Source organism: Balaenoptera musculus, chromosome 9 (genome assembly GCF_009873245.2).
Source record: "Balaenoptera musculus isolate JJ_BM4_2016_0621 chromosome 9, mBalMus1.pri.v3, whole genome shotgun sequence".
In the NCBI taxonomy this organism is placed as follows: Eukaryota; Metazoa; Chordata; class Mammalia; order Artiodactyla; family Balaenopteridae; genus Balaenoptera; species Balaenoptera musculus.
The window spans coordinates 5984424-6125422 of record NC_045793.1 but is presented as its reverse complement, the minus strand read 5'-3'; the positions used below and the strand labels follow the sequence as shown (position 1 = coordinate 6125422).

General features: G+C 51.1%; 4 protein-coding genes across 6 annotated transcripts in view; 1 reads left to right on the top strand and 3 right to left on the bottom strand.

Annotated features, from left to right (window-relative positions):
* Positions 1 to 17514, bottom strand: part of SMARCD3 (SWI/SNF related, matrix associated, actin dependent regulator of chromatin, subfamily d, member 3) — a 33084-nt gene extending 15570 nt beyond the window's left edge. The window contains exons 1-2 of one of the 2 annotated variants that reach the window (XM_036863475.1): positions 17405 to 17514; positions 15561 to 15701 (exon numbers count right to left, since the gene is read on the bottom strand). In XM_036863475.1, coding sequence (XP_036719370.1) covers positions 15561 to 15599 — 39 coding nt within the window. In that variant the 5' untranslated portion in view covers positions 15600 to 15701; positions 17405 to 17514. Of the gene's footprint in view, positions 1 to 15560; positions 15702 to 16299; positions 16318 to 17404 lie in introns of those variants that run through there. The other variant, XM_036863476.1, reaches the window with a different exon arrangement.
* A 39102-nt stretch (positions 17515 to 56616) lies between these two features.
* On the top strand, positions 56617 to 85840 carry NUB1 (negative regulator of ubiquitin like proteins 1). 2 transcript variants are annotated; one of them, XM_036863355.1, is made up of 15 exons: positions 56617 to 56697; positions 59168 to 59285; positions 61814 to 61981; positions 63691 to 63749; positions 64772 to 64842; positions 67337 to 67519; positions 68027 to 68118; positions 69375 to 69481; positions 74592 to 74778; positions 75464 to 75571; positions 77105 to 77257; positions 80907 to 81053; positions 83010 to 83105; positions 84384 to 84561; positions 84804 to 85840. In XM_036863355.1, exons 1-15 carry the CDS (start codon positions 56627 to 56629, stop codon positions 84980 to 84982), a joined length of 1917 nt encoding a protein of 638 aa, XP_036719250.1. In that variant the 5' UTR covers positions 56617 to 56626; the 3' UTR covers positions 84983 to 85840. The 2 variants fall into 2 exon arrangements, with proteins under 2 accessions (XP_036719250.1, XP_036719251.1); XM_036863356.1 differs by lacking the exon at positions 56617 to 56697 and adding an exon at positions 56704 to 56826 and having other exon boundaries at positions 84804 to 85045.
* A 3909-nt stretch (positions 85841 to 89749) lies between these two features.
* Positions 89750 to 114774, bottom strand: WDR86 (WD repeat domain 86). The gene is made up of 7 exons (XM_036863691.1): positions 114719 to 114774; positions 114229 to 114516; positions 104366 to 104507; positions 101430 to 101850; positions 94065 to 94200; positions 90936 to 91039; positions 89750 to 90488 (listed from the first exon to the last, which is right to left on the bottom strand). The coding sequence occupies exons 2-7, from the start codon at positions 114389 to 114391 to the stop codon at positions 90315 to 90317; spliced, it is 1140 nt and encodes a 379-aa protein (XP_036719586.1). The 5' UTR covers positions 114392 to 114516; positions 114719 to 114774; the 3' UTR covers positions 89750 to 90314.
* Positions 114775 to 131286: 16512 nt separating this feature from the next.
* On the bottom strand, positions 131287 to 139282 carry CRYGN (crystallin gamma N). Its single transcript, XM_036863747.1, has 4 exons — positions 139117 to 139282; positions 136937 to 137185; positions 135088 to 135233; positions 131287 to 131520 (listed from the first exon to the last, which is right to left on the bottom strand). The coding sequence occupies exons 1-4, from the start codon at positions 139135 to 139137 to the stop codon at positions 131385 to 131387; spliced, it is 552 nt and encodes a 183-aa protein (XP_036719642.1). The 5' UTR covers positions 139138 to 139282; the 3' UTR covers positions 131287 to 131384.
* Between the last annotated feature and the right edge of the window lie 1717 nt (positions 139283 to 140999).

The window sequence follows — 140999 nt, the reverse complement described above, 5'->3', positions numbered from 1 at the left end:
GACCCTCCTTGCCCCTCACTGCTGCTTCCAGACCCCTGGCTTTGCATCTTACCCCCACGTACGGCGCCTTCTTTTCTGGAGCCTTCTAGCTCCTGGCTCACAGTCACTCCTCTGTCACCCCTGACCTCTTCCTGCTGCTCTCCTGGACCCTCATGGACAGCCCTTCCCATACCCCAGGGCTCTGGGTTCCTTGGCCGCCTCTCCTCCAGCGACCCTCCACCCTCCGTCAGTCGCTTATGCCAGTGTCACCTCTTGGACCCTGCCATTCCAGCACCTGCAGCCCCCCCATCTCAGTCCTAAGCTCCCCACTCTCGGACCACCATCTCCTTTTTGTCCAGCCCCCTGACCCCCAAAGCCTGTGACGCCACTGGAACCGCTGGTCTGTTTCTTTGACCTGCACCCCTCATCACAACAACACCGCCCTGACATATATATACTCTTTTTCATTTTTAGTTATGGTAAAACATACCTAACGTAAAATTTACCATTTTAACCTCCTTTGCGTATACTCTTGACTCTCTTACTTAAGAGTTAAACTCGGCTTCACCAACTCCTCCCCTGCACCCCAGGACCTGAACATGGCTGGAGAGACACACCACCACCCTAACCTGGTCTCACTGTCATTTCCAGAGCTTGGACTTCAACAGGCCTCATCCTGCCCTGCCATCCCCCTCTTTCTCTAGACCATTCAGGTCCTTTCCCGCTCCCACTCCCCTATGTGAGTTTTCCACATCTTCTCCCTCCTCCAACCTCCAACTCCTCCTCCCCCCCCTCCTCACTCCCAGCTGATGCCCTTGCTTCCCACTTCCCTGAGAAAACAGAAGCTTCTGAAGAACTTCCAGAGGTTCCCACCACCTCCTCCCACCTCCTGGCAACTCTCTCACCTGGTCCCTATAGCTGAGTTATCCGTGCTCCGATCTAAAGCCGGCTGTCCCCTTGCATATGAGCTCCTGTCCCCTCCAGCACACTCGAGGGCATCGCTCCAGCAATTCTCCCCCGCACCATCACATCATCAGCTTAGCTCTCTCTACTGCATTGCTCCCATCAGCATGCTAAAGCACTGTCACCTTCCCTGAGAAACACTCACATAACCTGCTTATCCCATTGGTTACTGACCAGTTGCAATAAAATGTCTCAAAAGAGTTGTCTACGTTTGCTGTCTCGGTTCTCCTCGAATTCCAGTCCCTCCAGGCGCACATCTCACGGCTCCACTGAAAACGCTCCCGTCCGGCCGCCGCCGATGACCCCACGTCACCAAGTGCGACCGTCAGTCCTCAGGCATCACCTTGCTTCTCCAGCCTCAGCATCCCACACAGTTGATCACTTTCTCCTCTTTTAAATACTCTCTTCCCTTCGCTCGTAAGACACTGCCCTCTCCTGGCTTTCCTCCCGCCTCCCTGGCTGTTCCTTCTCCGTCTCCTTGGCTGTCCGGCCCTCTTTCCCTCTCAGGGTCGGGTGCCCCAGGGCCAGTCCTTGGTCCTCTTCACTGCTCTACAATCATTCTTTGGAGATTTCATCCATCCCCCAATCTCAGAGTTTTAAATGCTTTCTATATGTTGACAACTCCCATTTTCCTCCAGCCCATTTTCTCCCCCAATCCTTGGACTCATGTATCCAGTTGTCTGCTCACATACTGTCGATTCCACCTGGACCTTGAACAGATACGCCCACGATGAAACTCCCGCTCTCCCACCTCAAACTTGCCTCACTACCCATGGACCTCACTCTCCTTCCAGCTGCTCAGGCCCGTGACCTTGGCACCATCCTGGAATCCTGCCTTTTTCTCACATCCCACATCCAATCAGAAAGCAAGTCCTGTTGGCTCTGGATCCAGAATCCAACCCCTTCTCACTTCTCCACTGCTACCACCCTGGTCCAATCCATCAATAATGAACAGCTTGCTTCCAACCTGGCCCCCAACCCTCTATTCTCAACACGCAACCAGAACGGTCCTTTAGGAAGGGGAGTCAGATGGCGTCACTTCTGCTCGAAACCCTCCCAAGGCCCCCCCCTCATCTCATTGCCAGTGAGGGTCAGGTTGTGCAGGTCCCCGGACCCAGTCCCATGCCACTCTCTGCTCCCTCTGTGTCCTCACCTAATGCATCTCCGTCACTCTTCTCTCTGCTCCAGCCTCTGGCCTCCTCGTGGTTCTTCAGAAACTCCAGGCACTCGGCAGCCTTTAGGGCTTGAAGCCTGCTGTTCCCTCTGCCAGGAATGCTCTTCCTCCAGCTAACACTGTCGCCTCCCTGAAGTCTTGGTTCCAATGTCCCCTTCTCAGTGGGGCACTCTCTGTCCACCCTATTAGAAGTCACCGCCTGCCCCTCCCCTGCCAGCTCTTTATCGCTTTCATTCTGCTGGGTTTCCTCCCCATCCTGCACACCTTCCTCCATCCTTTATAACCTACTTACTTATTACATTGAGCGTTTCACTTCTCTGTCCCCTGTTAGAATGTAAGCGCCTCAAAGGCAGGGATCTTTATGCCTTGTTCATGGATAAATCCCAAGGAGAGACCCCAATATCTCAAAGGTGTGGGTAAAGAGAACCCACTCCAAGTCTACTTGGGATTGCCAGCATGCTTCCAGACGCTGGGTGATGTTACAATCCGGGCTCGTGTTTTGTAGGATTAATAACACCATCTCAGATGTGGGAGTCTGCTGTTGCACAAGCACTTTCACACACATCAACCTGTCTAACTGACAGAGACCCTACCAGGTGGGGGCTGGGATCCCCCTTCTAAAGATAAGCAAGAGGAGGCCCTAAGGAGCTGTGTGACCTGCCAGAAGTCGCTGTGCTGTTACAGGCTGGGGCTGGGGCTGCAGAACGGGTCTCCCAACCTCAAGGTCCCTGGCTTCTCTCCTTCATCTCAACCTGCCTCTCCGATGTCCCCTCACGGAGTGCCTGCCTGCTGGGGATAGACACACACACACACACAGACACACACACACACACACACACACACACACGTGTACCCCTCCACCTTCCCCAAACACCTGCTTTTTAAAGAAGGAAATCAAGATCCCCAGAGGCCTGCTCATTTAAGCTGAATTACCCTCAATTATCTTTTAAAATACACTCCCAAAAATCTCAAGCAGATTGTTTCAAACACTGGGAATACAAATTCTAGAAAATTTGCCATCGAGGTGTCTAAAATAAATGTCAATGCGTTGGAGGAAGCTGCATTATTTCCTATGTAAGAATTACCTTTTAGACAGAAAAATGAAACCCAGTTAAACTCTGAACAAGCCCCTGGCTCCTCGCTCCTGTGGGCGGATCAGCGGGCCGTCCACGGGCTTCTCCTGGCTGGACAGATGGACACACACGTGTGTGTCCGTGGAACTCCTGGGTAGGATCCACGCACACGGACTGCCACGTTGGCACCCCGCCCTGTCCTCCAGGAGCCACCCCAGGTACTTCCTTTGGGAACACGTGGTTACCTGCCCACAGGCCATGGGCAGCCCCAGTGCCACCTCGTCCTGCCTTCCTGGCACCACGCGATGGCCATAGGTCTGGAGAACTCAGAGGGCCCGCCCTGGCCTAAGAAGGGTAGGAGAAATGATCCAAGCAAAAGGCAAAAGTCTCCATCTATGCGCAGAGGGCCCCAGGCTTCTTGGGGAACCAGGCAAAAGTATGCAGGATTGAGAGGAGATGGTCTGTGAGGGCTGCCTGTGATCAAGGATTTCATGGTCAAAGCCTGGCTCGGCCCCTCCCATGTCCCCACACAGCATACCCTGGAAGTCTCTGGGGCTCAAACAGCTGTGGTGACAACCAAGAGGCCTCATGAAGACTCATCATGGAGCAGGAGGGGGAAGGAGATGGAGTGGGGTGGTCTCAAGGCCTGGACCTGCTAGGTGCACCACTCCTGGTTTCTGCAAACCTTTGTAACAAGGCCAGCGGGTGTCCCTCACCCCGACATGTATAATGAATCCCCTCCAGGTAGCCCGTCCGCCTGCCCTGACCCCGGGCTCTTGCTCCCAGATCTGGGCACTTGCCTTGGCCATTGCAAGCCAGTCTGTCCTGGGCCAGGGCTGTGACAACGGGGCCTTACTGCCCTGCCCATTGCTCCAGTTCTTCTGGGGTCCTGTCCTCCCCCAGGCCCTGAACCCACTGCCCTCCCTGGGTGGGGTCTCTGTAGGCTCCATGGTGTGATGGCTCTGAGCTTGGACTCAAGAACAGGGCTTCTCAACCCCAGCACTGTTGACATTTTGGGGCTGGATAATTCTTTTTTTTTTTTTGGCTGCGCCGCGCGGCACATGGGCTCTTAGTTCCCCGACCAGGGATCGATCCCAAGTCCCTGGCATTGGAAGCACGGAGTCTTTGCCACTGGACCACCAGGGAAGTCCCGTGGATAATTCTTTATTGTGGGAGCCGTCTCGTGTATCGAATGGTGCTAGGAATATCTCTAGCCTCTATCCAGTAAATTCTACCAGCACGTTCCTCTCCCCATCTCTTGGCATTGTCCTTTGTCCCTGGAGGGTGAAATTGCCCAGGGTTGAGAACCACTGCTCTAGAGTCAGACAGTCTTGGGATGTCATGCCTGGTGCAGCCTCTGAGTGATCATGACCTTGAACAAGTCACTGTCAGCCTCATTTTCCCTGTCTGCAAGACACAGAGCCCTTCACCTGACTCACAGGTGGATGTGAGGATTAAAGTGAGGTCGTATAAGGACTTCCCTGGCGGTCCAGTGGTTAAGACTCCACGCTTCCACCACAGAGGGCACGGGTTCGATCCCTGGTGGGGGAACTGAGATCCTGCATGCCACAAGGCGCGGCCAAAAAATAAAAAGAAGTCATGTATGTGCAGACTTCAGCACAGCGTCTGGCACACAGTAAACACTTAACGAATCGTCTGCTATTACTAGCTTCCGATGCTAAGCCTGCCAGACCCGGGGGGCCTCGGCCGCCGCTGCCCTGCCTTACCTCTGGGTCCTGGTGGTCCTGCTGCCCACCAACCCCCAGCTAGGGGACTAGTGAATACAGGAGCCCTCAGAGCCCTTCACCTGTGGGCTGTCCCAAATGCCAGGGAGGGTACCCGTGAGGGGTTGGCCAGGTGATTATTCATACTGGCCAATCATGGACGCTCAGGGAGCCAAAGGGAAGCCTGGGTTCTACCCAAACCACTGGAAGCTTCCTTGCGCAGAGAACGGCCATTAGTATCCAGCATGGGTCTTACATGAGAAGCCCGTGTAGAAACTTGGTTAGGGGAGGGGCTGCAGGAAAGGAGGGGAGGGGGGACATCGAGAAGCCACCACGAGTAGTGAGTCAACTGGAGGGAAATCCAGGAAGAATTCATAAGGCCTCTCGCTGGGCCCAGGGAAGCCGAGGTTTGGGAGCTGCCGACGGAGGCATCTGAAGGAAGAGCAGGGCCTCCTCCCCGCCCCCGTCCCCTACTGCGTGGCCGTCTTGTACGAAGTGCCGCTGCTTCACACGGTGGACACAGTCACAGCCCTTGGGACTCTGAGTCGGAGGACCGAATGGGGACTGACGGGGCTCAGGGCGTGGAGAGGGTGGGAGACTGAGCAGCTCACATCAGCTCCTGCCCCGGGATGACCACAGCTGCGGCCCGAGGAGGGAAGAGTAGAGGGCCAGTGTGCCCCCCGCCAGAGCTCCGGGCTTCGTTATGGGAAAGCGAGGCCAACGCCCCCGACGGCTACCTCCTCCGAGGGGCTGTGGGTTGGTGGGGGGGCCATGGCGGCGGTGGAGCAGCCAACAGCTGCAGCCGTGCCCCAGGGTGACGGTGGGATCGGTGAGTTTCCGGGAGCTGCGCCCAAACCCTGGCGGAGGCGGCGGGCCGCCGGGGCTAAGCAGCAGCGGCAGAGCTGCCCGTGGTCGGCTGTGGGCCGGCCGCCGAGCCAGGGCGCACTGCCTGCCCGCGTGTCTGTGGGAACAGAGGTGCTGGAGGCCTCCCTCCGGCTCCACGCGTTCCCACGTGCGGAAAGCTAGAGCCAGGTGTGGAGCCGGTGTCCCGGCAGCCAAGGGGCCCAAGGGAGTCCGCGGTGGCAGCAAGTCAAATTGTCCCTGGGGGCCCTGGCTCTTCCTGTGGTGGGCGTGACCCGGGGTCACCTCCTGGAGGTTCCGGCCACCTAGAGCGCAGTCTTCTCCCTCATAAGACGTGACTCCAAATTCTGAAGGCAGCTCTCAAAGTCCCTCTGTCATGGGAGAACGGCGTGTCCCCTCCAGCCCCCATCATCCCCAATTCATTTGTTGGAGTCCTAACCCCCAGTACTTCAGAATGCGATCTTATTCGGAGGGTCTTTAAGGAGGTAATCAAGTTAAAATGAGGTGGGTCCCTAGGGTGACCCCAATCCAATATGACTGGTGTCATAAAACTGGGGAAGTTAGGACAGAGACAGACACACACGAAGGGAAGACAATGTGAGGAGACACAGGCAGAAGACGGCCGTCTACAAGCCACGGAGGGAGGCCTGAAGCACAGCCTTCCCGCACAGCCCTCACAGGGAGCCAACCCTGCCCACACCTTGATCTCCGGCTTCAGCCTCTGGAATTGTGAGAAAATACATTTCCACTGTTAAAGCCTCCCAGTCTGGCACTTGGTTACAGCAGGTCTAGAAAACTAATCCTCCCCCAGCACTGCTCCTCACTATTCCTTGCTGGTCCATACCCCACCCAGCCCCTCCCTTCACATCCTCTGGTTTGCCTGAAGCCACAGAACGCAGGGCACTCAGAACAATGGACTTATATAAACAAGGTCCTACTGTATAGCACAGGGAACTATATTCAATATCCTGTGATAAGTCATAATGGAAAAGAATATGAAAAAGATGGGAATTCCCTGGCGGTCCAGTGGTTAGGACGCCGCACTTTCACTGCTGAGGGCCTGGGTTCAATCCCACAAGCTGTGTGGTGTGGCAAAAAAAAAAAAAAAAACATATATATATATATATATATATATATATATATATGAAAAAGAATGTGTATATATATGTAACTGAATCACTTTGCTGGACAGCAGAAATTAACACAACATTGTAAATCAACTATACGCCAATAAAACAAACAAAAAAACAATGCTCATGAGCACAACACAGGGCAGAATCTGGGGCCAGAAGACCTGAGTTTGAGTCTTTATTCCACCACCTATTGACAGGAGGACAAAAGTGCCAACCTCTCTGAGCCTCAGTCTCTTCATCTCTAAAATGGGTATAGCATCATCACACCTCTCTCACTGCGTTATTGTGAGTAGCAAAATAGAAACAAGAAGGCATATGTGAAAATAGTCTTTAAGTCATAGAGGACTGAATGAAGTCCTCACTGTTACTAATGTATACCCTTTGGTAAGCACCCATCCCACTTTGGACTCGTACTGAACTTCCTGTCAATTAAAAACTTGATTCTCTTTCTACTTTGTGCCAAAACATGTCTCTCCATCCCATACTTGTAAAGTTGCCTTTTTGGACTCAAGAATATTCCTCTTGGGGCTTCCCTGGTGGCGCAGTGGTTGAGAATCTGCCTGCCAATGTGGGGGACACGGGTTCGAGCCCTGGTCTGGGAAGATCCCACATGCCGCGGAGCAACTGGGCCCGTGGGCCGCAACTACTGAGCCTGCGTGTCTGGAGCCTGTGCTCCGCAACAAGAGAGGCCGCGATAGTGAGAGGCCCGCGCACCGCGATGAAGAGTGGCCCCCACTTGCCGCAACTAGAGAAAGCCCTTGCACAGAAACGAAGACCCAACACAGCCAAAATTAAATAAATAAATTAATTAACTGATTTTAAAAAAATTTAAGCATATTCCTCTTGTAAGAATTAACCCGTTATTCCAGCTTGAGAGCTTCTGGTTCTCAATTCCCTTATCCAATATATTTACCATCCTTTCCAGCTGTGCATCATTCATAAATCCAGTGAGCGTGACCTTCTCTCTTCATCCAAGTCTTTACTGAACGTATTGAAAAAGGCACCAGGACAGAGCCCTCTCTCCAAATGATCTACACCCTTTGGAATTAGTCTTCAATTGTCAGCAATTTTACTCAATCACAGTAATATCCAGTGATGTGCTGCAGTGTCATGGTGGTAGTTTAAAATCAGCTACGGTAGGAGTATTTATACCACAGACATTAGCAAATGATGCAAATCATATTTCATCTGCCCCTTCCCACCCTGTCAAGAGCCAGTTGTTAAGTATTTACCAGCACACCACTGCATTCAGGCCACTTGTATGTGTCATACTCAAGACACTGGGAGAGACTTTGTCAAACGCCTCCAAATTAACACATATATCTTTATGGAGCTTAATAGCCTACAAAACAGTTCAATATTCATGATTTAATTTGGTTCTTTCAACATCCCAGGAAGTGAAAGGGCTGGATATTATTAGTATACCCATTTTAAAGATGAGGAACACAAGGTTAATGACTGACTCAGGGCCGGACAGCCAACTAGTGTCAAAGGGGCTCAAACTCCCATGTTCTGATCTCAAGGCCAGCGTTCTTTTCTGCTCACCCTCTGACTGCTCTCACGCTGGTTGTCAAAAGTACCCTGAATTCCCTCAGCAGCCACTGCTCTGGGTTCACAACATGGACAAGTTGAGAGGGAGAATCTCCAAAAGCCTTGGCCCTTCTCATTAGCAGCACATCCCTGAGGACTGATGAGTGATGCTTCTCTACTTCGGAGAGGGTCCTCAAGTGTTTGACAAGACTCTGCATTTCGTTTATAATTCATTGACGGCAGGAGGCCACCCAAAGTGACAGCAACTCTTCATGCAGTGTGTCTCAACTGGGGCCCACTGAGAAACACTGATTCGGGGTTCAGGGCCTGAAGGCCAGAAGAGATGACAGGTGACAGGTCATGGGGTAAGGAAAGCTCACGGTGGACGCTGCAAACTGGGAAAGCTGGACAGGTTTCGCTTAGCCCACAGTGCGTCTTAAACACTTTAAAAAATCTTAAAAATGGAAAGATTTCATATAAAAAGCCAGATTCCCAGAATCTCTTAAAACGCTGGAAATCTGGCAACACAGATGGAGTTGAGGGGCTGTCTGTTTCTGAAGGGGTACGAGCTCTGCAATCCACCGCGCCCCCATTCCCTGTTTTAGGGGTTGGATCTCTCACGCCCCTAGGGACCCAGCAATTAATGGGAAGAAATGGTGTGGGCCTCGTGCACAATGACAACCAGCCCTTGACCTGGGCCTCAGAGCTGGGGTGAACAGGGGATGCTGGCCCGTAGAGAGGTCTGGCTGCTTTGCCCTTTGAGGGCCGAGGTTTGGGTCATGGCACCTCAGAAGACGCGGTGGACAGACCCCAGCTGGGACTCTTCCCCGACCACTGGGAAGCTTCTTAACCTCTCTGCACCTTAGTTTCTCATCTTAAAAGTGGTAACAATAATAACATTTACTTCACAGTGTTGCGGTGAGGACAAACCATGTAAAAGTCTTAAAACCGCAATAAGCCCTCGGTCAACACCGGCTGCTACTATTCTGACCCCAGCCTGCTTCCCTTCCCTTCCCCTTCCTGAAGTCGCTGCTGTGGAGTCCTGGGTGCTGCGGAGGAAGTGAGGGCTGCTGGGGGGCAGTCTTGACAGATGGGGTGTCGACCACCCAGCGGGCATATTTTCGACAGGGTTTCTAAGACTGGATTTTCTCCTGAAGGCAGAGGTCTGGGTAAAATGGGGGAAGGGGTGGTAAAGTCGGGGCTCAGAGTGGAAACTGAGGCAAGAGAAAGCAAAAGCACGATGATGCTTCCCGCTGGTGGCGGAGGGGTGCAGTGGGATTTACAGACAGAGCTGGAGCTCAGCTTCCCTTCTCTCTACTCAGGCCCCGCCCCCACCAGCAGGACCCTCCCCCACTCCTGCAGCACCTCCCCCAAGCCCACCCACCTGGGCCCCTGCTGTTGATTCAGCTGCTGGGACTGCAAGGAATCTGTTCACAGCCCTGGAGAGACCGAGGACCACAGGGCTCTCTCCTGGGCTCTACTGGCTCACTTTTTTTTTTTTCTCTCCAACTAAAAACGTCATTAAAGGCCAAGAAGGCAGGCCTCGCAAACACACCGATTGCATCAGGCTGGATAGCGAGCTGCTGTCTGGAAAGATGGCGAACGCTCACAGGGTAACTCTGCATCTGAGCTCTCAGAACCGGGATCAGAGACAACCTTCTCACTGGTGGGCGGAAAGCCCGGGGCTTCTCGCTGACTCTAGCCTTTACGAGGCAACGGTGTCAGTGAGGACAGCGGGCTGGGCTGGAAACCAGGGAGACACCGGTCGGTCACCAGAGCCAGTGCTCTGGGGTCTACAGCTGACACCTGGAGCCGGGACAGCGCCCAGCATCGCATTTTAACCCAGCGGTGATGAGGGGCGCTCCCCGCAACCATGGCGTGCGGGCCTCGTGCAGAGTGCTTGGTACTCAGCTTCCCCCAGAGCCTTTATAGGCAGGGGATTAAGTCCTGTCCCACAAGGAGACACTGAGACCCAGGGAGCTAAGTGTCTGCCCAAGTCTGCCTAGCAGGTAAAGGGCACAGCTCAGCCTCTAAGGAGGCCTGGGGGCTCTGAAGCCTGTCTAGACAGCCCCGCCCCCGTCCAGCTCTCCCAGTGGGCGCCAAGGTCTGAGCAGCCGGCACAGGGCCCCAGGTAAGGCACATCTGAAGACGCCGGAGCTGGATGTTCCCGAGAGCAGACGCAGGGCGTGTGGGAGACCTGCCTCCAAACGTCCGGAGGCGGGCAAATGTCGCAGAAGCAGAAAGGGGTTCATTCTCTGTAACTCCAAGGGCAAGACCGAGGTCACAGGAAGGAAGAACCTCCCTCATCACAAGAACAACTGAAGAGGGGATGGACTTCCCTGATCATGGTGAACAGTTCCTATCGGAGAGGGACTGACGGGGCGTGGGCCAAGAGCACCTGCACAGAGCAGCTCAGGTGTCAGCAGGTCAAGGTGGGCACACAGGAATGGCCCACCCTTGGGTCGTAGTCGGGGTGTAGAGAGTGCAGGGCCAACGGTACAGAGGGATCTCAGGCTCCTTTTAGCATAAGCTGTCAAGGCCACCTCCTCTCCCCCACTGCCTCATTCATCCGCTCATTCATTCAAGAAACAGGGAGTTCCCTGGCGGTCCAGTGGTGAGGACTCTGCGCTTTCACTGCCGTGGCCCGGGTTCAACCCCTGGTTGAACCAAGGTTCCCCAAGCCGCACGGCCAAAAAAATACATATATATATTTTTCAGCACTGTGTTGAACAAGACAAATGCAGTCTGTGCCTTTAAGGAGCACGTCCATGAAATATTGAAATTTTTGGTACATGCTACAAGACAAAAGAAGGTGGAACTTTACACCTTGGAGTGGGAGAAAGTGTCCCTGGAAGAAGTGGTATTTAAGTCAAGACTTGAATGATGCACGTACTTAGGCAGGTGAAGGGAGCTGGAAGGGTGTTGCAGGCAAAGGGAACAGCATATGTGAAGCCCTCAAGGAAACGGAAGACGCAACGGATCAGGCCTGTGTTACAAGAAGCCCATTTGGCTACTCTGATGGGTTGGGGCTGGGGGGAGGGGGCCAGACTCTGTGCGGGGCACCAGTTGTCATCCAGGCGGAAGACAAGAGCAGCATGCACTAGCGTGGTGACGTGGGGAATAAGAAGTGGATGGAAGTGAGATGTGTCTAGGAAATAAAATCAAATAAAATGATTGTCCCGATGGAGAGAGGAGGAAGGGGTAGGGTCAAAGGTCACTCCCAAGTCGGAACTTGAGCTTTGATGTCACTGTCCAGCAACGTGGATGGCCCCACCCCCACTGCAAAGGGGACCCTGCTCTCTTGTCATCATGTGTTCACAAGGAGGCTTCTAATCTATTCTTCAGGAGTCAAGACTCTGGAATAATCCTCTGCCACCTCGCCCCACCTCTCTTCCCTTTGGGAGGGGCTGTCTAATGAGGTGGTGAGGGTCTGACACCTTCTGGACAAGTTCCTCTCCTGGGTCAGGCGGGAGGTGAAGTCATGGCTGTCCCCCGTGGCCTGCCTTCCCCTTTAGGGGGGGTCTGCTGACAGGAGGCTGCCTATCTCCTCCTGTTAACCTGCGCCAGGTAAGCAAACCCAAGGTTAGGGTGTCAGGTCCACCTTCTACATCTGGGCTTCAGGTTCAGGCTTCTTTCTTCAGTCCAGCTTTCCCTGCCATAAAGTTGATAAATGCCTGCCATCTGTGTCTCGTTCTCAGTGGGTTCAGGACCTGGGGGTAAGGGGTGTGACTGGTCCCTCCCTGTACCCAAGCTCACCTGTTGGGCACACGTGCTGATCAAGGTCTTTATTTTCCTATGAGTAGAGTCCCCTTAGCCCAAGAATGTATTGATAACTCTGTACTTGATTCCCAATTTTAAATAAACTTGCCTGCTGCCTGATATTCATTGGAAACTTTGTTGTAAATATTAACAGGCAATGCATTCTTCTAGCTGTTCTAAATTTTATCTTTGGATCGAGCACGGTCAGCAGTATTTGCACAGCCGTGTGATGTTCTGTCAGCCCTGGGCTTAGCCCGAGGAAACTGCTGTGGAATTGTTGAGGATATTGCTTAACTTGTCACACAGAATCCCCCGCATGTCATCACACAGGAGACACTTCTTGGGGTCTCAGGGCCAGAAATCACAGTCTTTTGGGGCAAATGGTTTGACTTTTGTCCTACAGGCAGTGTAACCCCTCATGTGTCCCCACTGTGAGAGGGGGCTCCAGGCCTCATGGGTTGCGTGTTGTCCGCTAACCTCCTCCTTGGCTACAACATCCTTTCCCTACCCTGCGTTCCTCCGTCCTGACTTCCTCACTATGTGTGTCTTTGCAAACTACCTCAAGCTCCTTTGGAATGAGGCGAGGACATCTTCCTGCATCTTTTCTCCCCCGCCCCCCTCACAGCATACTGTTCCTCACTCCAAGCCCCAGAATGTTCTTCAGTCTGGAAAGAAGGTTGACATGGGAGATGATCCAAGTTTGTAAATTCCAGTAAAGGCATGAGTGGCCACATGCTCATGAGACAGTTTCTCAAATTTCCTGGAAGTGAGTTTGGGGCACAGAGAAATGGGTTTCACAGCTTAGGAAGCAAATCAAGAGGTGGGCCAGGCTGAGGTGTGCTACGGGGGCCCAAATACGCCCCCGTAGGGTCCCTATGAGTTACCGAGGGTCTGCATATCCCAAAGAGCCACAGCCCCACCCCCAAAGTCTCCCTCAGCTGAATGCCCCCCAGAAGCAGGCTGGACCCTCTGGAGCAGTGATTCAAGAGGGCTCAGAATCCAGCCAAAGAGGAGAGCCATTTGCTCGTCCTGCATGTCTGCGGCTCTGCGTCCTCCGGTGACACCTCCCCCTGGTGCCACCTCAGCTCATTACCTCTGCCACTTAACGCTCACTAACAACGAGCTCTCGCTCGCAATCACACCGCAGGCACTTGGGGCGAAGACAGCCTCCAGCTGCTGCACGCCTGGCCCGTGCCGCCCGCCCGTGCTGTCTAGACGCTAGCGCGGGGCCTGTCAGCATCCAAATGACAGCACGTGCCCAAGCCACCGGGCGTCAAAGTCGGCTCCCCGCCTGCGACTGCATGCACGGAATGAAGGCCAATTTTACGTCAACGTGACTCAAAAATAAAATGCCAGAAACTTCCCCCAGCACCTCGCCCCTCACCACCTTCATCACATGGGGAGGTCGGGTCTCCCGACTCCCCAGGAATCCTAGACTGAACCTCGTGATTGGGGCCACTCGGGGACCAGGTGTCACTACGATGTACTCACTGCTCCCAGAGCCTCCCAACCCCCCCCCGGTCTTCTCAAGCCTCCCCTCCCCCACCGCCCATCCCTTCAGGTAGATCATCCCCCTTGGGCAAGGATGGAAACAGCCCAGGGCACCCACCTACTGCTGCTGGGGAGCCCCTGAGGACTTACCTCAGTGCACCCAAAATCAGCTGCAATTTACAAGGATTCACTACGTAAGGGCCTGGCTCTGCTGTACCTCCCAGGGACCTGAGCTGCCTCCCCATCAGCCAGCCCCCCCATTCGACCTGGCCTCCACCTTCAGACACTCCAGAACTTTAGAGCTGCCCGGGAAGAATGTATTTAGTATACTAGCTCACACCTTTTCTCTAGGAGTCTGCATTTAAAAACCAACCCCACAAGCTAAGGAACACTTTTGCACTTAGGCTAGGGCAGTGGTTAGGTTGTGGGCCAGTGGGTTGGACCTTTGTCTGGGGGCCTTGATGAACTGCACGGGTTTCCGTGGTGACCAGCACCCGGTGCCGGTCTCTCTGCATCCAGGGCTGCTCCAGCTCTGGGCCAGCCAGGCTCCCCCTGCAGCCAGTGCCCTGCACCGTTCCGCCCTGGGCCCACCGACCAGAGGGGTGCGGGGTAGAGAGGGGGCGGCGCTGCCCTGGCCTTCAGGGCGGCCCAGGCAGGAAAGCAAGTTCCTCTGCCCCTTCTCAGGGAGGAGAAGCTGAGAAAAGCACTCTCATTCGGCCCACCCCCTGCCCCCCGAGTCACCAGCCTACCCCACCTTCCTGTTCTCTGAAAGCCAACTTCAAATTGCCCCTACGAAGGGCTTTCCTGACGTCTCCCTTGTCAGAGCCCGGAGGCCTGAGTCATCCACTCTGGCACTTCCTGTGGGATGGCCAAGTCTGCTCCCCATCCTGGACTGCCAGCCTGAGGGCGGGGACTGGGTCCCTCACACCTCCAGGGCCCTGAGAGCATCCCATCTGTTGCCAGGTGACTCCCACCGGTGAGGTGGCCAAAGTGACGGGTGGGGCTGGACCGGCAGAGCTCAGACCAGGCTGCAGGCTTCAGACCCACAGCTCCAACCCCTCCCTCCCCACAGATGGATGGGGCTTTGGGGCAGGCGGCCTCTCCACGTGGGGCCTCAGCACTTCCTTCTGGACCAGGGGCACCCAACATGGGACCAGCTAGGCTGTCCTCCTCTCACACTGCCGGGAGGAGGCTCAGGAGGGTCCAACTGACGTGCAATGGGCCTGAGCGTGCCTCTGAGCCAGTGCAGGGCTGGCTGCCCCAGAGGCCCTGAAACAGGATGCCGTCACCACCCTTCCTGACCCAAACAAAGCCCTGCCTGCAGACTGGAAGGCTTTCAGGTGTTCGCCATACGTGTTTGGGGGTAGGTTTCTAGGGCCCAAGTTGTGCCAGGGCTCAGCAGGTCCCTGTTCCTCCCGACTGGCAGAAAGCATGTGTGCACACGTATGTGGGGGGTGTTGGGCACATGGGTGCACTCACACACACGTGAGGGCAAGGAGGTGTGTCTGGGGGTCTGGGGGTGGGGAGGAAGTGGAACAAGCCAGAGCACTGGACCATTTTCACATGAACCAAAACCTTGGCTTCAGGCTCACTCGTCCCTGTCTGCAATGGCTCTGAGAGGCAGGGCCCAGGGACGGCGGGAGGTAAGGGGACACTGAGCAAGAGGGAGGGCAACGGTGGCGGTGGCTGGCAGCAGGGTCTGGGCAGAGGCTGCAGCTGTCACAGGGGATGAGAAGAGGCACTGCCACGGGTCCAAATGGGGGCAGAAGTGCCAAGAGGGGGCCGTGGAGTGTGACCAGGGGCTGAGAGCCACCAGCTCTCAGCGGAGCCCCAGGGCTCCTGCTCCCGGGCTGCTGGGGGAAACAGCGCCTACCTGTACCACGGCGGGTGGGTGCTGAAGGCCTGGAGTCATAGGTGGCTGGGTCCTGCAGTGGGGGAGTCATCCAGTGCCCCCTCGGTGCCCGGGCCCAGAGCCTACCGTGCCTGCAGCACCAAGGGCCATTCTGAGGAGGATCTGAAAGGAGAGGGCAGTGGGAGGGGCAGGCCAGACCCGAAGCCCCAGAGGCAGACTCACAATGGGCCTGAGGATGCTGAGGGGCCTGCTGCGTGGACCCACTCCCTGGCACGGTCTGAGGAAGGCAGGAGGTGTGCAGGAAGGGACGAGGGGGCAGGCGAGGGCCAGCCCGGCTGGGTGGCACGAGGAGGAGTGTGGGGTGGGAGCAGTGTGAGTGCAGGAAGCCGTCAGAGGCGGGTCCTGCAGGACAGAGTTAGATGGACGAGAGCAGAGGATCCAGGCAGAGCCCAGGCCCTGGCAGGGCAGGCAAATTTGGGGGACTTGGCAATAGGCGGAGGAGGACCATCAGCCAGGTTGGGACCTGGATGACTTCTGGAGCTCAGGGACATCCCAAGGGAATCTAGGGTGGCCGGCAGGTAGAGCTGACCTGCTCTGTACTCTGCTCAGCTCACATGGAACCCTCCCTGTGTGCACAGCCTGGTTTCACCCCCATGTAAGAGCAGGACGGCTGTGGGCTGGGGTCAGAGCCCACCTTGCGAGCTGGAGTCCCTGGGCAGATGGTGGGGAGTCGGGGATGGGGGGGCAGCGCAGTACCTACAGGGGGCGGGGCTTGAGAGCAGTTCAGGGTCACGTGTAGGTGATGTTGGCCAGAGGGCGACTCTGAGAAGGTGAGGAGGAAGGGGAGGCAAGGAGAGGAGGAAGATGCCAGCAGGGGAGATGTTACCAGCCCAGGGCTGGGAGGAGGTGCCCTGCAGGAAGGTGGGAGACAGAGGGACAATCTGAAGGGAGCGAGGTGTCCAGGCAAGAGGATGCCAAGTGGAGACAGGGCAGGTGCCAGGCGGTGGGGAGGAGGGGAGGGGAAGGAGGAGAGGTGCCAGAAAGGGGGGAGGAGAGGAGGTGCCAGGCAGGGGGGAGGAGAGGAGGTGCCAGGCAGGGGGGAGGTGCCAGACACAAGGGAGGAAGGGAGGTGCCAGGCAGGGGGGAGGAGGGCAGATACCAAGCAGGGGGGAGGAGGGGAGGTGCCAGGCAGCGGGTGGAGAGGAGGGAGAGGATGCCAGTCAGAAGCAGGATGGGAAAGCGCTAGGCGGGGAGGAGCAGGTACAAGGCAGCTGGGGAGGAGGGAAGGTACCAGGCAGGAGGGTGCCAGGCAAAGGGAAAGAGGGGAAATGTAGGGGAGGGAGAAGGGGAAGGTACCAGGTAGGGGAAGGAGGGAAAGATGGCAGGCAGGGGTGAGGAAGGGGGAGAATCAGAGAGGAGGCGGGATGGGAGTTTGCCAGTCATGGAAGAGGTGCAAGAAAGGGAGTGGGGGGAGGTGCCAGGCAGGGGGAGGGAGAGAGTCAGTAGTAGGGGGGAGAGATCAGGAAAGGAGGAGGGGAGGAAGAAGCCAGGCAGGGAGAAGGGGGTGCCAGGTAAGGGGAAGGTGCCAGGTAAGAGGAAGGTGCCAGGAAGGGAAAAGAAGGGAGGTGCCAGGCAAGGGGAGGAGGGGGTAGATGCCAGACGGGGTGGGGGGAGGGATGCCAGGCAGACGGGAGGAGAGGAGATACCAGGCAGGGGGGAGGAGGGATGCCAGGCAAGGGAAGGAGGGGTGATGCCAACAGAAGCAAGACGGGTACTGCCAAGCAGGGAAGGCCGGGGTGCCGGCGCAGCGCGGCGGCGCGGCGTCTCCTCCAAGGGCCTGGGACCGCGCGGCGCGGGTCGCTCACCTGCTCCCCCGGGACCCTGGCCCGGCGCGCGGCTGCTCGCTCCCAGCTCGGCGCTCGGCTCGGCCCCGGCGCCTGCGCCGCTGCAGCCCTGAGCGGGGGAGGCGCAGGGAGCGTCTGCAAAGAGCGAGGAGCTTAATAATGAGTTAGGGATCAGAGCAGGCAGCGTCGCCCCATCCATCCGAATATGTGATCGCCAGGCTAGGAGCACCGCGGCGCGCCCTTGCCGGGCCCATTGTGATCTGCAGTCTGTGCGCAGATGTGCCTTCGGTCTGTAGATGCACCTACGCGCCCCGTGGATTCACACAGACCGTCAGAGCGTCTGATGTGACCGCAGGCGTTACCTACTCTAGGACCAGACACACACACACACACACACACACACACACACACACACGCTGTGGGGTGGGGAGGGGGCTTTGGTTCCACTCCAGGTTCAGGGACAGGCTCTGACCCATGCCCCCCACCCCATTTTGCACTTGACACTCATGGTCTAATCTGGGTTCCTCCCAGCCTTACTCCTGTCTCTGCAGGGACTCTGGCGGCCAAGAGAAGCCCTTTCTGGACGTCCAGCTAGATAGGCCGCTCTGGTCACCCCACGGGCTCGCTGTCTCTGTGAATCTGAGTACTCTGATTACCTCATATGAATGAAATCATGCAGTATTTGCCCTTATGTGACTGGCTGATTTCACTTAGTATAAAGTCCTCAAGGTTCATCCATGCTGTAGCATGTGTCAGAATTCCTTTCCTTCTAAGGCTGAATACGATCCTGTTGTCTGCAACAGAGAAAGACAAACATCATATGATAATCACTTATATGTGGAATCTAGAAAAATGATACAAATGAACTTATTTACAAAACAGAAATAGACTCACAGACATAGAAAACAAACATGGTTACCAAAGGGGAGGGGGGGGAGGGATAAATTAGGAGTTTGGGATTAACACATACACACAATTATATACAAAATTCAGTCATTTGTGAGTGAGACCTGGGGCTGTTCACTGTACTACTGCTTGAATAGCAAGAATTTGGAAACGTCTGAAGGTTCATCAACAGGTGACATAGTAAACAAATCACGTGACCGGTGTAAACAGGTGACAAGATAAATACACCACTCAATGAATCTATCAAAGAGTAGGGCGGGAATTCCCTGGCGGTCCAGTGGTTAGGATTCTGTGCTTTCATTGCTGAAGGGCCCGGGTTCGATCTCTGGTGGGGGAACTAAGATCCTACAGGCTGTGCAGTGTGGACAAAAATGAAAGACAAAACAAAACAAAGCAAAAAAAAAAAAAAACCAGTAGGGAAACCCTCTATGTACTGATAGAGAAGGATAGAGAAGAATCTCAAAGATGAGACAAGAGAATAAAAGGAAAATGTGCAGAACAGTGTGTAAAGCGTGCTGGTGTGTGTGTGTGTGTAAGTGCACGAACACACACACACAGGCTTCTGGACAGATACAGGAGAAACTGGTCACAGCAGCTGCCTCTGGTGAGGGGCTGGAGGACAGGGGTGGAGGGACATTTACTTTCCACTGTGTTTTCTTTTGTAGCTTTTGAATTTAGAATATTTTACCCATTCAAAAAATATGTAAAAGTTAACAAAAATCATTTATATCATCTTTTAGACTTTCAATATTTTCTGAGCACCCACTATGTAAAATCAGACCACAAACCCATGAACCCATACAGGACCCTTTGTCTGTTCATCTCCCTCAGGCTTTCTGCGCTTCTTCCTGGAGCTGGTATTACTGTGGGCCCGGCCCTGTACTAGGCTCTGTGGGGCAGGGATATGAGACGCCTCTGGACCAGGTGGGGGATTAATACAGGTCAATAGCTCACTACACCAGGTAGAAGGAAGGAGACCAGTCACAGAGGCCAGCCCCAATGCTGGGGGTTACAGCAAGTAGAATGGAGGGTGCCAGGGACTGTGGGGAAGCAGGAATGGGGAGTTAGTGTTAATGGGGACAGAATTTGTGTTGCTAGATGAAAACAGTTCTGTGGATGGACGGTGGTGATTAACAATGTGAACGTAGTTAATGCCACAGAACTGTACACTTAAAAATGGTTAAGATGGTAAATTTTCTTTTATTTGTATTTTACCACAATTAAAAAAAACTTTCTAATGCTCCTAGAAAGTAAAAAAGATGTGGGATTTCCCTGGTGGTCCAGTGGTTAAGACTCCACGCTTCCACTGCAGAGGGGCACGGGTTCAAGCCCTGGTCAGGGAACTAAGATCCCACATGCCACGTGCCCCACCCCACCCCACCCCCACCCCCGCCAAAAAAAAGTAAGAAAGACGTGTTTCCTCACCCTCACCACGTGTCCAGCGCTATATCAGGTGTTTGTTCTTCCCAACAGCCCTGCAGGACGGACATTATTATTTGCATTTACAGAAGATAAAACACGAAGTTCTGGGAGGTCAAGTGACACGTCCGAGGCCATGTAACTCGCACGTGGCAGAGCTGGGGTTCAAATCCACGTCCGTTGGGCTTCTTCCCATGCCCCCCCACAGGCAACTCTGCGGAAGAGGGTGGGTGGTACGTTCATGGAAGAGGCAGCCTTGGTGCTGAGTCTTTTTTTTTTTTTTTTTAACATCTTTATTGGAGTATAATTGCTTTACAATGTTGTGTTAGTTTCTGCTGTATAACAAAGTGAGTCAGCTATATGTATACATATATCCCCATATCCCCTCCCTCTTGCGTCTCCCTCCCACCCTCCCTATCCCACCCCTCTAGGTGGTCACAAAGCACCGAGCTGATCTCCCTGTGCTATGCGGCTGCTTCCCACTAGCTATTTATTTTACATTTGGTAGTGTATATATGTCCATGCTGCTCTCTCACTTCATCCCAGCTTACCCTCCCCACCCCGCCGTGTCCTCAAGTCCATTCTCTACATCTGCATCTTTATTCTCAGCCATAAAAAGAAACGAAATTGAGTTATTTGTAGTGAGGTGGATGGACCTAGAGTCTGTCATACAGAGTGAAGTAAGTCAGAAAGAGAAAAACAAATACCGTATGCTAACACATATATATGAAATCTAGAAAAAAATGGTTCTGATGGTGCTGAGTCTTGAGGAACCAAGCACCGGCCTGGTGAACCGAAGGAGCAGGCAAAGGAGGCTGCCCGGTGCGGGGGTCCGGGGTGCTTGCCCAGGAGTTCGTGCTTTGTCCCGGGCTGGTGGGCACCAGCAAGGGGCTGCTGTACCTTCTGGAGTTCTGGGCTTTCCTTGGGGTTTTCAGGACTCGTCAGCCCCCTCCCCTGCTTCACTGTCCCCCAAACATACCCACAGATCAGGGCAGGGAAGGTACAAAGATTCCAGAAACTGCTCTGAGAGTTAATCAGATTTTTTCTGATTTAGTGCTTTTCTGTTTTTAAAGGGTCCTCCCTCAATTGTATAAAGTTCAGGCCCCACAAACACCTGGACGTGGTCCTGACTGAACCCATAGAATGAACTGTGAGTGCTCTTCTTCTCCTGGGCAACTTTTGTTTTTCTCTGGAGTTCATAATTAGCTTAAAAAATACTTTATTTTTTAGAGCAATTTTAGATTCACAGCAAAATGGGGTAGAAAGTACAGAGGGTTCCCATATACCCCCGAGCCCCCCAACCCCGACACATGGCCTCCCCCATCATCAACATCCCCCAGCAGAGGGGTACACTTGTAACTATTGATGAACATACACTGACACGTCACAATCACCCAAAGTCCATAGTTTACATGAGGGTTCACTCTTGGCGTTGTACATTCTCTGGGTTTGGATAAATGTATAAGGACATGTATCCAGCATTATAGTATCATCCAGAGTAGTTTCACTGCCTAAAGTCCTCCGTGCTGTCTATTCATCTTTCCCTCTCCTAACCCCTGGCAACCGCTGATTTTTAACTGTTTCCATAGCCTTGCCTTTTTCAGAAGGTCATATACTTAGAATCATACAGGATGTAGCTTTTTCAGATTCGCTTCTTTCACTTCGAAATATGCATTTAAGGCTCTTCCTTTTATGTCTCCTTGTGGCTTGATAGCTCATTTCTTTTCAGAATAATATTCCATTGTGTGGATGCACCGCAATAATAATTACCTTTTTTTAAAAAATGCTTGTTTGTTTGTTTGTTTGCTTAGTTTTCTATGTACTTATCAAATCAACCCCAAAGCTCTGCAGACTATCTAGACCTCTTCTCAGGGCATTCAGGCTCTATAGACTCTGCCGGAGCCTTCTGACCTGTTCCACCCGGACTGGCTGCCCACAGCTGTCATCCTGGAATCTCCCTTCACCTTAATCTTGGGAATTCTCTTCACAGCTCTCTACTGTTCTTTCATTCATTCGACGAGTAGGTGTTGAGAGCTTACTGTATGCCTGGTGTTGTTTTGGGAACTAGGATACAGCAATGAATAAAATGAACCAAAAAGTTTCTTCCCACTCGGAACTTGACTTCAGATGGGAAAGATAGACAACAAGTAAGAAAAATATGTGAGATGTTCATTCCAGGCATGCAAGGCTGCTTCAATATTAAAAAATCTATCAATGTTGGGACTTCCCTGGTGGTCCAGTGGGTAAGACTCTGCCCTCCCAATGCAGGGGGCCCGGGTTCGATCCCTGGTCGGGGAACTAGATCCCGCATGCATGCTGCAACTAAGAGTTCACATGCTGCAACTAAGAAGTCCGCATGCTGCAACAGAGATCCCGCGTGTCGCAACTAAGACCCGGAGCAGCCAAAATAAATAAATATTTTTTTAAAAATCTATCAACGTAACCTACCATATTAACAGGCTAAAGAAGTAAAATCAAATGATCACATCAATCAATGCAGAGAAAGCATTTGACAAAATTCAACACCCATTCATGATAAAAACTCTCAGAAAAATTGGAATAGAGGGAACTTCCTCAACTTGATAAAGGGCATCTACAGAACACCTTGAGCTAACACTACACTTAACTGTGAAAAACTGAATGCTTTTCCCCTAAGATCCAGAACAAGGCAAAAATGTCCACTCTCGTTACTCTTACTTAACACATTGCTGGAAGTTCTAGCCAGAGCAACAAGGCAAAAAAAGGAAAGAAAAGACATAGAAATCATAAAGAAGAAATAAAAGTATCCCTATTTGAAGATGACATGACTGTCTACACAGAGAATCCCAATAAATCTTAAAAAAAAGCCCACAAACAAACAAACCTCCTAGAACTAATAAGTGAGTTCTGCAAGGCCACAGATTATAAAAGGACACAAAAATCAATAGCATTTCTATGTACTAGCAATGACCACGTGGACACTGAAATTAAAAAAACAATACCATTTACAATTACTCAAAAGATGGAAATATTTAGTGTAAATATAACATGTGCAGGATTTATATGCTGAAACTACCCAGTGATGATGAAAGAAATCAAAGAAAACCGAAATAAATGGAGAGACATAGCATGTTGATGGTTTGGAAGATTCGACCTAGTAAAGACATCAATTCTTTCAAAATTGATATTCAGGTTAACTCAATTCCTATCAAAATCCCAGCAAGAGTTTTTGTAGATAAAGAGAAGATTATTTTAAAATTTATATAAAAAGGCAAAGGAACTAGAGTACCTAACACATTTTTGAAAAAGAAGAACAAAGTGGAAGAATCACTCTCCCCCATGTTGAGGCTTATTCTATAGCTACAGTAATCAAGACAATGTGATATTGGCAGAGGGATAGATACGTAGATCAATAGAACAGAACAGAGAACCCAGAAATAAACTCACACAAATATGCTCAACTGATTTTTGACAGAAGTGCAAAAGCAATTCAATGGAGAAAAGATAACCTTTCACCAGATGGTGCGGGAACAACTGGACATCCAAAGACACAAAAATGAACTCCACTTAACTCTCACACCTTAACTCAAAATGGGTCACAGATTTAAATGTAAAAGATAAAACTACAAAACTCTTAGAAAAAATATCAGAGAAAATCTTTGGGATCTAGGGCAAGGTGAAGAGTTCTTTGACTTGACACCAAATGCACCATCCATAAAAGGAAAAACTGATAAATATTTTTAAAAATTTCTCTTGAACGACTCTGCTAAGAAGATGACAATAAAGGCTAAAGGATAGGAGAAAATATGTATAAAACACATATCAGACAAATGACTAGTATTTAGACTATACAAAGAATGCTTAAAACTCAGAGGTAAAAAAACCCCAGACAATCCAATCAGAAAATGAGCAAAGGACATGAACAAACACTTCACCAAAGAGGACATAAGGGTGGTAAATAAGCCCATGGAAGGCTGTTCACTACCTCTGACCATTAGACTACACAACCATCAGAATGGCTAAAATAGAAACTAGTGACAATACCTAATGCTAGTGAAGATGTAGAGAAACTGAACGACCCATACATTACTGGTGGGAATGCAAACTGGTTCTCTGGAACACAGTTTGGCATTTTCTTATAAAACTAAACACTCACTTAACACAGTAATTGCACTCTTGGGCATTTGCCCCAGAGAAATGAAAACTTATGTTCACCCCAAAATCTGCCTATGAATGTTCATAGCAGCTTTATTCATAATAGCCCCAACCTGGAAGCCACCCAAGTGTCCTTTGGTGGGTGAATGATGGGTTAAACAAACTTGCATATCCATCCCATGGGCTCCCACTAAGCAACGAAAAGGAATAAGCTATTGGTACATACAACTACACAGGTGACACTCAAAATAAGTATGCTGAGTGAAAAAAGCTAGTTTCAAAGGTTACATACTGTGTGATTCCATTTATATAACATTCTTGAAATGACAAAATTATAGAGATGGAGAACAGATTAGTGGTTGCCAGGTGTTAAGGAGGGAGTGGGGATGGGAGGGAAGTGGGTGTGGCTATAAAGGGCAACTTGAGGAATTCTGTGGTGATGGGAATGGTCCTGTCTTCACTGCTGTGCGAAGTTGGTAATGGCTCCCAGAGGTAGGTCCAAACCTAGTGCCCAGAACCTGTAAACGCTGCCTTCTTTGGAGAAAAGGTCTTTGCAGATGTAATTAAATTAAGGATCTTGAGATCAGGAGATTATCCTGGATTATCCGTGTGGGCTTCAAATGTCATTACAAGTGTCCTTATAAGAGAGAGGCAGAAGGAGATTACACATGCGTAGGCACGCACGCACAGGAGAAGGTGATGTGAAGACAGAGGAGAGGAATGTGCAGTGGACCAGCCACCTGAAGCTGGAAAAAGCAAGGAGCAGATTCTCTCCTAGAGCCCCCGGAAGGGGAGATAGCGCTGCCTACACCTTGGTTTGGGACTTCTCGCCTGCGCAATTGTGAGAGAATAAATTTCTATTGCTTTAAGTCACTTAGTTGGTGGTAATTTTTACAGTAGCCACAGATAACTAACATATTCACCGTATATTATACAATAGTTTTGCAAGAGGTCACCATTGGGAAAAACTGAAGGATAAACAGGGCCTCTCTGTATTATTTCTTACAACTGTATGTGAATTGACAATTATCCCCAAATAAAAAGTTTAATTTATAAAAACTAGGGAAGGGAGATGAAAAGTTCGCTATGGGAGCGGGGTCAGGAGGGAATACCAAGTGCAAAGGCCCTCGGTTTATGGGCCTGTGTATTAAAGGAACCTGGGTGTAGCTGGAAGCTCTGAGGTCAGAGAGATAACACCCTCTGTGTGTATGGGGGGTGGGGAGGAGGGACCACGCAGGGCCCCGTAGGCTATTTTGAGAGCCTTGCCTTTTACTGTAAATGAGATGGGAAAGTGTTGGAGGGTTTGAGCAGGACAGACATGATCTGACTTACATGGAACTGGACCAATACGGCTGCCATGCTGAGCAGTCATGGTAGGGGTCAAGGCAAGAGCAAGGAGGCCAGATGGGAGGCTGTCCAATCACTCAGGTGATACAGAGACCGGATTTGAATAAAAGGTAGTAATAGAGATGGTGAGAAATAGTTGCATTCTGAGCATATTTGGAAAGCAGAGCCACTAGGATTTGCTCTCAGGTTGACCCTGGGTGTGGCAGTCCTGCAGGTTACAAGGACTGAGCCGAACCCCCCCCCCCCCCCGAGAGGACGGAGCTGCCGTGCACTCACGGCATGGCGTGAGTGCCGGGAGGAACGTGTTTGAGAAGAGGTCGGGGCTCCATTCTGCACGTGATGCATTTGAGATGCTTGTTAGACATTCAAGAAGAGATGTCCAGTTGGCATTTGGATGTTAGGCATCGGGCGTTTAGGCTGGAAATGTACATGTAGCAGTCAATGTTTAGAAAGTGTTAATGCCACAAGACTGGATGAGGGTCCCAAGAGAATGAACATGCTTAGGGAAGAGGTCCAAAGCCTGAACCTTGGGGCAGTCCAGCGTTAAGCGGTCAGATAACAGGAGAAACCAAGAAAGGATGCAGAGAAGGGTCCGTCACAAATTAGGAGAAAAACCAGAGGAATGTAGCGTCCTGGAAGGCAGTTTGAGGAAGCATTCTAAGGAGACGGCAGTGGTCACTGTGACAAATTTTGCCGATTGTCACTGAAATCAAAGACTGAGCAGCGGCCACAGGCTATAGCCCTGAGGAGGCCGTTGGTGAATGTGGTAGCAACAGCCTTGGTGGGTCCAGGGGGCAAAGGGAAGAAGAGGAATTATAGACACAAGTACCCTTCAGAGAAGTTTTGCAGTGAAGCAGTAGCTGGAGGGAGAAATGGGGTGGAAAAGCTTTCTTTAAATTGGGAGAATTAAGAACATGTTCGTAGCTGATAAGAAAGAGCCAGTGGAGGGACAAATAAATGATGCTGGGAGGGAGGGAACGATTTCTGGAACAATGTCCTTGTGTAGGTGAGAGGGGAGAGCACGGGTCGTTCATCTACGGCAGCAGTTTTCAACCTTGGATGGACGTTAAAGTCATCTGGGAGCATTTAAAGATCTCCAGCCCAGGCCACACCCCTAACCCATTAACTCGGGGTCTCTGGGATGACCTAGCAGAGAACGGTCAGGAGGGGAGAGTTTGGGGGCACAGAGGCAGGTGGGTGGGCAGATTGATTGTGGGAGAAGCTCTCTTCTGACTGCTGCTGCTTCCTTGGTAAAATGGGAGCAAACTCACTACTGAGTGTGAGGATGGAGGAGGAGATTTTGGAGGCTTGAGGAGAGGAGAAGCTTTGGGTGAGGATTTGGGCGTGGGAAGACTGCAGTCATGTTAATGACGAGGTCTAGGGTAAGACTGTGGAAGCGAGTGGCTGAGGGAGGGCGGAGATCAGGATCAGCGCGGGAGACGAGTTTACGAAACTGAGAGGCCAAGATTCTGGAAGTATCCTCTACGTGGACAGTCCACGTATCAGGAATTAAGATGGCAGCAATGGTGGAGAGAGTGACAACGAGCTAGAAGGATTCTCTCTGGACCCCAGACAGTGCAGGTGTGGAGCTGGGGGCGGGGCAGCTCTTCCATCACCCTTGCCGTGCTATTATTTAGGCTTCAGCAAAATTGAACTTCCTAAAGATCCCAGATATTGTGTTGGAATTCCTGTTTCTTGTAACCCACATCATCCTCTTTCTTTAATTCCTTGTTTGGATGGTAGTTCTTCATAAGTTATTATTATTATTATGATTGCTAAGACTATTGCAGTAGTCCCCTTACTGGTGTTCCTGCTTTTAGTCTTGTTTCATTCCACTCGTCCACTGACAAACCCCACGTCTTCTCCACATTTCCTCCAGAGTAACTTTCTTTTTTTTTTTTTTTAATTTTATTTATTTATTTATTTATTTTTGGCTGTGTTGGGTCTTCGTTTCTGTGCGAGGGCTTTCTCCAGTTGCGGCGAGCGGGGGCCACTCCTCATCGCGGTGCGCGGACCTCTCACTGTCGTGGCCTCTCTTGTTGCGGAGCACAGGCTCCAGACACGCAGGCTCAGTAGTTGTGGCTCACGGGCCCAGTTGCTCCACGGCATGTGGGACCTTCCCAGACCAGGCCTCGAACCCGTGTCCCCTGCATTGGCAGGCAGACTCTCAACCACTGCGCCACCAGGGAAGCCCCAGAGTAACTTTCTGAACCACCAAACCTGACCTGGTCACTTCCTTGTTTAAAACCCTGCAATCACTCACTGTCCCTAACAACGTTATCACTTGCTGTGCCAGGCACTGCTTTAAGTGTTTCACATGCCTTCTTTAATCTAATCCTCAGTCACTCCAAAGGTGTGTCCTATCATTATCCTTATTTTATAGGGGACGAAACTGAGGCACAGAGAGGTTAGGTGGCTTGTCCCGTGCGTGGAAAACTGACACTATCACAGTATACAAAGCCTCTCATAACTGGTCACCCTCTCTGTACAGCTTCCTTTCTTACCACTTCCTCCCACCTTAAACTTTATGCTCCAGTAAAGCTGAATGACTTAAAGGTCCGAAGATCAGTCAAGCTCCCAGCAGGAAGTGTATGGCACAGAAAGAAGGTTTAATTGAAGAAAGTTAATGAAGGGCCTCTTTACGAGATGTGGGCAGGGCTAAAGGAACCAATCATGATGATGCGACATCCAGACACTAGCGCCAGACGGAGACCAAGGGGGCAAGGAGAGGGGATGGCATTGTCAGGACCACATGGGGTCAAGGCTGCGGAAGAGGGTCTGCCCAGCAGGGACCGTAGGGACACGCAGCCACTGTGGAAACCATGATAAATCCCCTGACCTACCTCTGATGTCCCGCAGCGCTTCCACTGGCCACATCCAACTAGAAGCCGGAAGGTGAGGGAGTCCGGATGATGCAGTCTGTCAAGGTCAGCCTCCTGGGACACAAAGCAGGCAGGAGAAGGACGGAGGACGGATCAGGAGAGATTTTTTGTCCCTTGCTTAGAGGAATAAATCTTGTGGTCCCACCCAGGGGAAACACCAAGTCCCATCAGCCACTCATCACAGCGAGGTGCTGTCAGTCGGTCATAATTCCAATAGGAATAGCGTTAGTGACCGACACTGCTCTGCATAGAAAGTAACAGGAAAAAAGGAAGAAAGAGAAAGCCCACTTGTTGCTGGTCACAAGACCTAAGCTGCTGCTCTCAGCTTCCTTCTTCCACTGCCCCGTCTGTATTTCCCTTGCCTTTTGACAGGGGTGGCCCCATTCTTCATTCCCATAAGATTCAAGTTCTTAGCTGTCCTACCTTTCTTGAGTCACCACTTTCCCGCTGGCCATTATTTTTGGACTGAGGAGACTGTGAGGCACTCCAGCAAACCCTCTGGTTCAGATACTGTCCTCCGTAGCCTATCCTGTGCCCGCAATCCAATTTCCCCCGGTAACTGCGACCAGTCAACCCGACCAGTACAGTTGGTTCAGCAGCACGAGAAGCCCCAAAGTGGCCAGTAACAAACCTGAGCTTCCAATGTAATGGGATCAAGATTGTGTTCTCTGGGGACAGCGCTCCTTCTTGAACACTAGCACCTCCAAACCTACTGAGCCCAAGGCTATGCGGGAGAAGCAAACGTTCTGTAAGAGGGCTGTCTGATGAAGTAGCGAGAGAGGCATTTCTTCGTCCACCCTAGCCCTTCTGCACATCCACACACCCAATGAGTACTTCATGCCTCTCCTCTCTCCTGGAATCTCTCCAGGTTACACTGGAGACCAACTCGCATCTCTGGGGGTACCCTGTCAAAGAACAGGCCCTGTGTATTCTGGCTATGGGGGACAGAGCACCCTATATAGGTGGTATCTCCCAGAGGAGACACCACACCCTCGAGGAGGGCACCTAGCCTTGCAGGGTGCTGGCCTCCAGTGGGTGCCAAAACTGAGCCTTCAGGAGTCCATTCCCCGGTTCATCTAAACAGCTGCAACTGAGTATTTCGGTAACTGTGCACAGACCAGTGAATTCCTTGGGCATGAACTCAGTGCCACACATCTTTTGCTCTATAATGAGTTCCTTGGTTGGAGAGGGTGTTGTGTGGGTTACCATGACAACGAATAGGGCATTCTGAAAATCTGGTGCCGGCAGAAGCTCTGCAAGTAGGGAAAGAAAGTCTGTATATGGAACAGGACTCCATTCCTAAGGGAACAAATGACTAGCTCCCTCCATGAAGGAACAATACGGATTATTAGGCTGGTCCGCCATGTCGGGGATTCAGCATCGCTCTTTGTTGGTATTTCTCAGTCCGGGACCTCAGTGGAGATGACATGCATACTGGCCCTAGTGAGGAGTACCTACTGAAAAAGCACCGGGGGGAGGGGCAGAGAGGCTGACGGACATTCACAGGACAGACTGGTCATTTCATCAGCCTGATGACCCAGATCCTCTTCTGCCCCTGATGGGAACTTACACGACCCCTTTGTGTCTTCACCTGATGCCCCTTCTGGGACTTCCGTCCATGGACCTCTTTCCCAGACTTCCTGGTCTTGACCATTAGAGGTGCCCGACCAGCCAGCCAGTCTGTTGCCCGTCGCTCATTAGTCAGTGTAGATCCAGAGCCCCAGCCACCTCTCCTCCAAAGCAAAGCAGACGACCAGACTGGCCAAAATGGGACCACCGGGCGGCTTTCCCTTCACTACTGTCTTTCAGGACCATCCCTGAGTGGGACTTGATGCAGTGGTCGCACACTTCCATTTGACGGCAGCTATTGCACAAAGCCCCCTGTGAACAACAGACTGATTCTCCCTCCTCTGTTGCGTAGGCGTAGGGAGCTCCTCGTGAAGCTGTAGAGAGAATACGTTTCTGTTGCGTAGGCCACCAAGTTTGTGGTGATGCGTCACAGAAGCCACAAGAAACAAAACTACCTTCCTAAGCCTCGGTTTCCTCGTCTACAAAACACATAGGTGGTCCCTTTGGGTGGGAGAAGAGACACTCCCGGGAGGCTGCAGGGGGGACTCCCCAAGGCCCAGCCCACCCCCCTCGTCCCCCCTCCTCTCCCCTGGACCGCACAGGTGCAGGTCGGCCCCGTGGGCCCCAGTACTATGTGACCCAACTGGCCAGAGCTGATCCAGGTCAGCAGACCCGGGTCCTTCTGATCTACTCGGTGTCTCCCCCGCTGGCTGGGCTGCAACAAGCCTCCTCCAGCTCCCAGGGCCTCCGTTTCCCGTCACGTGGGCCAGAGGTTGGGAGGAAGCCTGGAAGGAGAGAGTAGCTAAAGCCAAGGGGAGAGAGGAGCCGAGAGCAGAGGAAGGGGTACTGGGCAGGGTGTCCTGTCGGGATGAACAGCACTGAGCAGATCAAGTGAGCCCACCTTGGGGCCACCTGCTAGCTCATCTCACCTGGGAAAGCCCAGCTCATCCTGAAGCCGGCGCCCTGGTCCCCAGAACTCCCTGCTCTGCCGGCCCACAACCTGCCCGGCCCTTGTTGGACTGTGTCTTCTCAAGAACCCCAGCTCGGCCAGAGCAGAGGTGGGCTCTGCCTTCCTCGCTGCAGCTCCCTGGCACCCAGCACACAGCAGGCACTTGTCGAGAGGACGAATGAAAGGGGCCGGCCTAAGATGGGGTCTGGAAGAGGCCAATTTAACGAGAACATCACCAAGGGACACACTGAGCTCAGCATTTAGGATGGTCCCCTCGAAGCTTCAGAGCTATTCTTGGTGCCATCGCTCCCATTGCTTCGATGAAGATTTGCACCCAGGAAAGGTGAGGTAGCCTGCCCAAGGCCAGCCAGCTTGCCAGGCAGAGCTGGGCCTTGACCCCCCAACCCCAGCCCAGCTTTGGAGCCCCGAGCAGCCTGCCAGTGGAGATCAGGGACAAATACAACCCTTGACACCCGCCTGCATGTGCCTACTGTCACCCCCCCGTTTCCTTGGAGGGACTGGCCCTGAAATGGGGGAGACGTGAGAGGGCGGGACACAAGGAAGGAGCAGAGCAGGCCTGTCCTCCACTGCAGTCAGTGCAGGAGAGGAGCAGCCCCGGGAGGGAGGCAGGAGGGCAGCTCAGAGGAGAGATGGGCTGCTCAGTTCCTTGGGCACATGGGACCAGCTGGGCAGAGAAAGGGGCTCAAGATTTAAGCTTTACGAACTGCACTGAATTTATGGGACCAGACAGGACAGCCCCGGAAGGCACTAGTCGTCCGTTCTGCTCCTTCACCGTCCAGCTGACCTGGATCTGTTTTGGGGCAGGAGAGAGTGGTCCAGGGTGGGGAGGGTGTGGGCCGGACCAGGGCTCCCCAGCCTGTCCCTCACTGTCTGCGTGACCCAGCTCTGCACGAGTCCACACGAGGAACTGCGGGGGGTTCCCTCTCCCCCAATATGCCCACCACCCCGCGCCCTGTGTGGAGGGCCGGCTCTCTACCTGATCCTGGAGGTCCCAACCCTCCATGCCTCAGATTCCTGATCGAGGACCTGCAGTTGTTCAACGTTTATGGTAATGACATTGTGACTACGATTTTTTAAAGTGTGCTTCTTTTATAGAGTTACCAACAGAGAAATTTACATGAAATGATTGGATGTCTGGGAGTTGCCTTTAAAAATAAAATGGGTGGGGAGGCATGGGTGGACGCGGATAGGAGAAACTGGATTAGCCTTCGCTCTGCTTTGGTACATATTTGAAAATTTTAAAATTTCCACTGAAAACAATTTTCCCCTAAGGCTGCCGAGGCGGGATCCTAAGATGCACCCTTGAGACCCGGCTGCCTCCCCCGCGCTGGGTTTGACCTCGGCGCCCAGGGAGGGCGCGGCGGGGACGCGCGGGCTCTGGCGCCACCTGGCGGCCCTCGCGGGACCGACACCCTGCGTTGCTTCCCGGGCGCGGGCAAATAGAGCGCTCCAAACCGGAGCCGGCCGCCCACGCCGGGCCCACCCGGTGCTGCCCTGACCTCCGGAAGCCCTTTCAGCACCCCACCCAACCGCGCCCTCCCAGTCCCCCCTCTGACCCTCACTCCCCACTCCCCGTCGAGTGCCTTGGAGGGGCAGGTCTGGGATGTGAGTGACGCGACACACCGACACACCGGGGGACCTCCCGAGGGTGGCCAGTAGGCCCGGCCCACGCACACGGCACATCCACTCAACTCCTTAGGGTCTCGCTTTTTGTAATTTTACCAAAATTACACAGACTAAAGTCAAATAGTTACAGGAGACTGGTAAGAAAAGCAGCAGTTCCCACCTCCCCACTTCCTATTCGCGGGGGCAGCTGTCTGCGCTTTTAGCTGATTCTTTTATGCTTTACCTCCACGTCACAAAACAACAGATTTATAATCTCCGTTTTTCATTTGAGGTGTTTTCTGCTAAGGATGGAGAATGAAGATTTAGCTCTTCTTCACCCCCTTACACTTCCTGTCTCCTCACCTCCCAGTTACCTCTTATTTGGGGTTAGATCAAGTTCCCCTTTAACAGATTAGGTAACTGCTACTCACAGATGAGCCATGGTTATTTCTTCCTCTCTGCCATGTTTCATTTGCTCTGGATTTTATTGTCTTGCGTGGGCTTTTGCTTCCTGCTCCATAGGTTTATCACTATTTTATCACCAAATTCTAACCAATTTACAAGTTGTATAAACTCAGCTATATTAGATATTCTATTAACTTCAGTGTGTTGAAGAGTTCTTTCCTGGGGCCTTCTGCCCTGCTCTGATGTAAATGGGCTCGTATTTTCGTCTGGGGCCCAGCTGGTATCCTGGACTTACCCTCCTCTCACTTGGGTGGCAGCCCATTTCCTGGATCCTCTTTCTTCTCATTTCTTGCTTTATCCTCCCATTTTGACTGAGCACATCCTTCAGTAGCTTTCTGAGAAAGGGTGTGTGAGAGATGAAGTCTTGAGACCGTGCACCTGTGAATGTGTCTATTTCATCCTAGCCCTCCGCAGCTGAGCTGGGTATATAAATGTTGTTTGGGAATGACCTTCCCTCAGAGTTTTGAGGGCACTGCTACTGCCTAGTGTTGATAAGAAGTCTGAGGCCGGGCTTTCCTGGTGGCGCAGTGGTTAAGAATCTGCCTGCCAGTGCAGGGGATATGGGTTCGATCCCTGGCTCAGGAAGATCCCACATGCCATGGAGCAACTAAGCCCATAAGCCACAACTACTGAGCCCGTGTGCCACAACTACTGAAACCCACACACGTAGAGCCCGTGCTCAGCAACACGAGAAGCCACCGCAATGAGAAGCCCGCGCACCACAACGAAGACCCAAAGCATCCAAAAATAAATAAATAAATACATTAAAAAACAAAAAAAAAGAAGTCTGAAGCCATTCTGATCCATGATCTTTCCTATCAAATCTATTCTGTTTCTTTTTGGAAACTTTTAGAGTTTTCTATTTATCCTTAGTATCCTGAAAATTCATGATGATGTCCTTTTGAGGGGGTCTAACTTTACACTGTATGGGGCATTTAGGGTACTCTTTCAATATGTATTTCATGACCTTCGCTTCTGGGAATTTAGGAGAGAAAATAAAATTAGAAGATAAATCCAGAATATCCAAATTGCAGTTTTGGAAACAGGGAACAAAAAATATAGGAAAGAAGTTAATTTGTAAAAATACATTAACATTCCCCCAAACTGAGTATCGTTAAGTCTGCAGATGAAAAGTCCTTGGAAGGGGCTTCCCTGGTGGTGCAGAGGTTAAGAATCTGCCTGCCAATTCAGGGGACACGAGTTCGAGTCCCGGTCCGGAAAGATCCCACATGCTGCGGAGCAACTAGCCCGTGCACCACAACTACTGAGTACTGAGCCTGCGCTCTAGAGCCCGCGTGCCACAACTACTGAAGCCCGCGTGCCTAGAGCCCGTGCTCCACAACAAGAGAAGCCACTGCAGTGAGAAGCCCGGGCACCTCAGCGACCCCGCTCACCGCAACTAGAGAAAGCCTGCGTTTCTTGGCTTGTATGTTTGAAGCTGCATTTAAATATTGCACAGAAATGATCTAGACCTTAGTCTACAGTTTGGGCACTAAGTGCTACGGCTGAAACGGGGCAGAATTGATGCTGTTTGGCTGCATGAAGATGTATCCAGGAAGGCTTCACAGAGGAGGTGAAACTTGAGCTGGATTATACGGGATGGGTGGACGGAGAGGAGAGCTAGACATTCCACATCAGGGAAACACTGAGCTTCTACTGAACCGGCAGGGTGTGCGTGTGTGCGTGCACAGGTGACTGTGCGCTGGGGTCAGGAGGCCAGGCTGGCTGGGATATCAAGGGAAGGGGAGGTGGGACCCTATCATGGAGTCCAGTCTGATCTGGCTGTAGCGGAGCCCTGCTCCTTATCTGAGATTTTCCACGGAGAAAACAATGGCCTCGCTGCGTTCAACCCAAGCCCAGTCACACCAGAGAGGACCCGGGCAGCAGAGGCAGACAAGCAGGTAGAGGTTCCTCTTAGAACGGAAGGGCAGTGGGTTCTGCTCATGTAAGTCACCTTGGGAAGACTCTCCACGACTCTCCCTTCTCTCCCCACGGAGTCAGAGTCTCGGCACCAGGAGGGATCTTAGAGCCACCCAGACACTGAGCAGAGGCCAGACAGGGCACGGGACTTGCCCAAGGTCACACTGTTCATTAGACACAGAGCTGAGTTTAGAACCCCATCTCTGGACGCCCCGCCCTGGGCTCTTTCCTCCCTGCCTGTGCTCAGGTGCTCACATCGGGAGAGGCAGCCTTTCATCTGAAGGTCACCTGCACTCAGCTGCTCAGCCCTGGGGACATCATGGGGTGTCCCGCTGGGGAAGGAGGGGACAGTGGGCCAGAGCAGAGGGGTTGCTGTTGGCAAAATCTGACGTGAGGATCTGCATTTTAAGCTCATGTTGAGGATGTAGTGCTAAGGGCAGTTACGTCCACTCTGCACGTGTCCCAACATAACATCCCACTGCTCTGCGTGTCGCCGCCGTATTCCCCAGGTCAGGGTCCTCAGGATGCCCCCTGTCAGAGGGTCCCGAGCAGCCAGCCCTCACAGGGAACCAGAGCCAGATGAAACATGGGTTCAGTTCAGAAATGACCCAGGTGCTCAGGTTTGCATCAAGGTTGCTGGTAAGCAAGGTTTGGCGGTACTTACCCTCTGAGGTTGGGGTCAGCTCCTTAAAGGCTGGGGTCCAAGGACACCGTGTCAGGAATATGGGGTTTGGGGGTGGTGTCCCCTGTCCTTCCTAGCTTGTGATTTGATCTCTGACCACTTTCTTTTTCCAGGAAGGACCAGTCATTCTTGTGCTCCCTGAGTCCCAGCTAATTTAATGTCATTTGCATTTGCAGCCTTTTAGGTTATTTCACTTGTAAATTTCCCTCAATAATCCCAGCTACATTACTTTCAGAGTCCTGATTGCAGCATTTAAATTTTTTAGTATTCCGTGCACCTCCCTCCGAGATATATGGGCGCTGTCATCAGGGCAGCCAGAAAGGCCTCGGCTCAGCGGGATCTACGGGCGTTGCTTGTACAGGGGCTCTGAGACAAATGAGCTGCAGGAAGTGGTTGTCACTGCGCTCGGCCGCATCCAAGGATTGTCCGTAATGTGCAGCTCCTCACCGGCTGGTAAAAGCCCACCTCATGGAAGTGCTTACCATCCCACATCTTGGTCACTCATGGGAGATTATACATGTCCACACTTCTTTGTTTTTTAATATATTTATTTATTTATTTATTTTGGCCGCGTTGGGTCTTCGTTGCTGCACGCGGACTTTCTCTAGTTTCGGCGAGCGGGGCCTACTCTTCGTTGTGGTGCGTGGGCTTCTCACTGCGGTGGCTTCTCCTGTTGCAGAGCACGGGCTCTAGGCGCGCGGGCTTCAGTAGTTGTGGCTCACAGGCTCAGTAGTTGCAGCACGTGGGCTCAGTAGTTGTGGCACACGGGCTTAGTTGCTCCACGGCATGTGGGATCTTCCCAGACCAGGGCTCGAACCTGTGTCCCCTACATTGGCAGGCAGATTCTGAACCACTGCGCCACCAGGGGAGTCCCATGTCCACACTTCTCAACTTCCAGCCCTGCAGGGTGTCCCCCTTGTACCACCACCGTGCCCCCAGACTCATTCTCCACCCTTCCTGTGTGGCTGGGTCTCGGGGCTGCACCCCCAGCTGCTCAGGGGTGGACCGAGGAGGCCGGGCGTTCTGGTGCCTCAGGACGACTGCCCCCTCGGGCGGCCCCTCGCCCGCCTCCAGGCTTCACGGGCTCTGCTAACACGACTGCCGAGGTCAGGCCTGGGTGTGGCTGCTGTCCAGGTAGGGCCCTTCTTGGGGCAGCTCGTCGCCTTTACCCTGCCCGTAGCTCTGCCGTCCACTTCTGTCTGCTTGTTGCAAAACCAACCTCCCCAAAACTGAGTGTCATAAATGATTGGTTTTTATTTTTACGCACCTGGGTTCTGCGGGTTGGGAACCCAGAAGAGGCAAAGAGGGGAAAGTAGTCTCTGCTCCACGGTGTCCAGGACCTCAGCTGGGAAGAGTGGAAGGCTAGGGCGACTCGACAGCTGGGGCTGGAATCCCGTGGAGGCTTCCTCGCTCACTGCAGGTGTGACAGTTGAGACCGGCTGTCAGCCAGAGCTCCTACACAAGCCTCTTGGTGTGGTCGCTCTACACGAGCTGGCTTGGGCTTCCTCACGTAATGGCTGCTGGGTCCCGGGAAGGAGCCTCCCACGGAGCACGGTGAGGTCCATGGCGTCTTATGATCTCACCTCACGAGTCCCCCGGTGTTACCCACCCCCATACTCTTACCACTCCAGGCAGCTAGAGCTGCTACTGCCGCTGCCTCTGGACACCGGGTGTAGCTGTACCAGGGCTAAATGAGTCTGCATAGACCGACCTCGTTTAGTCACTAGCTTCCCATCTGAGGTCTGGGACGGATGTGGCTGATTGGTGGAAACTTTTATATGTGCTTGCCCTGTAGCTGCCAGGGAGGCTGAAAGGGTGAGGTGCCTGGCATTTTCTGTTTGGGGTGGGGGAGGTGACTTTTGCCTGATAAAAGGGTCTCCGTAGACACAGGAATACAAATATATTAAAAGAGATGAAGAACTTCAGATGCTGTGGTGTGGGAGGGATTACTGAGTCCAAAGGAGGGAGGTTCAGCTCTGCAGCCCAGAGAAGACTGTAAGTTCTGACTTGTCTGTAACAGGTGCTGTTGGGACGTGCCCTCAGCTCGCCCCTTCGGCAGAGTATAAATTAAGTACAGTGTACATTTCCCCCCTTTTATCGATGGGAATGGTATGTCTGAGAAAACTGGGATACCGTCTTTTAACTGCAATTTCAAAAACTGTTTCGGAACATTTTAATAAAATGAGTGAGAAATTATAGACTCTAGATTGCGGTTATAGGATATCTTCTTTTGGCATCTTTAAATTCAACTTAAAATCAGCAGACTCTACAAAAGCAGTGACGATGAAAAAGAAATTCAATATAAATTATTCTGACATTGAGAAGCAAATTGTAACAACTTTCAGATCACATAAAAAGCAGTAATTGATTCAGGGGAAAATATAAATTATGAATAGAAGAGGACTTCCCTGGTGGCACAGTGGTTAAGAATCCGCCTGCCAATGCAGGGGACACGGGTTCGATCCCTGGTCCGGGAAGATCCCACATGCCGTGGAGCAACTAAGCCCGTGAGCCACAACTACAGAGCCTGCGCTCTAGAGCCAGAGAGCCACAACTACTGAGCCCACATGCCACAACTACTGAAGCCCGTGTGCCTAGAGCCCGTGCTCTGCAACAACAGAAGCCACCACAATGAGAAGCCCACTCACCACAACGAAGAGTAGCCCCCGCTCACCACAACTAGAGAAAGCCCGCGCCCAGCAACAAAGACCCAACGTAGCCAAAAATAAATAAATAAATTTTAAAAAAAAAGAAGAAGAAATGAATAGATTTTTGGATTGTTTGATAACCCAGTTAATGAATCGCATGAACACACTGGAAAAGAATGTAACTTCTTTGCTAATTTGACGTGAAATGCTGACATCGACAATGACAAAATAAAACTCATAGACTGCCACTTCAGGGAGGCCATCTGTGACACTCTGGTTAATAAATGTCATTAATTCAAAGGGTTTTTAAGATTAGTCACTGAGCAAAATAACTCAAAATGCCCTGAAACCTTACAACTCATATGTGAAATTTGATAGAGATTTCCTTAAATGCAAAAATAATCCTTAAAATTTACCAACAATGGGTTGTAAAGATGTTATTAGTCAGGGTCCAGTCAGGAGATAGAAACCTCACAGCAACTTGAACTTGAAAGTTTAACATAAAGAATTAACTTTAACACTGTATACAAAAATAATCTCAAAATGGATTAAAGACCTAAATGTAAGACCAGAAACCACAAAACTCCTAGAAGAAAACATAGGCAGAACATTCTTTGACATAATCAATATTTTTTTGGATCTGTCTCCTAAAGCAAAGGAAATAAAAGCAAAAATAAACAAATGGGACTTAATTAAACTAAAAAGCTCTTGCGTAGCAAAAGCAAACAAAACCATCAACAAAATGAAAAGACAACCTATTGGGGAACTTCCCTGGTTGTCCAGTGGTAAAGAATCCGCCTTCTAATGCAGGGGACACAGGTTTGATCCCTGGTTGGGGAACCAAGATCCCACATGCTGTGGGGCAACTAAGCCCGCATGCCGCAAACTACAGAGACCACGCGCCCTGGAGCCGCACACCACAACCAGAGAGAAGCCCACGCGTCACAACGAAGAGCCCGCACTGCAATGAAAGATCCCGCGTGCCTCAACAAAGACCCCACGTGCCACAACTAAGACCTGACGCAGCAAAAAAATAAAGAAATATTTAAAAATAAATAAAAAGGCTTTGTTAACCTTAAAAAAAAACCACACTGATAACTATTAAAAAAAAAAAAGACAACCTACTGAATGGGAGAAAATATTTGCAAATGATGTGATGGATAAGGGGTTAATATCCAAGATATAAACACAGCTCATACAACTCAACATGAAAAAAACAAACAACCTGATTAAAAAAAGGGCAGAAGACTTTAGACATTTCTCCAAAGAGGACATGCTGATGGCCAACAGGCACACGAAAAGATGCTCAACATCGCTAATTATCAGGGAAATGCAAACCACAATGAGATATCAGCTTACACCTGTCAGAATGGCTGTCATCAAAAAGAACACAAATAACAAATGTTGGCGAGGGTGTGGAGAAAAGGGAACCCACATACACTATTGGCAGAATGTACATTGGTGCAGCCACTGTGGAAAACAGTATGGCAGTTTCTCAAAACACTAAAAATAGAACTACCATATGACCCCCAAATTCCACTCTTGGGTATATATCCAAAAAAACAAAAAACGAATTCGAAAAGATACATGCACCCCAATGTTCATAGCAGCATTATTTACGGTTGCCAAGATATGGAAGCAACCTAAGTGTCCATCAACAGATGAATGGATTAAGAAGATGTGGTATATATATACAAGGGAATACTACTCAGCAATAAGAAAGAATGAAATAATGCAGTTTGCAGCAACATGGATGGACTTGGAGGGTATTATGCTAAGTGAAATAAGTCAGACAGAGAAAGACAAATACTGTATGATATCACTTATATGTGGAATCTAAAAAATACAACAAACTAGTGAATATAACAAAAAAGAAACAGACTCACAGATATAGAGAACAAACTAGCAGTTACCAGTGGGGAGAGGGAAGGGGGAGGGGCAACGTAAGGGTAGGGGACTAAGAGGTACAAACTGTTAGATATAAAATAAGCTGTAACGATATATTGTAGAACACAGGGAATATAGCCAATATTTTATAATAACTATAAATGGAGCATAACCTTTAAAACCTGTGACTCACTATACTGTACACCTGTAACTTATATAATATTGTACATCAACTTACTTCAATTAAAAAAATTTTTTTAAAGAATTAACATTAACAGGGGATCAGAGTAATAAAGGATTGGCTAGAAAGAAGTAAAGATGCTTACTTAAAGAACGCAGGCACAGCAGATACAGGGAGTGGTCATCACCCCGGGTGAGACAGAGCTCCCATAGAAGCGGTCCCTCTGCAGGGCTGAGATCCAGAACTTCTTGGAGAGGGCTTGGCTCGCTGCAAGGCAGAGAAGTCACTGAGGTGCCAGGTTGGCAGAACTTGCTGGAAATCTGCCCCTGGGGTGCCAGAGGGACCATCCACGGGGAGGTGTCATGCTTTAGAATCTGCCCCAAAGCCATGGGAGAAAACGCCAGGGGAATCTGTTCACAGGACAGTGCCTTACGGGCCACAACCCCCCGTGAAGCTGCCCCGGGGGTGCCAAGGGAGCTACTGGCTGCTGGGAATCACTGGAGCTAAGTGCTGCGGAAGCCGCACGTGCTGCTGTAAACCCTGTGTCTTGCGGGAGCCAGATGCTGGCGGATCCCCCTGTGCTACCGGAGGTGGCCACCAGGAACGCACCTGAACCAGGAAGAGAAACCCCTTCCTCCTCCAGTGTCCCTCCAGCGCCCTCTGCTGGCGAAGCTTAACACATAGCAGCTGGCAAACAATAAATATTTCCAGGATCCAGCTTAATTAATTATAGGAGAACAACGAAGAGATATTGGGAGCTGAGATGCAATAAATTGACAACTGGCACAGAAGGTGAAGGAAACTTTTCTAAATTACTAAATCACTAACTTTTTATCCACCATGCTGGAGGGAAGACCATCTTTTTAATTTCTCTGACAAGATTATTGTCATTTAAAGAGTTCGCCAAAGAACTTGTAGCCAGAAACTATAAGGAAAAAATGTTATAAAGGTGTAGCAGATAATTAATAATTCTATTTTATTTTTCTGGATTTTATAATGTTTGTGGTAGTTTTCAACTTAAAAAAATTTGTAACATATTTTTCTCATTCTAAGTATTTACTTCCATTCCTAATATTGTATTTGTAGTTATTGCGTTATTTTTCTCTATGAAAAAATGCTTTTTAAAAATTATATATTTTAGAGTTCCCTGGTGGCCTAGTGGTTAGGATTCCAGGCTTTCACTGCCGGGGCCCCGGTTCAATCCCTGGTTGAGGAACTGAGATCATGCAAGCCACACGGCGTGGCCAAAAAAATAAAATTAAAAATTATATATATTTTAAACTTTATTGCCTAGCAGCATTCAATAAATGTTTGCATGAATTAAGATATATCTCCTGCTTCCTCTACTACATTATAAATTCCTTGAGGGCAGAAATAGGGTTAAACTCAGAGAGGAACATCCAATCTAATTGGATGGGGAACTCAGAGAGGTCATCCAATCTAATCTCCTACGGACAGGAAGGAAAACGAGGCCTATGGGGCAGGCCACCCGGGTGTCATGTTCAAGCCCAGTGCTCTTACTAGCCTTCCCTGTGTGTGTGTGTGTGTGTGTGTGTGTGTGTGTGTGTGGTGGGGAAGGAGGGCAGGGATAGAGAGAGAAGTGCAGCCTGAGCCCCTGCATCCCCGGGTGGCTGAGTTGGGCACCCGTCCACTCCCCTGCACATTCTCGGCACTGAAAAATGTGTTGGGAGCAGAGCCCCAAGAGGCTGTTCTTCAAAAATGGGAGTGGTTGGGGACATGTAATCAAAGTCTTACAAAGGTCCTGACAATCCCAGCAGCAGGCTGGGCCAGGGTCATGACGGTAGTCTTAAAAGGGAAATCAACAAATCAAAAGGTATGAACTTCAAAAAAGCTTAATATTCTTCATTTTCGCTCAAATTTTTGTACCAATTTATGTCTTCACCAACAAATTATGTAGAAGTGTATTTCCCAGTCCCCTCACCCTTGTCAACCTTGGATATTATCAACCTATGTCAGTCTAATAGCAGGCAAATGATTTCTCATTGTGGTTAATTTGTGTTTAATTACTAGAGGGGTTGAACATCTTTTTAAATGTTCGTGGATCAATCACTTTAATTTTTTTTTTTTTGGTGAAAACATATAGTTGTTAGTTATTGCTGGGTTCCTCTTTTATTTAAGTGCTTCTTTAAGCTTTTTAAAAGAGAAGTAAAGGGCAGATTCTACTAGTGGATGGCAGCCTAACAGTAGATCACTGAGTATCACGCCTGCACATAGTAGGTACTCAACAAACCTGTGGTAAATTAATGAAAGATCATCAAGCAACCCGCTTGGTGAAATGTGTAGGGTACTATTCTGTCCTGTTTTTTTGCCCTCCTGATTGATTCCGAGCTTGGGTAGAGAAGTGAAATCTTTTCCTGCTTTTGAGGGGAGGGGAGCCAAGGTGGAGATAGGATGTGATGGTCCAGTATGAACAGGTGAACTGAATCCTATTTGGCTCATGATTTATAGAGATGATCCCAGAAAATACACCAGGGAGGGTGTGGCTTGCAGAACATGGCACTTTTAGTTCTTGCTTGATGACAGACTCAAATTCTGAATCTCACCACAAGAGAGAGCCCTAAACTCGGGATGATTCCAAAATGTGGCAAGGTGCTGTCTTCAAAGATACCCCTCACAATTTTCAATCTTCCACCTAAAATTTTCCATCACAAGTTTAAAAGGATGCAACTCCAAATTTAGTGCAGCTATTAACATATTTTAAAATAAGACTTATGTGACTCTTGGCTATACATGCAGTGATATCTAAATACCATAGCAATTTGATACCCACCACTTAAAAATACATAAACACACATCTTTGGTCAATTAATCTTTGACAAAGGAGGCAAGAATATACAATGGAGAAAAGACAGTGTCTTCAGTAATTGGCATTGGGAAAGCTGGACAGCAGCATGTAAATCAACGAAGTTAGAACACTCCCTCACACCATACTCAAAAATAAACTCAAAATAGCTTAAAGACTTAAATATAAGACATGACACCATAAAACTCATAGAAGAGAGCATACACAAAACATTCTCTGACATAAATCATCAGTTTCCCAGGACAAAAGAAATAAAAGCAAAAATAAGTAAATGGGACCTAATCAAACTTACAAGCTTTTGCACAGCAAAGGAAACCATAAACAAAACAAAAAGACAACCAACGGAATGGGAGAAAATACTTACAAATGATGCGACAGACAAGGGATTAATTTTCAAAATATACAAACAGCTCATACAGCTCAACATCAAGAAATGCAAACTACCCAATGGACATAAGACCTAAATAGACTTTTCTCTAAAGAAGACCTCTAGATGGCCAACAGGCACATGAAAATATGCTCAACATTGCTAATTATTAGAGAAATGCAAATCAAAACTACATTGAAGTATCACCTCACACCAGTCAGAATGACCATCACCAGAAAGTCTACAAATAATAAATGCTGGAGAGGGTGTGGAGAAAAGGGAACCTTCCTACACTGTTGGTGGGAATGTAAATTGGTGCAGCCACTGTGGGGAACATTATAGGGGTTCCTTAAAAAACTAAAAATAGGCTTACCATATAATCCAGCGATCCCACTCCTGGGCAAATATCTAGAAAAGATGAAAACTCTAATTCGAAAAGATACATGCACCCCAATGTTCATAGCAGGACTATTTACAATAGCCAAGACATGGAAGCAACCTAAATGTCCACCAACAGATGAATGGATAAAGAAGATGTGGTACATATATACAATGGAATACTAGTCAGCCATTAAAAAGAATGAAATGATGTTGTTTGCAGCAACATGGATGGACCTAGACATTATCATACTAAGTGAAGTAAGTCAGAGAAAGACAAATTATCACATGATATCACTTAAATGTGGAATGTAAAAAAATGATACAAATGAACTCATTTACAAAACAGAAACAGACTCATAGACATAGAAAACAAACTTATGGTTATCAGAGGGGAAAAGGGTGAGGGATAAATTAGGAGCTTGGGATTTAGAAAAAGAAAATTAAGTAAATAAATAAATAAAATAAAAATATATAAGTTCTTCTTTAACTGTTCCTTTTTCTTCCTAAACTTGTCTTTCCATCCACTTCCCACATCTAATTTTATCCTAGTATAATATATGCTATGTTTGGAAGTCTTTTATGAATTATTCCTATCAGGTTTCTCAGCAACATAAATATAAATTTAAGGGAAGTTTCTATCCTATGATCAGAAGTCTTTAAGTACTGAAAAGTTTCTTCTGGCTAGGGTTATCATTGCCATTATTAGTAACACGTATTTGATTAAAGCAATATATATGGGTTGCTAATTTTGGTAAATAATTGTTAAACATAAAAAAGTAAATTTTTATTGGAAATGCATCTCTTAATGAGGTGAAGGAGGTTGTTTTTCTCTCCCAATCAGTTTATTTCTCTCTCTACTGGAATAAGATACATTAACATCAGATCAGTTCCTTTTTTTTATTGTTATAGGTGCTGGTGCTGAGAAACTTCCACAGAGTTAAGTACAAGACAAAGGAAGGGTTTTTTTTACAGCAATGCCACAAAAGTTTTTGGACTCGAGTTATAAGCCAGAAATCATGCAGTGATCAGCAAGAAACTAACATAACATTGTAAAGCAACTATACTCCAATAAAAATTAATTTAAAAAAAAGGAGAAATCATGCCATGATCCATCATTAGCAATTCTTTTTAAAGGTCTATCAGCTGATGACACAATCAGTTCTTGCGTCCTTCCTTGGTTCTGCGTGCTCCTGTGGTGTCAGCATCATCTTCCCTGGGCACTTACGCTGTCAGCCTGTGGCACTCCTCCGAAGTGAAGAGGAGATATTGATACTTCCCACCATACAGTCAGTGTGTGCTGCACTCAGTAACTTCACGGTATGCAAAGAAAAAAACGGACAAAATACTCAAACCCACTTTTCTGGGTAAGGTTTAGCTCAGCGGCCACCAAAACACCTTCTGCCTGCTGGTTCCTGGGGATGTCTGTGCAGGTATCCAGCTTTTGCCCGACTCTCATTTCTGCTTTGAGCAGAAGCACAAGCACACCTTGTGCTTCCTCTACACATCTTCATTGCATAAATTAGCTCCTGCTCGGCACTCACTAGAGTTTTCTTCTTGGTGACCACTCAGGCTGGCACATTTGCTGGAGCAGTTTCTCAACACTCATTCTCCTTATTTCTGCAAAAGGTGGACCCATCGTTGTCAGAGCTCTGAGCCGCTGACGAGTCCCCTGCACCACGTTTCATCTCTCTGTGCTCTGAGCCTTGTGCTTTCTTACGAATCCACGTGTATGCCTTCGATTTCTGTGCGTGAGCACAGATGTCTCAGAGAGTTATATCTGTAGCCAAGATCTCTCCTCTTTTAGTCATATTCTTCCCAGACATCCCTCTTGCCCATCTCAAAGATGTTTCCAAACTTAAATTTAATATCTCCAAAACTGAACTTTTGAGTCCTTCCAAACCTCTCCCTCCTAAAAACAATAAACAGAAATGAAACAGGCCAGTTCTCTTGCAGGGCCTCCCATTCCCATTCAGTGACTGGTACTGCTGTCCACCCAGCCAGAAACGTGGGAGTGACCTTGACCCCTCTGTCCTGCCCACTTCCTGTAGCCCATCCCTCACAACCCCTGGAAGGTCCAATCTCTAGCCATCTCTTGGTTTGGCCGCTCTTCTGCATTCCTAACATGCACACTGGTTCTCACCATCTTAGTGGATTCTTGCTCCCAAGGGGCAGTCATGCTGGTCCCCACGAGGCCGGCTCATCCCTCCAACCTTGTCTGACATCATGTTCCCTTTGTTCTCTCTCTCCTCTAACTGCACTGTCTTACTTGGGGGGCTTCCTCCTGCCACAGGCTAATCCCCTTGCTGAAACTGAGTCCCCCTAAAACCGAGTTCCCTTACTAAGTTTATGACTGATCTCTATCCGAAACTTTATTCCCGTTGTGTCCCACCCCTCTTCCCTTTCAGGACTGAGGAGTATCAAAGAAAAGGGGTGATTGAAGCCAAGCAGGACCCTGCAGGACCTCCCCTTGTACAAAAGCCCCTGTGCATTGTGCTCTGAGCACCCCGGGACCTGCCTTCTTCCAGCAGCCTCTCCAGTCTGGTTGCCTCTCCTGCCTGGCTCACCTCCCACACTGCAGTCTCTTTGGACTAAGGGGGTGTCCCTCTTGGTCAGACCCGCTCCAGGAGAGGCAGTCCCTTCCTGTCTGACACCCTCTTCATATTATGGGAAGGGCATGTATGGTTCCTAGCAAAGACAATGGGTATTTCTATACTCGTGTAATGTGTCCAAAATAGATTCATCTTGAAATTTATGGAGTAATCAGAGAACAGAAACTTCTAATAAGTGTTCCTAGGGAATTATTATAAATTAGTATATATTTACTAGGCATCTGCTGTGCTAGGCACTGATGGGAGAAATAGAAATTTAAGATCAAGTCTTTCTTCCCTCAAAGAAGTAATACGTGCTTGTTGTCAAAATTAAAACAGTTCTGAAGTATAAACAGTAAAAGTGAAAGGCCCTATTCACTCCCTTCTCAGTCCCTCTTGGTGAGATCTTTCCAAGCTGTTTTCAGTGTTCTTAGAGGTAAATATACATGCATCTGTAAATGCACGTATACACATACACCGGGTTTTTAATGGGACTATGCTAGACACATTGTTCTGTAACTTGCTTCTTACAGTTTTACACCTCCTCATGTCCTATGTGCATATAGATCTACCTCATTCTTCTTAGTGGCTGCATCGTGTTTATAATAAGGACATACTATCATTCATTTAACGTTGTGTATTGACGGACATTTAGGTTAGTTCCAGTTTTTCCTTATTAGAGTCACATGCATAAGAAATTAACTTGTATAAATTCAACCATATGTGTTCAGCAAACAGTGAAAACAAACAGAGGAACAATGAAGCAGTAAAAACAATGAGTAAGCATGTGTGGTGAAGAACACGAGCTCTGGAGCCAGACTACTGGATTCAAATCCTTCTCTGCCGCTTAGTAGCTGGGTGATCTTGGGCAAGTTACTTAAGATCTCTGTGCCTCACTTCCTCATCTGGAAAATGGAGGTAGTAATGGTGCTTTTCTCATCGGGTTCTTACAAGGATTAAATGATTAACACATGCAATGCATTTAGAATAGTTCCTGGTGCATAGGGAGTACTAAATAAATGTTAACTATCGGGCTTCCCTGGTGGCGCAGTGGTTGAGAATCTGCCTGCCAATGCAGGGGACACGGGTTCGAGCCCTGGTCTGGGAAGATCCCACATGCCACGGAGCGACTGGGCCCGTGAGCCACAATTGCTGAGCCTGCGCGTCTGGAGCCTGTGCTCCGCAGCCAGAGAGGCCGCGATAGTGAGAGGCCCGCGCACTGCGATGAAGAGTGGCCCCTACTTGCCGCAACTAGAGAAAGCCCTCGCACAGAAATGAAGACCCAACACAGCCATAAATAAATAAATAAAATAAATAAATAAAAAATTAAAAAAAAAAAAAATAAATGTTAACTATCATTCTATTATTATTATTATTATTAATTATTTACAGAGTAGAAGGTATAGAGGAAGTTTTATTAAATATGGCTAACATTTATGAATTGGTTAACATTACTTCAAAATTATTTTGGCTAAAAGAAAGTGGTGGGGTGTACCTACCTTCTCTGGTCTGCAGCTCGAGGGACACTGCAAAGTATGGTAGAATAAGTCCAAGTAAGGCCTTGTTCCCTTTTCTTTTTCACTTAGCTTTTGAACCAGGCAATGGTACAATTATAAATAATCTGAACAGTCTCTATAGTGTGACTTGTGATATAACAAAATTTAAAGATACCTTTATGGATGTGTTTTACTAAACCCAGAGACACTGGGCTGAGCCTACCTTGTACTTTGGGTCTCCCCAGTAACAGTGCTGATTATACCAGACTTGCACCTGCTAATGCAGTGGCGGTGGGGGGGGGGGGCCCTTCCCAGCAAGGGTGAGGAAGCCGGTGGATGGCACAACCAGGAGAAGCAGAGACACACCTGAACAGGTAAACAAACTCCTGTTGCTAAGAAGGCAGTAAATCAATCAATCCTGTAAATCTTGGGGCTGCCCCAGACCCTTCTAGTCAAGAATTATAATCTAGTTTCCACGGAGTCCAACTGTGTCACCACGAGGCCAGACGAGGTTGAAGCTTCTGCTCTTCCTAGTCCCATGTGAACCATTATAGTAAATCCTCCGTTATCTGAGATTCCTGAGTGAGTCTGATCCTTGACCTCACAGGGTCTAACTCAGACACTAGCAAATGGTTTCATAAAAAAGAAAATATGGCCAGTAAGCAAACACCGGAAGGTGTTTGCCCTGCTAGTATGAAACACATACTAACATCACAAGAACCACAAAATATCTCCTTCCTTCTCTTCAACTCTCCTCCTCTTCCTGCTCCTTCTTTTTCCCTTGAAAAAGGCAGATTAAAAAAATATTATAGTATCTTATAAACTTTCAACGAGTAGTAAATAAGTCACAGGGATCTAATGCACAGTATAGTGAATATAGACAAGAGTATTGTACGATAATTATGTAATGTGATGAATATTGTGACAATGGCAATCATATTACAATACATAAATGTCAATGTAACATGCTGCACACAATGTTATATGTCAAATTTATTCAATAAAAAATTATAGTATCCAATTCTGGTGAGGAAGTAAAGAGAATGTATCAGTACAGTAAGTATGGAGAGTCTAAGATCTGTACCCTTTTATCTACTCATTCTACTTCGGGGAATGTCACCGAACAAAACAAAACAAAACAGAGCAATCAACAACCACAACAAAAACCCTAAGTATAGAAAAAGCTTTACATCAAAGATGACCTTCACCATTGTAAACAGTGAATCATTAGAAACAACCTTGCAACTAGTTGTCTGCAATCAATATCCATTTCCCTTGCTCTCTAATTATGATGGAATCCCTGACCTAGGTCAGCACATGGCTGTCAAAATTTATGACTACATTTCCCAGCCTCCCTTGCACCCAGGTGACCATGTGACTAAGTGCTGGCCAATGGAGATACAAGCAAGAGCGAGGATGTGGCTTCTGACTGAGGCTCCCCTACTCTCTGCCTAGAATGTGGACATAGTCGTGAGCCACCTGGGACTATGCTGATGTGGGCAGCACCTGGGCGATGGCAGAGCAATGAGATGGAAAAAGCCTCTTTGTCTGCACTTTGGAGCCACCATACTAGAGCTGGTCTGTTTGGATAAGAAAACTGTAAATTCAAATTTCCCTTTGTTTGTTTGTTGGCCACGCCACATGGCTTGCAGGATCTTAGTTCTCCGACCAGGGATCGAACCTGGGCCCCGGCAGTGAAAGCACTGCATCCTAACCACTGGACCGCCAGGGAATTCCTCCCTTTGTTATTTTGAGTCTCTGTTCCAGCAGGCAAGTCTGCATCTAGCTAAAACACGCATAAATCAACAGGAAACAATGGAGTGGCATGTCCACTTGGTGAGATGTTAGGTAGCTGCTGAAATTAATTGGTGAAGGTATGAAATAATAATAAACACTCTTAAGATATATTAATTTTTAAAAGGATGAAAAATTTTGCATGTGGATTGATGATTATATCTAAGTAAAGCTCTTATTAGAAAGAAAACATTGGAAATTTTACATTGAAATATTAATAATGGTTATATTTTAGATAATGAAACATTGAAGGATCTATATTTTTTCTTCTCACTTTATTATTTAAAATTTTTAAAAATTTTTTTATTTAAAATTTTTTGAAATAAAAAAACAAGAAAAAAATTGTTAAATAGTATTCCTAGGATGTTCCGGGTATTGGGATTGGTTGCCTTAGGCTAGGCCTCATGTGCAGGTAGCACAGGCATTGGCCAATGTTGTAGGGAACATGGGGAAGACGCTCCCAGCAAAGGCTGCCTCACAAGACCACCCCTGATTACAGCAATTCCATTACTGACACGCTCTTTACAATAATTCCATTACTGGCTGCTATTTTATCCCCCCTTTGAGGTAACACACTAAGTGTCTGATACATTGGGATGAATCCCTTAATAGGCTGGAACAGCTTAGTAATTAGTGCTTGTGAGATAAATGGGCATGGGTGGGGGTGAGAAGGCAGATGGGGAAGAAAGGGAAAGTGGGAAACATCAAGAGATAGATGTTATCAACCTTAAGCTTTGCCTAAATGAGGTCTTGTTGACCCAGAGGCTGCTGGCTGTCTACCCAATGTCCATTCTCCCCTTCTTCCTTGCTAATTGATTACCAGGTTGTTGCTGTTTTTTTTTGGTGGGGGGGTGAGCAGTAATTTCCCATCGTGCCTTGCAACTAGTAGTGACGAGGTGACATTTTTTTCCTAATCAGTCAGAAGTGAGAGGAAGTTTAGGAGTGGGGCTTCTGGACAAGCTACGGTTTTCCACATAAAAATGGACAGAGTTAGTTGACAGACTTTTCATTCTTAGCCCTTCCCCCTTCTTCTCATCTGGACCACAAACACAATGCCTGGAGGTACAGCTGACATCTTTTGTTGATGGCATAAAAAGTGTTAAAAGGTAAGTTTCAGAAAAAAAGTAAAATCATGCCTCACATTCAGATATAAAAATGAACATATGTTAAAGATTTTATTGAACTCATGAGGGAACTAAGCAGATGTTATAAGGTACCAAGAAGCACAAATTCATATGGAGTAAAGGAATGTTGAAATGAATGGAAAATGGAGATAAAACTGGCTTTCCACAGGGTAGGAGGGAAGACACTTGAACCTTTACCTGAAAGGGCAGAATCTGCTTAGTTACAGACAGGAATTCTGAATTGCTATTAGTTACCTACAGTTAGTTAGAGTTGTGAAATAGCTGCCTGGGTCTGATCAGGTGGAAGGGTGTGTTACAGATAACGGGTACTTTTCCATCAAAGTACAAATGTTTTTCTCCAGAAGGAAGATTAAAAGAAACTTCAGTGATGGTATCAGCTCTGGACTACAGACCTCTGGACTCCTTTGAAGGGAGAAAAATAAACCCCTATTTTCTTAAGTAATAATTGTTGGTTTCTGCTAAACGCACCAGGGAAGTCCCATCACTTTTACCTTTTAATTTACATAGTGGTCCATCAATAAATTGAATGTCCACTCTCAGGGGTGATAAAGCAGCTTGCAGCAGACCAACGTTCCCACTAACAACAACTAGAAAAGCCAGAAAGAAACGTCAGAATCCATCGCTTTGAAGGCAGTGAAGAGCTGCTGAAGAGACAAGAGCTGGAGGAATTAAGACTCCAGAAAGCAGGGGCTTCCCTGGTGGCGCAGTGGTTAAGAATCCACCTGCCAATGCAGGGGACACGGGTTCGATCCCTGGTCCAGGAAGATACCACGTGCTGTGGAGCAACTAAGCCTGTGCGCCACAACTACTGAGCCTGCGCTCTGGAGCCCACGAGCCACAACTACTGAACATGCGTGCCACAACTACTGAAGCCCACGCACCTAGAGCCCATGCTCCGCAACAAGAGAAGCCACCGCAATGAGAAGCCTGCGCACCTCAACCAAGAGTAGCGCCCACTCGCCGCAACTAGAGAAAGCCCGCGTGCAGTAACGAAGACCCAATGCAGCCAAAAAAAAATAAATTAAATAAATTAAAAAAAAAAAAAAAGACTCCAGGGAGCAGAGAACCCCAGAGGGTGAGCTAATGTCTGCACCACTTTTATTTACCCTGAGGGCATCTGCCAATTCTGGACACAGGCATGAGGCTGAGAATCCAGACTTAGAGTCCGCAGAGGGCCACTGCTGGGGACAGGCAAACAGCAGAGCTTTTGGCAGAGACCGAGTGGGGAATTCCAAGGACATGTGCCAGATTCTGGGCAACTCTGTATTTCAAGAAACTGAAATTTAAGTGGAAAGCCTCTGAAAAGCAGAGGAAGCTTTTGATAGACTTGCAAGGTGAAGATTTGCATTTGAGACCTGCTGGGGTGCTGATGGGGTGGGTCACTGCAGAGCAAACCCCAGGCTCCCAGGTGGAAGTTGGAGACACAGAGGTAGACTGAGCCCTACCAGGATCTCAATGCAGCCGTGACTCAGTACGGTCTCTGATTAGATTAAGGAGATTGGCTACTCTTCTCATTGGTCTCTTGGAGTAAGGGGTAAACCCTCCCTGGAGGATAATAACATTTGAAGCCTCTACAACTTTTTACAAGCAAAATTTGGCATCTAATAAAAAATTACCAGATATATGAAAAACAAGAGAGAAAAGACAATAGAAACAGACCCACAGTTAAGTCAGATACTGAAGTTACCTGACTTTAAAATCACTATGGTTAACATGTTCAAGAAAATAGAGGAAAAGATGGAGAATTTTACTTGAGTATTGAAATCTGGAAAAATAAATCAAATGGAAGCTCTAGAGCTAAAAAGTACATTAAATAAAATTATAAATTCAGTATATTAGACACAACAGAAGACAGGGTTAGTGAACTGGGGACAAATCAATAGAGAATATACAAATTGAAGCACAAAAGGAAAGAATGGAAAAAATACAGAAACAAGCATTAGGACATGTGTGACACTATGAGACAGTGAAACATATATGTAAGTGGTTTCCCACAAAAAAGAAAGAGAATGGGGCAATACAAAAAGAGATAAAAACCAAGAGTTTCCCCAAACTGATGAGACATCAAATCATAGATTCAAGAAGCACTATGACTCCAAAGCAAGATAAACACAAAGCCAGCCACACCTAGCACATCATAGCAGGACTGCTGAAAACCAAAGATAAACATAAAATGTTAAGCGAATCCAGAAAAAAAAAAAAGATACATTACCTTTGAAGATTGTTGGCTGACTTTAGAAACAATAAAGCCAGAAGACAATGGAATGGCATCTTTAATGTGATGAAAGAAAATAAACCTGTTAAACATTCCCCAAAGTTTTAGGCATTAGGTTTTATTTAGAGAACAGGGATAGTGAAGATTTCTGATTTTATCTTTTTTTTTTTTTTTTTTTTGGCCGTACTGCCTGACATGTGGAATCTTAGTTCCCCGACCAGGGATCGAACCCACGCCCCTGCCTTGGAAGCACGGAGTTTTAACCACTGGACCGCCAGGGAAGTCCCCCTCTGATTTTATCTTTTTAATTGTCTTGCATAATATGTGATTTATAAGTTATCTGGAATTAAGTAAAAAAAAAGAAAAAAAAAGTATTCTAGCATTCCATAGAAGTTTTTCAAACTGTAAGCCTACAGCAATGATTAGCTACTTTCTTGCCTTCATAGTCACCTTAGTTTTAATTCATCCCTAAATTTAAATCACAAAACAAATGTTGTATATAGAATTCTTTTTAACTTTAAAAATGGATTAAACAGTAGAACACAGATAGATTACCCAGAACTTAATTCAATAGTATTGATACCATGGTTTAATTTACTTCATCATCTCTGCCCTTATTTTATTTTATTTTTCAAAGTTAGTACATTGCCTACGTACGCATCTTTTGGGAGACAGATGAATGGAGTACTTGTGTTAAACATCTGGGACCAGGATATGTCAGAGATTCAAAACCAGGACACAGAACATGAGGGCTAAATGCTTCTAGAATGATTCTACCCGAGTCACAGGTGAGCAGGCCAACTCCTTTCTGATAGTACCTGAGATCTATTCTCCCAGCCCATGTCTCCTGAGTCTCGGAGTAACTCTCATCTGATATTTTCAAAACTTCTTTCAGCTTCTATCATTTTCAAGGGTGACTGAAATTATGTATTCCCAATCAGATGGGAACAAACCTCCCTCTCCACCCGCTTGTTTTCTCTGTTCCTTCCACAGTCTTCTCATCCAGCCAAGATGCTGAATAAAACGACCATATCTCCTAATATCAGTGAAACTGAAAACTTACCAGACTGAAAGTATGAATCATCATTCAAATTCCCCCCAAAATTCTAGTTTATAACCACTCCTCGGAAATTCCCATTTATAAGTAGAAAAATCAAGAATGAAGTTATTTTCTTTTCAAATCCATTTCTCCATCTATAAAAAAATTAGTTTACCACACAACTTAACCCACTGCATGTATATTGTTCTGATCCAAGCAACTATAAATAAAGCTGAACTGCCCAAACTTCCTGTTTCTTTTCATTTTTTCTAGCAAGAATTGGTAACATTTAGCATTAAATTTCACTGTCATGCAAAGGATGTTTAAGGATTTTCCGGTTTTACTCCACCGGAAGTAGGAACAGTTATGCAGAAGTCCCCTGATTCTTTATCACCACAAAACCCACAGCAACCAAAACACATACACAAATTAAGAATTCTTCATCTCAAGAAATTGCAGTTGAAGCCACTAAATGTAAGAACAACAGAAAAGAGGCAGATTAATAAAATACAGTAAGACCCATAAAAGTTGAAGTATGCATTTTCATCTTGAAAGATACTGCTGTATCGCCCTCTTAAGAGTTGGACCAATTTAACCTTCCACAAGTAAGGTATGAGGGTGCCTATTTCCACATAGCCTTGTTATCATAGCATGGTATCCAATTTTTTTTCAATCTGAGAGGTAAAAAGTGGTATTTTGGTGTAGTTTTATATTTAGTATGTCATCATGAATGAGATTAGTAATTTTTTGTATGCTTACAAACCATTTATATTTCCTTTTCAGTGAATCATATTTTAGTAGCTTTTGCCCAGTTTTCTATTTTGGTCTTTTTCTTATCAAATTGTGAGAGTTCTTTATGTACTAAAGAGATTTGTCTCTGATGTGAACTGGCAATATTTTCCCCCGTTTTGCCATTCGTCTTTCGCCTTGACTAAGAAGTTGATTTGGCCCAAGGTAAAGAACTTTAATTTCAAAGCTTTCCTAAGTGGTTGTGTCCTCAAAGGAGGCTACGGAGGTAGGAGACTCTTGTTTGGAAAGACACAGCAATCTGCCTGCTTCCTATGCCCTGTCAGGCCCGTGGGCAACGCCTGCAGGTCAGCAGAGGAAAAAAGGGAACGGATGTCGCTCGCATGGTGTGTGCAGAGTCTTCCCGGTGGGGGCCAGGAACACTGGCACACAGGGCACCTTTGGGAACACGTTTCTCTGCCCGAAGATGGATTTAGGCGCACATCCCACCCGAGGCTTCCCCCAGAGAGTCAGAGGGCACCAGGAGGGGGGGGTCGTGTTTCCCTCTCCTGGTGGAGGGTGTCAGAGCGTGTGCAAAGCCTCTTTCAGACCGCCCGCGGCTCCTGGTGAGATTCTAGACCCAACACATCCATTTTGGGAAAGGTGATGCAGGGGCTACTCGTGTCCTGGGGATTGTCCCGGTGTAGGCAGAGGGCCAGATCCTAGCGCACGGTTTCTCCACGGTGCCCCGGCGGGCAGCGGTACTGTCGTCCCGGGTGAGGTGGGGGCCGGGTAGCTTGCCCAGGTACCCAGGGCTGGAACCGGCTGCCGGGTGCCGGGCCCAAGCTCTCAAGCCCCAGCCCTCGGCAGTGCTAGAGCGGGTCCAGGGAAGGGCCTTGGGATTCGCAGTGGAAGGGCCAACAGCCTCACCGGAGTAAACTTTCTGGGGTCTGGGACGGACTCTAGCTTCCATTCCCGGGTCCTGCCAAGGGCGGGTGTAACCATCTCTCAAAGCTCGGCCAGGACCTGTGCTCAACCACCCAGGCTCTGCTCTCGACCTCTGAGCATTTCACACACTGCCCTCAGTTTTTATGCACCCTTGTCTTTTTGTTTGTTTGTTTTTTGGCCGCGCCACGTGGGATCTTAGTTCCCCGACCAGGGATGGAACCCGCGCCCCCCGCACTGGAAGCGCAGCGTCCTAACCCCTGGACCGCCAGGGAAGCCCCTGTGCACCCTGGTCTTATTTCCTCACCTAGACATCCGACATCGGCCGCGCAGAGGTTTACGTGTATGGACCACATCCGACGGCAGAGCGCTTCGGCAGCCGGCGGATCTCCACGGATCTCGTCGCCGACAGCGTGTGGGGACCGGCTCAGGAGGGCCAGCAATGAGCGGAGAGGCGCGAGGGCAAGGGACCGGGAAGTTCACCGAGGGGAGGCCCCGGCGGGGTGATGGACGGCGGGATGAAAAGCCGGACTTTATGGGGTACATCACATCTGGCCCAGCCTGGTGGGGGCGGGGGGCGGACCCGGCTGCAGAAGGTCCAGACTCTCCCTCGGGGGGAAAAAGGGACTTCCTGCCAGGTGCTCTGGCCTCTTTCGAGGTTTCTGGAGAAACGAAGCCAGGCTCCATTTCCTCAAGTCAGGCAAACCGGGCCGGGCCAGCAGTCCCGCCCTGACAAGTGCCTCAGCCCTCAGAGGCTAGGCCGGCGGTCTCCGCAGCTCCGGGCTGAGGCCTACAGCACCTCGCAGCCCGGGTCTTCCCGCCAGCCCCGCCCCCGACCCCCAGCAAGCCCGGGGCGGGGTCTTCGCCCCAGCTCCTTCTCGCCCTCCCCTCTGCCCGCCCACATCTTCCCCCAGCCTCCAGCCAGGGTCCTCGCCCCACCCTTGTCCCGCACTCCCGCCTCGCCCCCGGGTCCGTCTTAGCCCCGCCCACAGCCTACCCACAACCCCGCCCCCATCTTAGCCCCCGCCCACAATCCTGCTTCTCCACCGCGTGGGGGCGGGGCGGCCCGGCGACAGAGGCTGCGGGGGCGGGGCCGGCCTCACCCGGAATGAAAACAAACGGCGGCCGCCGCCGCATCCGGGCATTCGGCGGATCGCGGTTGGCGCTGCTGTGGCGCAGGTGAGGAGACGGCGGCTGGGCGTCCAGTCCCAGACCCAGGTCTCAGCCGCGCCGCCTGGCGCCCCCGCTCCCCCGGCGCGACCCCGACGCCAACCCCGTGTGGGTCGGGCGCGACCGCAGCGGCGGGAGGTGGGCGCCCTGAGCGGAGGCTCGGCCGGGACTGGGGTCGGCGGGCCGGGGCTTCGGGTCGCGCCGGCCGTTCGCCGCGCCCTAGGTTTGCTCTGGGCTGGGCAGAGGTGCTGGGTATTTAAGAAGAAGATTGAATAGTGTCTTTGGAGGGAGAAAGAGAAATATATGTATATATTAAAATTAATTAGCCATACAAAAAGCTTGAGTCATAACACTGTAATTCCAGATATGCCATTTGGGATTTGTTTGCAAAGACAGATTTTCTTTGCTGTTTAATGAGAAAACAGTTTATTTTCTCCAACCTTGACGATCTGATTCTGTATTTCTCAACTCCTTCCCATACTCTTATTTTTTAATACAAGATTCTTGTAATAGTCTGCCTAAGAGAAAAATTAATGTATTTTGAATGAATATATATGTAGATATATATTTGAAAAGCTCTGGGGAAAGGTAGCGTTGATGGATTTATTACAAAAGTGAAAGTGAAATTTTAAAGGAACGTTTGATACCCTTTCGCTTTCAGTTTAGAGCAGTAGTACTAATGAATTTCTGCTTTTGGTGGGGGGTTGTGTTGCCGAACATTGTATGGCATGCATGAAACGTTCAGTTCTCCAGTTAAAATCGGAAACTGATTTATTAAACCTTTTTCCCTTTTGATTTGATTTAAAATATGTATCCTCGTTTATTCGGTTGTCTGGAAGTGAAGTTTTGTAAGTTTCAAGACAGTGGTGTAATCTTTTCTCAAACATAAGTGGTGGTTCATAGACCCTCCTTGCTGTTTATTTGCTGGTTGGGTGGAGTGTGGGCCGAACACTAGTTTTAGGAAATCCCTTGAGACTTTGGTCAGGTAGCTACTTGGATGGCACAGGGCTGTGCATTCGGCCTTCGAGATAGCTTGGCTCCAGTAAATGGCCCTCTCCCCACAAGTGATACTTTAGTGGGAATTTCTGAACATTTATGAGTAGAGAACTAACTTTGTGTAGTGGTCCTGTAAGTTATTTGTGTTTGGAAAGCTAATGCTCATAAGTGCTAATATGCTTTTCTGTGCGAGAAGCAATTTATTAGTGCTTGAAAATCTGGGGTTCTTTTGTAGGTTACCTGGATGCACACAACCGCCTCTTTGATGTGTTTTTTTTCTTTATCCCTTTTCTCCCCGCTATCCTGATTACCCTTTTTCTTGCCTCCAACTTGATATAAAATAGATTTGAACTTTCTTTTAAAACACTTGTTTATGGAATACACTTAAGTTCTCAAACTTGATTTAAAAATCGGGTGAATTGAGTTTTGGGGAGTGTGGAATACAGGCCCTGAATAAAAAAAAGAAAGTTACTTATCTAGGTTACATTAACTCTTAACATATTTTTTCACTCCCTAGAATGTGTCTTCATCCTTCAGGACTAATAACTTTTGACTTTTCTTGCTGCTTATCTGTTTTGGCTGTACTGCCCCTGTCAGCTGTTTCATTCTCTAGCAGCCTCACTCACCCCTTTGAGTTGGTGTGCTACTGAAGGATGAGTAGACAGCTCCATTGCTGCGTGTGATTCTTTGGGAGAGAGTAGTTACATGCACAGGACAGAGAAGCAGCAGGGGATTTCGCGATAGAAGGCAGAATCCAGTGGTCCAGTGTTGTAGGCAGAAGTTCCAGTGCTAGTTATGATGCTGCCTAGTTTTGCGTCCTTGATCGAGTCATTTTACAAACTTGGGCCTTGGTTTTCTCATCTGTAAAATGATGGCCCAGCCAGTATTGATTTGAATAGTATATGTAGATTTGCTTTTATGCTTTATCACAAAATAGCATGCATAACTTTTCTAGGATTGTGAACACTAAATTTTTAGTTTTAAAAATTCAGATGTAGAAAATATTTATTATTGATAGTTCATGGTTCAAGCTAGCTTTTCTTCATGTTTACCTGCCAGGTTGATTGGTCTTTTGTGTTAAAATAGCCAACATACAGGAGAATTGATAAGCTCTGCGTCAAATTGTTTAAGTTCACTACTTTAGGGATTTATCTTATCTTTTCTCTTAGAATAATAGCAGGTTAAGAAATACAAAAGTGTAATAAACCTTGCTACATATTAGCAACTTTGAAATATGTATTTTTATGTAATATATATAATTGCATATGTAATATATATTTCAGTCTGTATGTAATATATATATCTTTTAGAGAAGCCTGGAGCTAGTTAAAAGCTAATCTAAAAGTAATTTAGATAAAACTGGAGAAGGAGGAGTGGAGGAGACCTCTGCTTACTCTACAAAACCCGTCAGTGTATTAGGTAAGTTGTAAAACACTTTGAAATGTGGCGTGGGGTATCATTGATGTACTGTTTTGCTTTCAAGGATGGCGCAAAAGAAATATCTCCAAGCAAAACTGACCCAGTTTTTAAGGGAGGACAGAATTCAACTCTGGAAACCTCCATATACAGATGAAAATAAAAAAGTTGGTTTGGCATTGAAGGTATTTTTCTTTTAAGACATTAATAATTAGTAGTGCGTAAGTCTCCTTGGTAAGTAAGATTCTGAAGTCACCAGAAATTGCCAGGCACAACCAGGTAAACTTTTGTCATAACCAAAAACATTAGTGAAAAGCAGGTTCCCACATTTTATTAGCAGTTGGCAAGCTTATTTTTTTTTTAAAAAGATTTTATTTATATGAGAATGGCATCTAATTATTTTGGCATATATCATTTCTAATACCTTCACGATGTTACCTAAGTTTACTAATCTGGGTGTTCCTGCTAGTGGGGCAGTTCCAGTGCCAGAAGCTTAGTGTGTGAGCTGTTCAGGGTTAGCGTCCCGGTGGGCTCTCAGCCCTCCTTGCTACTGTGGTCTGCTGTAAGACAATGCTTCCCTCCCCCAGCTTTGTTTACACTATGGCTATCTGTTCATTTTTCCAAAATATATTTTCCTAATAATTATGCCTCGGTTTTTTATGGTATCATCAGAAATGGCATCATTTTACATAAGTGAAACGTCTAGAAATTGAAGTTTGCCTGCCTTTCAAAGCTGAGGAACATTAATCATTTTTGATAGAAATCTATTACATTGGAATATCCTAGAATGTACTTCTCTGTTTTCTCAGTCTGAGTATATTGAGATAAACAGTGTAACATTTATCAAGGACTAAGGATTGTCAGGAGGGCATCAAATTGTCCTGTGTTGTGACACAATGACGTGCTTGGGAGGTGATAGCTGTGTCAGGGTCTTAGAGTTTTCCTGTCTCTCTCGTTCCTGACAGGACTCACTTCTTAGTTGTTGCAAACCTTCTGATCTTTCTTCTGAATCTGCTTGTTATAAATTCTTGGCTTAGAAACTAGGTGTGACATAATAAGAAAGCTGTTTTCTGTCCCCAGTTCCTGGCACGGAGCTCCTAAAACCCTTGGAAATTCCCGAGTGGTAAGGGTGACAGGGGCATCTTTTGTTCTAAGAGGCAGCTCTTTGGAGAGAGCTTCGGGGTGGGGCTGCTCGCCTAAAAGACCAGACTTTGATTAGAAGCTTGCAACTTTCAGCCCTACCCTCCCACCTCTGGTGAGGGCAGAGGGCTGGAGATCAAGCTACTCACCAACGGCCAGTGATTTAATCAATCCCAGTGATTTAATCAATCGTGCCTACATAATGGAGCCTTCATAAAAACCCTTAAATGATGGATTTTGGGAGCTTCCAGATTGGCAGACACATCCATGCGCCAGAGAGTAGCACATTGCAGCTCCACAGGAACAGAAGCTCCTGCACTCTGGACCCTTCCAGACTTTGCCATATGTACATCTCCATATAGATGTTCATTTGTACTCTTTATCATAAACTATAATAATAAGTAGAGCATTTTCCTGAGTTCTGTGGAGTTGTTCTAGCAAATTACCAAGACTGAAGGGGTAGGGGTTGTAGGGACCCTTGACTTTGTAGCCAAGTCAGACAGAAGTGTGGGTAACCTGGGGGCCCGATACCTGGTGCCTGAAATGAAGGCAAACGTGTGGGATTGAGCCCTTAGCCTGTGGAGTCTGCCTCTAACTCCAGGTCGTTAGTGACAGAACTGAATTGAATTGTAGGACATCCAGTTGGTGTCAGAATTGGTTGGTGTCAGGAGGGGGAAAAAAACCCTCACTGGGTAATTATGTTTATGTTTTCTAGAGAATTACAGAAAGTTTTGTTTTTTGGTTTTTTTTTAATTTATTTTATTTATTTATTTTTGGCTGTGTTGGGTCTTAGTTGCTACGCACGGGCTTTCTCTAATTGCGGTGAGCGGGGACCACTCTTCTTTGTGGTGCACCGGTTTCTCATTGCGGTGGCATCTCTTGTTGTGGAGCACGGGCTCTAGGCGTGCAGGCCTCAGTAGTTGTGGCCCACGGGCTCTAGAACGCAGGCTCAGTAGTTGTGGCTCACAGGCTTAGTTGCCCCATGGCATGTGGGATCTTCCCGGACCAGGGCTCGAACCCGTGTCCCCTGCCTTGGCAGGCAGATTCTTAACCACTGCGCCACCAGGGCGGTCCTCTGATCTGTTTTGTAACTTATGTGTATCATGAACATCTCCCCTATTATAAATATATACTTACACCATCATCTAACCTGACTTGTTCTCACAAGTTAGGAAAATTAGAATGTTTTCTGTTTGTGTTTTTGGTTTTTTTGTCCCCACCCTTTAGTGGTATTGAACAGTTCATTATTCCTTAAAATAATTGTGTATATACTGCAGTTACATAAGTCACAGCCCACCTTGCTTTTCCCCCCTAGAGTAATCCCAACTGGTCTTACTTTCTCTCTTGGGCCTATTTTCCTGTCCTTTCCTGGTTTTGATGTTTCCCTGGGTCCTCTCTAAACTCTACACCTCTCAAGATGTGAAGCCACAGTCTGGATTTCACTATAACGGGGGTGACCACCACTCATTAGTTTTTTCGCCTTAGAGTCCCACGTGCACTGTTCTGTATTATACTTTTTTTCTTTTTTGAGTTGGTACTGTATTGATCTGTGTTTTTAAATTTTTCTTCATAGGACCTTGCTAAGAAGTACTCTGACAAGCTAGAATGTTGTGAAAATGAAGTAGAAAAGATAATAGAAGAAATACGTTGCAAAGCAGTGGAGCGTGGCACAGGCAATGAGCACTATAAAGCAACAGGAATCGCTACAATCGAAGTCTTCTTACCGCCACGGGTGAAAAAAGTGAGTAGTTTCCCCAAATTTACATAGTTACTAATGCTTAGTTAACTTGGTAATGCGATTAAATAAATTATGAGTTCTTTTTGAAGATACAATCCAAAGATAAAATTCTTCTCAGTTACTTTACATGTTGAACATTTACAAACTTAAAAGTCAATTTTATGGATTCTTAAGCTGGAACGTTTACAAAGTAGTCTGGCCTGCAGGCTTCACAGAGCTGTGCGTCACATTCTTACCTTTTCTAGAGTTTGAATGAACATTTAGCAAAAATGGGGAATAAAAGATTACTTCAGATTTTCTAAAACTGTGTGCAGGAGGACACATCACAAAGGAATTCGTCTTTTTTTTCTATGCCAGTGGAAGCCAGAGGCATAGCTGAGCGCCCAAGCAGGGCCACCGTAACCTGGGCCACCTGTGTCAGGGCCACGTCCTCAGTAGTTGAAGTCCAGAAATATTACTGAGGCAGGGCACCCAAGGGTGCCTCTTCAGACTGATCAATGTTAATTATTCTCAGAAGAAATGAAAGTAAGTGTGTATAAGAGTTACCATATGACCCAGCTATTTTACTCCAAGAGGAATGAAAGCTATGTCTACACAAAAACTTGTACATGAACGTTTGTAGCAGCTCAGTTCACAATAGCCAAAAGGTGGACACAACCCAGATGTCTGTCGGTGGATAAATGGAGTGCACGCATACCATGAATGTTATTCAGCCATAAAAGGAACCAAGTACCGATACTCTACAACGTGAACGAACCTCAGAAACATCATGCAAGAAGCCAGACCCAAAAAGCCACACACTGTGTTGTTCCATTGATATGAAATATCTAGAGTAGGCGAATCCATAGAGACAGAAAATATATTCATGGTTGTCTGGGGTGGGGGAAGGGGAGGGAATAGGAGGTATGGCACATGTTGGGTTGGGGAGATGGTGAAAATGTTCTGAAATTTGATTATGATAACGGTTGTATAACTCTGTAAATACACTAGAAACCATTGACTCATACTTTTAGACAGGGAACTTTAAGGTATGTAAGTTACATCCCTATAAAGCTGTTAAAAATTTCTAGGAAAAACAAAGAGCTTTATTAGAAGAAGGAAATTATACATGTATCTATCTCAGAATGCCAGTTCGGGAATTTAAAGGACAGTATGTATATACAGGACTCTTCATTGCTAGTATCAAGTACCTGGGAAACCAGACCACCAGTCAGAAAGCTGATTGGTGAGTATGGAATCAGAGCAGATGATTTGCGTGGTCTCATAGGTGTCCCTGGTGGTCCCATATTTTCCTCTGAAGCCCAGCCATCCGAGAAGGAAAGGTTCCAAGAACACGTCTTGCTGCTCCCTCCTCAGTGGGAGCGCTGAAGGGACTATCTCTTTTGCTCACTGAGGTGGCCCCAGTGCCAGAGGTTGTGGGATGGGTCCTTGTGGAGCAGAGGCCAGCTCCCTTGAGTAGACAGGGGACAAACCCCGCTGAGCAGCTGACGTCCCCCCAGAGACTGAAGCCCTGCCTGTGGTGCCACACTGCTGCCCCCTTGAGGACTTCCGGGTCACAGGGTCAGCACACGTCAGGTTTTGTTCAATAGCTTCATGCTAGGCATGCGAGTATTTACATCGTCTGATATCAGCCTGTCTGGTTTTATAGGCAGAGTAACAGCTCCAAAAAGTGTCAAATTCAAGTGCATTTTATTTGTCTTATTTTTAAATAGGATAGAAAAAACTTGTTGGAGACCCGACTGCATGTCACTGGCAGAGAACTGAGGTCTAAGTAAGTATCTGTGTGCCCTGTGCCCCAGGTGCTCTTGGCTCTTTTACACCCGCTCATTTGATCCTCCCTGGCCATCCTGTAAGAGAGATGGGGCAGGTATGATTATCGTCACTGAATGGAAGGGAAAATTGAGGCCTTGAGGCTGAAGGACTTACGCAGGCTCACACTGGTATTTAAGGGCAAAGTGAGAACTCAGGACTCGCGGCACTGTCCTTCACTTCCTGGTGTGACTTGCGAGCAGGTGGGAACTCTGGGTGCATGTGCCTGATCCGGGTTTGAATCAGTGAATGAGTGATGGAAAGAGGACGCGGCCTGATACTGGCCAGATCATTAGCTTTGAATTTTATTCCTCAATGCACTAATAGCTTGCTGTGGTGTTCAGTGAAGTATTTCAGCCAGTTTCAGGCTGTTGGCCCATTTGTAAAACGAAAAAAATACCTGCCTGTCACATACCAGTGAAAATCTAACTTTTGAGACCCGGTCAATTACTTCATCTACTTGTGTATTTTTAAATGGTAAGTATTTTGAATACCTCCAGGGATAGCCAGTCAGTGTTTCTTAAAGTGATTTTTCTCATTTTCTTCTTTGGTCTACATCAGGGCTGTTAGGGATGGATTCAGGAAGCATCATTCATTCAACACACAATAAGCAGAAGATTGTATGGAACAACTCCCCCTATTATGGGCTCCTCCAAGGAGACCGCAGAAGGTATAGAGGATGGATTTTCTCCTGACGTGCAGCTAGGGCCCTCCTGTTCAAACAGATACACAGCACCAGTGGTCTCTACTTCACAAGGAACCAAATAGTAAAACAGATAGTTTACAAAAGGACATTGTCTCTGACACAGTTTCAAATAACCATCTAGTAAGCTGACTTTATCTGAAGTAATGTTGTGAGTCAGTAAATTGGAATACTGGGTGTTTCTGAGAAGAATGTATAAAATAGCTATCACGATTAAAATCTATTTAATGGATAATAAATAACAAATTTGGTTACCTATAGTTTTCTGGTTTATTTTACAGAATAGCTGAAACCTTTGGATTTCAAGAAAATTATATCAAAATTGTCATAAATAAGAAACAACTTCAACTAGGTATGTTACGGCAAAGTATGCAGAATTTGTAAATCAAGTCAATAGAGAAATAATGACTTTGTATCTTTTTTTCGCACTCTTCCTCTGTTCAAAAATTTTGGGTGGCTTTATCACGTATATAATGCAAAACCAATTATTTTAGAGTTTACTAAAATAAAAATGTAAAGCAGGAAGCAACTTTTCCAGAGATACTCAGTACAGGTCTGATGAAATGTTACAGAATGGAAGTCTAGGCGTGCTGAAAGTAAAATAGAGTTTCTAGTGAATTCTGCCTGAGGGAGAAGAGCTAAAGCTGAGTGAAGACGGGGAGGAGGCTGCGGTGGGGAGCGCTCCAGACAGAGCGCCTCGTGTCAGAGCCCCATCGTGTGAACTCGAGGGACGGAAAAGGTCCAGTGTGGCTGAGTGTAGCAGGTGAGCAGAGGGCAGTGCTGTTTAAGGATGGAGGGCCAGGCGGAGAGGCCACATTGTAAAGGTTATAGTGGTGGTTCTTAACCCAGGGTGACTTTGCCACCCAGGGGACATTTGGCAGTGTCCGGAGACATTTCGGGTTGTCATGACTTGGTAGCAGGGGGCCAGGGGAGGTTGTGCTCATAACAGTTAATGGGAAGAGACCAGGGATGGTGCTGAACATCAAGGCACCAAACAGTCCCCACAGCAGAGACTTAGTGCAGCTCACGATGCCAGTAGTGCTGCTGAGGAACCCTGGACCTGAGCCTTACTCGGTATTAGAGCGCTTCTCTCCAGAGAGGTGGGAAGCCATTGGTGCTGGGGAGTGGACACAGTTATATTTGTGCTTCAAAGATCACTTTGGCTGCAGTAGGGGAGTGGATGTGAAGGAGACACGAATGGACTTGGGAGACGGGTTAGCTATTGCAGCAGTTCGGGCAAGCACTGTAGTCTGTTTGGTTTCCAGTAGGTTCCTATGGCCTACGGAGAGTCAGGTTCCCATCCCAGCCTGATGTAATGCGGCCTTCACAGCCTAGCCCTAGTCGGCCTTTCCGGCATCACCTCTAGCCATTTCCTGTTACCTGTTTTAGATACCTTTGCACTGTTTGTCATCTCATCTCTATGTTAATTAGTTTGTGGTATCCTTCATTGGGCAGAAATCCTTGATTTTGATGTTATCAAATCCATCAGTTTTTCACCTTATTGTTCGTGTTTTAAGAAGTTCTTTCCTCAAGCCCAGGGCCGCACGGATAGTCTCACCAGAGGTTTTTGTTTGTTTGTTTGTTTGTTGTTGTGGCTTTAAAATCTAGTAAGATGAGTCTCCCTCTTGGCTCTTCTTTATCAAGGTAACTTGGCCATTGATGGATCTTTCTTTTTCTTTTTCTTTTTTTAAAATTATTAATTTATTTTTGGCTGCACTGGGTCTTCGTTGCTGTGCACGGGCTTTCTCTAGTTGCGGCGAGCGGGGGCAACTCTTCGTTGCGGTGCGCAGGCTTCTCATTGCGGTGGCTTCTCATTGCGGAGCACGGGCTCTAGGCGTGCAGGCTTCAGTAGTTGTGGCACGTGGGCTCAGTAGTTGTGGCTCACGGGCTCTAGAGCGCAGGCTCAGTAGTTGTGGCGCACGGGCTTAGTTGCTCCGCGGCATGTGGGATCTTCCCAGACCAGGGCTCGAACCCGTGTCCCCTGCATTGGCAGGTGGACTCTTAAACCACTGTGCCACCAAGGAAGTCCTTTATTTTTCAATATAAATGTTAGAATGGTTGTCGAGTTTCGAAATATATATATGTGTATGTATATGTACGTATGTATATGAATGTCCAACTAGAGTTTTCAGAAATATGTTCAAATTTAGATGCTTATAGTTCATCATATTATTTTGTTATTTTATAATGTTTGCTATCTATATTTACCCTTTTTCCTTTTGTTTGTTGTTTTTTTGCATCTTTGACTTAATTTTTGTTAGGTTTGTATATTTGATTAATTTTTTTCATAGAGTCAGCTTTTGATTTTGTTCATATTCTCTTTCATTCTGTTCCACTGACTTCTCCCTCTGTCTTTATTCCCATTTTGTATGTGAGGACGTGGACAGTAAGTGGTTCACTCAGGGCCATAGAGTTAAGAAGGGGTGGAACCCAAGGTGTTTGTTTTTACCCACTTCAGTAAATCACCTCTCACGGTGCGCCGCTGCACTCTGGCCTCTAGTCCATTGCTGAGAACTGGATTATACCTCCAGCTAGAGGGGGGGAGAATTCATGTCTCTCTTTGCAGTAGATTCTCAAACAGTTGATTGCTTTAATTTGACCTTATGATGAGAATAAAGAAAATCACAAAGGATTAATTTAGTCAGCTCATTTTCACTGGCTGATTTTAACCAGTGCTTAACAATAACATAGGTAAACAGCCAAATTTAAACATCTTCTTACCAATCATGTGGCATGGTGGTTTGCAAGTGCTGACGCAGGCTTAAGAATTCCATTTAACATAGAAGATGGCCTATTACCCAGTAAATTTAATGACTTTTTATAACATGCATTCCTGATTTTGACAGGGAAAACACTTGAGGAACAGGGAGTGACCCACAATGTAAAAGCTATGGTGCTCGAACTAAAACAGTCTGAAGAGGATGTGAGAAAAAATTCCCAGGTTGAAGAAGAAGAGCAGAATGAAGCCAAACTAAAAGAAAAAAGAATTCAGAGGACTAAGAGAGGCCTGGAGATACTGGCAGAGAGAGGTACACAGAGCTTCAGGCTTTTCGCTCAAGTCCTCAAAGGTGGCAGCAAATCACGCAAATGGGCCGGGGGCGTGTGTGGGAGGGGAGTATCACATTTCTTTTTTTTTTTTTATAAATTTATTTTATTTATTTTTGGCTGTGTTGGGTCTTCGTTTCTGTGCGAGGGCTTTCTCTAGTTGCGGCAAGCGGGGGCCACTCTTCATCGCGGTGCGCGGGCCTCTCACTATCGCGGCCTCTCTTGTTGCGGAGCACAGGCTCCAGACGCGCACGCTCAGTAGTTGTGGCTCACGTACCTAGTCGCTCCGCGGCATGTGGGATCCTCCCAGACCAGGGCTCGAACCCGTGTCCCCTGCATTAACAGGCAGACTCTCAACCACTGCACCACCAGGGAAGCCCGAGTATCACATTTCTTGTTGGCCTTTCTTCCCCTACAGTCTAACATTTTTAATGTCACCATCATCGCTTTTTAACATTGAACTAATGGAGTTCCTTTTGGTTTTGTTGCAGCTGAGATGGTGGTGGATCCAGAAACCACACCATACTTAGACATAGCTAACCAGACGGGCAGATCAATCAGAATCCCTCCATCAGAAAGAAAAGTAAGTACTGTAAGAAATTTATGGCTTGTTCTTTGATCTGCTGTCAGAACAGAAGTGGTTTTCTATTTATGTTATCTTGGAATGTTATTGTAAAGGATTAGAAACAGCTTTCAGTCTCCAGCTCATAAACAGAGAACATGACCATGTGATGAGCGCTGCATCTGGCTGGCTCACCCTGTGAGTTTCAGTGCCTGAGTACAGAACGGCAGGACCTCACTGTCCTGGAGCAGTGGCTTCCTGTGGCAGTGTTTGTTTTGCTGTAGTTTATTTTACTTGGGGGCCACATTCCCTAAGGGATGGATCAGAAGAGGGGGCTGGGGTGCTAGGTAGTTTGGGAAAAGTATGACAGATGATTCTGCCATCTCTTCCCCTGTCTCTCCACAGCCCCGTTCTCTAATTTGGAGTAAGGGGGAAGTGGTTTTACCTTTGAACATATCCAAGGGGGTCTTTCTAGAAGCATCTACAACTTGGCCCATGAGATCAGTCTCTGAGCTGGAGTCCAGTAGCTTCTTATATGAAAAGCTTTAGTGACTGTGGGTCAAGTTAATTTTATTTTTTTGGTCTTTAAAGGACACTTTTGAGTAGGTTTCACTATATGAATTATGGATTTAAAATTAAGGATTAAAGTTAAGTTTTAATAAGAGAACTTTGTAACTCTCATTGAATTGATTTTTTTATGGCAACTATTTGCCCACTGCAGATATTACATTCGTATATTAAATGATATTTAGATCTTTAGGGAAAACCTTTACAAAATCGAATTATATACAAATTCAAATCTAAAAATATTAATGAACTTTAAAGAAATTTGGATCACCTTGCAAAAATAGTTTTAGAAATGCTACAGTCGACAAATACTTCAGAAAAAACCTGATTAAGAATAGAGAGTGAAATGAATGCTCTTTTTAAAAAGGATACAGTCCTTACTGGCTGTGTTTTTATGTGTTTAGTCTTAGGGATACTAGAAATAGATCTAGATCAGCCGATACTAAAATAAAGTGATGACAACGAAGGGACAGTGGCCGGTTCTGACCATTTCAGCCATGTTAAATTGAGTTCTTGGTTTCAGTGTTTAAATGAAATGAAGGTTTGATTCTGTTTTCCTTAATTTTGGCTTTTAGATTTAGTTGTGATCTTGAGTTTTTTGTTTGTTTGTTTTCACATTATTTGATTTCTTTAGACTTAATATGCTTTTAATATAATTCGTTTTATTATAGTTTAAAGTGATGTTTTTTTAAATCCTTATTCTTTCCTAGGCCCTTATGTTAGCTATGGGATATCATGAGAAAGGCAGAGCTTTCCTGAAAAGAAAAGAATATGGAATAGCCTTGCCATGTCTGTTGGACGCTGACAAATATTTCTGGTAGGCGCTTTTGTACTTGGTGAATGCCAGTTTGAAGGAAGATGACAATTATACACAACACCCTTCCCCCACCCCGTGCACTTCAGACTTCAGATTTTCACCCAAGATGGTTAACGTAAAAGAGTAGTTATGGTGTAGACTGATTTGTGAACTGTTTCTCCCCGTTCCATTTCTAATTGATCTCTCTTCCCTGTAAAGAATTTTATAAACATATGCACTTATTTTTTTACAACAAGCATGTAGGGTATCATGTCTGTTTCTTATGACATATTGTCAGCCTGAACTGTCCATTATACAGTCCCTGTCAGCTTTTCACTTAATGATTTTGGTGTAGATGTTGATGAGTATTTCCCGAATCCATTGTTTCATTAGGCGCTCCAAAATGGTGATAACTTATTACTCCTTCTGCATTTATTGCTAGAATTCATTTGAAAAATATTTTTCCTTATCAGCTGTTTGGTCCTCCTAAGGTACAATTTGTACAGAAAGACAGAATAAAATGCTGGGTTCTTTCTCTTTATTTTCTTGTTTTCAGAATAAATGAGTTGCTTCCCTAGCATCTTCCAAAGATGACATCACCGGTGAGGTTTGCCTTTTTTTTTTTCTTTTAAGTATCAGTATGAGCTCATGGATTTTAACACATTTGATACGCTTCACACCTCAGAGCTTAAATTGGCTGTCTTCAGCTGGCAGGTGGTCCTGCATCCCTTTGACCCGATTCTGGCGTAATCTTTGTAGTCTCTGCTCTCTGGTGCCCAGAGCTGGTCCAGACTCATCCTGAATATTTCCTGCCCCAGAGCAACAGCCAGCACTTTCTCAAGGGCTCCTGGTTCCTCTTAATGGGAAACAGTACTGAGAAGCTATAATCCAGGCAGATGAAATATTTGAAAAATAGACTTGATGTTTGAAATATTCAAAAGGTAACAACATCAGTGTTATTTTCTTTTCCATTTTGAGGAATTCCCAATATATACAGTACATTCAAGAAGATAAATGTAAGTATATATAGTTTGCCAGCTGTATTGGCAGCACCCTGTGTTATAAGTGAACAAACTTAAATTTAAGCAAAAAGGGGGATTTATTGTATAAAATATTTGGGAGGAGGGGGCAAAGCTGAAAGTAACCAGAACGAGGGCTTGGTGCCTCTCTGGTTTTCCTCCTCTGCCTCTTTGTCTCTGCTTTTTTCTGAGTGTCAGTTTTATTCTCTTCTGCTACAGGTAGCAGTGCAGGCTGTAAGTTAGGTCCTTAAATTCAGGTAAATTTTTTATTCCCTTCCATAATTGTTTCTAACTTTTTATTCTGGAAAATTTCAAACATATAAAAATAGCGACTAATATAATGAGTTCCCATACACTTATAATTCAGCTTCATCAGTTATTGAGACATGGTTATCTTGATTTGTCTGTATGAGCCTTTCTCAATCTTTTTACCTTGGACACATCCTTGAAGTCATTTTCAGGTCTCAGGGAGACCCTGAATAAAAAGAACTCTCTCTTCAGTTCACAGTACGTTAACATGTTCAGTGAGTAGTAGACATAATAATCCAATAATAATTGTCAGTGCCTTTTTAAGTAGAAAATACTGGGTTTTTCTCCTGGGGATTTGTTTATTCAGGTCAACTTATTAGTGTAATTTTTGTGCACGTTCCCTCTCTTCGTAAAGGAGATCAACTCTAATGCAAGTCAGCAGTGGAGGTGGAAGAAACTTAAGTTGTTCTTCTTCCTTTGCCCCTTGATGTTTTTCCTGCCTTCTCCAAGTAGGCTCAAAGTTCTATCACAGCTTTCTTTTGTACATCTTGGGGTGTGGTATGTAGTATGACTAAGAGTAGTTTCTTTGCCCTATTTAAAGCTAAAAATGTAAGTTCTGCTTTTGGCCAAGATGGAGTAACAGGGACCGGATTTACCCTCTCCCCTGCAACAACTGAAAAACTGGGCAAAATGTGTAAAAACAGTGGTTTTCTGGCAATGCAGGACAGTGGTCCCTGAGGTGGGGAAACAAACGAGTGGAACCCTGCGAATTGTTTCAGCTCACTGCCTGGAGTTCCCAGGCCTCAGTGTGCGGAGGAGAAACCCAGGCAGAGCCTCCTGGTCTCCCCTGAGTGGAAGAGATGGAGCTCGGAATCCAGGGAGGCCACAGTGGTGGGAGGAGAGAGCTGCCTGCGGGAGAGTGCACAGGGCGCCCCTGGACTCTTCTGCTGAGTGATGGTCAGCACAGGCCTGTGAGGTCCCGCCCGCCCTGCCCCCAGGCTGGGAAAGCACCCCCTCAGAGAAGCAGAGAGTTCACGGAGGGCGGGTGATAACCTGTGGGAAACGGGGCCTTGGCTAGAGAATTCAGTAGGGTGTGGCCTTGGAAGAAGGGCTAATTCTGCCCTACAGGCTGCTCTGGTCCCCACCTAACAAAGCTTAAAACTAAGCCTTGAAAAGGTCACACCACTCTTTTCAAGTAACATGTTTTTAACTGCATCCCAAGCAACGCTTAATGATATTTATTGAACCCATGTACCGAGAAATACGAAAAAAAACTACACACAATCCAGTTCCTTACAGCCAGTAATAAAACTAAAAATGACTTTTTAGCCAACCTTCCTTTTAAAAAAAGCAGATACCTAAGCTTAGCTTACCTTTCTTGAAATTAATATCTTTATTTTATATAAAAAATGTAAAACTCATGAGGCAAGTGTAATAAGTTTCTGTTAAATAACTGACTTAAGCCCAAATGGGATTTAATTTTTCTAAAGCTAGGCTCAGTATATTTTGTTTAAATCAATGTTATACATTGATTTTAATTAATGTTTTTAACATGAAAATTTATTGGCTATTGACTATTAAGGCTACTAAAGCAAAATCAATAAAAATATACTCTAAGACACAATTTTATACAAGGCTTTAAATTTTTTTCTGAGTGACATGATCAGGTTCAAATATAGTCCTAACAGTTTCAAAATTATTATATACAGGTGATGTCATGATCTCTTTTATAGGCCTATATATCAATAAAAAGTGTTATTTTTTTTAACTAAAAGAATGAAATGAACCTCTTTAATGTGAGACCTGTGCTGTGTTTTGGTTTTGGTTTTGGTTTTGGCTTTGGCTGCACAAATACTCAATTCTGGGTCAAACTTATACGCATGATTTTATTTTTAACTGAAAGGAGGCAGTTTCTGTCCTCACTCTTGATGCTTTAGACACAAACAAGCCTGTTCACATGTGTGAGACTGAAAACTGGCTAAATATCCGCTGCTTTCCTGAGAATGGTGGGGTAGGCTTCTCTCCCAGAAACAGAAGGCATCTACAGGTAGATCAGTAAATCTCACCTGGAGTGTAAGATCAGACCATGGTCCATGAACTTCTTCCTCTCCTCTCAATGTCATGTTCTCAGGCCAAGCAGAAGATTCAGAGAAGGTGCCCCTCACCTGGTCATACATCTGGATGTGTGTGCATGTGTGTAAAATATGGTGTGTATGTTACAAAACGTTCACAAAGAATAGAAATGTTCAAAGAAAGCAACCACAAATAAATATGGAAATCCTGCTCTGAAAGATTATTCTTATGCCCCAGTGGATTGTCTTGTACGCACCCTGGAGTGCAGGCACTCCACTTAGGAGACTTCTGCTTTAAAGCATAAATGACAAAGACTTCCCTGTCATTTATGGCACAGTGGTTAAGAATCCACCTGCCAATGCAGGGGACACGGGTTCAATCCCTGGTCTGGGAAGATCCCACATGCTGTGGAGCAACTAAGCCCGTGTGCCACAACTACTGAGCCTGTGCTCTAGAGCCCACGAGCCACAACTACTGAGCCCGCATGCCACAACTACTGAAGCCCGTGCACCTAGAGCCCGTGCTCCGCAACAAGAGAAGCCACCGCAATGAGAAGCCCGCGCACCGCAACCAAGAGTAGCCCCCGCTTGCTGCAACTAGAGAAAGCCTGCGCACAGCAACAAAGAGCCAATGCAGACAAAAATAAATAAATAAATACATTTATTTAAAAAAAACAAACATAAATGACAGAATCAGAGCTCTTCCCCACCCCCCACCCCAAGCAGATTTTGATGGGCAGTATGGGAAGCTTGAGGGCATGCAGGTTTTGTAGTTTTATACCAGAGCAGTCTTACTTTTAGTAGAATACCAACAAAAACAGATGAGATCTTTAAAGTTTGTGAATGTTCGAAATTTTACTTTCTTATTGAAGAGGGTTCAAACTTGAGATCTAGATTTGCATTATGAATTTCTAACATAATCACAATTTAAAATCAAAATAAATTATCTCGATGCCCATCTTTGTCAACCTTCCATTGCCTTGCCTGTCTTCTCCCTTTCTCTGTATCTGGGTTCAGCCTGCTGTGACAGCTGCAAAGTAGCATTTAACCTTCACCTGGGCCCCAAGATCAGCTAGGCATTCAGAGCCTGGCATTTGTCTGGATTGTTTTTCCCTGCTTTAATGTGATTGGACATGAACGCCTTGTCAGAGTCTTCATCAAGCGAGGCGTTGATAGTAAGGATTTTTTTGTTTTTTAGTGTGCTTTTAAAGCTCTGGGGTTCTGACTTTGGCTGTGTATTACGATTACCTAGGGGGTTTTAGAAATACGACGTCAAGGCCCCACCTCCAGAGGTTTCTGTTACAATTGATATAGTGGGGTCCTAGCATCAGTGTTTCTTAAAAAAAAAAAAAAAAAATAGAAAAGGAAAGAAAAAATTCCTCATCCTGGTGATTCTAATTTGCAGTCAGGTTGGAAACCACTGCCTTAAAGCATGGTCTCCCCACGTTTGCTGAAGGGTTCTGACACAGTGGCCCCGATTTCCGCTTCCTGCCAAGCCTCTTTCCCAACATGGCAAGGGTGTGTGTGTGCATCTGTCTGTCTGTCTGTCTCTCTCTCTCTCTTTCCCCCTCCCAAGGCAGATGGTGTTGAGCTTCTATTCCTGAGCCCTAACTCCTTTTTTTTTTCCCCATTGGAAGGATTCAGATTATAAATACAGTTCCCTTCATAAACATTGTGATCTCTGTCTTAGTCTTTGGAAATACACCAAAAACTGGAAAAAAAAAATTCCAGTAGTTCACAAAAAGGTTTTTACTGCTTCTTGTCAGTGATGTCATTTCCTGTCTTTGGCAGCGAGTGCTGCAGAGAACTGCTGGACACTGTGGACAACTATGCAGTACTCCAGCTGGACATAGTGTGGTGCTACTTCCGCTTGGGACAGCTGGAATGCCTGGACGACGCAGAGAAGAAATTAAACATGGCCCAGAAATGCTTTAAAAATTGTTATGGAGAGAATCATCAGAGACTGGTCCACATAAAAGTATGTTGCTGTAATTAGTTTTAGGTATTAGTGAGCCCATTTGTAGAATTTGAGTTTATTCCTGTTAAAGTGTTTAGACTGCTGCCAAAGGTGATTTATTTGATAGTAGCATGCAATGTGTTCTTTTTAAGCTGTATTTTAAGGGGATTGTTAAACATCTTATAAGTTAGCCTGTGACCAGAGGAACACAGTTTTCTAGTCACAGAAACCCATTGATCACTGTGACCGAGAGAGCTGGTGACTGTATTCATTAGAGTCTAATGAAAGGTTTAAATGCAGAAAATAGACATTTTGAACAGTGACAGTTCACACGAGTGAGTCACAGCTCCAGAGCTGGGCTCTGAATAAGGATTTTTCTCAGGCAGTTTCCACAGGTCATCAGAATTCTGCTTGGGAATTGCAGGGCAACATAAGAGATATTCCTGGTTTGGGTTTTTGCATACTTCCCTCCTGACCAGAGGGGCCCCTGTCCTGGGCACCTGGAGGTGATAGGTGTTCTGTTTGGGACAGGCGATGCCATTGTACCCTGGGATCCTTACTTTTGCCATCAGCAATAGTGAAGATAGAAACATTTTAGTAATGCCATTTTGCCCCTGTGGAGATGAAGGAAATTATAAATGTGAGTATTACAGACCTGTAATGAGAAATAAGACAGTCTTATCTTTTTTTCCCCCAATAATTCTAGGGGAATTGTGGAAAAGAGAAAGTCTTGTTTTTAAGACTTTACTTGCTCCAAGGTATCCGAAATTATCACAGTGGAAATGGTGAAGAGGCTTATGAATATCTCAACAAGGTAAGAAAATGGATGCTCCCAAGTTGTGACCATTTTCACCTACTTTGTTTTTTAATCCCCAGAAGTTAAGTATTTCATAAACTCAGTGGTGACTGGTGAGGAAAGTGCATCTCCCTCCCTTCCCCTCTCCTTCACATATACTGTAAACACATTCGTATTTGTGAGAGTACAGGCAAGATGCTGTAATAGGGACACCTCAAAAAGGCAGTGGCTTTAACTGGCTGGAAGTTTCCGTTTCTCTCATCTGGCTGTGGAGGTGAGCAGCCAGGGCAGTGGGGCAGCTGGTGAGGAGGTGAGCAGCCAGGGCAGTGGGGCAGCTGGTGTGGCCGGTGAGCAGCCAGGGCAGTGGGGCAGCTGGTGAGGCAGGTGAGCAGCCAGGGCAGTGGGGCAGCTGGTGTGGAGGTGAGCAGCCAGGGCAGTGGGGCAGCTGGTGTGGAGGTGAGCAGCCAGGGCAGTGGGGCAGCTGGTGTGGAGGTGAGCAGCCAGGGCAGTGGGGCAGCTGGTGTGGAGGTGAGCAGCCAGGGCAGTGGGGCAGCTGGTGAGGCAGGTGAGCAGCCAGGGCAGTGGGGCAGCTGGTGTGGAGGTGAGCAGCCAGGGCAGTGGGGCAGCTGGTGTGGAGGTGAGCAGCCAGGGCAGTGGGGCAGCTGGTGTGGAGGTGAGCAGCCAGGGCAGTGGGGCAGCTGGTGAGGCAGGTGAGCAGCCAGGGCAGTGGGGCAGCTGGTGAGGCCGGTGAGCAGCCAGGGCAGTGGGGCAGCTGGTGTGGAGGTGAGCAGCCAGGGCAGTGGGGCAGCTGGTGTGGCCGGTGAGCAGCCAGGGCAGGGGGGCAGCTGGTGTGGAGGTGAGCAGCCAGGGCAGTGGGGCAGCTGGTGTGGAGGTGAGCAGCCAGGGCAGTGGGGCAGCTGGTGTGGCCGGTGAGCAGCCAGGGCAGTGGGGCAGCTGGTGTGGAGGTGAGCAGCCAGGGCAGTGGGGCAGCTGGTGAGGCGGGTGAGCAGCCAGGGCAGTGGGGCAGCTGGTGAGGCGGGTGAGCAGCCAGGGCAGTGGGGCAGCTGGTGAGGCGGGTGAGCAGCCAGGGCAGTGGGGCAGCTGGTGAGGCAGCCAGCGTGGCTCCTGTCAGTGCCTCCTCCAGCCAGCAGAGGGAGGGAGAGAGTCGGGGGCAGGCCTCTTTAGAGAGGTGACTCAGGAGGTGCTCCTGTTATTTCTGCTACATGCCATTGGCCTAGACCATCTGGCTACACTCAGCTCCAATTCAGGGGACTTTATTACCAAAAAGGAGGAGATAATGGATACCAGCCCCTCCCACAACCCTCAGCCTATTTTCTCATGTTATACTGCATATAAGTCATGTGAGCAGAGAGGGTGTTGTCTCTTTGCATTTGCACTGGTTGATAATAGGTCACATTTAGAGGTTTTATCTAAAATCTGACACACCCTAATTCACATTGGGTACAGTCCAATTTCCTTTAGGTTTTAGCTGTGTGTTAAGCTTTAATGTTACTATGGTTACATGATTCTTATATTTTTCTTTGTCTGTAGGCATGTCAGCTCTTTAAAGAGCTATACATTGATCCATCAAAAGTTCACAGTTTGATGCAGCTGGGGTTCAGTGCCCAGGAAGCTCGGCTTGGCCTAAGGGCATGTGACGGGAACGTGGCCCACGCAGCTGCCCACGTCACCAGCCGCAGAGAGGTACCTCGATATGGTCTTGGCAATGCTTGGTTGAGGCCTTTGCCTTTGAGTAGGTGTGAAACTTGAGGCAATAGCAAAATTATCTCCAAAGTGCCTTAGCTCTCAGATATGAAAGAACAGAAAAAGACAATTCCGTAGTAGGTATTATTAACAAGGAACTCTGTATTGCTTCAGACTTGGAAGTCAGGAGAAAAACTTGTCTTTTTTAATTGCATCAGTTTTCAGACAGTGCAGTTTCCTTCCTTTTATTCTTGCTATGGTGGCAGGTAGCTCATAAGTACAGTTACCCAAGCAGTCTTCTCTCTCTCTCTCTCTTTTAATCATAGTACATTTCTGGAAAGCATTTTAAAGGGGTCTGTGTTTTCCAGGGAGCCATTGTTACAGTTCAGGATGTCATTCTTGCCTGGAAACATGAGTCAAATCATATGAACAATTAACATTATGTTATAAAAGCAAAGATTCAAAACTATAATCATTTAAAACAATTAGAGATAAGTACAGTTAAAAGAAAAACTTAGAATTTCAGAGTTGGAAGGAATGTTACCATGTCGAATATGGTAGTTTTACAAATGAGGAAAACAGGCTCAGAGGTTGTCTTTTCCGGGGTCATGGGTCAAATTGGTGGCAAAACCTGAACTAAGGCTCTGGTTTTCTCCTGTACTTTCTAATTCCCATCTGAGAATAGCATTCTGAGTTTTTACAGAAGGTTCTGAAAAGCCAAGAGATATTATAAAATGGTAAAAGTTACCACTTCACTTCCTAACTTTTTATAAGTAGCAAAAATAAGTGTTTTTTTAAAAAACAGTGGTGTCCTATCAGATGTGCATTTAATGAATTAAACTATAAGCCCTTGGAGAAAATAAAAAAACAATAGTGTATACAGTGCCATTGACCCTGCTCACTCTTCCACTCAGTGGATGTGTAGTTGGGATGCTTTTGGTTGAAGGCAACAAATTCAGACTGCCTTAAACACCCAATAAAGAGGGTAAGGGAGGGATTCACTGGCCTACTTAACTGTAAAGAGCCCAGAGGAGGGCTGGGTCTCAGGTTAGCTGCTTCAGTGGCGTCGCCCTGTCGCTGAGTTCTGGTTTCTGTCTCTCTGCCTCCTCTGTGTTACCGGGGTCATCCCATCACACCAAGAGCATGGCCCGGGTCCCAGAATCCTCAGAGACCTTCTGAGCTGCTCACTGATTGGCCACCTTTGAGCCGGTCGCCGTGGCCAGGGGAATGCCAAGACCTGACTGGCTTGAGCCTGTCTGCTTAGCTTAGGCTGGTCAGGGCCTACTCGGGGAGCTAGTCAGCTTCCCACACCCTAGGGAGAGCTGGGGTGGCTGGTGGGAAGACCAGCTCCGAGTCCCCATAGCAGGTGAGCTCCCGTGAATCTACTGTCCTCTCAGCTCCTGAAGCTCCGGGTTTGAACATCTCACTGAGTAGAGGTAATAGGTGATTCCTAAAAGTTTGACTTTTTTGTACATCGTGGCCCTGAGTACAGGCCAGTTTCTCATCTGGCAAAAGAAACAGACTAATGAAACCGAGGTCACTGTACAGTGCTGAAGTGTTGCGAGGCTGTGAGAGGCAGCGTGGCGGCCTTCCTAAGAGATGTTCAGTCATTTTGCCTGTACGCAGCCGTGACTTTAGAACCCAGTTCTCTCACAACATCTGACCCTACCGTGTCGATAAGATTTCGCAATGCAATGCTTACTGTCATTTCCTTGGTTTATTTTATTTTCCTAATTCTAGTATAAAGAGAAATATCATGTGTATCTACATGGTTCAGAGAAAACTGACTTAGGCATTTGTAATAAGGAAAAAGGGTTCTTTGAGGCCCCAACTTTGTGTCAGCTCTGAGGCCCGTGTCTGCTGGCTGGCTGGCTGGGTCTCTCTCTGCTTGAATGTTATTCGTGCTTCTTATTAGCCTTTTGAAGTATAAGTGGAAGAAGCTGGAGTTGCAAGCAGAGGATGGGACGGGGTAGAGGCATTTTACGTGGTGTGTACGTGTGAATGAAAGTGGAAATGTGAGTGATAGGACTACTTCTGCCGGCCTGCGTGGGTTTTGTGGTGAAGCGGGGGGGTCAGCTGGGAGGCGGAGCCGGGGCCTGGGAGCTGGAGCCGCAGGAGCGCTGGCGCCTGACTGGGTGTGGGGAGGGACTGGAGTAGGTGCGTGAGCTGCCGGGCCTGTGCAGAAGGGTTCCGAGTCGGGGAGACTGGCCCGGAGGAGGCAGTTAGAGGGCGCGGTGGAGGTGCGGGCGAGGTGCGGACCGCGGCCCCCGGGAAGGGGGTGGGCAGCGGGCTGGCAGAGCTGCCGAGCCGTCGTCAGCCCCGCTTGCTCACAGGTAGGCTCTCCACTGCTGTAAACAGGGAATTACAGGCTGAGGTTGTCTTCCTCCCTGGAAATGTCGTGGGCAGTCACCCCTTCTGCCTAGTCCTACTGCCAGCTGGGAGTGTTTGGTTCCGTGGTGAGGATTCCTTTCTTCTCCTGAGAGGTGAGGCCGTGTTCTTGCTCTAAGAATGTAGGGGGGACCCTTGTTGCTTGCACTGAGCCATGGAGGTAGGAGTAGACACATCAAAGGAAAAAGCTGTTTTCTCTGCTGTTCTCCCTGTGTTGGGCCGAGGGCTGACCATTTCTAGAATGTGCAGAAGCCGTCTCTCTGCTCTGCTGTCGGTGATTACCTTGACTGGGTCACCTAACTGTCTTGAGAGATTTCTGTCTTCTCATTGGCAAAATGATGAGGTTGGATTCAGTTAGTGGTTTTCAAACCTGTTTTAGTTTTACTGTTTTCATCAGCAGAAATCCTTTTAAAATGATACTTGTGGGAATTCCCTGGCAGTCCAGTGGTTAGGTCTTGGCGCTTTCACTGCCGGGGAGATCCCTGGTCGGGGAACTGAGATCCCACAAGCTGCATGGCTCGGCCAAAAAATAAATAAATAAACAGAAATAAAATAAAGTGATACTTGTTTTCAAAACAAACTCAGAACTCTCCTGATGGGGGCGGAGGTGGGAAGAGGAGAAGAGACCGAGCCTGTGGCCTTCCTCAGCCTCTTGGAGCAACGCCAGGCACCTCTGAGACTCAGGGTTGAGAACCACGGGGGTAGGTGACCTTTGTCACCTGGCGTGAGCATTCTTGGGGTTTTAAGTGGACTAAGTTCTCGCTACCCAGGGAGTTGGGGGTGGATCAGTGGCTTCGGCGCCATCTAGGACCCACCCACCCCCTCCACGGCCCCCACGTTCAGAGTCACATTTCGGTAAGATCCCAGGTGACTCAGCAGAGGCTGAGAAGCCCTCCCACCCGTGCAGGAAGCTCCTCCCCCCCGCTTCCTAGAAGAAGGCACGTCCACCTCTCTGTGGGTCCGCAGGATGTGCCCGCTGGTTCCCAGTGGCCTGTTCTGGTGCCAGGTGGTGGTCCCCGAGGTGCTCTCTTCCCTCCCTGGACTGACGTCTCCGGCTCCCGCTGGGCTTCCCCACGAGCAGCACACCCCTGGTCTCTGCCCTAGCGGCCCTCATGCTGGGCGGGACGGGGAGAGAGAGGGTCACCTCTCCTTGTGGTTTTCACTTTGCCTGGTGACCCCGAGAATCCTATAGAGCATGGATTGAGAAGGCTTTCTACAAGACCGCAATCCCTAACTTGGTGACTCTGCTGTTTTCCTAAAGAAATTGGACCAAATAAGGAAGGAGGAAAAAGAGAAGAAAAGACGCCGCCTGGAGAACATAAACTGTTTGAAAGGAATGGGCTACTCCGCTCGCGCAGCCAAGCAGGCGCTCCACCAGGCCAGCGGGAACCTGGAGGAGGCCCTGCAGGTAACCCCTCCCCGGCCTCTGGCCTCCCTGAGCAGCCCTGCTCCCGGCCCAGGCGCCTCCCCTCCACTTCTTCGTTGAAGCTGCTCTCTTGTCCTTCCTGACGCCAGGAGCCCCGCGGCTGCGGGCCTTCCTCTTCATTCCTGGTTTGGATCTAAGGGTCAGAGCTCTCTTGTTCTCGAACCCAGTGGCAGAGCCAGAACGACGAGCCCCAGCCACCTCAGTGCCTGTCCACGATTCCGCAGGGCTCACAGGGCAGGAACTTTGATGAGGTTTCTGTTTGCAACAGCAGTTTAACAGTAAGGTGGACAAGAAGAAAGGTGATTGAAGTTTTAAGAAATTTTTTTGAATTAAAATGTTTTCTTTGAATATTTAGTTTTATTATTTAGTCAGTAGTACATGTTGACAAAGGGGCTTTTTAAAGACGTCCTCAGAAGTGACTAAACAGGTTGGGATCCAGATTAGTGGTAACTCTGCCTGGGTCCACGTCCTTTCCAATTTTTGTTCAAGGAGCAGACAGGATACTTAATGAGGCAGGCGCTGTGCTGAGTCTCAGCGGAGATGACGCCTGCCCTGGGGGAGCCCACAGGCTAGTGGGGAGACAGACGCAGAGAGCACAGTGGCGTAAGGGCTACCACGTGGGAGCGCAGCACAGTGGGGGAGCAGGGGCTGCAAGCTGAGCTGGGGGGGGGCGGTCACGGGAGAGGGTCCGGCAGACGGAGGAGAAGCGGGGTCAGCGCCAAGGGCTGAAGCATGAGGCCGGGGGAGTTGAGCCCCCCGGGGTTGCCGAGGCCTGGGTTACACCTGCTGGAGGTGGGGCGGGGTGGGGAATGGCCAGAGATGCGGCTGGACAGGTAGGCAGGGGCTAGGCGGGCCGCGTCACCTTGTTTGCCCTGCTGGGGAGTTCACACTGAATCCTGCAGGCAGTGGGGAGCCTGCCCTACCTTTGCCTTTTACTCTCAAGACCTCCCATCCTGTTCTTCAGAGGCCCCCATTGGTCAGTCCGTTAACCCTTGGACAGCATGGGTTTGAACTGCTTGGGTCCGCTCATGCGTGGACCTTTTTCAATAGTAAATACTATATATAGTACTCCACGATCTGCGGATGCGGAGCAACTGTGGATACTGAGGGCCCACAGTAAGTTATACTTGGGTTTTCCACTGCGATGAGGGTCAGCGCCCCTAACTCCTGCGTTGTGCAAGGGTCGACTGAATTTTCAAATATATGTATTAATATATTTTTTTAATTCAAAAATGTTATTTGAATATCTCATTTGATTTCTTAGAGAAATTTAAAAATTCTGAATATGCGGAGGGACTGATGGGGCTCAAAACTAGTTTTTAATTATACAAATAGTACATAAATACATTTGATGGATATAGAAGTATTTAGTGTTAAAAGGGAAATTCCCCAAAAGGGCTTTATAAGGTTAAGAGTCAGTATCATGTGACAGAGAAATCAAGGGTCCAAAGAACTCTGCTCTTCTCCCGTGACATTGTAAACCTAGAGCATGTCACCTTCCAAAGAGAAGTCACATTGGGCAGCCCTGGACTGCTTATAGCTTTCCGTTTATAGCTCTTTATGACCTTGTCACCCCTAAGGCTGAGCTGCAGCAAGCTTCTGTTTTCTTGGAATCCTTCCGCCTGCTCTCTCACATCCTTTCCTGCTTCCTCAGGTGCACTCTTGTTGCCTGAATAGTCTTGTTCATCCTCCAGACCTCAACTCAGACACGACCTTTGGCGGGAGCCACCTTTGAACGGCAGCCTCTCCAGCCCCAGCCTGTTCAGGGTCCCTCTTCTCTGCTTCCACAGCACCCCGAGCCTTGTCCGCCACAGTTGCCCACACCTGTTCGTGTGTCCCGCGGCTGTGCCTGCCTAGCACGTGACAGGGGCTCAGTCTCTGCCTGAGTGCCCGAGCGGATGTTAGTGATGGGTGACGGGTATCCCTGTACGTTTCTAGATTCTTCTCAGTCATCCTCAGATGTGGTGGTTAAACGATTCGGGTCCGGAAACCAGCAGCCGTCAAGAAAGTCCTTCTCGGGAAACCACTGACCAAGTGAGTGCAGGCGCCCTGTGCCCCCTCCGCCCGGGCAGCCTCGTGTGGGACTGGCCGGGAAACCACTGACCAAGTGAGTGCAGGCGCCCTGTGCCCCCTCCGCCCGGGCAGCCTCGTGTGGGACTGGCCGGGAAACCACTGACCAAGTGAGTGCAGGCGCCCTGTGCCCCCCTCCGCCCGGGCAGCCTCGTGTGGGACTGGCCGGGAAACCACTGACCAAGTGAGTGCAGGCGCCCTGTGCCCCCTCCGCCCGGGCAGCCTCGTGTGGGACTGGCCGGGAAACCACTGACCAAGTGAGTGCAGGCGCCCTGTGCCCCCTCCGCCCGGGCAGCCTCGTGTGGGACTGGCCGGGAAACCACTGACCAAGTGAGTGCAGGCGCCCTGTGCCCCCTCCGCCCGGGCAGCCTCGTGTGGGACTGGCCGGGAAACCACTGACCAAGTGAGTGCAGGCGCCCTGTGCCCCCCTCCGCCCGGGCAGCCTCGTGTGGGACTGGCCGGGAAACCACTGACCAAGTGAGTGCAGGCGCCCTGTGCCCCCCTCCGCCCGGGCAGCCTCGTGTGGGACTGGCCGGGAAACCACTGAGCAAGTGAGTGCAGGCGCCCTGTGCCCCCCTCCGCCCGGGCAGCCTCGTGTGGGACTGGCTGGCGGGACGAGGCTGGCGGCCAGGCGGGGCCGAGTCCTGGGCTCCCTGGGGCTCCCTGGGCTCCGGGTGTGACGGGCCCGCCCGAGGGCGCAGCCTCCGTGCAGCAGTTGCAGTGGGTGGAAGCGGGCACAGGCGTTTCCTTCAGAGTAGGAAACCCAGGGAAGCGACGGGAAGGCTTTCTTCAGGCTCTTCTCCTCTTTTCTACACACGCCTCTTGGGGCATCGCCTCCCGTTCCTGTCAGCCCGTTCCCCTGCCTGTGACCTGCAGGGATGCCACTGTGCTGTCCACGTGTGCCCCCCGTCACGGTAGCCTGCCCAGCGCGCTGCACACACGTAGCTAACGGTACTGGTGACAACTAGGCCTGTGCCCGCAGCGCTTCCTCTGGCTTGCGAGCCGGTTGCCGTTCTGAGGTGACTGGGCACCAACGTGGTCGCCTCAGGTCTTCTCCTTCCTTTCCGAGTCGCCGCACGCGCACGTCAGCGCGGGAAGGCCGGTGGCACACGCGTGCGGTGGGTTGTAGGAACGTGTCCCCCCGAGACCTGGCTGTCCCGGCCCTGCGTGGGGGCGGGAGCGCCAGGCGCGTGGCGCGCCGTGTGTCCTGGGCCCTCAGCAGTGCCGCCCCCCTTCTCCCAGCTCGTGTACATGGGCTTCGACGCGGCAGCGGCCGAGGCAGCCCTGAGGGTGTTCAGGGGAAACGTCCAGCTGGCAGCTCAGACCCTCGCTCACAACGGTGGAAGTCTTCCTCCTGACCTGCAGCTCTCGGCGGAAGACTCTTCCTCAACGCCACCCACGTCCCCGTCCGATTCTGCAGGTGGGTCTGCGGTCTCTGAAGACCGGCTGGGAGGGAGTGTCTGCCCGGGCGGAAGCCGGCAGGCGGGGCGTGCGCCTCCCGGGGCCGCGAGGGGCGTTCGCAGACCTGCACGCCTCGGGCTGCTCGGGCGCTGGGGCGGGAGGGCCGAGCTGGAGCTGACGTGGGTCCCTTTGGTCCCCGTGGAGGTTTCTCTTTCTGTCCTCCTCCCTCAGCTCCCCTGTTGCTGCACTTCTTTACTGCAGGGACCTCTAGCGCCTCAACAGATGAAGATATGGAGACAGAGGCTGTGAATGAAATCCTGGAAGATATCCCAGAACATGAGGAAGATTACCTTGACTCAACTCTGGAAGACGAAGAAATTATTATTGCAGAGTACTTATCCTATGTAGAAAATATAAAGTCAGCAACAAAGAGAAACTAAATGATGAACAGAAATAAGCGCTTAAGTTTCTGCTTATAAATTCTATCATTATGAAAAGTGTAATGCAGGTCTTTTTTTTTTCTTACGTTTTATCTGATTTTGCTCCAGAGTGCTTCCTACCTGGGGGTGGGAGGGGTAGGCGGGGAACAGGGATGTAAAGAGTAAGAGACTTGGTGGGGTGGGGGGGCGGGTGCCGGTCCCCAGGGTCCTTCTTGGGAACTGAGCTGCCTCTGGCCTGATCCTGCGGTTCCCAGCTGCCTTCAGGTTCCACAACCCTAATGCCGCCCTCCCTGCTCCTTTTTTTCCCCACCCAGAAATGGGAAGGACTGGGATAGGGTGGCCCCTAGGGAAGGGATCCGGGAGGAGCTCATGGGAGCGGAAGCTGGCCCTGTCTCCTCGTCTTCACCCTGCCCGGCTCTCCTGCCCTCCTGAGCCCCCCGCTCGATCGTCTCCTCCTTCCCATGATGCAGCTCTGCCTTCCTGCTTCAGCCTCTCTGCCCCGTCCCGGAAACGTCCTTCAGATCCTCAACCACGGCAAGTGCTCTGGGGGCCTGATGACGAGGCATCGGCTCCCGCAGCCGCACCAAACGGTGGCAGACGCCCTCAGCCTGAAACGTCCGTGTTTTGTGCTTAGCTTAGTAAAGTAGGCACTTGAAATTCCAGGTTGAAATTCAGAATATATATATGTATTCAAAGTTCTTCTTTACAAAAATAAAATCTTTTATTAAATGGTAAAGTCTTAAATGCTAACCAAAGCAACTTATTTTTAATTAGCATTTTTAGATGCATTTCTGTCCTATTAAATTCGCTGCTGGCTAAGGTAAGATACCTGTCAGAGATTAAGGTATGTTTTCTCCATGTCTTTGGTGGGGTTTCTTGGGTGTATTACAGAAGACTGTCTCTAAAGGTATGTTGTTAGCCTCTTAACAGCTCAAATAACCGTTCTCACTGCACCCCGCGTCCCTCCGTAAACGTGTACTGCATGAAAACCCTGTCCAGCACCAGGACACAGCTGGCGCAGCCGGGTGCTGATGAATCAAGTGCCAGGTGTGTTCCCAAGGCCCTCCCTGCCCCCCGGGAGTCACCAGAAGCCCGTGACAGAGGGCAGGTGGCCACATGGCAGCCATCAAGGGGCCGGCTGAAATGCCCCAGCGCTCCAGGAATCATTTTCCTAAAGCTTGGAGAGCAGTCCAGTTTGAATGGGTGGAAAGATTTTCTTGTCATTCTTTTAAAATGGATGATACAGATGGAAATAAAAGGTGGAAAATATATTCAAAAATTGTCAGCCTAACTTTGCAATGAGTTATTCAAACTCCTAAACTGTTGAGTGTTGAAAATGTCTGGATGGTCTAGAGCTTCATTTAGTTCGAGACGTTTGCTTCCGTTGACTTCTGTGAGGAAGTCAAACGTATGCCCTCAAAAGCACCATCAATGTCTGTTGTTAAAAGATGAAGTGTGGGCTTCCCTGGTGGCGCAGTGGTTAAGAATCCGCCTGCCAATGTAGGGGACAAGGGTTCGAGCCCTGGTCCAGGAAGATCCCACAAGCCGCGGAGCAACTAAGCCCGGGTGCCACGACTACTGAGCCTGCGCTCTAGAGCCCGCGAGCCACAACTACGGAGCCCGCGTGCTACAACTACTGAAGCCCGCACGCCTAGAGCCTGTGCTCTGCAACAAGAGGAGCCACCGCAATGAGAAGCCCACGCACCGCAACGAAGAGTAGCCCCCGCTCGTCGCAACCAGAGAAAGCCTGCGCGCAGCAACAAAGACCCAACGCAGCCAAAAATTAAAATTAAAAAATAAAAAATAGAGACCCATCTCACATAAACATAACTTTAAAAAAAAATAATAAAAGGTGAAGTGTACAAAGGCTCTGGGCCTGTGGGGGAGGGGAGACTGAGTCAGGGAAGCAGGGTTCGCTTCCTCAGCGTTGGAAGCGGCTGGGGGCCGAGGCGATGAGGGGTTTCTAGCTTCATTTGAGACCATGTCAGACTTGGATTTGGGGCCTAGGTTGCAGCTTCTGGCTAACAAGTTACTGTCCTGGGCTTGGGCCAGGTGTGGCTTCTAGCTTCCCAAACTGATCTTGGAAAAGGCTAGGGAATTCAAGCCACACTAGCAGATCTAGCGCTCCATTTTCCTATGAAGAGACACAGAGAAGCCAGTTCTCGAGCTCGGGACAGTGCCGGCTATGCCCTCTCCACGCACCGGGAGACGGGCTTCGGTCCTGGCTCTGCCTCTAGCTGGTTGTATGCAACTTGACAGGTGGCAACTGCGTGTCACTCCCTGCTCCGGAATCACTCCCTGCTCTGGAATGCAAGAGAAGGAGCAAAGGACATTTGTGATGAAAATGCTGTTGAACAGGAGGGAATGTGCTGAGCCCGAAGTCACAGGGCAGATGGGCTTTAGGGGGGGTTCTCCTTGGAGAGTCAGAGGGAAAGGACATTCCAGACCTGGGACAAATGAGATAGCAGCTGAGTGCGCCACGTTCATGGGGTCGCAGGGGCTGTTCTAGACCCGCCAGAGAGGGTGTGCTGGGGGAAGAGACTGAGGCTGGAAAGATTGCCGAGTCCAACTACACAGCACCCTGAAAGGCAGGCGGGGGTCTAGACTTGAGTGGTGAATACCAGGGCCGTGAGAGGGCTCGGAGCAGGAGTGGCACTCACAGGCCTGTGAGGCCGATGGGGTCAACGACGGGAGGCTGCGGCGAGAACGGGCTGCGCTCGGTCCGATCTGATGCCCATCACTTGTATGAATTTCTGTCTGCTCTTGACTCTGGTGACACTGCCATGTCCTGTCCTTGTTTTCCTGCCCATATGTCCTATAAGTACTTCCTGTCCTTCCCCTACCCAACTGAAGGTATTTATCAGAGGCAAGACGATATCATCGAAGGCAAAGAAACATCTTGTGGTTATCTGGTCTTTATATCCTCCTCTACATCTAGCAAAGCCCTCTATGTTGCTGAAATAAAAATTACCCAACAAAATTGATAAAACTTTAGCCAGACTCATCAAGAAAAAAAGGGAGAGGGCCCAAATCAGTAAAATTAGAAATGAAAAAGGAAAAGCTGCAGAAATACAAAGGACCATAAGAGACTGCCACAAGCAACTATATAGCAATAAAATGGACAACCTAGATGAAATGGACAAATTCTTAGAAAGGTACAATCTCCCAAGACTGAACCAGGAAGAAATGGAAAATACGAACAGACCAATTACGAGTACTGAAATTGAATCTGTGATTTTAAAAACTGCCAACAAACAGAAGTCCAGGACCAGATGGCTTCACAGGCGAATTCTACCAAACATTTAGAGAAGAGTTAACACCTAGCCTTCTGAAACTCTTCCAAAAAATTGCAGAGGAACACTTCCAAACTCATCCTATGAGGCCACCATCACCCTGATGCCAAAACCAGACAAAGATAACACACAAAAAAGAAAATTACTGAAATAAAATTTACCCAAATACGTCATGCTGTATAAATGCAAAATAGCGGTTTTCCACTTCTTACTCTTTCTCTGGGAGAGGCAGGCTGGAGAAATCGAACGCAGCAGCCGTTTCAGGACCTGCCCCCCGTGGTTGGATAAGCTGCCTGCCCTGCTAGCGAGAGCTGTGGAGGCAGGAAGGCAGCATCAGCTGTCAGCACCAAGGAGCGAGAGTCTGCTTGCTCAGACTGCCTCTGTCAGCAAAGCAGACCGAGAAGGTGACTAAATCAGCGCAGGTACTCAAGGTGGTTCTCTCTGCCTGCCCTCCCTGAAGTGCGCTTCAGCTCCCCCGAAAGCCCCTCGGGGTGGGCCTGCCGTTGTAACTTAAGCCTCGGGCCCTGGAGAAGAACCGCTAGGAAGTGAGCGCTCCCAGACACGACAGGCCGCGCACGTGGAACCCCTCACCTGTACTCAGTGCTGAGTCCTACCCAAGGAAGGCTGGGTGCTGCCGCTTCTGCAGGTTCTTCTCACTGGCCAGCCTGTTTTCCTGGCGAGGCCCCTGGGTTCCCAGGGTTTGGGGGTCAGGCCTAGAGCCCATCACAGAGGTATGCAACCCTTTCTACCGCCCCTGGTGTCAATACCCTGTACCTGTTCCCAAGGGGGTGGGATCCACCCATCAGGCATGGACCTGGGCACCCCAGGGAGCAGGTGAAGCCCGTCCTGCGGCGCATGTTGCATGAAGACGCCGGCGCACCCACCTCTCTGCCTCAAGGGCTGCCTCTGCCCGGGGAGGCTTGTCCTTGGCTAGACGCTGAGCTCTCAAGGGCGGACGCTGTCCTCTGCAGCGCTTCCTCTTCCTGCACGGGGCGGGGGGCCAGCCAGGGCCTGGCATGCAGGGGCCCCTCCCGGAGCCAGAGGGGCTGCTGGGCGCGGCTCCCCTCAGGGCCTTTTAGGGTCTGAGCCCCACTTCCCCCTTCATGCCCTCCGGGCAGGTGCTCCAGCGGCCTCCTGTGTACACCTCCAGGGCCTTCGCCACGCGGGGCGCGGAGCTGGCACCTGTGCGGGGGCCTTTCTGCTCCACACCTGAGAGAAGGGGCCTCCTCGATTCCGGCGGACTAGCAGGCGTCCCCGCTGTCACCCAGGCAGCTAAGGAGCCGGTTCCTTGCTCCCTGGCCTCTCCCATGCCACTCCGCACTCGAGTGGCGCTGCAGCGACACTGGAGGGGCTGTGAGGCCGCAGCCCCTGGGGCCAGGCCCAGGCGGGCGTGAGGCCCCTGCTTCCCAGCACCCCTTCTCCCTCCGAGATGGGGCTGGGACTCCGTGGGCACAACAAAAGACGACGTGTCGCAGAGCAACTGTTAAGGACCTGTATTTCGGTTCTTCACAAGTGGACAATTTGCCAAAATAGACAGTCTGCGGCTTTTTTTCTTTGGCCGCGCCGCGCAGCTTGGGGGATCTTAGTTCCCCGACCAGGGATCGAACCCTGGCCCTCGACAGTGAGAGCACGGAGTCCTAACCACTGGACCGCCGGGGAAGGCCCGGTCTGTGGCTTTCTGAAGCGTCCGCTTCGCTCCGCAGGAAAGGCTTCGCCTCGGAGGACCTCGGGCGCCGGGGCCGCGGGGCTGGAGACCCTAAGAGTCGGGGGGGTCCCGGGAGGGTCCCAAGAGGGCCGGCGAGCAGGCTGAGGGCTGGGCTCCGCAAGGGCTCTGGCCGAAGGAGGTGGGGACCGAGAGGCGGGCTGGGGACGCGGTGGGGGGCAGGCATGGCCTCCCCACGGGCGGCTTGGCGAGAGCTTCGGAAGTCAGCGGACGCGGAGGACAGGCACCACCGCCGCCCCGGTCCTTGCCCTCGGAGCCCCCGGTGCCGGCGGGCCGCGCTCTCTCCGCGGGTCTATGGGCGGCCGGTCGGGGCGTCTCAGGCCGGCTGCAGGGGCGCGGCGGCGGCGCAGCCCACTTTGTTGCTGAAGAGGCGCGAGAGGCTGCGCTTGGGCGCGGCGGGACGCGGCGGCGGGGCGCGCGGGAGGCCGCGCACGTCCCAGAGGCGCAGCGCGCCGTCGTGCGAGGCCGTGTAGAGCACCTGGCCGTGCACCTGCGGGTGCGGGGCGTGGGCGGCGCTGGAGGGGGCGCGCCACCGCCCCCCGACCCCGCGCCTCCCCGCAGCTACGGGGTCACGTAGGTGCAGGCCCCGCCCTGCCTCGGGCCAGCGCCGGCCCGGGCCTCGGCGTGAGCCGCGAACGCCCAGCCCGCCCGATGCGGGAGGCTCTGCCCGCGGGGGAGCGCTGCTGCCTGGCCCCGCCTCCCCCTCCCCCCCCCTCCCTCCCCCCCCCCCCCCTCCCCCCCCCCCTCCCCCTCCCCCCCCCCCCCCCCCTCCCCCCCCCCCTCCCCCTCCCCCCTCCCCCTCCCCCCCCCCCCCCCCCGCCTCCCCCTCCCCCCCCCCCCTCCCCCTCCCCCCCCGCCTCCGAGGCAGAGGCGCAGGCGGGCTCGCCCTCGCTCAGCCAACCAGCCACGGGGCCCCGGAGAGGGCGGGAGCGCCTACCTGGATGCAGTTGATGATGAAGGCGTGGCCGCGGAACACCCTCCGCAGCGCTCCAGACTGGGCGTCGAAGGCGCGCGCGCGGGCGTCCCCGCTGCCCGTGAACACTGCGAACACACGGTGGCACTTGCCTCCCGCCCGAGAGCCCTCGTCCCCTCGGGACTCCGCAGGGCGGGGAGAGTGACGGGGACCCTCTCCGGGACCCATCCGCTCGCCTCCCAGGGATGTCATAATTGCAAATGGGAAACAGCAGAAGCCCCTTGAAAGGAAGGAGGTGGCACCTTCCCTATCTCAGTACTTTTCTGTGAGTTCAGGGTGACGCCCAGGGGCCCGGAAGCGCCCTCTGTGGGCTGCAGCCGGCTCTGCAGGACTTCGGCTGCCCCACCGCCCTTGGGCTTCAGGTCAGCCTGCCAAGTCCTTCCAGGTGCTTCCACCCCTCCTGAGTACCACCTGGGCCCAGCTTCCCACTCTCAGGCCATTTGGTGGAAGCCTTTGGTGAAGCTTAGCTTCCCTGCCAGGTGTTTCCAGCAGCTCTGAAGCCCCTGCCTCGGGGGGGTCATCCCTCCCCCCCCACCGTCTGAGCAGCCTCTCGGGACAAGGACCAACCAGAAACTCATTCCTCCCCCTCCTCAGTAATGAACTTGGCCCTCCAAACACAACCCAGCGCCTCCGGGGTTCACTAGAGGGCCCCTGCGCAACCTCTCCCAGGGGGAACCTCCCGATTCTGCCTCCCTTGGGCTTTTTCCTACGTTATAACTTAGTCCAAGAGTTCTCAAACTCCCGAGTGCAGGCTGGGCCCAGCTGAGTTTCTGATTTAAGGAGGTCTGGGGTGGGGCCTGAGAACCTGCATGTCTAGCCAATTCCAAGTAATGCTGATACTGCTGGTCAGGGACCACACTGACGGCACTGGCCAGAGAAACTCCCTCGTCCACTTACCATCTTAGCCCCGGTTCTCCCGGAAGCTGACCCTGACACTAGGTTTTGAGTGCAAACAGTTTATCTAGCAGGGCATTCCAGGAAGTGGGGAGAGAAACAGGAAGGAAGGAGGACTCCCATGCAGGTGTGTTAGGGAGCAGGTGACTATTGGGGGCCCTTGGGAGAAGGGGCAGATTGGGTCTCAGAGTTGTTCCACCCAGGGACAAGGACACTGGGCTACTTATCCGTCAACTCCCAGCCCTCCCATGACCTGCCTCACAGGAAAACACCCTCGGGCAGAGGACCTCAGGTGCTGCAGCAGGAAATGCCCCTGAGCGTGGTACCCATAGCATCTGCTACAGCCACCCAGCAGCCTGAGCGAGCCACAGTAAGCACTCCCTGGGGGCTCCCTGTCCTTGGGGTGTCTATTCCTTATCCCATTTCCTGTCTCACCTGCCTAGTCCCAGGTTTGCTGCTAAAGCTACTAGCGCATGTGGACTTGGAGGGGAAGTTTCATTTCTCGGCCTCTTCAGCTCCTTTCCTGCCTTCCCCTCCACCAATGCACTGTGGTTACTGGGCATCCTGAGGGTGGGAAGAGGGTCCAAATTAGGTCTGATCATCCTGTAGCCTGTTGGCAAAGACCAAGGACCAAGTTCCTTAACAGCGGGCAGCAGGTAGGGTCTGTGGGATTTGCTGCAGCGGCAGGTTTCATCCCAGCCGCTGCCACGGGGAGGCGCTCTGGGCAACGTTCTTCTCTTTAAATTAGAGGTCCCCGACAGGAGCAGAGCCATAATCACACTTGGACACAGGAACAGGAAAAAGATCATTTTTCTGCGTCAGACACCTAAATCCTGAGGGCATCTCACTCTATTTTCGGAAATCCATTCTATCTTCATCTAACACCTGTGCTGTGAAGTCAACTTGAATTTTCCACTGTGGCTCCTCCCCCACCCCAGTCTGCTCCCTCACTGCTGTGCTAGGAAGATGGTTCTCAGGCTCAGCTTCCCCTAGGGGGGCTGGCTTCCTGCTGCAGGGGTGTGTGTGTGTGTGTGTGTGTGTGTGTGTGTGAGAGAGAGAGAGAGAGAGAGAGAGGGAGGGAGGGAGGGAGGGAGGAAGGACGCTGATAGCAAAATATAACATTGGGGATCGTTTTAGGAAAGAGATATCCAGCAAGCTGGGAGCCCCACTCCCATGTAGGTGTGGTGAGGTTGTGGGTTTTGCTTCCCCAGAACAGTGCCTGTCTTCTGCGTGTGTCTGGGGTGTAAACAACTGGTGGCAGCCCAGTTGGACAGAGCCAGGAAAGCCCAGATGTGTGACAGTTTGAGACCTGTGGGACAGAGAGCTTGCTGACTACCCAGTAAGCCACGCTGCCCTTCTTTCTTTCCAAAATAACCCTGATTAATCCTGGCAGCAGTATCCCCAGATAAAAGTTTTTATTATTCTGTCTCTTTTGCAGGCAGTGGTCAGAGAGATGTATGCAGAAGTTTTTGGGTGGAGTTTCCAGGAAAGATCTTTAAAGGGGCCTACTCATATAGGAGACACAACCTTTTGCCCTTCCCTCCTCTTCTTCCTGCCTGCCTAAAACATATGATGGCTGGAGCTCCAGCAGCTATCTTGAACCATGAGGCCCCCCCTTAAAGATAGCCGATACATGCTAAGGATGATGAAGTAAAGTGAAAAAAGGAACCTGGGTGTCTAACAACTTCGTGGAGCCATCCGTTCCAGCCTAGACCGCCAGCCTCTGAAATTCTTCTGAGAAAAAAATAAACCACTATCTCATTTAAATCCCTGTTATCTGGACTTTCTCTTATCTGTAGTCAAACCTAATGCCAAGTGAAGCCAAACCCATGTGGCCCTCAAGTCTGACTGGAGTTAAGTGGTGTCCCTGTCTCGAGAATTAGAATGTGTCCTTGAGACCTGCTCTTGACCTGAGGTCCTCTGAACACGCAGGTCGCTGCACGTCCTAGCGGGGTAAAGGTGGGGAGGGGCCCCTACACCCTTATTTGGAACTTCTTTCGCTGGAGGAACAAACACGTGCACTGAGGGGGCACAGCCGCCGCCCTTGGCCACTGACCAAACTGAGTGGCAGCTGAGACTCCAGGGGGGAAGAGTGCAGTCAGAAGCAGCAGAGAGGTCTGCGCGAGAGCGGATGTGCTGGGGGGCGGGGCGTGAAGGGGACAGGCAGGCTGGGGCTACGGGGAGGGCGGGGTCACTTACAGGTGCCCGCGTGGTACTTGAGGGCGCTCACGCTGTGTCTGTGGGCCGCGAACGTGCGCACACGCTCGCCCGTGTCTGCCAGCCAGCACTTGACCGTCCTGTCGGCGCTGCCCGAGTACACGTGCCGGTTCACCAGCTGGGGGGGGCGGGGGAGGGAGGGTCGGCACCGGACACGGGTACCGCTGACCGTAGGGGGCACCCCAGAAGCCCCTCCAAACCTCTCTCTGTGGAACGTGGAGGGGCACATGCAGGTCTCAGTGGAGAAGCCAGAAATGCCCCTGCCCCTGGGTCGCCCCCCACCACTACCCACTCCAGCACCCAAGGTCACGATGCTCCTCCCTTCCCCTCAGGGCCGTGTAGCTCAGGCAGACCCGGCTTCAGATCCTGACTGGCCCTTGGCCAAGTCAGTGACTCTGCTCTCAGCGGCTTCACCCGCAGACAAGGATCACGCCAGACCCTTCCTTGTGGTGCTCAGACACGACCGTACAGCGTTCAGCACCCGAAGAGCAAGGACCAGAAAATGTCGGCCGGCACCGCTGCTACTACTACCAGGTGTCTCTCTTTAGCAGTTTCCTACAGCTTGGCCCCCGGGAAGGTCAATGTGACTCCACCTGTAGCTACTTCTGTTCCCTGGTACTGTTCCAGCTGAGAAAGGGGCACCCAGGGCAGGGCTTTCACACTGGACTTCTGCTTGGGGAAGGGAGATAGGAGAAAGCTCTAGAAGTAACCTGACTGACCGCGGTGTGTGTAAGGTAGCCCTCTGCTGGGACCGGAGCTGGACACCCAGGGGCCATCATGGGGTCCTGCCCCCCTGCCCCTGGACACAGGTTCCCCCACTTCCCGCTCGCCGCTGCCAGCTGCAGTGGCATTCACACCCCTGCTTGGCGTTGCAGGAGGTTAGGAAAGGGCCTGGGAGACAGGGGAAGGGCAGGAGGAAGCCCCGCTCCCAGGAGCACCCCTGCCAAGAGGGACAGGGTACTAGCGCGAGGGAAGCCCAAAGACAATTGAAATAATTCTGCAAATTTCCCTACAGCAAACACCACGCAGCCCAGAGAGCTCCCGACCAGCACAGCACCTCTGGTTATTGGAGACACGGACGAGAACCGAAGGCTGGCGGAGTGGGGTACTCAGCTGCCGTTAGCTGGCTGACGGCACCAGGCCTCCTCCCACTTTGCAGGGCCCAGGAAGAGGGCAGGCTACAAGCCCCCCAGACAGCCATCCAGGGCGCCGCTGGGGCCCAGGGGCCGCTGGAGGCTTAGGAAAGATGAGGTCCTTCTCCCAGGGGCAGCAGGCGGCAGGCCTAGTTTGTTTGTTTTGAGGGATCTTGGTTCCCCGACCAGGGATCGAACCCGTGCCCCCTGCAGTGGAAGCGCGGAGTCCTAACCCCTGGACCGCCAGGGAAGTCCCTGAAATGGGCATCCTTAACTCGTCCCGAGTCCTCCTAGCTCAAGCACACACTACCTACCCATCTTGGCCACTTTCCACTCCACTTCCCACAGCTGACTCAGTTTCCCCATATTACTTCCCAGTTTAAATCCCGGAGAATAGGACTCTGGCCCAGTGCATCTTTCCACCCCACAGCCACAGCACAGGTCAAACTTGGCCTTGGGCCAATCGCTACGGCAGAGGGGGTGGTATCTCGAGGGACATGTGTACCTCTTGGAGGCAGAGGCTGAGGGTGGACCAAGTGGGCGACAGGCCTGGCCCGCGTCTCTCAGGCCCTGCCCTCCGGTGCTACTGGGGTGACGACTGGCCCAGCCAGTGGAGCCTGGCTTCTGGCCTCTCCCGCTGGCGGTCCACGCCCCGAGGACAGGGCCGCGTGCGATGTCCGCACACCCGAGGGCTCCAGCAGGGTCCAGAACATCGCCCGGTCCTCCCTCCGTCTGCACCACCACCGAGAAGGGCAGGGGAACCTGCCTGGCATCCCCACCTGCTCTCGGCCTGCGGGGCCCCCCCTTCAGCCCTGTGCCTGGAGCCTGAACGTGGCCCGGCTTCCCCAGGTGCACACGTGTCCTCGCTGTGCCCTGAGATCCCGGGCACATGCCATGCCCCCCTTCACAAGTCCTCTCTGTGCTGACCCCCCCTCATCTTCTGTGGGAAAGCCGCCCTCCAGGACCCTCCTCATGCCGCCCAGCACTGTCTGCACCCTGCCCCCCAGGCCGAGTGCCACTGGCCCCAGTGTTTCCTGACTGTCCCCCCACCAAGTGTCACTCCCAGAGGCAGCCCCAGACCTCCAGGGACCACACTCTCCAAACTACCCACTGAGGCTCCCAGACCTATGATAAGGGGAGTGGGTACGTGCAGCCTGTGAGATGGAGACCCTAGTGGCACACCTAGGCCACTCGGCCTCTGCAGCTCTGTCTGCCCGGCCCCGTGAAGGAGGCACCGAGCGTCCACAGCGGCCGAGACAAAGGGAAGACGCCTCCTGCTCATAGCGGGTGTCCCAACGACGACGCAGGGCCTGGCGCATGTGCTTAAAAAGCAGCACACTTTCAAAGCACAGATCCTGAGCCCCGAGGCTGATAAGCGGGCGGACGCCTCACTGCTTGCTTTGGCTGGTTTCCTGAAAGGACACCCACGGGGAGGAGCAGGGCAGCCCGCGGAGACCAGAGAGGCTCAAGGCAGATGGGGAAAGCAGGACAGACCCTGACAGGGCGAGTCACAAAGGCCAGTCCAGCAGGACTCCCTCCCAGCAGCCAAGGCAGCTCCGAGAGGACGGGATGGGGCTTATGGGCCATCTCCCTGCGTGTGATCCACCCAAGCGGAGGGCAGGCCTGGGGCTCTGCTGCTGCGGCCCCAGGGGTGCGGCCGCGGCCTGCCCTCCACTCACGACAGGCCACGCACAGGGCAGCGGGAGAGAAGCAGCTGGGCCAGGTGGTGAGCAGGGCCAGGTGCAGAGCACAGCCAGGCTCCGGGCACTCAGCCTCCTGTCGGAAGAGGCTCCCCGACTCCAGCACGGTATGGGCCCAGACACACCTTTCGAAAGCTGCTTGTCAAAAGCACAGGTTGCATGTTCAGTCCTGGGTTCAAATCCTGTCTCTGCCCTTTACCAGCTGTGCGACCTTGGGCAAATTGCTTGCCCACTCTGAGCCTCCGTCTTCTCATGTACAAAATGAGAAAAAATAATCACCCTTAGAGGTGGCCGTGAGGATAAATTCAATACTGCACGCAGCCTGATATAAGCCGGGAGCCGGTACGTATCCCTAAAAGGCAGCAGCAATCTCTGCTCCAGCCCCTCGGGCTTTGGCAGGACAGTGCTTTTGTAGGAAAAGAACGGAGGGCCTGACGATGCTGCAGACGGGCAGGTGCATGCCCCGAGCCCCTGGGCTGCCCCACACCTGGCAGAGCCTTTCCTTCCCCTCCACTGGCTGTACTGGAAATGTTTATTTTAATATCTCATTTCAAAGGTGGGTACATAGGTGTCCCATTTACCGTTTGCTATACTTTATGTTTGAAATGTTTCATAACTAAAAATTAAAAAATATGAAGGGACAGGAAAGCATCTCCACTTTCTCTTTCTTCACAAGGACCACCCGGTTGAGCCCAGACCCTGGGAGTCCCTCCGAAGAGCAGGGTAAAGGAGCGGTCCCCCTCGGTGGTCAGCGGGCTTGACCTTGAGTTTGTTACTTGGAAGTGAGCCCTCACCTCTGCTCTGGCCCACCTTCTCCGTAGGAGGCCTGTGCACTCCTGCTCTGCCCCCACCTGGCTTCTGGAACCCTCTGGGGTTGGCGTGCTTGACCCTGGATACACATCCCACAGTGAAGAGGAAAGGCAGAGGCCCCCCAGGGCTTGGCCGATTTCTTGGGCCTCGCCTCAGCTCCCGGCAAGTTCAGAGTGGGCCGCAGGCCTGCAAGGAGGCGGCAGGATGCTGCAGTGGGTACCTCATCCACACGGGCCGACGGTTCGGAGACAGGCATAGGAGGCTGCATAGCTCTGTGAGCTTCCTCTCTTCTCCCCAGCCTCTGAAAAGGTGGCCCCCAAGTTTATCTCAACACACAAAAGGGCCTGACCTGTTTCCCAGGGACGGTGTAAACACCGCAGCTCCATGGAACAGGCCCCCCGGGATCCCAGTGGACACCTCCCACTCAGCCTAACGGGAAACCACGGATGACAACTCCCTCGCTCTCCACCTGCCGGCACGAGTGCTTCCTCCCTAAACAACGCCAGAGGCCAGGCCGCAGGGCTCACAGAACCATCCCGCGTCTCCAGACCCCCGGGAACCCTGCCTGCCTCTGCAAGGCGTCTGGGAAGGCAGCCCACCGCTCGCCGAGCTGGGAGGGTCGCAATTCTGGGAGGTCCCCAAGGAGAGATCCTTCCCTGGCTTAGGTGGCTCAACCTGCATGTGGACGTGCAGGGAAGGGACAGAGGGAGGAAACAGACATGCAGACGTGAACCGAAGGTCATCTATTTGGAGAAGGTAAGGTGAGCAGGGGCGGGGGGTGGTGCCCCGACTCTGTGCTGTGCTTCACACTCAGCCCAGAGGTGACAGCAGGGTCCCAGCGACGGCCCCGCATGGCCAGGGTCTCACGGGCTGGGGCCGAGACTGGCAGGTGGCCCTGCAAGTTTCTGATGGCAGGGGGGAACGTGGGGAAGCCCTTCTATTAAAGAGGCAGATCAGGAGGGGAGGGAAAGGGTCTTCCCCGACCCTAACGTGGGGAGAAGGAGGGACCCTGGAAAGCGGGCAAAGCCAGCACACCCAAAGGTCACCCGCACGTGCATCTCCTAAGTCGCGGTACACCTAGATCTGAGTTTGTACCGGGGAAACACAGCAGGGAGATGCGACGATACAGCATCCAAGCTACAGGGGCCCTTGTGGCCCCCTCTGAGGGGACGTCCTATCAAAGCAAAGGAAGCCTGGACGGCCGGGGGTCGGCGGGTCCTCCGTTTCTCGGGAAGGCACCAGGCCATCTACTGTGGAGATGGTGGCCCTGGACCTGATTGAGCAGAATCTTATCCCCCAACTACTCTGAAAAACGGGGGCTTTTCTGCCTCAGTCCCACCGTGGGGCGAAGAAGGCTGTGACTTAAAAGCTAATGAAGTAACTAACCAACAAACCAAATAACCGCATGTTTCCTGAGTCAAGCGCCGCTGCTGCTGCGGCACCAGCGTGTGTGCTGCCTTTGTGCCCGTCCCTTCAGGCTCCGTTTTAGGACCGGCCTCTACGACGGGGCCTGCTGCTCCTGACACTGGGGGCGACCCTCCCCGCCCAAGCCAACAGCGTGGGCCTGCCTCCTTCCAACTCTGACCCCAGGGGCCTCCACACACTGCACTGTGCCCACCCTCACCCCGCCCCGTCCCCATCCCACCGCCCAGCAGGGCCCTCTCCCCACGCCCACCACCCCCACCCCCGCCTGGGACCCATCCTGGACAGACCCCGGTGTGTGCTCACGGGAACAACACTGACTTCACTCTGGGAGCTCCCCAACCCGCCCCAGGAGCTCCCCACATGAGGGCACCCTACCCTGGGGCACCCCACACTGGGAGCTCCCCACCCCGTCCCAGGAGCTCCCCACACTACGAGCTGGCCTGGCCTTCGTGCTTCTCACGGTCTCCTGAGCCCCCTCCTGCAGAGGTCCGGCTCTGCTCCCGGGCTCATTCACTCCCACTGCTGTGCCCGACACCGGGCTCCGCGCCCTGCAGGCTGACTCCAACATGGGAGACGGACTTGCCCCTGGGCGGTACCAGGAGACTGAGCCCAGAGACCCCACCCGTCCTCAGGAACCCAGAGCCCGTCCCTCCATGCCCCGCCCAGGACGCATCCCCACTGCTCCCTGCACACCTCTCCCCATCACACACAATGCTGCCTCCCAGGTGCCTCTCGGTCCTCCCTTTGCCTCCCCAAATCCCGGGATCAGATACCCGGTGGCTTAGGGACCTGCTGTACAGCACAGGGAACTCTACTCAATACTCTGTAATGGCCGAGATGGGAAAAGAATCTAAAAAAGGAGTGGATATATGTGTATGCATAACTGATTCACTTTGCTGTACACCTGAAACTAACACAATATTGTAGATCAACTCTACCCCAATAAAAATTTTTTAAAAAAATCAAAGTCAAAAAAAAAAAAAAGAAAAAGAAACCAGGTGGCCAAATCTCAGCTCAGTAACAACCAATCCCCCGCCCTGCCCCCATCACTAGAAAAATGCAATTTATACAACCAAACAAACATGGGCCCTCTGGCGTTCACCAGGGGCCAGAGATCATTCTGTCCAAGCAAAGTGGAGCCCTTCTCTACTCCACTGGTCCTGGGGCCCTAGAGCTGCCCTTCACCTCGAGAACCCAAAACGGGCGTCCTGGCCTGGCTCTCCAGGGGACTGCCACACACTACTTCCTGCCACCTTGAGCCCACCCCCATCGCTTCATCGGTGGCTCCCCAGAGGCTCAGCGCCTCCGAGCACTGCACCCCAACCTGCTCACCTCGGGTGTGGGAACTGGCCTGGAGAAGGGAAAGGGCTGTGGCCGTGACCCGGGCCAGGAACATCCAGACCCTAATATCTAGAAAGAGGGAGGGACCATATCCTGCAGACGTGCCCGCCAAGTGCAGGCCACACATCCTCATAGCAACACATGCTTCATAGCAACAGTATCACAGGCAGACGGGCATCAAGAACTGGCTCTGCAGCAGGCACTGCGTCCGCTGTCAACTCACTACACCCTCACGACCACCCGGGGCGGGCACAGCTCCACGTCCGTAATCCCTAATCCAAACCTCGGCCGACGCGTTTCAGGAGTTTTAGGATTTGAGGAACACAGTCGTGTTTCCACAGCAAAGGTACACGTAGTCCCAGGAAGTGAGGTTAAACTTAACTACAACCAGCCTCATATCAAAATGAGCTCTGATGCCAAGCCTAAGAAAAAACCTTCCTTTTTTTCAACTTTTGGATTTAGGAATTATGGACCACGGTTTGTGCGTAGACGTAATCCTCACTTCACACGGAAGGAAACCAAAATTCATGTGTTGACAACAGCCCTAACCCTGGTACCCGTGAATGTGACTGTATTTGGAAATAGGGCCTTTAAGGAGGTAATTCAGTTAAAATGAGGGCATTAGAGTGGAACCTCATCCAGTATGACTGGTGTCCTCACGAGAAGAGGGAATCTGGAAGCAGAGGGAAGACGGTGTGAGGACACCGGGGGAAAGGCCGTCTACAAGCCGAGGGGAGAGGCCTCGGAGGAAACCAACCCTGCCGACACCTTGATCTCGGACTTCTGGCCTCCAGAACCGTGAGCCAATCAATCTCTGTCGTTTAAGCTGCCCGGTCAGTGGTACTTTGTTCCACAGCCTGAGCTGACTGGTACACTGGGGTGGGGCGGCAGCTCAGAGGAGGAGCCAGGGGCCTCCCTGGCAGCCAGGCCGGCCTCACCTCCAGACAGATGACGGAGCCCTGGTGCTCCTGGAACACCCGCAGCTGCTGCCCACTCAGGATGTCCCAGGCTCGGACGGTGGCGTCCGTGCTGCCGGTGAAGGCCGTGTGGCCAGGCGTGGCCAGCACCAGGCAGAGCACGGCACCTGTGTGGCCCCGCAGTGTCTGGTGGCAGCAGCCGCTGGCCACCTGCCAGACCTTGGCCGTGCCATCCGTGCTGCCCGTCACCAGGAGCCCCCTGGCCACGGCCTCCTCCGCGCACGGAGCCCCAGGGAGGTCCTGGGGGGCAGAGTAGGCTAGAGTCAGCACACAGTTGCGGTGGCCCCGGAACTCCCGGGCCACCTGCCCCTTGTCCACACTCCAGGCTCGAGCTGTCCGGTCGTAGGAGCTGCTGAAGAGCTGGTTGTTGGCGACCAGGATCCTGGTGGCAAGAGGGGAAGGGTCAGGGGTCAGAGCACGCAAGGCTGCCCGGCAGGCTGGCGTCTTACGTGTTCAACGAGCCCAGGTGATGGGTGAGAAGAATGAACGGTCCCAGTGACTGGGAGACCCGAGTCTGAGAAAATCTCAAGGCTGAGGAATCTCAGGCCCCCTGCAGGAGGGGGGCAGTGAGGGAGCCAGGAGAGCCCGGGGGGGGGGGGGCAGGGGGAGGGGGAAGCAGAGCCTGCCAAACAGTAACTATTCATGACTCCTATTCTCATCTTGATGTATGCTAAGACTTTCTCTGCAGAAAATACACATCGGTCTCTAGCATAGAACTCTGTGTATAACTTCAAAGGGCATGAGTGTGGACCCTAATTTACACACCACCCCCAAAGGGCTACGGCCTGAACCTGGAATGAGGCGTGTCATCTGTGTGGCCACAGGGGGGTCAGGACCCCCATCTCAGTCTCAGAGGCACCTGGTGCCCCCTCTTTTAAAAGGTCTTGCCTGGGAGCCTAGCACGGGCAGGAGGAAAGATGGACACGGAACAGAGCAGACCTTCCTTCCACGGCTTCTCACCTCTGGGCAGTTCTCACTTCCCACAAGTCACTACGGACGCAGCACAAGAAAAGCACACTCTCTACTGATGGCTTCTTCCCTAATGCCAGGAGATACGGTTTTCACCACACGTGTGTTTCTAAAGGAAAGTGATGACGTGGTGCCTCGGGTGATGTTCTGACGGCCCGAGTCCTGCCGGGTGTGGCCTGTGACGGCAGGGACGCCAGGCCGGGCCAGTGCCCCCAGAAGCTCACACACCTGGCCCGGCTCTGAAAACACAAGAAGTGTAGCCCACGTCCTCACCTCGGGGCCATCACACATTTGTGAGCACAGTTACTTCATAATACAAATATGCACCCTGAGATGTTTAGAAGAGCCAACTGCGCAAAAGCAGTGTGTGTGTGTGTGTGTGTGTGTGTGTGTGTGTGTGTGTGCATGAGTGCATATGTGTACTTGTGTGTGAACATCTGTGTGTGTTGTGTGTGCACTCGGGAGAGTCTACACCTGGCAGAGCATCATTTCTAGCCTTAATTGTCCAGATTTACTTTTGAGGAGCCACTGATTCGTTTCCAGGTACAACCGGAGCGCCGGCTGGTCCCCTGAGATGTGGCCTTCTTCCACCCACCCCATCCTCTGTCAGCCCTTCCAGCCGCTCACAGCCTCACTAGAGGAGGCGCCCCAGGCCCACACTTTTACCTCAGTCACAAACTTCTTTCTCAAGAGTGTGGAAGAGGTCAGCAAGAGCTGAAATCCGGGTCCCAATCCCAGCCCTCCTCCTCCGCCCCGGCCTGCGTGGTGCTGGCTGGCCTCCCAGGTCCCCGGGCCTCGCCTGCTCTATCTAAGGGGTGTAGGGGGGATAAAAGCTCAGCTGCAGGAGGCGGGGGCTGGGGCGGAGCTCTATGGGCTCCCCACTGGGGTCCTTCTCCACTCAGAGCCATCCTGAGCCAGCACGACCCTTCTGCCTTTCCGCTCAGGGATGCTTCCCCGTTCCCGCCCTGCGGGAGCACCGTTCCATCCGCAGGCAGCTGGTACTCGGGGCAGTTAATGATCGGGCTGACCCACCACTTCCACCCACCGTGCGCTGGAACATTAGGCCAGACGGGTCCCACCCGGACCCAGGCTCCACAAGGCTCAGGCTGCCAGGATCCCCTCTGGCTGAGAACATCCTTCCGTCCCTGCCCCCCCACCCCGCCAAACGCCCGCCTGCACGGGGCCCTTTCCCTGCTTAGTGCGCTGCCCGGGCAGCTGCCCTTCCTGGCCAGTGAGGTCACGAGGGCCCCGGTGCCCAGACTCCTGCTCATACCGGGCATTCCCTCGGGAGTTTGCGACGACCCCAAGTTAAAGAAATAGTGTCCAGTTGATCTGAGCACCAAGAAATCTCCATGGCTCAGCTCAGACCCAAACGCAATACGTTTTTGCAAAAGTTCAAACCTCCATGAGAAGGAGGGTCTGGGATATTTTCAACAGCAACACGGAGAGGAGAGGTTTATAAACGCCCGCGACTCCCTCTTCAGAACAATCGCCGTTCTCCTCCTCCTCCGAGCCCCAAGTCCACCATCAGGTACCAATTAAGCCATTTCCTCTGGAATTTGTTCCCTCGGTAGGAGCTGTAGCCTCCAACCCCTTTCCCTGCACCCAGCTGGGGGCAGCTGTGCTGCCAGGGCCACGGGAGGGCTTTCAGGCTCTGGTCTGAGTGTTGGTGGTGCCTCCCCGCCCCACCTCCGCCTCCCAACCCCCCACCTGCAGCCCCGGGCAGTCAGCGCTTGCTGCGCTGGGGACACTGCTGCCCTTCCACTGCTGTGTGCTCCTGACCGCCTCCCCGCACGTCCACACGTGTTCCCCAGGGAAGCTAAGCTCCTCCAGGGCAGGGGCCCCACAGCCTACATCTCTGTCCCCTGGGACTCGGCCGGGTACCACGAGGAGAGGCCGAGTCCTCCCCGCCTGGCAGGCACACAGACCTGTTCACAATGGACGTGTGTCCCCGGAACACCTGCAGACACTGCCCGGTCAGCACGTCCCACTTCCTGATGGTGCAGTCAGCACTGCACGTGAAGGCGGCTTCGTCCTCCAGCTGGCAGAAGGTCACGTAGCTTTCGTGCCCTGCAGATGAGGTGGGGGGAGACGTGAGCACAGCAGGGCATGCCAGCTCCTGTTTTTCTTTGAGAATGTTTGAGATGGGGAGGAAGGGAGGAAAGCAGGGGGGCGGCGAGTGTTTGCAGCAAGTCCAGTAGTGACTAGCGTGTTGAAATGACGCTTTAAGTCTGGGAGAATCTCAGGAATCGTGGGAGCCAGGAGCAATTCAGGGGGCACTCAGCCTGCCCTGGAATCCTTCCTCCCTCCTCTCCTTCCCTCCCCCCTTCTTAGTCATCTCTTTTTAGTCTTCTTCAAACTTTTCAGCTATTTGTATTCACTCAGTCATTCAACAAACCCCATGTTACAGAGGCAGGAAGTACAGAGGCCAAGGCCATGGTCTTCGGAACCAGAATGTCTGGGCTAGCAGCCTGGTGCTGCTACTGGCTGCCCATGGGCAAGTTATTTCACCTCTCTGTGCCTCGATTTCCTCCCCTGAAACGGGGAGAGTGACGGTGCCTATCTCACGGTGTTCCTGTGCCGGCTGTGTAAATGTTAGCCGTGAGCTGTTCTTACGTTTGGGGAGAGACACTGTGGTAGGCAGAATTCTGGCCCCACAGAGAGCAGCAGGTCCTAATTGCTGGAACCTAGAAATGTTACCTTTCTTGGAAGGAGACACATTTATAGATGCAATTAATTAAGGATCTTGAGACGGGGAGATTGTCTTGGATATCAGGGTGGGCCCTACACGCCATCACAAGCATCCTTATAAGAAGGAGGCAGAGGGACTTCCCTGGTGGTCCAGTGGTCAAGACTCCATGTTCCCAACGCAGGGGGCCCAGGTTCGACCCCTGGTCAGGGAACTGGATCCTGCATGTCGCAACTAAGAGCCCACATGCTGCAACTAAAGATCCCGCGTGCTGCAACTAAAGATCCCTCATGCCACACCTAAGACCCGGCACAGCCAAATAAGTAAATAAATAAATAAATAAATAAACGCACACATAGAGGGGGCAGAGGGAGATCTGAGGACACAGAGAGGGCACCGTGAAGACAGAGCAGAGGTTGGCAGGTGCTGGCCCTGAAGACCACAGTGATGCGGCCACAAGCCAAGGGATGCAGCAGCCGTCAGAAGCTGGAAAGGCAACGGCATCCTCCCCACAGGTTGCAGAAGGAACCCAGCCCTGCCAACCCCTTGACTTCATCCCAGTGACACTGATTTTGGACGTTTGGCCTCCAGACTTGTGCCGGAATAAACTTGTTTTAAGGAAACCCAGTGTGATCGTCGGTCACAGCAGCCGCAGGACACAAATACAGATACAGAGATGATTAAAACACATTCCCTGCCTTCAAACAGAGCAGCCAGCCCAGAAGGAGGGACAGTCAGCCACGCTTGATACGTGCTGGGACAGAGCGTGACGAGGGTGGACAGAGCAGAAGCCTGGGTGTGGCAGGCAAGGAAGGGTCTACGCCGTGCCCGTGTCTGTCGGGAGAAGAGGAAGAGCGTCTGGGAGAGAAGCTAGCACACACCAAAGCAAGAGGGGCCCCTGGGGCCAGAATTCAGGCGTTTGGCAGAAACGGTGGATGAAGCAGACACAGTGAGGGTGGAGGTCTGGGACGGAGGGAGGGCCCTGCAGTCTGGGGTCTCGGCCAAGTGCACGTGGTCATCTTCTTATGGGGCAGTTGTCAGATCTTCTGACTCTCACCCTGGCTGTGGGGTCGATGTTTACCCCTCGACCATTATTAAGCAGCCCAGGAGTCCTCCATCCTTGGACACAGTAGGGCCTGTTTTTCAGGTAAAAGTGTTTCCATCTCGGATATAAGCACTTCCAACAGCAAACTGAAACTGACTCAACTGGAGAAGAATTCAGGGACCAGAAAATCAACGGAAGCAAAGGAATGTTAAACCTAAGAGCCATTTCACAGACGAGGAGACTGATGAATTCAAATAATAACACATGGGAGCGTCATATTTATTACTTCAAGGATTTCGATCAGATTTTAAAATTTCATCTAGATATCTGGTATCTTGTAGACAGGGATTTAGAATCTTCTGGGTAGTTTCAAGCTGAGTCACACTTTTTTTTTTTTTTTTTTTTTTTTGGCCCTGGGGTCAAGCTTAGTTTCTCTTGGAAGAACCCAACTTCCTGGGTTCTAAGAAACAGAATTTTTTTTTTAAAGTAAGAAAGAAACGTTTTCCCATCTTCTTGGATAGCACATACCAGGCCTCTAGGAAAACAACATTTGCGTAAATTAAGTAAACACGGGAAGAGGCTGCAGACTGTTTCCCTCAAAGTGCACATCAGTTTAAAAGTCGAGGGCAAATGTGTTTGGCAAAACCCAGCCCAGCTTTTTGCCAACCCCAGAACGTTTATAAAATATTTGAGGATTCTCAACGAGCTTTCCCCGAGACCAGACCAGCCATCAGGAGGGGTCGGGAGGGCTCAGCACCAGGAGACGGGTCCCCAGTGCTAACCAAGGCCAGGAGAGGCTCCCTCGGGGTGCCACTCCCATTCCAGCTCCTTCCGTCCCGTCTCAACAGCATCTGACAGCAGGAAGGCAGAGTGTCATGTGAACCCGTCAATCAGGCCAAGAAAAACACTGAAAATCCAAGCGTGGCACCTAGACTCGGTGAAACTGCAGCCATTAACCAAGACCGTGAGAGTGGGACAGCTTTTCTGATACGTAGAAGTAAAAAAAAAGGATATATACACTGATTGCAAATCAACAGAAATATAAACAGACTTGAAGAAAAGAGGTGATAATAAAAAGAAGTTTTTCAATGTAAAAAAAACTCATCTCTGAAGCTGGGCCAGGCTGACCCTCCGCCCCCTCAGGGGCCTGGCCAAGCTGGCGGGGGTCCCTGCATCGATCAAGGCTCTCCCCCCCGCACAAGCCCCTTCTCCGGCACAAGACGCCCATCTCACATCTGACAACCCAAGGGAGAGATCCGGGCTCAGAGCCCTTGCAGCACAGGGACACTGGGGGCTGCGGAGCACACCCCTGACTATAATCCACAGACCTACAACAGGGCTCCACCGCCCCGGCAGGATCACCAGGGGTGGAGGAGTGAGGGCTCGGAGAAGGGAGGGCCCATCACGTCTCCAGGGACCACAGCGCCTCGGCCACAAGCTGTTGGAATTGTGCAGAATAAGCAAGAAAGCCAAACTAAAAATAAATGTTTTTGAAGGGATGTAGAATGCAGATAAAATGCGGTTATTATGTTCAAAAGAATATGCTGAGGCTCAGGGTTTCCTGCCAAGGTAGCCGGCCCCGTCTCCCGGCTTGCACGCCCTTGGACTTGCTGCAGGTTTAGAGTCCAAGTGCCCCCTCCCCATGCAGCAGCAGCTCGCCGCGCTGGAGACCAGGGTCTGCAGGGGCAGAGGGGACTGGAGTGGGCACGGCCCAGCTGAACACGCCTTCACCTCAGCATGAAAAGCGGGGCCTCCTCTCGCCCTGCTGCCCCTGGAGTCTTTCGTCTGCCCCCGTGGGTGCTCGTCTTCTCCAGCCTGCTCCCTGCAGCGCCCTCACCCGCTGTGGGCTCCGTCTCCTCCGCTGCCCGCAGGGTTCAGACAATCGGGAGCCCCAGGAGGGGTCTCTAGTTCGGGATGCGCTGGCCGAGGCCCTCAAACCACGGTCACGCCTCCCTGGAGACAGCCCCCTCCCCAGCCATTTCCAGGCGGCAGTGACCGCTCCCACCCTCCCTCCTTCAGGCCTGGGGATGGTGACAGCCCCTCTGGTACTCGCCATAAGTACAGTGGTTCCCCACACTCTGCAAGCGTCCCTTGATTAGACCCTCCTTGAGTTACCACTCGGAGGTGCCAGTTGTTTCCTGCCGTTGTCTGGTCACTGCTGCCGCCACAGGGTCTGTCCTCAGCCCAGCCTCTCCTGCTCCACAACCTTGACCAAACTGCTCTCCCGCCTCCATCCCCGTTCTCCTTAATCCGCACCCACAGGGGAGCTCACCTGCCCCAGACGGTGGTCTCCGCAGAGCCTTAGAGTGAATTGCCAGTGTGGGCTTCCTTCACATCCGTGCTTAAAACAAACTATTTTTTTTTTTTTTTTTTTTTAGTAAAGTTGTTTTTTGTTTTTTTTTTAATTATTTATTTATTTATTTATTTGACTGTGTTGGGTCTTCGCTTCTGTGCGAGGGCTTTCTCTAGTTGCGGCAAGCGGGGGCCACTCCTCATCGCGGTGCACAGGCCTCTCACTATCGTGGCCTCTCTTCTTGCAGAGCACAGGCTCCAGACGCGCAGGCTCAGTAGTTGTGGCTCACGGGCCCAGTTGCTCCGCGGCATGTGGGATCTTCCCAGACCAGGGCTCAAACCCGTGTCCCCTGCATTGGCAGGCAGACTCTCAACCACTGCACCACCAGGGAAGCCCAAAACAAACTATTTTTTGATGGAATTTTTCCTTGACCAGGACAAAGTTAATAACGATTTGTTTATGTCTGAGAGCCTTCCCTGTGCTCCCAAGTGCCCGCTTAAAAATATGTATGAGATGATTCAGCAATCCCACGTCTGGGTATATACCCAAAAGAATGGAAAGCAGGGCCTGGAAGAGGTATTTGCACACCCATGTTCACAGCAGCGTCACTCACAATGGTCAAGAAGTGGAAGCAGCCCAAGCGTCCACCGACAGATGATGGATAAAGAAGATGTGTAAGATCCACATGGCAGAAGAGCATTCAGCTTTCAAAAGGAAAGACATTCGGGCCCATGCGACAACCTTGGGGACATTGTGCTGAGTGAAATGAGCCAGTCACAAAAAGACAACTAATATGTGATTCCACTTATGCAAGGTACCCAGAGGAGTCAGGTTCCTAGCGGCAGAAAGTAGAACAGTGGGTGCCAGGGGCTGGGGGAGGGAGGAATGAGGATATTGTTCAGAGGGAACGGTTTCAGTTTTACAAGAGGAAAAAATCCTGGAGGTGACGGTGGTGATGGCTGCACAACGTTTTGAACGTTTAATGTCTCTGAACTGTGTATTATAAATGGCTAAGATGGTAAATATTATGCTGTGTGTTTTTTATAACAATTAAAAACTGTCTCAGTTCCAGGCCCTCCTGGGCCAAGAGGTGAACCCTGGCTACCCCAGCCCACCAAGTTCCTGCTCTTCTGAAGTGCACACAGCCCCTTAGTTAAGCAATCGTTCTCTCAATCCAATCTGCAGATTCCCTGGAGTGGGATCCGAGACTCTTGCACCTTTGAATCCGACACAGGCACCCAGCGCCGTCAAGCCAACAGGCAGGTGAGGGGGAAAGGGCTCTGGACCCAGAGGGAGGAGCGCAGAGGGCTGGCAAGCCTCAGTTTCCTCATCTACAAAATGGGATGATAAAGAGTTGTGGGAGGCAAATGAAGAAGAGCTTTGGAGCTGGCATGGCACAGTGCCAAGGGATCCTGTTACTCACTTCGGGCATGAAGGATAAGACAGCGAATACAATGAGCTAGGAACTCTTTCTTAACTGGCTTGATACCCACCATGACCTTATGAGGTTAGGTTCCTCTTGTTATCACCCCCAATTCACAGATAAACAAACTGAGGCACGGGACTTCCCTGGTGGTCCAGTGGGTAAGACTCCACGCTCCCAGTGCGGGGGACCCGGGTTCGATCCCTGGTCGGGGAACTAGATCCCACATGCATGCCGCAACTAAGAAGCCCTCATGCTGCAACTGAGGATCCCGCGTGCCGCAATGAAGATCCTATGTGCCGCAACTAAGAATTGGCGCGGCCAAAATAAATAAATAAATAGGGCTTCCCTGGTGGCGCAGTGTTCAAGAATCCACCTGCCAATGCAGGGAACATGGGTTCGAGCCATGGTCCGGGAAGATCTGGGAAGATCCTCTGGCCCCCAACTGCTTCTGCACCGTGAGCTCGTCTGCAGAAGGAAAACGCATGGCAGGAGCTGCCAACCCAGGCCGCTCTGCCCGAGAAATCCAGGCCTGACCCACCAACAGGCTCTCCTTTGAAGCCTTCTGTGGGCCCCAAGCTGTGCAAGGAGCTGGCACTCACCCCGAGGTGGCAGTTTCTACGATGGCAGTGGAAAGAGCCTGGATTTGGAGTCAGGAGACCTGCAGGGTCTGCCGCTGATCAGCCATGTGGCCCCGGGGGAGCACAGCTTCCCTGCAACTCTGTCCTGCCCAGAGCAGGGGCCACACAGTGGGCGAGAAGCCTCTCTGCCGCCGACCAGCCGCGAGACCCTGGACAAGCCCTGCAACCGCACTATGCATCGGGCATGCTGACAACAGCACCTGCCTCACGATGTGAGTGTCTAGGAGACACTTAGAATATGCTGCATGTTGGTAAATATCTGCATCTCCTGTTCTCATCTATAAACTGGTGTTATCATAGCAGCACTATTCACAATAGCCAAGACATGGAAGCAACGTGAATGTCCACCGACAGATAAATGGATAAAGAAAATGTGGTGTGTATACACACACACACACACACACAATGGAATACTACTCAGCTATCAAAAAGAATGAAATAATGCCATTTGCAGCAACATGGATGGACCTAGAGATTACCATACTAAGCGAAGTAAGTCAGAAAGAAAAAGACAAATACCATATGGTATCACTTATATGTGGAATCTAAAATACGATACAAATCAACATATCTACGAAACAAAAACAGACTCACAGACATAGAAAACAGACTTGTGGTTGCCAGGGGTGGGGAGGGAAGGAATGGGAGTTTGGGATTAGCAGAGGCAAACTATTATATAGAGAATGGATAAACAACAAGGTCCTACTGTATAGCACAGGGAACTATATTCAATATCCTGTGATAAACCCTAATGGAAAAGAATATGAAAAAGAATATATATAAATATATATGTATAACTGAGTCACTTTTCTGTACAGAAGAAATTAACACAACATTGTAAGTCAACTATACTTCAATACAATTTTTAAAATAAATAAATAAATTGCTGTCAATTGTTCTTAAATTTTTTTTTTTTTTTTGGCCGTGCCATGCAGCTTGTCTTAGTTCCCTAACCAGGGATTGAACCCAGACCCTCAGCAGTGAAAGCGCAGAGTCCTAACCACTGGACTGCCAGGGAATTCCCTAAACTGCTGTCAATTCTATCCACCTCACAGTTGCAAGGGTTAATAACATAAGAAATATGTACTTAGAAGGGTATTTATAAAATATAGGGCACTAAAATGTCAAGACATTTTTATTAATATTTCACTGATACAAAAAAAATCCTATGTACTTCCCTGGTGGCGCAGTGGTTAAGAATCCACCTGCCAATGCAGGGGACACGAGTTTGATCCCTGGTCCGGGAAAATTCCACACACCACAGAGCAACTAAGCCCGTGTGCCACAACTACTAAACCTGTGCGCCACAACTACTGAAGCCCACGCGCCTAGAGCCCGAGCTCTGCAACAAGAGAAGCCACTGCAATGAGAAGCCCGTGCACCGCAATGAAGAGTAGCCCCTGCTCGCCGTAACTAGAGAAAGCCCGCGTGCAGCAACGAAGACCCAATGCAGCCAAAAAAAAAAAATCCTACAGAGGAGCAGTTGGCAGGTCCTTGCTTACCATGGGGGCCACACAAGGATTATCACACACCCAAAATGACTCTCTCACAAGTCTATTAGTGCAATTTCAGGATAAGGAAAGGTTACTTTTGTCCCCTCTGTCCTTGACAATTCTTAAAGTGCAAACCCTTATAAAAGAAACGACCCTGTCAGCAGTTTTTCCGTTTGATAGCGTTTTCCCGTGGAGTGGGAAGGCCTCCAACTAGGGCAACAGAGGGTCCAGCGTGGCCTTGCTAGGAAGCAGGTTCTGGTGTCCTGTGGGGACGAGCCGCTGTGAGGGTCACTAAAGTGGGTGTGAAGGGGACTTGCCAGGCACAGAGCCGGGTGAGGATGGCAGGGCAGGGCTGGGCAGGACTGTGGGCCCTGGGGACGGAGCCAGGTGCCCACTAGGCCAGAACCACCCTGGAAAGGACTGGAGCTTCCTGAGGCAGAAACTGGCCTACAAATTGGGCTCCCACAAGGGGTCCCAGGCCCAGGGATCCCCGGGCCAGCCGATCATCAGAGTCACCTCACAGCTTGTTAGAAATGCCAATTCTGGAGTCCTACCCCCAAAGGCTCAGTGAAACCCAGACCTAGGTACCTGCATCTCTGAAAGCCCTCTAGATACTGTTCTCATGTTTGGAAAGCAATACACACTGGATTTAAATTCTCTAACAGATCTATGCCTTGGCAGTGTGTGTGACTATCTGTGCGTGGTGGCCAACTCCCCATTATCTACACCAGCTCCCAAAGAACAGGCAGTCCAAAATGCATCCCTACTGAGCTTTGAAATACCTACCATAACTGCTTTGATGTAAAACCAACAGGATGGGACTTCCCTAGCGGTCCAGTGGTTAAGATCCGCCTGCCAAAGTAGGGGACACGGGGTCGAACCCTGGTCTGGGAAGATCCCACATGCCGCGGAGCAACTAAGCCCACGCGCCACAACTACTGAAGCCCGCATGCCACAACTACTGAAGCCTGCGCACCTAAAGCCCGTGCTCCGCAACAAGAGAAGCCATCGCAACGAGAAGCCCGCGCACAGCAGTGAAGACCCAACGCAGCCACAAAATAAATAAATAAAAAATAAAAATAAAACCAACAGGGTGGGACTTCCCTAGCGGTCCAGTGGCTAAGACTCTGCGCTTCCACTGCAGGGGGCACAGGTTCGCTCCTCGGTTCGGGGGGAACTAAGATCCCACGAGCCGCATGGCCCAAAGATAAATAAATAAATAAATAAAATAAAATGAAAAAAAGAAAACCCGTAGGGTCAGGATCAGCCAATACGGAAGCTAATTTACTCCCTGTGCCTAGATGAGCCAGGAGGCCTGGGGCAGGCCACCCAGGATTTGCTGATTATGGTGGAAAAACCAGCAGTGAAAAATAACTGTGCACACAGCGCAGGCAACCTGGTGCTTCCACAGGGGGCTATAGGAGCCACTCAGACAACAGAGGGACCTCTCAGTCCTGTGCTGCAGGCATGTGACAGGGACCCGAGGTAAGAAAAACATCCACCTCCCCTTGAGTAAGCCACAAATACAAATCGGTGTGGGTGTATTGGTAGGGCTCTTTCATAAAACAATATTTACGCCTATGTGTACCTCCTGCTATTTCATGGAGTTTCCAAACATGCCAAATTGCGGGTGAAATGAGGCAGCGAGAGAGCAGGGCAGGGGGGTCGAATGAGGGAGGGGGTTTTCGACTCTGCCCCACCATGGGCTGTGTAAACCTCTGGCGAACTACTTAACTCCGTGCCTCAGTTCCCCTGCCTGCACGAGTGGTGGGAAAACGGTACCACACCATGCGGAGTGCACTCCGTAGTGCCCAGGCCGATTAACAAACCACTGTTGTGACTACAAAGGCCCCGAGAGAGGAGATGTTCAGCCAAAGGTCACAAGGCCTGTGAGAGACGAGAGAAGCTGAAAGGGGCAGAGCTGCAATTTCTTTTTGTTTGTTAAAACTGCAGTGATGGAAGGGATTTCACCCAGCGGTTGACAGGTGATCTGCGCCCTCGCAGCCTCGCCCCTCGGCTCACTGGCCCGTAACGTAGCCCCCTCTGCACTCCCACCCCACCCAGCGCTCTTCCAAGAGGGTCCGCGATGGGCGCGGGCTGGACTTTGGGGAAGGGGTCTGCGGACGAAAGCGCCCAGGTCTGAGGCAGGCAAGCGGCAGAGAGGAGGACAGAGCGAGAGGTCGGAGGACGCGGCCGAGCGGGTCTACCTTGCAGGAGGGCGCAGCACTGGCCGTCCGCGGTGCTCCAGAGTCGGGCCGTGCCGTCCTCGCTGCCCGTCAGCAGGCGCTGCCCGTCGGGGCTCAGGCTGAGCCAGTTGATGCCCCCGCGGTGGTCCGCGCAGACCCTCAGGGCAGACCCTCCGCCCCCCATCCCGCCGGTCGGGCGGCGGACTAGGAGGAGGCTGCGCCCCGCTAGGCAGGGGCGCCCGGGTATCCTCGCCGCGGCTCCCTGTGGCTGCGTCCCGCGGCCATCGCGGGGCCCCCGGCCCCCGGCTCCTGCGGAAGCACGCGGCGCGGGTGAAGCGGCGGACGCTCGCTCCCGTGCGCCCACCCGGCCTCCCGGCCCGCGGAGCCGGCGGGGGCTGCGCTGCGCGGGGCGGCCCACTCGGGACTCCCGGTCCCCGGGTGCAGCAGTCGCAGCCCCACCGGCGCGGAACGCCTCCCTTGCCCGCGCCCCCAGGGAAGACCCGCACCCCACCTGAGCAGAGGCGTCCCGGGGCGCGCGGGAAAGCCCGGCTCTCTTCTCGGGGCGTCGGGGACGGGGGGGGAACACAGGAAGCCGAGCGCCCCGCGTACGCTCCCCGGCCCGCTCCGCGCGCTCCGGGCGGCCGAGGCGAACAATACGGTTCAGCCTGGCTCCTCCTCAGAGACCACCCCTCAACCTGTCCCCTCCCACTTTCCTGGCCTGCGCTCCCGCCCCCGCCCTCGCCCTCGCCCCCGCCCCCGCCCTCTCGGGACAGACCTCAGCCCGCGGTCCCCGCGCCCGCCCCGGGGACGCTGCGCACCGCTCGGCACCGGCCTGCGCCTCTGGGTTCCCGCCCTCTGCCACCCCCGCCAGGACCAAAGGCCGGGACGAGGAGGAGGAGGAGGAGAAGGAGGTGGACTGCAGGGTCTGGGCTGGGGAGACGCTCACGCCGGGAACGCACTCGGGCCCGCGGCTGCGCGCCACCACCAGGCAAGTCAGCTCCTTCCAGGCTCCCAGTCCTAGGGACCCTGCCAGAGGGGCTCTCGGGGGACTTGGGGTCGGCCCTCCTCGTTGGAGAGCGCCCTTCGTCCGCCCTCGCTGAGGAATCACATGCACACCCCGAATCCTAAATAAGTCCCGCCAGAGGAGGGGGAGCCCCCCCTCCCCGCGCCCTCAGGCTCGGCGCGCACCTCTGACTGTCCACCGAGATCTCTGCAGGAATCCGACGCCCCGGGCAGCGAGACCTCCTGGAGCGCGGGTCTGCGGGTTCCCATCAGGCAGTTCCGGTGCCGGCTCGGCGGCCGGGGGTGGGGGTGGGGGTGGGGGTGGGGGCGGGGGTAGGGGCGGGGTGACCCCCTACTCGGATCCTCCAGGTCCTAAAGGTAGCAGGATTTCCCCGAACCCTCCAGGGCTCTTTAGAGAAGCTAGCCAGGCGATCTCAGATTGGATTTGTGTCGGTGTGTTTTGGGGGGCGGGGAGCAGGGTGGCTCCGGAAAGCTAGCCCTCATCACGAGGACCGGACCTTCTAATGGTTGACCACGTCCAGACTCCGAAAGAAAAGCCCATAATGGGGTCCCATGGGGCATTGGGCCATTTATTCTCCAAGTGGTCAAAACCAGAGAAAACCATTCTTTCTTTCCCCAAATTTGTGAATCACCTTGCAGCTCCGCTTAAGGAGTGGGAACTTACTTCGTAGGCGATGGGGACCAGTGAAGGGTTTGGGGGGGGTGATGGTTAGACGTTTGGAGACGTTTGGAAAAAGACTGGTGGAGGTGGGTTGAAAGGAGGCAGGAGGGGGCTGCTGGGATCCAGCAGGAGAGAGGAAGGCAGAAAGGGCAGGGATATTCCAGAGGTGGACTCTTCAGAAACTAGATGCCTGCTGGGAGGAAGGAGGGACTCTGGGAGTCCCCACTGAGCCGAGAGACTGGGTAGATGGTAGCTGACGACACCTGTTCAGAGGATGCTTCTACGGGCTGATCGTGAGTTCATTTTAGGACCTGTGTACTTAAAGGGGCCATTGCAACATCCAGATGTGAAGACTGATGGGCATCTGGCCATACAGGTGTAGCCTACAGCTGAGGCCAGGCAGAGAGGGTGGGAGTCACGAGCATGCCTGGGAGCTGCAGCCCTTGGGGAAGGTGAGGTGAAGAGTGAGAAGCCATAGGAAGCGTTTACACAGAGAAGAGCTGATACCGACCAGGGTTCTTGGCTTTCCCCAGTCAATAGAAATTGACTAGAGGCCAGACAAGAAATTCAGGCAAGGCTTTATTGGGGCCCCTGCTGCAGCAGGGGGGGAGCGAGAACACACAACAGGTTCCCTTGCTCTCTCGCTGCCTGTGTGTGTGGGTGAGCTTGTTCCTTCTATGGGGTGAGGGTAGGGGTCTGGGGGTCAGGCTGGAGGGGTGGCATAGGTGTTTTACCCACCCTTCTGGTGGTGTTGAGTGCAGGGGGCATGCACAGTACCCTGCTTTTGCTCCTGACCCCCATCTTTTGCTCCGGGCTCTTCAAAAGTGGCAGTAGGGGTTTTTTGGGTCTTTTGTAGCTTTTTGCCCATAATTTGCCCCAACTGCTCATGCATGCAGTTATTTTTAGTCCCATATAGTTTCTTTGTATTTTGTTGCTTGAGGAGAGGTGTGTCCAGATGCGAGCATTGCAGCACTGCAAAGGGTCCAAGGTCCCGGCCTGTCTCAGAGCCAGAGGAGACCCAAATGTTCTGAACAGGCATCTGCTATCTTGGACACCAAGAAGAGAGGGTGTTCAAGAAGTGGGGAGGTCCAAGGCAGGGTGAGATGACCATGGCCACACCCTCAAGGAGCCTGCCTACTAGTGTTTGAAAAAGGACAGCTACACTACGAGAAAAGTTGAACTTCCAAGGAGCCCACACAATTGAAGTGAGCAAGATGGGAGGCATACCTTTCTGTTCCTCAGTCGCCACCAATACAAACCTGCTCCCTTCTCAGCTCCCAGCACACGGAGCGGATTCAGAAGCGCTGCCGCAACGTCAACCAGCCAAGGTCCAGTACTGCTCACCCCCACCATCTTCCTCTTTCCAAGTTGATACAGTTTTTGTTCATCTTGCCCTTCTCCTTTATTCCTCTTCCCCCACATTGGCTTGGCCAAAGTGGTCCCCTGGTGGGGAGTGAGCCAGCCGGTCTATTTCCTTATGTGTGTGGGGAGAGTGTGTGTGTGAGATGGCGTGGGGTGTCTCGGTGTCTTCGTGTGCAGTGAAGATGCTATCTTGAGCCTGCTTCTCTTCTCAGGTCAAGCATTACAGACTCTGCTTTGGTGAACTTCACCCAAATCTAACAGGGGTGCAAGAAGGTGGGAAAGTTGGAAAACAGCACCTAATTCCTCTGAAACTGGGGTCTCCCGCCTCCCACCTTGAGAACACAGAGCTGTAGAGACCCAGAAGCCAAGCTAAGTCTGCCAGCAAAACTGTGCAATCAGCAAACACTGGTCTCCCTCCCCCACGTCATGCACTTAACTATCTTCCAGAGACTCCTCCAAGGGCCCAGATGCCTCATGGGAGAAACAGGAAAGGGGCAATATTTGATTGAAGGTTGGCAGGGGGGACTCCGGGCACCAACAGCAATGGAGGAGACCATTTTGTGCCAGGGGGTGCTCAGACACATGCCACACAAATAGCCACAATTCCACCTGCTAGAAAGAATGACTGCTGCAGGGGCCTCTCTGCAGGGCATCAAGAAAGGCAGATGGGTACTGAGTTTCTTCTATTTATTTATTTATTTATTGGGTTTCACTGGGTGTTAGTTGCGGCAGGCGGGCTCCTTAGTTGTGGCATGCAAACTCTTAGTTGCGGCATGCATGTGGATCCAGTTCCCTGACCAGGGATCGAACCCGGGCCCCCTGCATTGGGAGCGTGGAGTCTTAACCACTGGGCCACCAGGGAAGTCCCAGGTACTGGCTTTTGATTTGGGGTGATGAAAAAAGTATGACTAGATAGTGGTGATAGTTGCACAATGTGAATGTGAATGTACATAATGTACATAATGTCACTGAAGTGTACAATTTAAAATGGTTACAATGGTAAATTTTGTTATGTGTATTTTACCACACACAAACACGAAACATATTGTATTATTGGAAGAAAAAAGAGGGCTTTGTGAAACCTCAGTATTATTACTATTATAATTAATGTTTGGAGGAAGATTATCAGAGAATTAAAATTATTGTTTGGGGAATAATACATGGCCATATACCCTTAGAACCCTGTATATACACGTCCCACACTATGAGTGTTGCCAGGGTCCAGAGAAGGATGGGACCAGCATTAGATATCAGAGAGTCCCCTAGTCTCTGAGCAAGGGTCCTGAACCAGAATGTGCTGGGCCACTGGGCTCAGGTCTCCCCACTCCCTACCCCCCTCATTCCCAGGATGACATGCTCTCAATCTGCTCCAAGGAGTCACCGTCCATTCTAAAAAGGGTCAAGATTTAAAAACAAGCAGGCTTAGAAAACCAAATCTCCCTCTCATGACAAGCAAATTCCTTTTACTGGCCACTGTCTCGCTGCTGGCCCCCAAAGTCAGGAGTCAGGCCCCCTGGACAAGAGAGTTGCCACTCAGAGACTGGCCCAGAGGAAGGTTCAGAGACTTGACACGCACATGGCTCTCCAAGCTCACCCCACATCCGGCACTGGAATGTCTGGGCCTTTCCTGGGTGTCTGACCGGGGCAGTGTTAGTAAAGACATGGCTGTTCTGTAGTATTAAAGCCAGCTGGTAAACATCCCATCCCTCCAAATTTCATTTTATCTCCCCCATAGACTCTTCCTGGCAGCTTTGGAGAAATGTCAGAGGCTAACTAGACAAAGGAAAGGCAGTTTTTCAACAGCTTTCAGAATTCACTATCTTTGACTTCAAGTCTGGCCAATGTGAAGTAATAGGGATTGGATTTACCCTCCTGCTTCCTACCTGAAACAACCAAAAACCAGACACATAAAATATGTGAAACGGTTTTTAAGACACTGGGCATCTGGCAACAAAGGACAGCAGTTCCTGAGAGACAGGGACAAATGAGGTGAGTCCTATGAGAGGCCAACTTACTGCCCTGAGAGAATTTCCAGACCTCAGAGCAGGAGGGGGTAGCCTGGATGGAGCCCAGTGGACTCCCTGAGTTTCAGAAACAGCTGAGCAAACAGGACAAACAAATGCCTAGAGTTGGATAAAGTACCAGAGAGCAGAGACCCCTGGAGACCTACAGAAGGTCCCTCTCCAGTATGCAGCTGGAGACAGATTAACACGTGCATGGGAAGAAACTACCCAAGGTGGGAAAAGGATTACTGCCCAACCCCACACAGGGCTGAGAGTAGTGCACCAAGGACATGAAAACAGTTATTGTAACTGTATTCCATGTGTTCAAAAGGTGATGTAGAATCAAGGAGTCCCAACTGAACTTATAGAGATGAAAACAATGTCTGATATTAAACAACAGCAACACTGGATGGAATTAACAGCAGATGAGGCATTTCAGAATAAAATATTAGTAAACTTGAAGACATAGCAGTAGAAACTATCCAAAACGAAAAGCAGAGAAAAAAAGAATTTAAAAAACGGAAAAAGCATCAGTAAGCTGTGGGACAACTTCATGCAGCTTAATATATGAGTAATTGGACTCCTTGAAGAAGGGGGGAGAAAGGAGGGAACAGAAAAAAATATTTGAAGAACTAAGGGCTGAAAGTTTCCAAATTTGATGAAAGTTATAAATTCACAGATCCAAGGAACTCACCAAACTCCAAACGTAAGAAACACAAAAGACACAAGCTTCATCAAGAAGAATATATAATCTGAATAGCCCTGTATCTATATTTAAAACTGAATTTGTAGTTAAAACCTTTCCACAAACAAAACTTAAGACCCAGATGGCTTCACTGGGGAATTGTACCAAATATTTAAGGAAGAAATAAGACCAATTCTCTACAAATGCTTCTAGAAAATTGAAGAGGAGGGAATGCTTCTCAGTTCATTCTGTGAGGCAAGTATTACTCTGATATCAAAATCAAAGACATAATAAGAAATAAAATTATATGCCACTATTCATCACGAGCATAGATGCAAAAGTTCTAAACAAAACTTTAGCAATCGAATTCAACAATTATATAAAAACCTTAAAACATAAGACCAAGTGAGATTTACCCCACGAATTCAAAGTTGGTTTAACATTCAAAAATCAATCAATGTGGGCTTCCCTGGTGACTCAGTGGTTAAGAATCCGCCTGCCAATGCAGGGGACACAGGTTCGATCCCTGGTCCGGGAAGATCCTGCATGCCACGGAGCAACTAAGCCCGTGTGCCGCAACTACTGAGCCTGTGCTCTAGAGCCCACGAGCCACAGCTACTGAGCCCGCATGCCACAACTACTGAAGCCCATGAACCTAGAGCCCATGCTCCACAGCGAGAGAAGCCACTGCAATGAGAAGACTGCGCACTGCAACAAAGAGTAGCCCCTGCTCGCCGAAACTAGAGAATGCCCATGCACAGCAACAAAGACCCAATGCAGCCAAAAATAAATAACTAAAATAAATAAATTTACTTTAAAAAATCAGTCAATGTATGGCATAAGGATAGACATGTAGATCAGTGGAATAGAATTGAGAGATCGGAAATAAATTTACACAAGTATGGTCAGTTCATTTTCAGCAGGGTGCCAAGGCAATTCAATGAGAGAAAGAGCAATCTTTTTTTAAAAATGGTGCTTGGACAACTGGATAGCCACATGCAAAAGAATGAATTTGGACCCCCTACCTCACACCATATACAAAAATTAACTCAAAATGGGCCAAAGAGCTAAAATGTAAGAGCTAAAATTATAACACTCTTAGAAGAAAACATTAGTGTAAATTTTCATTACCTTGGATTAGGGAATAATTTCTTAGATATGATGCATAAAGCAAACAATTTTTTAAATTGGATCAAAATTTAAAACTTTTGTGCTTCAGGGCTTCCCTGGTGGCACAGTGGTTAAGAATCCGCCTGCCAATGCAGGGGACATGGGTTCAAGCCCTGGTCCGGGAAGATCCCACATGCCGCGGAGCAACTAAGCCTGTGCGCCACAACTACTGAGCCTGCGCTCTGGAGCCCACGAGCCACAACTACTGAACATGCGTGCCACAACTACTGAAGCCCGCGCACCTAGAGCCCATGCTCCTCAACAAGAAAAGCCACCGCAATGAGAAGCCTGCGCACCTCAACGAAGAGTAGCCCCTGCTTGCCGCAACTAGAGAAAGCCCACGCGCAGCAAGGAAGACCAAACGCAGCCAAAAAAAAAAAACTATTGTGCTTCAAAGTGAAAAATCAGTCTACAGAATGGGAGAAAATATTTGCAAATCATATCTCTGATAAGGCTTTAGTATTCAGAATGTATTTTTTAAAAATCTTATGACTCAACAATAAAAATGCAAATAACCCAATTTAAAAATGAGGAAAAGATTTGAATAACATTTCTCCAAAGAAGAATACAAAATAACCAATGAACACATGAAAAGATGCTCAACATAAACTAGTCATTAGAGAAATTCAAATTAAAACCACAATGAGATACCACTACACCTATTAGAATGATTAAAATGAACAAGTCTCATCATTCCAAGAATTCTTGTTGGCAAGAATATGAAACGACTGGAACTTTCATATACAGGCTGACCTCGTTCTACTGCACTTCACAGATGTTTCCTTTTACAAACTGAAGGTTTGTGGCAACCCTGTGTCAAGTCTATCGGCACCATTTTTCCAACGGCATCTGCTCACTTTGTGTCTCTGTATCACATTTTGGTAATTCTTGAAATATTTCAAACTTTTTCATTGTTATTATATTTATTACACTGATCTGTGATCAGTGACCTTTGATGTTACTATGACTTGCTGAAGGCTCAGATGATGGTTAGCATTTTTTAGCCACAAAATATTTTAAAATTAAGGTATGTACTTTTTTTTAGACATAATGCTATTGCACACAGTACACTACAATATAGTGTGAACATAACTTTTATATGCACTGGGAAACCCCAAAATTTGTGTGACTCACTTTATTGTTATATTTACTTTATTGCAGTGATCTGGAACTGAGCCCACATCTCCGAGGCGTGCCTGCACATCTGATGAGAATATAAAACAGTACAACCACTTCGGAAAACAGTTTGGCAATTTCCTAGAGAGTTAAACATACACCTACCATATGACTCATCCATTCCTCTTTAGCCAAGAGCACGAAAGCATCTGTCCATGTGAAGACTTATGCATGAATTTTCATAGCAGCTTTATTTCCAATAGTCAAAACTGGAAACACCCCCAGATTTCAAGTCAAGAGTTTAGCTGAGCTAATGCTGCCTCAGCATCCATTTTTTTGGCCAGGGGGCCTCCAGGGACCTTCCTGCTGTTCCAGGGGGCCCGTCTCTCCTTCCCTCAGGGTCCTGGTCTGATCCTTTCTACCCTCTCCGGCCCCAGCCCAGGGTCCCTCCCATTACTCAACAATTAAATATAGCACAATTATTCTTGAAGTGGAATTACTAGGCTTCCATTTGCTGTTAAGGGGGCCAAGGGAGCTCTTCCCCTACATTCCAGATTTCAGCCTCAGAAGGAGAAATATTTGAGACAGAGAGACTTTCCCAAGCATCCTGATTTTTCCTTGTGCAGGTGACAGCCATCTTTGGTTTATGGTTTCAGACCAACTTTGCCAACTCCTTGCAAGTAATTACCTGAAACTAACCCATCATTCGTACTCTTCACCAGCATCTTGCTTGCACCAGCTTACGAAGAGGTAAAACCAGGTCTCTGTATTTGCCGGCCAATGGGAAAGCGACGATTTACAAAGGCGGTAGAAACTTTCCGACATATTCCCCCCCCCCAAATAACACTAAACAAACAAAAATTCCTGTGCTTTTGGAATGTTTATTTTATTCCACTATAATCGAGTGACAATCATAAGGCAGGCACAATTACACGTTGGGTAATAACTTTTGGCTTCCATAACGACTTCTCAGGATAATTATTATCTTCCTGATTTTACTGATGAGGAAACTGAAGCCTCGAGAGGTTAAGCAAAGTCGCTCAGCTGGTGAGTGGAGATTGCATATCTGTTATCGCCAAGTCTAAGGGCGTGTCCACCAAATGACAGAGTCAGTGGCTTGGATGGAGCGGGCCCACCCTCTGTGCTAACACATAGAAGGCTCGTGGTTCTGCCTTTCGCTCCAGTCCCACTGAATTTTCCTAGAGAGGTCTTGGGCAAAGATCTGGCAAGAGTCCCTTTCCCCGAACACTCAGATGAGGATCTGTGGGTGCTGCCCTAAGAGCATTTCTCTGAGGATGAGATAAGCAAGGTGACAGTCTCCGGGCGGACACACTTCCCCTGGCAGAGACCTCAGAGCTGCTGCACGTGGCCCCCGTGCTCTTCATCCTCATCCGACACACTGTGGCAGGCTGGTTAGGGTGTGTGCGTGTGTGTGTGTGTGTGTGCATGTCTGCATGTGTGTGTGTGTGTGCCTCGGAGGGACAATGAGTGAGCCTGGTTTAGCAACATCTGTTTTCACTCATTCCAGAAGATTTCTAGCTTCCCTCAAAGCCATGCATTTGCTTGCTCTCTGTGTGGATTCTGAAGCCAAGTGTAATTCGTACCGGGGTTGTTAATCCTACAAAGGATATTTACATGAGTTTCGGGTTCTTTCAAGTGGAGACCAGGGCCAGCTCACCGCTAACTCCACACCTGCCTTTATTTTGCTGGGAGCAGAAAGGGAGGTCGACCAGGGGTGTCAGTCAGCATTCTTTGGCTGAAACGAAAGAAACTGAGTTTGGGGAGTTTAAGCAAGAAAGGGGGATTTGTTGGAAGGATAGCGAGTGCAGGAGAGATGAACACCCAGATTAAAGAAGGTCAAGAACTTGGGAGAAGCCAACGTCTCAGCAGCCAGAACTTGAGGAATGCATCTCTGGGATGTGGCTATGAGTTTACTTGGCTCCAGCCCTCCTCTCTCCCAGGGTGATTTGGTACCAGATTTCATTTCCAAGGAGAGAGAATTAATTGCCCTACCTCGAGTTTCATTTGGTTGGGAACAGGACCCTGTGACTGCTGCCTCAGCAGAATCACAGCAGCTGTAGTAGATCCAAGTCGCTCCCTGCTGGCGACCCTATGGCAGGACCCTGTGACTGCTGCCCAGGGCTCATACACAAACACCCTTCTCTCCATGGTCACTGAGGAAAAAGGCCCCTGCCTCCCAGGGACCGCCCTGTGTGAACCTCACATGCATTGCCCCACTCCCAACGGGTGACAATCCAAAGAGCCCCCGCCAACCCAGCTTCCCATGCCTCAGAGTAGTGTGATAGGGTGGCTGGTCTCTTGAGTCCTAGAGCATGAGCTATGTTCACTCTCATCGAGATAGTCTTTTTTTTTTTTTTTTTTAACTTTTTATTTTATATTGGAGTAGAGCCGATTACCAATGTTGTGATAGTTTCAGGTGCACAGCAAAGGGACTCAGCCATCCATATACATGTATCCATTCTCCCCCAGACTCCCCTCCCATCCAGGCTGCCACAGAACATTGAGCAGAGTTCCCTGTGCTATACAGTAGGCCCTTGTTGGTTGTCCATTTTAAATATAGCAGTGTGTACGTGTCAATCCCAAACTCCCTAGCTATCCCTTCCCTCCACCTTTACCCCCGGTAACCATAAGGTCGTTCTCTCAGTCTGTCACTCTGTTTTGAGATACTGTCTTATATTCTATAACCTATGGACTAAATGATAAATCAGACACCAAAACCCTACCCTAGTTATCAAAGAGAAGAATATTTTTAAGATGTGCATGTCTGGGTCTGAAATCTGGGAAAACCTCTGCTGTGGTTGATGGCAGGAGTTAGGTACGGGCTCTGGAGTCGGCTGGCTGGAGCTCTTTGCTTATTTTGCCACTTATGGTGCAGCTCTGGACAAGTTACAGCTACCTTGTTAAGTCTACTTCTTTAGCTGTAAAAGAGACGAGAGTCACATACCCACCTCATTATAAGTAAAAAATAGTTTAGCACAGTGTTTTGGGCATAGTAGTTGCTCAATAAATGTTAGCTGTGTTGTCATTACTAGTTATTTACTGATAACCAAGTATGGCCAGGCCCTGCTTCAACAGCCAGATTAGATTCCCTTAGAATTTGCTAAATGTTCCTATGTAAACAAGTGATGTTAAAATCTTCTCCCCCACAGAAAGTTTACTTTGGCATGATGCCACTGGCCTACCCCTGTGGGATGTGATTAGCAAAAAATCCTAAGAAACTTGTTCTTTTCTTTGCGGGAGTGATCTGCTGAGGACACAGCTTGTGATGATCAGCATGGGTCCTGAGGACCCAGGGAAGAAATTCCTTTCTGGCCGGAGTCCCAGGAATCGCTGTGCTTCTCCGGGGAAATGGGTTTATCTCTTGGACCCGGCCTCATGGAATCGATCTTGTTTCCCTGCTTGCTTTGGCCCCATCAGGAGTCCCTCTCCAGCAAAGAATCTGGAGTTTGCTTGCTACGTAGAGCATCGTGGACGCTAACATTACCATGGCCTCACCTTTTTCCTTCTTTTTCAAAAGTCCGATGATTCCTTCATACACTTTTTCCATCTTATTTTTTGAGGAAGGTGGACACTCTCCCTGGCCCTGGCAGCCAGCCCCCATGTGGTGCCGTGGCGCTTGAGCCCCACGCCTGTCTGTGTGAAGGGCTCTGCCGTCTCCGAGGCTCCTCTCTGGCAGGCCCCAGGAAAGGATTTCCACCAGCCGCCCCGTTTGGGGGGCGCCCCATTCCTGCTGCCCTCTCTGTCCACGTGATCCAGGAGCCCCGGGGCCCAGGGTGGCCTGGGCCCAGCTGTGAAGTGGACACGCTGCCCTGCTCCCCAGGCCAGGCACTCAAGGGCAGCCTCCCCAGTCCTCGATGGGAAAGGGACCCGGGAGACAACCTTCCCAGTCCCAATGCTGGGGTCTCCGCCCTGGCTGTTGGGGACTCTGGGGTCCGTGGAGAGAGGGGGTGGCTTTGTCCTCCCGTCCACTCCCCAGACTTTGGCCCCCGAATCAGGCAGCCTGCACCATCACAAGCGCCCTCCCCCTCTTGCTGAACTTGGACCCTGCCACACGACCGATAGCTCACCTGGCCCCCGCCCCCCACCCAGAGTGCATAGTCCTGGGGGCTGCACGGCCAGGAGCGGGGTTCTCACTTCTGACCGCTCAGCCGTCTCCCGCCACATACCCTGACCGAGGGGCTGGTCTCAGCGTCCAGCGAGGCCGGCTCCAAACCCACAGGCCCGTCCAGGGCAGCCGCCGCCCAGCCCCTTCCCGGCAGAGCCATGCCAGGGCACAGTGTCCGCTGGACTCTTAGGGATGTTTTCAATCACTCATTCCAAAGAGGGGCTTAGCCTCCGGCAGCAGGGAAGCCAAGAGCCTATTTACAAAAGAGCTCATTTTACAGGTCCAGGCTTCACGGGCCCCAGTGCAAGGCCCTCCCTCCTGTGTCATCGGGCTCGCCCTGACATTTGTGTGGCTGGGCAGGGACTGGGGGTCAGGAGGTCAGGGCTCAGCCCAGGTCCTCACCCCGGCTCTCTGAGCCACCCTGTGGGAGGAACGACCCCTTGTGCACTTTCCATTCCCTCGGCAGCCATCGCACAGCACTGGATGGGGGTTGAGGGGTGCAAGTGAGAGATTCCCCAGGTACGGGGAGGTGTGGGCAGGTGGAGCCCACGCTGTCCTCCAGAATCTGGGGAGGCTCTTCCACATCCAAATTACCTCCCGACAGCCCTCAGCCCCCCAGCAACGAGAAGCCAGACTTTGTCTTTATTGTGGTGACATATACGGGACAGAAGATTTACCATCCAAACCCTTTTCCAGCGCAGTTCATTAAACACCTTCACGTCGTTGGGCAACCATCACCACCATCATCTCCAGAACTTTCTCACCTTCCCAAACGGAAACTCTGGAGCTACATTTTTAAGCTCTCTCATTCAACAGGTTTTTATTGAAAATCCCTGTGGTTTCTTCCTTTTTTTTTTTTAATAAATATATTTATTTATTTATTTATTTTTGGCTCCGTTGGGTCTTCGCTGCTGCGCACGGACTTTCTCTAGTTGCGGCGAGCGGGGGCTACTCTTTGTTGCGGTGTGCGGGCTTCTCATTGCAGTGGCTTCTCTTGTTGCGGAGCATGGGCTCTAGGCGCACGGGCTTCAGTAGTTGCGGCGTGCGGGCTCAGTAGTTGTGGCTCGTGGGCTCTAGAGCGCAGGCTCAGTAGGTGTGGCGCACGGGCTTCAGTAGTTGTGGCTCGTGGGCTCTAGAGCGCAGGCTCAGTCAGTAGCTGTGGCGCACAGGCTTAGTTGCTCCGCGGCATGTGGGATCTTCCCGGACCAGGGCTCAAACCCGTGTCCCCTGCATTGCCAGGCGGACTCTCAACCACTGCACCACCAGAGAAGCCCATCCCTGTGGTTTCTAGAGGGAACACAGATCTGTAGGGCTCTGGAGGTGGAGACAGGAGGCCGTGTCAGGGAACGTAGGGGGTCCTCAGGGGCGCAGGGGACCCCGGGCTCACGAGGGGTGGGGCAGCGGCAGCGAGGTTGTGGGAACATCTGTGGGGTTTTCAAAGGGAATGTTTTTCCTGTGACCAGACGGGCCTGATAAACAGCGCATGCGCCTTGCTGGCCGGCAGGGAGCGCGGGTCGGGTGGAGGGGGCGTGGAGCGGTGGGTGGGTGGGAGGACCGAGGGCTGAGGACACGAGGATGGCTCTGTGAGCGCCCCGGCTCTCCAAACCGCAGGGCTGGGACAGAAGTATGTGAAGCATGTGTGACTCTCTTCAGAAGGCGCTGGCCCTCGGTCCACCGACCCCCTGGACCGACATCAGACAAATTACAAGCCTGCCCACAAGCACTTTGCTGGGAATCTTGTTTTTCTTCTTGAGACAAAAAGCAGATTCGCTGACAGATTATGGAGCAGAGGGCTGGGGTGAGGGGGAGGTCACCTGGGAGCACAAGCCTATTGGTGAAGCACTAAATCACCAGTTAATGAGGTGCTGGGCAGCAGGATGAGTTTAGAGAAACCTCTGGAACGCAGGAAGGGCTGCGTGCGAGGCTGGCTCCTCCCCTGGCTACCGGGGACTGGACCGAGCTCCTCAGCCTGGGGGATTCTTCCTTAATTCCCTAGGAGGGGCTTACCTTCACTGTACAGCTGGGGAAACTGAGGCACGGGGCAGTGACTTGTCCAAGGACACATCCTAGCGAGTAACAGAGAGAGGATTGGGGCGGAGACCCAGAGCTGGTCCTTAACGCTGCTCCCCCCACGTTCTGGGTGATGTCCAGTGCATCACTTACTACTAAGAGCCAGTATTCATACGGCACCTTCTCAGGGTTACTTGTTTGGCCTTTACAGCTGTATACAGTTGGAACCACAGACATGATCACACTCATTTCACAGAGCAGGAGACTGAGGCCTGGAGAGACCACTTGGTTCATGTTATAGGCTGAAACGTGTCCCTCCCAAATTCGTATGTTGAAGTCCTAACCCTCAGAACCTCAGAATGTGACTGTATTTGGAGATAGAGGGTCTTTCAAGAGGTGATAAGTTAAAATGAGGTCGTTAGGTTGGACTCTAATCCAATATGACTGGTATCCTTATAAGAAGAGATTAGGACACAGACACGCACAGGGGAAAGGCCGTGTGAGGACACAAGGAGAAGACGGCCACCTGCAAGCCAGGGAGAGAGGCCTCAGGAGAAACCACACTTGCCAGCACCTTGATCTTGGACTTCTGGCCTCCAGAACTGTGAGAGAAAACATTTCCATTATCTAAGCCCCGTGCTGACTGATACACTTTGCTCCCATTTCACACCAGGCCCTGCTTCTCCCCGTGATGCCTGCTGACCAGGATAAGGACGTCTGGATTCCCTTCCTCATGGGCCATGGGGAGTTTGAATGAGGTGATGCAGGGGACTATGCTTTTGAGTATGTGATGGCTACTGGGTGGACTACTGTTATTTTAACTATTGTATCAATAAAATACACCTGTATGTGCAAATGCGTGTGCAGTAGAGTGGTTGGGAGCAAAGGTATCAGCCAGACCGGGTTTGAATCCTGACTGTTGTGTGACTTTGGGCAAGTTGCTTAACCTGTCTGTGTCTAGCTCTCCTTCATAGTGGTGATAATAAGCATATCACCATCTTGGTGTTATCGCACACAATAAGTAAAATTACACAGGTTCCACTAGTACAGAGCTGGCATCAAGTCAGAGCATAAAATAAAAGTTCAACAGTATCATCATCAACATCAACAACGGGGAAAGGGGTGTGAGGTCCCGGAGGCCTGGGGCCAGCTAGACCCGCTGACCCCTCCCCTCCCAGGCCTGATGTGGAGCTTTGAGGGTCAGACAGTTGCAGGAAAGACCAGCTGAGCAGGGACAAGGTCATGGCTGCGGGCAGGGCCTCCCACACGTGGGGACGAGTGTAGCTGAGGTCACACGGAAAGCGCCACATCCCCGAATAAACTGGCAGAGAAAGGGAAAACAAGAGCATGGTTTTCAACAAACCCTCTTCTCAACTCACACAAGGCGAGGTACTCCGGGCTCAGAGATTTGACTGGCTTGCTGTTAGTTTTGTGGTGGTTTCTTTCTTTTTTTTTTTCGTTTGGTGCGTGGTGGTAGTTATTATGCTTCTATCATTTACACAATAAGCTAGTCAAAGTTAGATGCAAATTTCAGAAGTATTCAAGTGATAAACATGGAAAACAGGAAAGCATATAATAACTTGAATAAGATAAAATTGGAAAGGGTTCCTAATAATAAAAAGAAAGAAAAGTCAAGAAAAATCAATAAATCCTTTTCCTTAGCACTGAAAATGTGTATGTGTAAAGCATACAACAATAACAGATAAAGATAAATTGGGATAAGTAATCGCAATATATGACAGATAAAGGCCTACTTTTACTCCAAACTACGGCTTTCCATCAGCCATGTGGTGGTTTTCAGCTGTTGGTTTGGACGGTGAGTGCCGCTGCTCAGGATTCTGGTGGGCAGCTGTCGGCGGGGAGCGCGGAGTTACCCGGGCCACTCCCAGGATCCAGCAGGCCCTCTCTCACTGGGGACAGGAGGCTGGACACTGAAGTATGGGTGGGGAGGCACTGGGGGCCTCTTATTCCCGGAAATCCCACTACCTCCCAGGCCAGGCTCCTTCCTCCCTCTCTCCTGGGGCTGTGACCCCCCCCTATCAAACCCACCCCAACAAGGTGGGCCCAGCGTCCTGCAGAGGGCCCGGGCCACAAAGAAGCTCCGTGGATTCACCCTCGGGATGAAGAGAGCCTGGGCCCTGGGTGGTGCAGCCCTGTGAGCAGCTGCGGGTGAGCAGACGCTCTCTGCTCCCTTCAGCCCTGAAAGCTTCGGCCCCTTCGGCTTCCTCCTAAGTCTCCTACCCCTCCATCCCCCCAGAGCCCACCTGTTCAGGCAGCAACTCCCCCTCATCTTCCAAGCCCCCCAGTTTCTCTCTCCTTACAGGGTACAAGGGGTGATGTGTCCCTGGGATCCAGCCAAGCCTTCCAGAAGATCCTCCCCATTAAACTACACGATCCCCCAGAGATGCAGACTCAGGGACCCTGGGTCAGGCCTGGCTGTGCAGTGGACCAGACCACACGGCCTGGCAGCCCATCCCTGATCAGGGGGCCTACAGCCCAGAGGGAGCCCCCACCTCGCAGCAGACCCCCTCGGTGCCCTGCCCCGCCCCCACCACGCCTTCCCCGCCCCCCCTTTCTCCCCTAACTGGCCGGTGGGTGGGGTTCCTGGAAGGGGAAGCGCCCTGGCCCCATCCTGGTTCCACTGGGAGCTGCTCTGGGACCCGAGGTGGTGACTCCCCATGTAGGACGCTGGCTTTTCACGTGTGAAGTGACAGGATTGAACTCCATGACCTATAGGTCCCTTCCAGCCCTAATGCTCCCCCAGCGGGTGCCTCACAACGTCCCCCCTCCACCCTTCCTGATCGGTCCCTCCCACGCCGGGGGGGTGGTCCTGCCAGTCCCCTGCCCAGGGCCTGGGGGCCCCCTGCCCGGCTGTCCCTTGGTCACGAAGGGCAGAGGAATCACGCAGCACTTGGCTTGTATGACGTTTATTTCCCACGGTCCGAGTCCTGGGCGGGCTGAGGGGACTGTCCCCCTCTCCGGGCCGCTCCTGGTCGCAGCCGGACACTGGCGGGCGGGCGGTTAGTAGAAGTTGGCCACCCGGCGGAGGGACTGGACGCGCGCGCTGTGGGCCTCCCAGTCGGAGAAGCTGCGGAAGTCGCCCCGCTCCACCAGGTACATGCGGCCGCGGTAGTTGGGCTCCTCGTACAGGACCCACCTAGGCCAGAGGGCGGCGGAGGTCAGGGGCCCGGTGCTGAGCAGCGCAGGGCCCGGCCGCTCCTGTCCTGGCACCGCAGCGGCGCGTGCCCTCCTCCCCCGCAGCCGCCGCCCCGCGCCCCTCCGCCCCGGGCCAGCCCTTCATGACCGTGACCCCATCCCCGTTCTTGGCTTATTTCTCCCCCCATCTCCCGCCTGTCCTTTCACTGCCCCGTGTGTCCGGGCCAGTGCTGGGTGAGACATTTTGCACCCAGGGGTGCTCAGCTGACACTTGAAACTGACCAGTCCAGAATGTTCATCACAAGGGCCGGAAGTGGTTCCAGGATGCACGTCCTCTCATCCCCCCACTCCCACCCCCCCCACACACACACCCCACTCCTTCCTGCTCCTGGAAAGGCCTGTTTGCACAGACAGCACCCAGCACGTGGCAGGGGCCTGGCACAGAACGGGAACCGATTACTATTCATTCGTTGGATCGTTCAGCAAATGTGCTCCTGGGTCCACGTGTGCGCCCAGCCCTGCTTCAGGCCCTGGCGAGTCTCAAATCAGTCAGACGCACAGGTTCCTGCGGTGGGGTGAGGGGCGAGGGAGGCAGCTGCACGGAGGAGGGATCCTTCCCCTCCCCATCACAGCTCCCGGCTCCGGGGCAGCTGCTAACAGGCCGGACAGCAGTGACCGGCCGACAAGGACACGGACTGGTCTATGAGCACGTATGGCTGGGCTCTGGGCCAGGGCAGGAGAGAACAGGGCCCTGCATCACCAGAGGCGATGGGGCTGCAGGGGAAGGGCCCCAGGGCCCAGGTAATCGGGAAGGTTTCGGTGGGGGGATGGGGGGACCCCGGAGAGTTGTCTGTGCCTGAGGACAGAGGGGAGGGAGTGTGATCTGAGGAGAGGCCTCCGGACACGTGGGGAGCGGGGCTGTCGCAGCCCCGTCACTCCACTGTCCCTGAGGCAAGCAGGCAGCTGGGAGGGCCGGGGGACCCCCCCCCCCACTGAGCCGGGCTCTGGAGCCTGTGCTGAGGGGCGACGGGGTGGCGGCGGGGAGCGCGGCGGGGCTGAAAGCCAGCTTGGTCCACACCCACTCTTTGTCCAGGGCGGCCCTCTCCACCTCACTCTGGCCTCTTTCTCTTTGACCACTGATAGAACACAGCGTTTTTCTCTGTCAGTCACGGAGGGGCTGGGGGCCTTGGGAAGCAAAGCAGGCCTCAGTCTCCAGGCCCCCGACAAAGGGGCTACACACCCAGGTCTGGCTGCTGGGGTCCCTTCTGGCCCAGGCCATGGGGTGCTCTGACCTAAGGGTTCTTGTCCGCGGACCCCAAAGCACTCTGGTGTTGAAGGAGGTTTCTCCCCAGGAGACACATCCTCAGAATCTGTGAGCCCATCCAGCACAAGGCCAGCTGCCACTCACCTGCCACCGCCGTCCCTCTCCTCCCCTGTACCAACCCCACATCCGGAGCCTGGCACAGTCCGCTGAGGGTCAGGGGTTGGGCATGAGGAGAGAAAGGCGGAGAGTGGGAGTGAGTGGGGAGCACCTGCCAGGGAGCACCGGGCGGGCTGGGGCCAATCTGGCCTCCCCTCCCCCCACCCCCGGGCCTCCCCGTGCCCACCGCATCCCCCCACCCAGCCCATGACCTCCCCACACTCCCGCCCACACGCTGAGGCCGTGGCCTGAGGCACCTCCAAGGGAGTCAGCCCCTCCCTCCCTCCCTCGAGGAGCTGGGAAGGACCCCCAGCAGTGTCCTGGGCTGCCCTGGAGCACGTGGGTGTCCCCAAAAGGAAGAAGAGGAAGCGAGCAGTTAGGCCTCCGCAGGAACCCCTCACCCTCCCCTGCTTCCTGCCGTGGGGTGGCGAGAAGGCAGAAGGAGGGAGGGAGGGGGCACGCCGTCCGCATCGGCACCAGGACTGCGCCCTTGGGAAGTGGGCCTCGAGATGCTGGCACATCTCTTCCAGGTGCCCTTCAGGACATGGGTTTGTGGGGACAGGCCATTCCTGAGCGACTTGGGACCCAGAAGAAAATGACTCCTGGCAGGTAGGAGGTGGTGGGGAGACCCACCTTGCATCCCCAACCTCAGATGCCAGGAAAGCCCTCGAAGGAGGTCACGTCCACACTAGGGGATCCTGGGGGGCACCACTGGGCAGCTTTTCCTTGCCAAGGGCTTACATTTTTTTTTTTTACAAGTTAAAGTCACAGGAGGCCAAGGAGGAGGGCTCCATGGGGAGTGGAGCAGAGCCCGGGTCCAGATGTGGGACCCACCGCAGGCAGTCCCCTGCGGAGTCTTTGCCCCTCTGAGCATTATCTCTTCTTAGGTGAAGTGGGGGATGAAGTCCCTACGGTCAAATCTTAGCTCCTACCTTCCTGCCTTCTTCTCTAAACAAGCCCATGGAGTCCCCGGGGTGGGTGGAGGGGGATTGGGCCTCGGGGCTCAGGACACCTTCTACGCAAAGGTACGACTCTGGCCTCACAAGACACAATTTAGCCAGCAAATGGTTGTTTTGGAATTCTACTCCCGGATTCCCAGGTGCCATCAACTTAGGGCAAACCTGGAATTTCTGAACGGCCTTTGGGTCAGGGGCCCAGGGCCCAGCAGCCAACACCTGACCTCGCAGGGGAAGGTGGGGAGCAGTTCTTCCTCCATCTCAGCCACGTCTTCCTTCAGTCCCTCCCATGACCACTCGCGTGCACCCTGATCCCGTGCCTCAGAAACACAGACAGCAAAGGGATCCCGTAGATGCCGAGAAGAGCCAGGCTCCTGGGACCCACGTTTTGGGGCTCTTCTCCTGGGGCATGGGGTATGAGATCTGGGGAGACACCCAGCTCTAGATCAGGGACAGTCTGACTTGAAGCCAAAGGCCTGGCTGCAATCCCAGAGGGGCCACTCCCAGCGGGGTGGGGTAACCTTCTGGGTCTCAGCTTGCTTCTCTGTAAAATGGGGAAACGCTCTCCACCCAGCTGGGCAGGTGGGAGGAGGAGGAGCTGGCCAGCTGGGGTGTGAGCAGGGGCTGTGAAACTTGGCACAAAGGGTGTGCACAATGGGCGTTCAGATGCCCTCGGCTGGTGGAAGGAACCGGGTGTGCAGGAGTCGACGGAAGCACAGGGTTCTGACGGCTCTCTTGGGCTAGGGCGGACGAGCCCCTCTGGGCCTGGGGAAAAGCCTCCCAGCCACTCTCCATCCCCCAGAAGTGAACCACTGTGACATCATCTCCCCGGGAGGCCAGCGTGGCAGGGCTGGGTGTGTGGTAGGAGAGGTCCAGTTCGGGGTAAATAAGGGGTGAGCATGTGGGCAGGGCCACCCTTGCCAGAGCAGACTTTCCCCAGCTCGAGAAAACCAAAGCGCATTCCATGAGCTCAGCCTAGTCAGAGAGAACGGCTAGGTCTGCAAAGTGCCCTCCTGCCACCGAGGGGGGCCTTTGGGGCCCTGTGTCCCCTCACCATGGCCTTCCTGGGCCAGGGGGACAGATGAGGGAGGGACAAGGTCTCTGGGCAGGGGACAGGCTGCCCCCCTGCTGGGGTCTGACCCAGCCCGGCAGGCGGGGAACTGTGGTCAGCGGCCGCGCGGATTCTACTCACGCTCCGTCCCCGTACACCTTGATGGCGTTGACCCAGTTCTTGGCCCAGCCCTGACTCTGAAGGAAGGGACAGTCGTCCTTGAACTCCAGGCACTGGCCCGTGAAGTTGCAGCCCTCGAAGATTTCTAGGCGGAAATGCTCCCCATGCTGTGGGCCCCCCGCAAGGGGAGGAAGGAAAGAGGGTGAACAGTGGTGACGTTTCCCGTCATAAACAGGAGCCCGTGTGGGCAGGAGCTTGGACCCACCCAGCACCCAGGGCACCCGTGAGTTCCTGGGCTGGGGGGCCGGTGAGTACCCCGACCTCAACGCACGCCCCTCAGACCAGAACTGCCTCTCGTTCTTGCACATGAGATTTGGTTGGATGAAAGGGGTCTATTAGCTTAAAAAGATTCAGAGCCCCTGAACCAGTCCAGTTGCTTCTTTCTTCAACTGCAGACCCCAAGGTCCAGAGAGGGCCAGACCTCCTGGGACAGCGGCCGCCCTCGGACCGGCCCGGGCCGCTGGGCTTCCTCCTGCCCCAGACATACCACCACATTCCTCTGCCCTTCACCCCCTCCTGGGCTACAGGCCACTGGCAGCCTTTAAATGATAATATTTTACAAACTGTAATAGAACGTTTAGTAAAACACGAAGCCAAAAATCTAAAACAAATAACAGGGATCTCATTTGCTGAAATCCCTGCTGGCTCCCTGGGACGAGGATATACATCTCCCCATAAGATTCCCTGTATTTCCAAAGACCGAGGTGGGCCAGCTCCCCACGGGCTCTGGCGCCAGCGGGGGCTGGATCTGCGCCACAGCTGGCCCCAAGGATAGCTCTTACGAGAACAGCATTCGAAAGATACCCAGGATAGTTTTCATATAAATAGCATTATGCAAGATCCAGGGCCAGCCATGTTAATTCCTTTTTCCAAATGTCCGTGACCTGGTGGAAATCTTAAGAAAGCATTCTTACAATTTGAGAGGCCAACGCCCAGCTGGTTTTGCAACCCATGTAGAAAAGAGAGGGGTTTCCACACAGGAGGCCCCTCCCCTGGGAGTCCTCAGATGTCCGTCCAGGAGACGGTCCTCCTGCAGACACAGGGCCGAGACTCTCTGATAAGTTGTTCACCCCTCATCTCAGGAACCAGCCATTTCCGGAGCTCACAGCTTCCGGAGCTCACAGAAGGTCAGTTAGGACTTTAACGTGGAAGAATCCTAAGGAATGGGAATGCCCAGTCCTCAAACCCTACCCTCGGGGCAACTTCGCCATGGGGGAGTGACACCTCTCATTGGCTCTCCCACACGTACCGGGCAGCCCTGTGAAAAGGCAACCACCTGCTGGCTCCTGCCCCCAAATTCCCGCTGCCTGGCCAGTGATACCTAAGCTTCTTCCGTGGGCCACTCCATCGAAGGCTCCTGAAAAGCGCTAGAAGATGACCTGCCTGGGTGGACGCACCAGGACCACATCGGCCTTACTTTAGCTGAATGCTCCCCCATCTGGTTGCAAATCCAAACCTCTAATGTTTTCAATAGCATTTTAAGTGGAAAATTCAGCAAGATTTTGGCATCAGAAATTGAAAGTGGTTTCCTGATACATGGCTGAAAACGCAGGCATGAAAACTCCCAGGGGCTTTCCAATTGGGTCCCCATGCACGGGAGTGGCTGGGTCTGTGTGGGGACATCTCTCGGGCTTAAAGATCCCACGGTCTCATCCGTTCCTAAAGCTGGGAGGGCCCTGCCCCTCCCCCCCGCCCCCCCACCCCCCCCCGATTACTCATCCCACGTCTGACCAGGCCTAACCGGGCCCTGGGTCACTCCAGCAGGAAACCCCCCCATCCCGGCCAAGTGGAGTGGCCCAGGCCCACTCACCATTCCAACAGGCCGACAGGAGCCCATGTGGTCGTTGTGTCTGTTCCAGCGGTAGAAGTCGGGGTAGTCGCCGTGCTCCAGGACGAACTGCTGGCCCCGGAAGTCGGGGTGATCGAAGCAGACCCAGGCCCCACTCTCCACGCGGACGGAGTTCACCCGGTTCGTAAAGCCTCGGTCTTGGAAGTTGTCACAGTCCCCGAAGACCTCCAGCTTCCGCCCCGTGAAGTGCTTGCCCTCGTAGAGAGTAATCTAGAACAGCCAGGTTAGAGGACCCGGAGTCAGGGGCTTCTCTCCTGTCAGTTTTGGGAAGGGACACAGGGGGCCCAACATCCACCACTGAACCCCAATTCCCAGGCCCTGAAGCCCCGACCTGCGGCATACAGTAGGCGCTCAACACTGTCTGTTGCCTGGGTGAGAGAATGCCTGGATGGCGGCTTGAGGTCAGACCCCGCGCCCGGCTCGCCCCACCCCGGGAGGCCACGGTTGAGCAGACAAATCTCAGAAGATACGAGGGGACAGGGATTTCCCCTTTGTTCAGGGGCCCGTTTGAAAACAGGGTCTTTTCAAACTCCCACTGCATTTTTTAAACTCAATTTTTGTTAATTGTTAAAACATAACATCCAAGGAAATGTTTCAAAAGAAAACACTTCACCTACAACCCTATAACCGAATATTCACTTTCCAGAAAGTTGGGTTTCTGAGACTGGGCCCCTTAACAGGAGATATTGAATCCAACGAGCCAAGTCAGGGCCTGGCACGGGATTAACGGCTCAAAAGAGGGCTTTTTCAATGCAACCCCGTCCCTTTGTGTCCTAGGCCTCTCCTTTGGGTGACATGCATGCGTCAGATCTGGCGCTTTCTAACCCAGCGGTCAGTTCAGACACTGTGTCCTATGGTGATGTAGCACTGATGGGTAATCCCTGTTCCCAAACTAAACATGAACCACATGGTAACTAGACTTAGTGTGGTGATGATTTGATAATGTATAAAAATATACAATCACTATGTTATACACCTGAAACTAACACAACCTTGTTAGCCAATTGTACTTCAATAAAAATAAAACAAAACAAAAACAAACAAACAAACAAAAGAACCATACCAACCCCAAAACTCACTCACTTTCTGCAGAGGAACCTAAAATTCCAACTCTCAATAACCCTTTGGGTTTCAAGAATTGTGCTCCTAGAAGGGCCCTGGCAAAGTAATGTTACCTGGGGCCCAGTAACTGTGGTCATGATGTGTGTGTGCTGTCACTGATGGTAGAACTGCTCCTCTGGGCCCCTAGGAGTTAGGCAAGGCCAGATGCTTTGGCCAAAGGGATGTGCGTGGACATGGAAGCTTTGAAAACCACGCACCATTTCTCGTCCCTCCCTTTCCCTCTGCTGATATCAAGGTGTCCCTCTGCAGCACAGAGGAGGGGGTGCAGGCCACAGTGGAGGTGAGCTCCTGGGGTTGCTGCTGAGGCGTAACCTAGCCCCTGCAGACAGATACAGTAGTGCTCTCACCCACTCACCTTGAATGCAGCCCCTGGAAACCAAAGGCAGTCTCAGACTAGCTAGAATAGGGAGCCAGGGAAGGGGGCAGAGATCCAAATTTGCCAATCTTCCCGCACAAGGCAGGTCTGATCGAGGGCTCCCCCACCCCCCGCCCCCAGATATTCAAGGACAACTGGTCACCCACAGGATTCGAAGGTCCCTCAAATTTCAACATTTTGCAGAGAACCAGCCCCAAGTGCCCCCGAGCAGATCCCGAGGAAGGAGCAGCCACGTTAGAACAGCCTCAGGCAAAGAAGCGGGGCCCAGGGGCTGCAGGGCAAGTCAAGGATCCCCACTCCAACCCCGGCACCCCTTAGGTCTGAGCACCGTGCCTGCTCCGGGCTCTGGGGCAGGGGGTTGGCGCCGCAGAGCCAGTGCTGGAGGGACTGGACGGGAGGCCTCCCCACCCGCATCACAGAGGCCCTCAGCCCGGGCCAGGCACCCCGTTTTGTTCAGAGGTTTAGCCCACTCTGCTCGGGGTTGTCAGATGCAAAGGCATCAAGCGGGTTGGCCGCCCCTGTCCCCGGCCCCCATCCTGAGCACAAACAGCAATGAGAGCGGGTGTCTGGGCCCCGCCCCAGGGGCCCTGCGGTGACCCTGGGCGGCGGCGGCCGGACGCGAGAGGTTAGAGCGGGCACTCACCTTCCCCGAGCGCTGCGCCATGCTGCGCCTGGTGCGCGGTCCCACCGGCCCGCGGGGGCCCCAGATATAGCGGGCGGCGCCCTGCTGGCTCAGCGCCGCCCCGACAAAAGATTTGCTGGGCCGGCGCGTTAGTGCTATCGGGCGTGCTAAGCCCGCGAGGGGCCGCCCGGCCCGTGGGACCCAACCCGCCCCCGCCCCCGCCCGGGGGTCTCCCTGGTGCCATCGCGCCCGCGAGCCCAGCCAGACCCCAAGGCCTCCTCTCTCGCCGACCCAGCCGGCCTGCCGGCCCTGCTGAGTCAGGACGGATGGGCCCCGCCCACCCTGGGCCCCGCCCACCCCCACCCCCCGACGCCTCTGCCCTGGGGTGGGGTTCCTCAGGCTCCCCTCGCCCTCCCGCCTCCGCACAGAGCACAGAGCCTTACCAGACCTCCCGCCGCGCGCTCTCCCCCCCCCCCCGCCCCCCCGGGGACCCAGGCTCACATTGCTACTGAGTTCTCTCTCTCTTCGAGTGAAGAAGGATGGACCCCTGCTCCAGAGGGCAAAGAAGACAGCCCCTGCCCGCCCCCCTGCCCGCTGCTCTTGTCCATCCCAAGTTTGTGTATCCTACCCACAGTGAGGCCAGACAAACCGAAACGTTGGAGTTTGGCACAGAGAAGGGTTTCCTGCAAGGGGCATGAAAGGAGAACCGGCTGGCTCGTGCTCGAAAGGCTGCAACTCCCTGATGGGTTTCAGGGAAGGTTTTCTTATAGGCAAGGTGAGGGAGGGGAGTTGCAGGGTGTGAAGTGATCGGCTCCTGCACAAGTCTCTGCTTGGCTGATGGTGAGGTAGTGGGGCGGTGTTACAGGGGTTAACGTGATCAATCGTCAGGCTCCAGTAGGCCTGGGGGCTACGTGCTCATGGTCATCAAGTAGTTAACTTCTTCCATTTGGTGGGGATTTTAGCATCTGTGAAACAACTCAGTAAATGTGCATCAGATACTGCTATCTAGGTACTTCAGGGAGGAGCTAAGGATTCTGTGACCGCCACGTGGCTGATTTACCGTCCAAATTCTTACCAGTTCTCCTGGCCCCACTGCTCTTTTTATCACTACATGTTCACATCCTTCCACTCATTAATTCTCGAGCCAGGCTTTTGTGACTCAGGGGAGGCCTGAGAGACTACAGCTTTTCTACAGACAAGAGCCAGGCAGAGGGCATGGGGGGGAGGGGTCTGTCAGGAAGGTCCCATAGGGTCCTGCTCCGTTACACTTTGGTCTTAGCTCCCAGCCCCACCTTAAATTTTCTGCTCCAGCAGCACCCTGGGCTGCCCCTACATCTCTATGCCAGGCTGTGGTCCTGCAGACTCCACTTCTGCTGTTTTGCCCCCCAGAATGCTGTCCCTCTACCTCTGCCCCGCTCCACCCAGTCCGTGCTCACCCTTGATCCATTGAGGTGCCACCCGTCCCGACTCAAACCCCACTCGCCGGCGGTCCGCAGTGGTCTGCACCCAGACCACCCCGGACGGCAAGGACGGGTTTACAGAAACACACAGCCTCACCCCAGCGTGGGACTTTCTCAGGGCACAGATGTTCTTGGCACATAACGGAGGCTCAAAGATTGTTTGTGGAATGAGCAGAGTCAACACTGAGGCCACAAGATGCGCACCCCCAAATCGCCAGGGGGATGAGACGTGCACATGGAGAACAATGCAGGGCGGTTAGCTGGGGCGAGGGGCCAACCCTGAGCTTGAGGGAGAGAGAGCTCATCCAAGCCGTGGTGACCCCAGGGGGCTTCACAGAAGACAGGGCAGAGAGGACGCGGTGTGCGGAGCAGTCTGAGCTGTTCTCAGGAAAGAAGATTTTTATCACCGTTTCACGGATGAGACACTTCAGGTCCAGGAAAAGG

Excerpts from the sequence above, each read along its gene's own strand:
- NUB1 (XM_036863355.1), top strand. The coding sequence starts at position 56,627 with ATGAAAACAAACGGCGGCCGCCGCCGCATCCGGGCATTCGGCGGATCG. Across the intron at positions 77,258-80,906 it reads ACGTCACCAGCCGCAGAGAG|AAATTGGACCAAATAAGGAA; the intron begins GTACCTCGATAT and ends GTTTTCCTAAAG. Across the intron at positions 81,054-83,009 it reads ACCTGGAGGAGGCCCTGCAG|ATTCTTCTCAGTCATCCTCA; the intron begins GTAACCCCTCCC and ends GTACGTTTCTAG.
- WDR86 (XM_036863691.1), bottom strand. The coding sequence starts at position 114,391 with ATGGGGGGCGGAGGGTCTGCCCTGAGGGTCTGCGCGGACCACCGCGGG. Across the intron at positions 104,508-114,228 it reads GTGCTGCGCCCTCCTGCAAG|GGCACGAAAGCTACGTGACC; the intron begins GTAGACCCGCTC and ends CCTCATCTGCAG. Across the intron at positions 94,201-101,429 it reads GCTCCGTCATCTGTCTGGAG|CTGGTGAACCGGCACGTGTA; the intron begins GTGAGGCCGGCC and ends CGCCCCCCCCAG.
- CRYGN (XM_036863747.1), bottom strand. The coding sequence starts at position 139,137 with ATGGCGCAGCGCTCGGGGAAG. Across the intron at positions 137,186-139,116 it reads TGGCGCAGCGCTCGGGGAAG|ATTACTCTCTACGAGGGCAA; the intron begins GTGAGTGCCCGC and ends TGGCTGTTCTAG. Across the intron at positions 135,234-136,936 it reads CCTGTCGGCCTGTTGGAATG|CATGGGGAGCATTTCCGCCT; the intron begins GTGAGTGGGCCT and ends GGGGGCCCACAG.